The 116,296-nt window shown below is 44.2% G+C and overlaps 1 protein-coding gene across 1 annotated transcript; it reads right to left on the bottom strand.

The window, feature by feature from the left end:
• Positions 1-2,375: 2,375 nt before the first annotated feature.
• On the bottom strand, positions 2,376-71,411 carry BANK1 (B cell scaffold protein with ankyrin repeats 1). The gene is made up of 8 exons (XM_068231616.1): positions 71,248-71,411; positions 43,569-43,622; positions 27,353-27,534; positions 25,286-25,337; positions 20,118-20,147; positions 12,556-12,629; positions 10,268-10,335; positions 2,376-2,696 (listed from the first exon to the last, which is right to left on the bottom strand). Exons 1-7 carry the CDS (start codon positions 71,381-71,383, stop codon positions 10,270-10,272), a joined length of 594 nt encoding a protein of 197 aa, XP_068087717.1. The 5' UTR covers positions 71,384-71,411; the 3' UTR covers positions 2,376-2,696; positions 10,268-10,269.
• Between the last annotated feature and the right edge of the window lie 44,885 nt (positions 71,412-116,296).

Genomic DNA, 116,296 nt, shown 5'->3' on the forward strand with positions numbered 1-116,296 from the left:
TTATTTTTTCACGCCAATTTTTTTTTCGTTAGCTTAATTGATAGCAGTGAGAAGTCACACTATGAAAAGGTAGTCCCCGACTTCCGAACACCTCGCCAAAACAAACTGCCCATTCTGTCAGAACAAGTCAAAAAAGAATATTTAAAAAAAAACCTCCATGTAATTTTTTTGAAAAATCGATTTTTAAACAATTCAAAGAAAAAATGTTTTTTAAACTTAGTAAAATTAAATTTTGTTGCGCTACACTATACTATATAGTGAATTCTGATTTCTGCATACACATTTTATACATTTTAAAGCAAACTTGTTATCCAGCGCTGGGACCCTCTGGAAGTTTGTGTGGATTGCATGAAATCAGTTTAATTTCAAAATCGTAATCACGGATATTCATAATTGCAAAATTAGACCCTTACGATCATCACTAGGACAGAAAGAGGAATAGAAGGAGGCACAAAGAGGGATTGTAGTTCTGAGGTGGTTCAGAAGGAAATAGTGGAGGTAGCGGGAAAAGGGGGACAGAGGTGACACAGTGGGAGGGCAGAGGTGACACAGAGGGGGACACTGAGGGCACAGGGGAACAGAGGTGACACAGAGGGGGACACTGAGGGAACAGGGGAACAGAGGTGGCACAGAGGAGGACACTGAGGCCACAAGGGAACAGAGGTTACACAAAGTGGTACACTGAAGGCACAGGGGAACAAAGGAGACACAGAGGGGAACACTGAAGGCACAGGGAAATGGAGGGGGACACAGGGCACAAGGGAACAGAGGTGACACAGAGGGGGACACTGAGGGCACAGGGGAACAGAGGTGGCACCGAGGGGTGCACTGAGGGCACAGGGGAACAGAGGTGGCACAGAGGAGGACACTGAGGGCACAGGGGAACAGAGGTTACACAGAGGGGGACACTGAGGGCATAAGGGAACAGAGGTTACACAGAGGGGGACACTGAGGGCACAGGGGAACAGAGGTGACACAGAGGAGGACACTGAGGGCACAGGGGAACAGAGATTACACAGAGGGGGACACTGAGGGCACAGGGGAACAGAGGTGACACAGAGGAGGACACTGAGGGCACAAGGGAACAGAGGTTAGACAGAGGGGGACACTGAGAGCACAGGGGAACAGAGGTGACACAGAGGGGGATACTGAGGGCACAGGGTAACAGAGGTGACACAGAAGGGGACACTGAGGGCACAGGGGAACAGAGGTGACACAGAGGAGGACACTGAGGGCACAAGGAAACAAAGGTGATACAGAGGTGGACACTGAGGGAACAGAGGTTACACAGAGGAGGACACTGAGGGCAGAGGGGAACAGAAGTGACACAGAGGGGGACACTGAGGGCACAAGGGAACAAAGGTTACACAGAGGGGGGACACTGAGGGCACAGGGGAACAGAGGTTACACAGAGGGGGACACTGAGGGCACAGGGGAACAGAGGTGACACAGAGGAGGACAATGAGGGCACAAGGGAACAGAGGTTACACAGAGGGGGACACTGAGGGTACAGGGGAACAGAGGTGACACAGAGGAGGACACTGAGGGCACATGGGAACAGAGGTTACACAGAGGGGGACACTGAGGGCACAGGGGAACAGAGGTGACACAGAGGAGGACACTAAGGGCACAAGGGAACCGAGGTTAGACAGAGGGGGACACTGAGGGCACAGGGGAACAGAGGTTACACAGAGGGGGACACTGAGGGCACAGGGGAACAGAGGTGACACAGAGGAGGACACTAAGGGCACAAGGGAACCGAGGTTAGACAGAGGGGGACACTGAGGGCACAGGGGAACAGAGGTTACACAGAGGGGGACACTGAGGGCACAGGGGAACAGAGGTGACACAGAGGGGGACACTGAGGGCACAAGGGAACCGAGGTGACACAGAGGAGGACACTGAGGGCACAGGGGAACAGAGGTGACACAAAGGGGGACACTGAGGGCACAGGGGAACAGAGGTGACACAGAGGGGGACACTGAGGGCACAGGGAAACAGAGGTGACACATAGGGGGACACTGGAGGTACAGGGGAAAAGAGGAGGTACAGGGAACAGAGATGGCACAGTTTTCAGATTCAAAAAAAGATTTGGGTTAAGAACGAACCTACAGTCCCTATCTAATTTGTTAACTTGGGACTACCAGCATAAGAAATATGAGAATAGTCCATATTGTATACAAATATGAAAATAAGTCCATATTGTATACAAAGTAAAACCTGTGACCAAGCTAAAATTATTAAAAAAAAATACTACATCAACAGCATCAACTGGAAAATGTATTCATACAGTACATATAAATTCATGTTGATAGTTTGTGTATTTTGCCACGGTGTCCAGCTGACGTACAGGTTTTAGGTCATTCACACAGGTGAACAATTGTAATATCTCAGTTATCATATTTTACCAGTAAAACATTTATCTGCAGTGCAATCATTGAGCATCACATTAAATATGTCTTATGCAATACAGATTGTGAAGCTAGTGGATGGTGCAGAGGTCCTTGGTTGTCCATGCCAGGCATTGCTGTGTCACTCTTCTGTGAAACAAAGCCTAGTCTGATTTGACTGAGGAAGGGAAGTTATACAGCTGCTTCCAAAACATGTCTGGGATGAACTTGAAAAGCAAATGCTGTCTTGTCACAGAATTTCAGAATGTATTTTCCTTATTAAATTGGTCATGGTGGAAGAAGCCTCTAAAGGAAAAATAAAGATCATTAGTTGATAATAAAAGAATTGTGATGTGGCACATTACATGTGATAAAGTAAATAATAAATAACCTTTGTTTCACTGGGGCCAATCTCTGTAATCAAACTAAACTTCCTTCATCTTCTTAATAAACTGCAGCAGAAACATCACGTCAGCGTAGTGACATTACTTTATGGGCTGGAATCAAGTACCGGGGATTTATGCTGTCATAAATCACCAGTGGGGACTACCTTTTGTGTGGTGACCCTCTCTCTTTTCCATGGTTCTGGTGACCTTGTTGTTCCTAAATAAATATGTGTTCTGTATTGAACATCTTGATGCAATAGAATTAAAATAGGTTCACTGAGGTAGAAATAGAACGACACTTATTAATCTTTGCTTCCTCTGCATCCTGCCTTGAATTTCCTAACCTGCTACCAGAACAATGACTCCTACCTCATCTCTGTTCACCTGCCTGTATCTTTACCTCTCACTGTGTCAAGTGTGACCGTTCCTGACTTCAGCCCCGGGCTGGTTCTAGACTTTTTGCTGCCTGAGGCAAACTTATGAGGATCTCCTGCCTCCCCATTTGGAATGATCGCACAGCAGCACCCGAAAATGTTCACCCTCAGTATAGGTAGGTAGGTAGGTAGCCAGGTATAGGTGCCCCCAGTGTAGGTAGCAAGTATAGTTGCCCCAGTCTAGGTAACTAGTATAGTAGCCCCAGTATAGGTAGTTAGCATAGTTTCCCCCAGTATAGTTGCCCCAGTATAGGTAGCTAGTAAAGTTGCCCCAGTATAGGTAGTATAGTTGCCCAAGTATAGATAGTATAGTTGTCCCCAGTATAGGTAGTTTAGTTGCCCCCGTATAGGTAGGTAGCTAGTATAGTTTCCCCCCAGTATAGGTAGTATAGTTTCCCCCTAGTATAGATAGCATAGTTGCCTCAGCATAGATAGTATAGTTGCCCCAGTTTAGGTAGTTTAGTTGCCCCAGTATAGGTTGGTAGCTAGTATAGTTGCCCCCCCAGTATAGATAGTATAGTTGCCCCAGTTTAGGTAGCATAGCTGCTCCAGTATAGGTAGCATAGTTGCCCCAGTATGAGGTGTCCCCGCCATGAGGTGAGTTGGAGGGGTAGCAACCAGGAAGGGAGTGCAGCGGGCACAGTGGTGGGGAAGAGGGTTGGCCCCCTCTCCCCCACCTGGGTCCCCCCTTCCAGCGCTTCCGCCTCTAGATACATGGCGGTGGCAGCGGCAGTGGGCGGAAGATGAATGACTCGCTCATTTGACTTCCACTTTCCAGGTGTTGGAGTGCTCAGCTCTGCGTGCGTACCACAAGTCTGCTCCTCCTTCAATGCAGCCCACAGTACACAGTGGGTGGCATTACAGGAGGAGGAGACCTGCAGGACGCACGCAAAGCTGAGCGCTCCGATGCCTGGAACACGCAAGTCAGGTGAGGGAGTCATTCATCTTCCGTCCAATGCCGGTGACACGGACAAATATCTGAAGGGAGAAGCGCCGGAAGGGGGGGCCCAGGTGAGGGGGGTGGCCCCCTCCCCACCACTGTGTCCGCTGTTCCCCCTTGCTGGCTGGTAAAACAAAATAATCTAAATGACCTTGCCTGTATTTAATAAAAATTGCCTTATATCAGGCAGCAGTCCTCATCTGAGTCATATTGTCAGGGCCGGCCTTTGATACGAGCGACCGGAGCGGTCGCTCAGGGCGCCAGCTCACAACGGGGCACTGGGAAGCCTCCCCGTGGCACTCCTGGATAGTGCTAATGTAGCATGAACTAATTCTCGCAGGGCAACCGCTTTGCGGTATTGGTTTTTGACCCTGCATAGTTTGGCATGCGAAAGCAAATGCATATTTGCATGAGCAATGCCTCATGATAAGCCAATTAGGCCAGATTTGTAAAGCCAGATTTGTTAGGGTTAAACTTGGTGTTTGAGCACGCATAAATTCTCTTGTGGTAAGCATTTTCATAGTTGTATCCTTTGGAGGCAGGTGGTGGATGGCTTGCTCTAGGTGGTATGAGCCCTGGGGTGAGCTGTCTGCGCCTGTCCTCCCCCCCCCCCCCGGAGTGTTGTGTGTAAGCCAGCCCTGAGCTCCAAAGCTTGGGGTGACCCATGCTTCACTCCTTTCTCATGTGGTGCCCCCAAGTCAATGCTCATGTAGCAGAGTGCAATGGACGTTAAGGTAAGTGCCTGTCTTTAATATTGAGAGGTGGGTGCGGACGGCCCTCCCCGGCACTGGCCACGCTTGTGGGGGGGGGTTTGCCTGCGCCACCCAGGTTCCCCCTCCGGGGTGCCACTGTGGTCTCCAGGCTGTGAGAGAGCTTGGGGCTTCGCGCCCCCCCCCCCCCCCGGTTGTATGAGGGCATTGGGAGGCCTCCCCGTGGCTCTCCTGAATAGTGCTAATGTAGCATGAACTAATTCCTGCAGGGCAACCGCTTTGCGGTATTGGTTTTTGACCCTGCATAGTTTGGCATGCGAAAGCAAATGCATATTTGCATGAGCAATGCCTCATGATAAGCCAATTAGGCCAGATTTGCAAAGCCAGATTTGTTAGGGTTAAACTTGGTGTTTGAGCACGCATAAATTCTCTTGTGATAAGCACACTTCCCCTTTCTGCCTGTTACCGCCCCCAGACTTCCGCTGCCTGAGGAAGACGCCTCACTTGGGCCCGGCCTGCTTCAGCCTGTATATAGACTGTCCTACAAGAATGTTGTATTCTTCTATGGCCCCTGTAACAAGCCTAGTTTTATTAACAAATAGGAAGGCAAGAAAGAGCAGTAACTGAAGCATGTGCTTTAATATATTGGCCTTGATTTACAAGAGTTCTATAGGTAAAACAAAAATGACCCAAATGACCTTGCCTGTATTTAATAAAAATTGCTTTATATCAGGCAGCAGTCCTCATCTGAGCCATATTGTCAGGGCCGGCCTTTGATATGAGCGACCGGAGCGGTGGCTCAGGGCGCCAGCTCTCAAGAGCGCATACGCCCTGTCGCCCCTTGCCGCCCCGCTTTCTCTCCCTGCGTCCTCTCCGTCTGTAATTAGAGCAGGACTACAAGAACATGGTCGCCGATGTCCACAAATGCGGACAATCGGCAACCATTTTCTTGTAGTCCCTGCTCTAACTACAGATGGAGCGGAGGCGGGGAGAGAAGAGTGACGTCAGCGCTGGAGCGTGGAAGTCAGGTGAGTCAGTCTCTGCCCGGCCTGCTGCCGCAGAAGGGGGGGGGATTGACTGGGGTCAAACTACCTACACTGGGGGCATACTACCTACATTGGGGGCATACCACCTACACTAGGGGCATACTACCTACACTGGGGGCAGCTATGCTACTACATTGGGGGCAGCTATGCTACTACACTGGGGGCATACTACCTATACTGGGGGCATACTACCTTCACTGGGAGCAGCTATGCTACTACACTGGGGGCATACTACCTACACTGGGGGCAGCTATGCTACTACACTGGGGGCAGCTATGCTACTACACTGGGGGCATACTACCTACACTGGGAGCAGCTATGCTACTACACTGGGGGCATACTACCGACACTAGGGGCATACTACCTACACTGGGGCATACTACCTTCACTGAGAGCAGCTATGCTACTACACTGGGGGCATACTCCCTACACTGGGGGCATACTACCTACACTGGGGGCATACTACCTACACTGGGGGCAACTATGCTACTACACTGGGGGCAACTATGTTACTACACTGGGGGCAGCTATGCTACTACACTGGGGGCAGATATGCTACTACACTGGAGGCATACCACCTACACTGGGGCATACTACCTACACTGGGGGCATACTACCTACATGGGGGGTGGCTATGCTACTACACTGGGGGCATGCTACCTACACTGGGGGAATACTACCTACACTGGGGGCAACTATGTTACTACACTGAGGGCAACTATGCTACTACACTGGGGGCAACTATACTACCTACACTGGGGGCAGCTATGCTACCTATATTGGGAAACTAAACTACCTACACTGGGGGCAACTATGCTACCTATATGGGGACAACTATGCTACTTACACTGGGCGCAACTATACTAGCTACCTATGCTGGGGCAACTATACTACCTATACTGAGGGCTACTATACTAGCTACCTTTACTGTGGCAACTATACTACCTATGCTTGGCTACCTACACTGAGGGCACCTACACATGAGATCCTATACTGAGGACACCTATACCTGGCTATCTACCTACCTATACTGAGTCTGAGGGCATTTTTTGGGGAGGGCCGCACCACAGCTATAACGAGCGTTGCAAATTGTTGGTGCTATATATGGACATGTGTGTGTGTGCGTGCGTATGTGTGTACGCGCGCAAAGAGGATGGGGGGGGGGGGCACCAAAATCCGGTTTCGCTCAGGGTGCAGTGAAACCTAAGGCAGGCCTTGCATATTGTACCATACTAAGTGAGGGTGAAAGGTCCATGAATTAGTGATTTGGTTATGCAGTTGCCATTACATGCATACACTTGTAGGGACAATGTTTCTTAAAGGACCGCTATTGCTTAGATATTGTAAAATGTAAAATACATTTGTATGCATTCGTAAAAAATGTGCATTTGTCCCATAATAAAATGCACTATAAATTTTTTTTTCCTATGTAGTTTACAATAGGCAGTACAAATCTGACAGATCTGTCGGGTTTTGGACTAGTCCATCTCCTCCTTGGGGATTCTCAGGGTTTTATTTTCAAAAGCATTTATTACATGGCAGTTGCTATGTCTAACTGTCAGAAGAGTGTGCAGTGAATAGGGAGGCTGGTAGGCGTCTTTCTATAGACCCTTTCCAGGGAATACTTTTGAAAATAATAAAGGGAATATTGAGAATCCCCCACGAGGAGGTGGACGAGTCCAAAACCTGACAGATCTGTCAGATTTTTACTGCCTACTGTAAGCAACAGTAACAGAGGAGAAAAGTCATTCATAGTGCATTTTTATAGTACATAGTGAAGACCAGGTGCATAACAAGAAAAACTTCAAAACTTTGAATGGGGACCCTCCCCCCACCTTTCTGCTTAGGTAAACTGAGACTTATTGTTATTTAATTGAAGCACTGCACACATTTTCTCTTTAATTACATTAGCTTCTGTGATAAAACATGAATGTTTCACACATACAGACACATATGGTGTGCAGAAAATGGATACAGAAAACCAACAGATGAGTGTGCTCTCGGCCTCAGCTTATTACACTCATTCTGTTTATTTCTAATGGAGCAGAACTGTCTCTGCAGACTTCTGCAGCATCACTACAGTATACAATACTTGGGCAGGGGTAGAGAGGTTGTGGGCTGGGCGCTATACACAAAACTTAGCCTGGTGCACACAAAATAGGGATTGTCTACAAATCATTGTCTGCAAAACTTTGTATGATTCCTTATCAGTGGCTGAGCAGATACAGTTATTAGAATAAATCTGTGGAGAGCAGAGAGCAGAAAGTTTTTCTCTCTCCCTTCCCTTAATTGTCAGTCTCTCAGGACTTCTCCCCCTATGGGGCTCCCTGTAGCATCTGGGCCCCCCTGCAGCTGCATCCCTTGCAGGGTCTATTGCTATGCCCCTGCTGAAGACATTTCAGTCACAGGATTACAGCCAGTAAGGACTGTATGCGTATGCTGGATGTGCTGGATACTGTAATGCCCATAGTGAAAACTGTTCTCTATAAATATATTTTCTCCATATAAGAAATGAAACGATACAAAAAAGCCTATTTTTTTCAAACTTAGCGCAGTTTGTATTGCCCACAGTGTGAATAGCTTCATCGCTGTACTCCTGGTATTGGGCGTTGTTGTCATCATAGTTTGAAATTAAATAATTTGAATTCATTAATAAACAGAGAAAAGATAAGATGCAGTTACGGAATGATAACACCATATACACAACGTGCAATGTGCTTACTGAAGTAGGTATCTAAAATTACAAAGTGCTGAGTACATAACACACAAAAAACTTTTGTATTGGTATTTGCTTTTAAATCCTAGAAATATATGTGGCTTTTGAAATTTTAGTTAACTTTGATAGTTTTCCCTTATTCTACTGTAGGTGCCCCATATGGTGAGCACTCCCTTCCAGCCTCTGTATTCCACATTTGCAGTCAGGGCCGGTTTAAGCAACAATGGGGCCCCAGGGCAAAATAAACCTGGGGGGCCCCCCAACATATACCCCGGAACAAAAATCAGCATTAGGGGGACCTTTTTTGCAGCTGGTATAGTCAGGGTGTGAAGTCCCAATCGGTCAGAGCTCCACATTCTGGCTATCCCAGCCTGCATGGGGGACAAGGGGTTAAAAAGTTAAAAAAAGTTTAAAAAAAAAAAATCCCACACTCTAAACATAAAAAAAATTGGGAAAATAGGAAAAAATACCAGGGATCTTCATACAGCCATATTGCGGCTGTATAGCAATCCCTGGCCAAAGCGCTGCGGCTGCGTATGGACCCCCTGGAAACCCCGTCAGGAAATTTATTGCGCTTTCGTTTGATACATGTAAAATTACACTACCGTTAGGTTTGCTACTAAAAGTTACATTTACCGCATTTAAAACTATACTTTTTTCCTTGTAAACTTTAAAATCGATTTTCTCAAAAACTATAAGGTCTTTTTGAAAAATTGTTTTTTCTTCTTATTCCTAATGATCTCCTTAACATATCCTGCAAATTTAGGGTTTCTAGCATTTAAGGTGGATTTGCTATTAACCATTAAAGTCGGCAGGTTTTTAAATTTTTTTTTTTCCTTTGAAACTTTAAAATCGATTTTCTCAAAAACTATAAGGCCGATTTGAATTTTTTTTTCTCTTGTAGCCACTGGGGGCCCCTACAAGCTCTGGGGCCCTGGGGCAGCTGCCTCCTTTGCCTTAATGGTAGCGCCGGCCCTGTTTGCAGTTTCAACTGGTTTCAGTCATAGTGAGGTGCAGTCGTCACTGTCCACTCTGTGCGCCCTTGTGAATCACACTCAATGTCCTTGGCATGTGGGGTGTGGAAACAATAGTAACCATAGATGCTCAGAGCTGAGCAGGAGTTTGTACAAAGAAGGTGCTCAGAATGGACAGAGCACGTCCTCTTGTGCTCCAACTGGAACTAAGAACGAGGGCTACAGTAGTACTAGGGAGTGGAAGCTGGGGGCAGTAAGTGTTCGAGGATCCTAAGGATTTACCGGGAATGCATAGCTTTTAATTTTTCCTCATTTTTTAAAAAAAAAGATCCTATTGATGGTGTTGCATAGTCACAAAATCTTTAACCTATTAATAGCTGTAGCCATAATTTCATGTGAGCACAGCAAGCTTTTGCAACCTCATGTCTTTGCCTACAATTACCGTAGATACTCAAGCATACTCAAGCATTCCATAATTTCTTTCAGCATATCTAATCTGACATGGACTTTTCACAGGAACCAGCAACTAGCTTGCAGAACAGTTGGAATAGTGTTTGCATGTGTTGGGCTGAATAGATAACTGTTTGACCAGAAGAACTACTGTATGTTCACAATACCGGTATCTGCAAATTATTCTAGATTTCGAATTTGAAAAAAGATTACACACTTACCATCACTTATTGTATGGTAATTTCCCATATGTTCCATATTCTTTTCTTGGGGGATGAGGAGGAGCATGCTTTAAAAAAAAACATTTTTGATCTATATGAAAAGATTAAACTACCATAGTTCTTTAAAAAAAAAGTCATTAATTCTGTTAATAAATCAATAGAATTTAAAGTATACGTAATACTACTCAGTAAGTTTCAAGGTACTGATACACAAATTAGTGTTTTCGATCAGTTAGACACAACATTCAAGAAAAACTTTGACTTTGATGAAAATCTATTGAATATTTATTTATTGCAATGAACCACTGGAATGCATGATAAAACAGAAAAAGCAAAAACATTTATATTTAAGTTCTATGACACACAAGATAAAAAGAGTGATGAGCAGTAGTGATGAGCAGAAATTACGCCCATGCGTAATTGCGCATCATAATACGCAATTACGCTTTGTAATGGCAATGCGAAATTTCGGGGGAATAACATAATTAATTTCGTAGTTTATTATTCCTAATTGTAATTACGCATGAATTTACGCGTAATTTTGTGCCGACTTTGGCGGTGAATAGCAAAAGCCCCCATACATGCTATTGCTACCAAAATTGCTACATGTGTTAAAAAGAATAGAGGGTACAAGTTACAAAAAGAATTGTTCACAAAGACCATGTAGTTTTTCGATTTTAAAAATACAAAAAAAAAATTAAACTGTAATTTTTCTGGGTTTAAAAAACATTTTCTTTGCATATATGCGCTTTGAGTCCTATGGGAGAAAAGCGCTTTACAAATGTTATTGTATTATTGTATTGTATTAAAATCGATTTTCTCAACTACAACTACAAAGTCTTTTTGAATTTTTTTTTGCTTGTACCCACTATTCTTCTTAACATATGCAGCAATTTTGGTACCAATAGCATGTATGGGGGTTCTGCTATTCACTGCCAAAGTCGGCACAAAATTATGCATAAACTACGCATAAATTAATGCGTAATTAAGAATGACTATACAAAGTGAATTGAATTACGAATAGGTAATTACGTATATGCGTAATTGCGGACATTTACACGCAATTTCACGTAATCGTAATTAGCAGACTACGATCTTCACTACATGCTTGCGTGTTTCCCTTTCTACTTGCTTGTGTCTTCCCTTTTCTACTTAAACGTAAGTCAGACTGTAGGAATTCTAATGAATAATTTCAGTCTTATTATTCATAAACATGTAATAAATCAGTGAACATCGTTTAACAAATAAAACCAAACCTGTGGCTGCATTCTTTAGTGTTTAAAAATCGAATACTGTTTGTTAAAGGAAAACAATTGGAAGAAAACTCGTGCATTATTTCACAATTCATACATGAGTTTTAGAAAACAATATTTCCAGCCAACACATTAAAATACAAGTTTTCAAAGTTTCAGCGCCTGAGAAGGCCTCCCTTCAAAATGTAGCTTTATGGTACATTCAAACAACGACATTGCTATATTAGTATATACCTCCTAAATAGTACCTAGTCTCACTCTTCCAATAGTGATCTGTAGTCATCTCTCCACATCTCTGCAGCTGAACTAACATGCAAATACTGACCAGTAACAGCATTTCCTCAGTGTGCTTCAATATGTTATACTGTAGTACAGTATAAATTATAAAGCTCTTGTTCAGAAAACTCAATATTGAACAGATCACAGTGCAGATGATCCCTAGTAAATCTGAGTAGATGAAAAGGCTATAACCACGGATATGACTATGTGTCTCCTGCTCAGCATAGGAGAGGATACCAGCATGATTGTGGTTTCCAGCATGCCCAAGGAGATCATGTGATAACAGCTGCAATAGACAGGGATACAGTATGTTTCCCAGCTTTACAACTAACTCGGAAAAGTGATGTCATAGACTTAATTGGATATCCAAAACTTAAATTTTACTGCATTTGTTTTCTTGCTTTTAGGGTTTTCAGCTCAAAACTACCAAATTTGACTGGGAACCTGGAAATGTTGATATTTCTCAGCTTATCTCTAGTGGTATCATTCAAAGAAGGTGGAACGTAAATGAATATGGCAAATACATTTTGGCTAGATTAGATATAAAGCTTTCTTTTGACTTTTTTCAGCCACATGGGCAGAACCTTGTGTGATGACATAGACGCTGTTTACTAAGTCCTCAATAAAGTTCCTCAAAGTGGAATCACACAGCCCAAAGTTCCAAGCACAGAGCTTCATTCAAGGAAGTCCATTCTCATTTTATAACAATATGATTCAAATATATATGATTCCATCTTACAAGTAAAGGGCACTTACTGGTGAACTGGGTGCTTTTTGATAGATGCTGCTATCGAATGTTCTATAAACGGCTCTCTGTTTTGCAGAGATTGCTGAAATATAAAACATGTCTTCTTATAACCAAAATATTACTTTTTTGAATAGCTAGATCTACTACAAATGTAAATAAGGAAATATCAGCCAATAAGTCCTATCTGTATCATTAACTGAGTAAACTCTACAGCTAGATCTACTACAGATGTAAATAAGGAAATAGTAGCCAATAAATCGTGTCTGTATCATTTGTATGTTATTTTTGGCACTGGGCTTTTGGTAAGCATTGCAAGTCATGTATCATGTTCAAAAAGCAGTGCAGAACAGATTATCTTTAGCGCTAAGTTAGTAGCAAGTGTTGTCAGAGCTATGACAAGTTCGGCAAGTATCGCCAAAAAGGATCAGCTAGTGTCCTAAGCGTTCAGTTAGTGTTAGGCATATCATATCAGATTCAGGGTTAGCGCTCTGCATTTGGGGTATCAGTTTGTGTTAGGCATATCAGTTCATATTAGGCATTTTAGTAGGAAGGTTAGGGCTACACATATTGGTGGAAGGGATAGTATGGGGAGATAGGGTAGGCAGAAGTTAGAAGACCACCATCAGCAACAAATGATCAAAAACAGTTGCTACCTGAACAAGAATATCAATAATATTATGTTACCAATAATATTCCTTATGTTACCAATATTCCGCACTTGTCAAAACTATTAAAGTCACCACAATACGTACACTAGACAGCTTCCTAAAAATATCACAGTTTGTTTCATATTTGCTTTTCAAAATTCTTATACATTGATTACATTGATAAATAGCTTTGAAATGTTATAATTTGCTATACTCATTATAGCTAATAAGTTTAGTACATACTACACACTGATCCACTCTAGAATATTACAGTGCTTCTCCATCACAGTGGTCTTTTTTTTATACACTACTTGATGCATCATTAGGACTAATTTAGACGTATGAAATCTTCTAGAATTCTTCTTAAATGTATAGATTAAGTCTTATTCTCAATTAGTGTAACCTGAACTTGCTGTTTGCTTTGAGAGAGGTTTGGCAGAATAAGACAAAATGTTTAGAATTCTGAAGAGCCAGACTCTGAATGCCATTGAAGTCAGTGTAACAGTTCGAGTGGAATGTTCAGGATTACAGCAACTCCTTCATCTGCTCAATTTTTAGTGGCTTTATCAGCTCTTTTTGGCCCATCAGTGGCTTATCTGTGAATGGGATGGCCAGTTAGATTTTTTGTTTTTATCTGAAGTCCGATTCATATGGTTAGAAGCATTCCAAAATGTAGCAGATGCTTTCCAGCTGCATAGTGCGCGTGCATGGGTAATTCGGGGATACGGTAGTCACCAGACCCCGGAATTATGTCTCCCTTCGAGTTGCTATGACACGGAGAGGAAATAGTATTTTACATCACCAGGAATTTGAGCAGCAGCAGGGTTAGCCGTCATTCTGCTCACCCTGCACACAACCCACCAGTGACATTCATTACATATATATGTACACTTATAGAAGGCCTGAAAATGTCATTATGTGACTGGCTTCATGGCTGCTGGACAGTGGGGACTGGCACAATATTTTGGATCGCCACAGAGCCTGATAAAACACTCAAAAACATACACCAGAAAATACATGAACATCACTGTTATTCAGTTCTGACTTTACCAAACCCAATTACCGATATTATTTATGACAAATTTTACCATATCTGAAAACTAACACTGGTCTTGATCTGTGTCAACATGCAAATATAACAAAACTGAATTGCTAAATGTCTTTGCAGAATTACATGCTTCAACATCTTAATTTACATTTTAAGGAAATTGTAATAAATCCCAGCCATGTTCATGTTTTCCCATTTTGACTGTCTACAGAATTCTAACACTACCATGTAATGTGTTTTTGCACAGCATTTCATATTGTGCTTTTAATATAATGCTAGAAATGGCAAGTACACATGAACTGACTTTTGTTATATATGATTTAGTGACTTCTGGATCTGCTAAATCAATGAAGTTCTTCATAAATCAGTGAGCTTTATAGCAAGTTCTATAGATCACTCATGCAATACAAGGCACCGGTAACCTTCCTAACCTGCCTAGAGGCTGCGGAGTCCCCCCAGAGATTTCAACACTGCTATGGAATATTCATAGAAAATAGGGATATGGAACCAAAGAGCTCTGATGTTAATGTTGTTTATAAATCACACAGCTAATGCAATAACCACTAGCACTTCTATCAGAGTCACGGCAGGAAATCAATACTGCAACATTGACAAATAAAAATGAGCAAATATTGTGCTTAAGATGAATGCATTTATCATGCACCGTGCTTCATATCATTTAAAATTTAGTTGTTAAGCATTCTGTTACATGAAGGTGACTAGACTGCTTATTATATGCAATATAAAAGGAACAGGCTGAAATTAGTGGAGAGGCTGCACCTGCCAGTGCCAGACAGGATACAAAGGAGGGCGAGAGACTTCTTGTTATGTGAGCTTAAATAAATACTCTAGTATCATCCTATTACAGTGACCACTGTCAGGCTGGTCATAAAGCGTGTAATTCTAGGATGCCTTAGTACCTCAGGCATTCTGGTGTCTTTTATCTCCAGTATCAACCTCCATAGAACCCCCAGACTATTCTCTCTCCTAGTTATAAGGCCAGTGCTGCCTATCCTGATACTAAGGCATCCTGGAATTATCCGCTTTATGACCAGTCTGACACTGGCCACTGTAATAAGGTGAGTCTGTTCCACAGCGGTGTTATTGATCTCCCTGTTTTTAATTGGGGTGTATATAAAAGGATGATCAGCGGATTGCAGTAGTGGGCTGGACTGTGTTTGAACGTAGAAGGAATTGGACACATACAGTATGCTTGGACTCTATTGCATATATACTAGGACTACATTTTTTATGAGATTAGATGCTGGTATATGGATGTGGGCTTAAACTAATTGTATAGAATTTGCGAAAGGTTGATAGCGCACTCAGACACTTTAATATAAAGGGGAAAAAAATCACTGCAACGCTTTCTTATTTTTACTACTCTAGTATCTTATTAATTCATCACATCTTAGGGAGATTATGGAAATTGTAATTGTATAAAAGTCTTCAAGGTGAACTCCAAGCAAATGTTAAAAACACCATGTAGTAGGGCTGGAATCACCAATACCCACAGTAGGCATGTGCGTACAGGTGACTGGGTGACCTAGAGATCTAGATCTAAACCTAGCATCTACTGAGGGGCAGAGAGTCTAGTTTTCTGTGCCTGTAAACTCCTGCAATACAAATCTGGCCCGTGATCTAATCTGTTAATTGGAACTTTTCCTATCTTGATATTTGCCTATATAAAAGCACTACTGCACACACGTTATACAGGGGAATCTATACTTTTAGCCTTTGCACAATGTTGTTATAACAACATGAATGATGAGCTCATAATGAGAAGAAAAAGCCAATCACTTAGCTACATATTCTGTACTGCCCAATTAGCAAGCTGGGAAACAAGGAAGTACTGAGACTGTATGGCTATTGGAAGTAAAAGCAATATATTGGCCTTGCGGTAAAGGGAAAGGGGCAACTTTCAACACTCACAAGTAGAAATGGGTCAAATTCAGCAAATATTGTGTGGCTATGTTCCAGTACCTTAAAAGTGGTTTGAAGTTACAGCGTGCCCCATTCAGTGTCATAGCCCAAAGAGTGTCTGGTTTTCGGTGCTAACAAAATGTGTACATACTTTTCTGCCCCCCCCCCCACACACAGAGTGTATCTACCTTGTAGAACCCTGTAGAGAGTACCCAGCTTATGTAGTGCTCAATACTCCTGACACACTTTATCAGCAATATGACTGCTGGGAAACACTGGAACAAGGCTGACAGAGATTGGGCTTAGGACAGGGCAAGTTAAGCTAGGATGGAGAAAACTGAGCCATCATGGAGAGTGTTAGCCAGGTGGGAGTTGGTCAGCTAGGACGGAAAGGATCAATCTGGAAGGAACGGCAGTTTGGAGAGGGTTAAGCCGAGATTTTGGTAAGAGGAGGCAACCATTATGAAGAGGATAATGTCATACAAGGGCAGCCAGAAAAAAGAGGGATGGAGCTGAGGCAGCAGTAGGCAGCTATGGTGGACTGAGTTGAGGAGGGGGATCAGCCAGAATGGAGAGGATTAATGCAGGAGGAAGTAGAATTGTGTGGTGAAAATGTTTGCAACTTTAAATTTTTTTTGCAACCAGTTGCAATAATTTATGCTTATAGCAATCAGAAACCTAACCATTGATTCCAATGTATTATTATCAGAAAATGCAACCCAACCCAACCCTATTCTCACACAGAATTCTCCTTTACTGGGCATTGGGCAACTAAAAATCCCCCTGGAGGGAATAAAGAACCCCCCCTGGTGGGCAACTAATAACACCTCCTGGAGGGAAGTAAAACCTCCCCTCCACCTTCGTGGACAACTAATAACCCCCCTGGAGGAAACTAAACACTGCCAGTTGCAAATAATGAGAGCTGGGAAATGTGAAAGAAGGCAGGGCATGTGCAGTTAAAGAGAAACACTAGTGAAAATAATGTAATAAAAAAGTGCTTCATTTTTACAATAATTATGTATAAATGATTTAGTCAGTGTCTGCCCATTGTAAAATCTTTTAAATCCTTAATTTACATTCTCACATTTTTTACATGGTGACATTTTAAACAGCTGTTTCCCACAATGCAACACGGTTCAAAGACAGGTAACTGCCAGGAGTATCACGGTCCTTAGAGTTTCTTGTGTGAGGAGTTTCACCACAATATCAATCATACAGTGCCCCCTGAAGGTCTGTTTGTGAAAAGGAATAGATTTCTCATGTAAAAGGGGGTATCAGCTACTGATTGGGATAAAGTTCAATTCTTGGTCGGAGTTTTTCTTTAAGCACAATCCATTGAAGTTGCAAAATATTATATGTTGCAATAATTTTCATTACAACTTGCTGCAGTATATGCACATCAAAGGCATTCCCAGGTCCTTGTACATCCTTTGTGAGTTTCACCCCTGTTGGATTTTAAAGTGCACCCAACCCAAAATATGCTTGCCTACTGGGGAATAAATGCCTCTGTGCTGTCCAAGCCAGTCCAACCTTGCTGGAGAATGGTTCTGCCTAGACTGTGTTGCTTATCTTAAGAGGAGGAACAGGTGATGCAGTACAAAGGAATATTGTGAAACATAAATGCCTATAGACGTCCAATGTAGGCGGAAGTAGTTTTTTTACTAAAATGCCTTTACAGGCCTGTAGTGTAAGGATGTGAAAATACAGAACACCTATAGACACTCACGGCAGTCTAAGGGTAAATACACTTCTAAAGTTCCACAATGCTATAAGCTGAACTTTTTGTTATGCGTAAACCAGACAGCATTGATATGAAGGAATTTAATATAATTAATACAAAGGTCTAGTAAGCAATGACTACTAGAAGCATCAGCAAAGTCTCACGTGTGACATGGCCCTAGGTTGCATGGGTTATTTTTCATTTTCTTTGTTACTTAAAAGATTATTGAAGCATTGAAGGAAACACAAGCATAATTAAAAACAGATACAGAATAACATATTATTAATTATCTTGTTACTTAATTTCATTAACAATATGTCTCCTTTTTAATCTACTATATAGTATACTATGAATTTCTGTAGAAAAATAAATTCTTTCCATTCCTGCTATGACAGTTTATAGGTAAGAGTTTAGGTGGCACCTATATTTAAACAAGTGGTGATCTCGTGACAGATTGCCTCTTTGTTTATCAGCAGGTTACCGCTATCAGATTGGTTTATATTTAAAGGTTTTGATTTTTTAAAGCAGCATTATTGCCCTAAAGCTTTATTAACACAAGTGGAGTCTCAGATCCCAAAGTGATTCCATTCATTTCCATTACATTGGTGGAACTCACTTTTTAGTGGCAACCTGTGACAATAACGATAATATAAATATTTTACAATTTTTAAAACATTTTTTTTTTAAGTTAATTTTTTAACACCTTTCCCTTCATGCAGGCAGGTATTGTCCAAAACAAGAAGCTGTGAGTATGGGGCTTTGTCACTTAACCTTCCTGGCGGTAAGCCCGAGCTGAGCTCGGGCTATGCCGCCGGAAGGCACCGCTCAGGCCCCGCTGGGCCGATTTGCATAATTTTTTTTTGCTGCACGCAGCTAGCACTTTGCTAGCTGCGTGCAGTGCCCAATCGCCGCCGCTACCCACCGATCCGCTGCTATCCGTCACACCGCAGCCGCCCCCCCCCCCAGACCCCGTGCGCTGCCTGGCCAATCAGTGCCAGGCAGCTCTATGGGGTGGATCGGAATCCCCTTTGATGTCACGACGTCGATGACGTCAGTGACGTCATCCCGCCCCGTCGCCATGGCAACGGGGGAGGCCCTCCAGGAGATCCCGTTCTTTGAACGGGATCTCCTGATCGCCGATCGCCGGAGGCGATCGGAGGGGCTGGGGGGATGCCGCTGAGCAGCGGCTATCATGTAGCAAGACTTTGTCTCGCTACATGAAAAAAAAAAAAAATAAATAAAAAAAAAAAGATTTGCTGCCCCCTGGCGGATTTTTAGCAAACCGCCAGGAGGGTTAAATAATACCAGCCCACATGTTTTTTGACACTGTGAGTACTTTGCAAGAGAGGGGTGGAAAACCTTCCCCCCTACCCTTTTCCAATGTCAAATACAATGCTCACCTCTGGTGCTCTTGAGGAGGAGGGGCAAATACCCCCACACATGTCAGGTTGAGGGAAGCCTCTGGATAGTCCAGAGGCTTCACATGTCCTCCTTGACCCCACCCATGCTGTGCATGGACCCTTGGAATTCGACATGAGCGTACATTAACAGTTTAAAGGGTCTTATATAGAAACACCTTGGGCCATATGCAATTATCTTTTTCACCTGACTTTTCTCCTAGGAGATAATTTTTCATCTTCAAATTAAAATAACTTTCCAGCACTTTTTAACTAAAAAAGTACCAAAAAGTAAATGAAAAAGTACTATCAAAATTATTTTGAGCATTTTCTTGCTTTCTGGTGGCTTAAAAGGCATTTTATTGACAAATTTAAAAATATCACCTAGGAGAAAACTCAGGTGAAAAAGTGAATTGCATAATGGCCCCATCTAATATATTCCATACGATCCGCACCATCCAAGATAAATACTTTATTAGCTCAATTAAAACATCATAAACAGATTAAAATCCAAAAGTGGGTCTGTGCATTGTGATGACGCACAGGCGTTTCGGGCCGTAGCAGGTCCTTTATCAAATCATGACCAGCTGGGCATATTTCCATTGGTGCAGTAGGCTCTCACTACTATATAATAGCCCCTTCTAGGTTGGGCTAAGCCCTATTCTTCTACATCTGTTTGCATCTGCTTTATGAATATGCAGAACTATTAGACTTCACTTTGGGCTAAAACATTTCAAATACTTTTTACATTGTGTATTTAGTTATTAAGCTGCATTTGTTCAGATTTTAACTACATTTTTAAAAATTCAATGTATTGAATTGTAAGAGTACTTACGAGTTGGCTGGTGAACAATGGTGAGTTTATCTGTTAAAATAGAAAGAAACAAAATTATTAGAAGGCATTGGGCTCTATTCATAAAACATTTGCGGAAAAAAAACCTTGAAGGGAAAACACTGCATCGGTATTTTAGACTTTTGTGTGCTAATTCATAAAAAAGTTTACACTTGCAATAAAAGATCAGGAAATTCCTGCACTAAACTAGCGGTGCTGCCTGAGTTGATACATTTTCTCTGTGCAGAGACAGAGTTACAATAGAAGAGGCAGCCCCAACTTCCCTTTAGGTGTGCATTTTTTTTAAACTGCCTCTACTTGCCCTGAATCTTCTCTGAATCTGTCTATTAGTCTTTCTAAACAATCTATTTAATTGCCGCAGCTTAGAAGAACTTCAAGAAATGTTACACATGCAGGCTTTCTGATGTGAAATTTATCTGAAAACAGGTACCCAAGAGGTTAAAAAAACACAGCCTGGGTATTCTGGAAAGCCTTTTTTGTTCCCTCCTCTCTGCTGCTGCCTGGGAGGTCTGTCTCCATTAGCTTGCCTGTTATCCGCTGGCTTATCTTCTTTTCTAAACAGTCGGTATTCTCCTTTCCCATTCTGCATGCTCTAATCTTTATGAATTGACATGTAGTGACATGTGTTGTGATAATCACTGCATAAGGCGGTAATTTCCAACACTGCTTGGGAATGTCAGCTTTTCATGCGGAAACAGCTTTTATGAATGGACACTTTGCTAAATGGTCGGTAAAGTCAGCTGTTTTGAGCATTACCGTATGTGGGAATGCTTTATGAATAGAGGCCATTGTCAGAAAGAATGTCTGTGCAGGTTCACAGTATCTAGAGCATATAGAGCATGGTATACTGTATCTAAAGAAAAAGCAAGATATGTTTTACCCAAACTCATCATTCTATTAAATGTTTCAGCACTGTTACAAAAGACTTCTTCAGTTCTCTGAAGTGAAGGAAGGAATACCAGGACACTCACATTTACAGATACTCCACCAACTCTGGGAAACATAAAGGTACGAATACAGTAGGAAAATAAGCACATACTGATGCATTCCTTGACTACAAGAATGTGTTCTGTTGCTTTGGGATGCAAGGAGTTACAACTGCAATGTCCATGATGTAGCTTCCAGCAGGTGGAGTAAGGAGCAATGCACTTGGCCATCTCTGTTGCTTAAAGGTCCAGTATGCTTAAAGGTCCAGTATGCATGCTTTTTAAGTGACCTCAGGGAACAGATTTGCACACACTGGATACGCAGCCGAAATCGTCCCACATGGTCAGACTAAACAGGTGGTTTTTCAGTTTTGATTTAAACATGTCCAGGGTTGGAACTGTGTTGCTTAAGTTTGGCAAGGCATTCCAAAGGGTAGGGGCAGCATGACAGAAAGCTCTGGCTCCAAAGGTTTTTGGTTGGACTTTGGGGGTGGTCAAATGATTGGATCCTTTTGACTCAATAAGCAAATCATTCAGGTATCTGGGGCCTAAGTCATGTAGGGATTTGAATGTTCACTTGCTAATTTTTAAAAGGATCCTCCATTTTATGGGTAGCCAGTGGAGTGAGCAAAGGATTGGTGTTATGTGGCAATGGTGAGGTTTGGTGTGTTAACAGGCTACCCTTTATGCTCTGTCAGCCAGGAAGGAGGAGGACCATTGGAGGACTAAACCATTAATGCCACAGTACTCTTGCAGCCTGTAAAGCAAGATTTCATGATCAACTGTATCAAAAGCAGCTGAGAGATCAAGCAGTATGAGAATGGAACACTCGCCTCTGTCTCTGTCTCTGACCATGAGCAGGTAATTACAAATTTGGACAAGGGCTGTTTCACAGCTGTGGTGCTTCTTGAAGACAAATTGTAGGGGGTAAAAGATGTTGTTACTTGAGAGTCTGGCTTTAAGTTGGAGATACACAACTTTTTCAATAACTTTTCCCAGAGAGGGGAGGTTGGAGACAGGTGTGTAGCTGCTCAGAATATCCGGATCTAGGGATGGTTTCATGAGTAGTGGCCTGATGATTGCTTCTTTCAGACAAGTAGGAAATATCCCTGCTTGCAAGGAACAGTTACTTTTTTGTAAAATGCTGGCCTAAACAGATCAGGGAATTTCAACATAAACAGTGGTGGGCCAGGGTCCAAGGTGCAGGTAGACTGGCAAAGGTTTAAAAGGATGTTTGAGATGTCCAGAAGCCGCCTGGAGCAGGAGGAACGATGGACAGTTGAGTACACTCCACTGCAACACTATGCAAGAGCCCGCAGGGAGCACCAGATGAGGGGGAGATCTGGGTGTCCTGCCAGTCAGCTATGCACTACGGTAACAGTAGTTACATAGATTTTTAATAGATTTCAAGGTGTTTTTACAAATGCCGGTTTGGGTAGCCCTAAACATTTAAAGCAAACTTGAACTAAAAATAAACTGATGAAAAAGTCAATTAAATGTATAGTCCTAATCTTAAAAAACAACTTCCCTTAAATCCTTAAAGTCTTATTTGGTTTTTAAAAACTTAAAACTTACATTTTATACAAATCTCATCTTGAACGATTGACCTTTTTATTTATTCCCCTCACTCCAACATATCTCTCTACCATGCAAGAGTTTTATTATCTGTAGTTAGTTATCAGTGACAGTTATACTACAGTCTGACACAAGTCCACCTGAAGAGAAAGTGCCATTTACGTACCTGAATTCTTAACCTTTACAGTGATGAAAAGAAGATGATAGGCTGGTTCTACAGTGGCTTGCAAAAGTATTCGGCCTCCTTGAAGTTTTCCACATTTTGTCATATTACTGCCACAAACATGTATCAATTTCATTGGAATTTCAAGTGAAAAACCAATACAAAGTGGTGTACACGTGAGAAGTGGAACGAAAATCATACATGATTCCAAACATTTTTTTACAAATAAATAACTGCAAAATGGGGTGTGCATAATTATTCAGCCCCCCGAGTCAATATTTTGTAGAACCACCTTTTGCTGCAATTACAGCTGCCAGACTTTTAGGGTATGTCTCTACCAGCTTTGCACATCTAGAGACTGCAATTCTTGCCCATTCTTCTTTGCAAAACAGCTCCAGCTCAGTCAGATTAGATGGACAGCGTTTGTGAACAGCAGTTTTTAGATCTTGCCACAGATTCTCTATTGGATTTAGATCTGGACTTTGACTGGGCCATTCTAACACATGGATATGTTTTGTTTTAAACCATTCCATTGTTGCCCTGGCTTTATGTTTAGGGTCGTTGTCCTGCTGGAAGGTGAACCTCCGCCCCAGTCTCAAGTCTTTTGCAAGAGGTTTTCTTTCAAGATTGCCCTGTATTTGGCTCCATCCATCTTCCCATCAACTCTGAACAGCTTCCCTGTTCCTGCTGAAGAGAAGCACCTCCAGAGCATGATGCTGCCACCACCATATTTGACAGTGGGGATGGTGTGTTCAGAGAGATGTGCAGTGTAGGTTTTCCGCCACACATAGCGTTTTGCATTTTGGCCCAAAAGTTCCATTTTGGTCTCATCTGACCAGAGCACCTTCTTCCACATGTTTGCTGTGTCCCCCATGTGGCTTGTGGCAAACTGCAAACAGAACTTCTTAAGCTTTTCTGTTAACAATGGCTTTCTTCTTGCCACTCTTCCATAAAGGCCAACTTTGTGCAGTGCACGACTAATAGCTGTCCTATGGACAGATTCCCCCACCTGAGCTGTATATCTCTGCAGCTCGTCCAGAGTCACCATGGGCCTCTTGACTGCATTTCTGATCAGCGCTCTCCTTGTTCGGCCTGTGAGTTTAGGTGGACGGCCTTGTCTTGGTAGGTTTACAGTTGTGCCATACTCCTTCCATTTCTGAATGATCGCTTGATTAGTGCTTCGTGGGATGTTCAAGGCTTTGGAAATCTTTTTTTGTAGCCTAAGCCTGCTTTAAATTTCTCAATAACTTGATCCCTGACCTGTCTGGTGTGTTCTTTGGACTTCATGGTGTTGTTGCTCCCAATATTCTCTTAGACAACCTCTGAGGCCGTCACAGAGCAGCTGTATTTGTACTGACATTAGATTACACACAGGTGCTATTTAGTCATTAGCACTCATCAGGCAATGTCTATAGGCAACTGACTGCACTCAGACCAAAGGGGGCTGAATAATTATGCACACCCCACTTTGCAGTTATTTATTTGTAAAAATGTTAGGAATCATGTATGATTTTCGTTCCACTTCTCACGTGTACACCACTTTGTATTGGTCTTTCACTTGGAATTCCAGTAAAATTGATTCATGTTTGTGGCAGTAATGTGACAAAATGTGGAAAACTTCAAGGGGGACGAATACTTTTGCAAGCCACTGTATGTAGGCTTTGGACTTTACATAGAGATGTTTATCTCATTCTGTCACATGTCAGTTCAAGTACCCTTTAAGGCACACCTGAACTAAAAATAATTATTAGAGCTGGCCATACCAAGTAGTTCTTCATTGCTTCCATACCCTTGGTGTCCCCTCAGCTTAACTGGCCTCCCCTCTCCCCGACCATAGCTCCAACTGAGGATGCATGCTCTTTCCTTTTCATATGCTCCTGAATGGCTGAGCATAACAGACATGAGCTTTCTGGGCATGTGATGTTCGGATATATTTGTAACTGCACATGGGCAGGGCATTCACAGCTAGGCTTCAGCACACAGCCATGGGGGAGTATGCATGAATAGGGTAGGGCATGCATGCAAGTGCATTGGGAATGCTCCCTTCATGTGAGAATGAGGGGAAAGGGGGGAAAAGCAGGGAGACAGAAGAAAGACCAGCTAACTGAGGGATAGATATAAAAGGACACTCAAGTAAAGGTATGGCCAGCTGTGATGTTTATTTTTAGTTCTGGTATGCATCAAAGCCCCTGTGATGAGTTTGTAGTCCCTTTTCTTTGCTTCTGTGCTGGTAGTTGTGGCATTGTGGTGTAGAATATTAATAACACCCACATAGACAAGTACCTCCTTTTTGATTCTCATCAGTCACTGAGAAACAAACATGGCATTACAAGAATCTCCTTTATGCATCAGAGCTGAAGACATTACTCTGCAGGTCTGCGAAAACATTTTCTAACACACAGATATGTGTCCAGTTGAATTATGGAAGGGTGGTACTAAATAAACCTACTTGTATATTTTCAATTTTTCTTTTTTTGAGTGCTTACCATCATCTGGTTTATCTCCAATAATATTGTCGCGGAGCTTCTGTAACTTTTTCTAATTAAGAAAAAAAGGATAAACTTGTTAAAAATGTAGAACACACTTCAGTCTTAATACCATTTATACTTATAACTTAAAGTAAGACAAATACTCGAAAGAAAAAAGGCAAATTCAATTAATGGGTTCAGATCACATAGTCCAAATGACCATAAAGTTATCTTTTGGTGGACTTATGAGTCATATCTACAAAGTAGTTCATTTTGAGGATTTGTAGATTTGGGCACCACTGCTCATCTACAGCACTTTCAGCACTGGCAGTATGGTGCTGGAGTTGGCTGAAGATTAGCAGAGGGGCATATGATTGAAGTGTAGATTGGGAAATGGGCACTACTGATGTAGACAAGAACTGATAAAAGATGAGTCTAGTGGGTTAATGCCAATAGCATGCAAGTAAGTAGGGAGGCTTGCCGGCATCTTTGTATAGATCCTTTTTGCGAAGTGCTTCAGTAAAGAATAAAGGAAATGCTGAGAATCCCCCATGAGGAGATGGACTAGGAAGGAAAACCTTTCAGAACTGACCGATTTTTATCACCTGTAAATGTCAGGAATACAGGGGAAAAGTAATTTACAGTGCTTTTTACTTTCAATAGTGATCCTTTAAGGGAATTCAGAAAGGGGTTTAGGTTAAGGGGAGTGATTAGGGGGGATTCGTTGGTTTGGGATTGCGGAAGTGAGAATCTACACCCTACTTGCCACTCTCTATCTTTGATGCAGGGGAGATCCTATGCCGTGGCTTTCCGCAGTCCCGAGCTGATTGCTGTTCGCTGTGCCCGCAGAATCGGATGTCATATGACAACCAAGCTTCTGCCTCTTTCATTGGCTCCTTATCAGGTGATCACTGTGAGCCAATCACAGTGATCACTGAACAGTGGAGTGAAAAAAAAGGCTCTGGTCCTTAAGGGCCCAGAGTCTTACAGTCTGAAATAAGTTAAAAGTTAGGCATCAGAAAAGTGATATTGTTAAGGGGGTTTGTTTAGGTCATGGATCAGGAAAGGTACACAACAAGGGAACCTACTGGTTTAGATAAGGCATTCGGAAGGGTATTTTCATTAGAGAGATTTGTTATTGTTTGTCAAATGGTGTGGGAAGGAATGAAAATGGCGTGGGAAGGAATGAAAATGATGTGGGAAGGAATAAAAAAAGAAGCCCACCATGGCTGAGATAAAAGCCACATAGCCGAGCCTCATGCTAACGCTGATCCCAGCTGTGCTGCCCGTATTTGAGGTTGTCATATAAAGCAGTCTAATACTTACCAATGTTTTCAATGTCGATAAGACATCTGTTGGTGTGTGTTACTCAATAATTGCTAAAATGCTAAAACTGGGACACTATGAGGCTGATTTACTGAAAAACCTAAAAGGAAATCAGGCCTCCTATAAAAATAAGTGTGCCCATGTGACCTGCAATGCCATCTCAGAGATCCGCAAAGTAATCTGCAGTCACTGCTAGCAATGGCTGTGCTTTCTCTACAAAAGAAACACACAGTTATGCTTTGTGAACATTTCCCCAGATACATTTGTCAGGAAAAAATGTATAAATCAGCACTGTGAGCTGAACTAATAATAACATTTGTTAATTAAAGGGAAAAAAAACCCAGCATGACTAATTAACTCTTTACTTATCAAGCAGACTTATATTCCTCAGGGAATCTGGAGTCACTCCTATGTGATATTAGCCTAGCTGGTTCATTATGTTAGGGTGTACACTGCAAACGTGTGCATTGTTTCTGTAATTATTTCAGTGAGCCGTGCGTGGCACCATGAGCAGCCTGTATGGCTCTGGATACACAGTATATTGCAGTTGCTCACTGATTTTGTACACTATTGCTGCTCATCTGCAGGGCACAGAGCCAGTTTAAGCAGCACAGGGTTCCTGGGCAAAGGTATCCTGTGGGCCTCCTCCCAGCAAAGTCAGCCCCGGGTTGTGTACCCCTGACTGCTCCCCATTGTAGCTTGTTTTTTTTTTACCATTAAACTAGAACAGAACATTGTTAAATGAATGTAAGTCTGTACCTGCTGTAGGAGATCTAGCCCACTCTTTTCAGTTTGCCACTGTTGGAATTTCTGGATAGCTTCATCCATGGTGATAATTCCCAGTTTTACCTTCTCCTGTAACATTATAAGCTCATCTTGTCCGCTGGGCACAGAGGGCTTAGGTGTAACATGACTTTCACGTCTTGTCATTAGTGTCCTGTCTGCCACCACAACAAATAATAATATAAGGGTAAGGATATCATAACCAAATGCGTCAGCTGCACAGACAAATCAGCCAGATGCACAGTATGAATACACTCACATGCACATAAAAAGACTGAGATTTTAACTGTAAAGCAGAAATAGACCATGGGTTTTGTGTGTTATATCCGGAGGTATTCCTCTTCCTTTTTTGGAAAAAAATATATTAAAAAATACTTATTGTGATCATACCATGCATGATCACATTGCCACAACCAGCCTCTCTAAATATATAGTCATTGCACAGTAATTGTAAGTTAAGAATCCTTACACGTCTGTCCAGACTCCAGACCCAGCAAATATTTTAGAGGGGCCTTCATCCCATAATCATGGGGGATGTTGATGTTCTGAGATTCAAAATACACAGTGGCAAGAAAGAGGTTCCCACAGGTGCAGGGTCAATGGCAGCCAAAAATCAGACCTTAAGGCTAGTTTCACACCAGGACGTTGCGTTTTAGGGGACGTTATGGTCGCATAACGTGCCCCTAACGCAACGCCTGGTGCTCTCTAAGTTGGACATCAGAGTGAGCCGCGTTGTGCAGCTCACTCTGGCGTCCGTGATGCCGTGATGCGTACTCTTGGACGCATGCGGCATCACGTGGTCCCGCCCGGCCAATCGCCGCACAGAGCGGCCGCTCCAGGAAGTAAACACTGCACGTCACTGAGTGCAGTGAATATTAATTAGCCATGTGCTTGGCCGCTCTCCGCTCCTCCCCAACATTACTGCGCATGTCCAAGCAGTCTAACGCGGCTCTGCCGCTTACAAAGTACTGCATGCAGTACGTTGTGTAATGGCGCAGCGTTACTGTGTAACGCAACGTGGGCACTGTGAACAGCTCATTGATTTTTCATTGCTGTGCGGTGGGGTGCGTTACAGGCTGCACTAACGTGCGCCTGTAACGTCCCACTGTGAAACCAGCCTTAGGGCTTGTTCACACTATGAGCGTTTGTGTATTTTTCTAAGCGCTGGCGATTTCAGAAATCGCCCTAAAAGCATTTGTGCAATGATTCCCTATGAGAGTGTTCACATATGAGCGGTTTGATTGCTTTCCACTCGCAAAAGCGCTGCCTGTACCATTTTCTGAGCACTTTGGCTCAATGGAAGGTATAGGGAAATCGAAAAGCGATTTAAAACGCGATTTGTATAGCGATTTCCTGAGGGCTTTTATGAATAAATACATTGTATTTATTCATTTTCTGGTGAAAGAGTTTACTTCCTGACTAACGTCAGGAAGGGAAAAAATGAATCGCTCTGCAAAAGCAATTAGAAAGCGCAAAGCGCAGGGAAAAGCACTTACAAAACTCTCAATAAATCACTCAGCTTGCGATAACGCTGGCTATTTATAATGTGAACAGGGCCTTACTTCACTGACATGCTTCAATTGGAATTACACTCAAAAGTACATTTTTGCTGTAATGTATTAAACAGTAAAAAACTAATAAGAAACACTATAAGACTGCTCTGATGTTATTTGAATTCATATTTACGCCTTTCTGAAGCTAATCGATATCATTGCTGGCTGCAGGACAATTTATCAGATTGACTCTGAGTTGTAATTCAGAATCAGAATCACTTTATTTTGCCAAGTACAACGAGAGAAAGAGAACAGAGAGAGAGAGAAAGGTAGACAGAAAGTTAAGAGAAAGAGAGTAGAAACAGAGAAGGAGAGAAAAAAAAAACGAGAGGGAGGGAAAAGTCCTCCTGGAGTTGTGGTAGAGATCGGGTTGGCTACTGGCATCCCCGTCTTGCAGCCAGGGATGGTGTAGTCGGTCGACGGTGGGAGGCAGGCAGCAACACCTCAGTCGATTGGCAGTCAGAGTGTGGCAGTCATCAGCTATACCCACGTGGTGGGCTTCCAAGTCGAGTGGGACAGCACTGGCCTGCGGCTTAGTGTGGGGCCAGATGATCGTCACTGGCCTGCCGTTTAGTGTGGGGCCAGAGAATAGGCACTGGCCTGCAGCTTAGTGTGGGGCAAGAGGACCGTCACTGGCCTGCAGTTTGGTGTGGGGCCAGGGGATAGGCACTGGCCTGTGGCATAGAGTTGGCCAAGGGATAGGCACTGGCCTGTGGCATAGAGTGGAGCCAGTGGGTGGCATTAGCCTGCAGCTTTGTGGGGGATCGGCACAGTTCTGCAGCTCAGAGTAGGGCAACACTGACCTGCCAGCGGTGGGGCCTCAGCAGCCTAAAGTGATCCGTGGGTGATGGTGCAGAGTGGATCCAGGCAGCCTAAAGTTATCCAAGGGTGATGGTGCAGTGTGGATCCAGGCGTTACCGCGGCTTAAGACTGTCGGCTGATGCTGTCGGTAGTGATGGAGAGCTGGGTTCCCGCATGCTGTGCTGGACTGCCGACGAGGCAGTGGCAGTGGAGTGGCGGCAGCTAGGACCGGGATTCCTCAGAGGCCGCTCGGACCAGCACCACAAGTCTCCTGTCTGCGCGGTGTCCCAGTCAGCGGCGATGGAGTGCTAGAGCAGCGGCAGGAGGGACTGTGATTCTGTAACGATTGTGGAACTTTCTCCATGATCAGCGCACAACGCGTGCGCTGACACGGCGGAAATCCTCCACAAGCGTATATTTGCAGGCACCCAGCAAAAGGTGCTACGCACCCGTAGAGGGAAAATTCCTGTTGGCAGATGGCGCTGGGGAGTGCAGAGGAACCAATCCTCTGTACCTCCACAAATGCCAGAAAGGAATTGTACGAAGCGCAGAACGCAATCGCAAGAGAGGCGATTGCGAATGAGACGAGCAAAGGGACAGGTTGTATGTGTGTGCGCCAACCTAGTCGCCACCCCACGACAGTGCACACACAACAGCAGATATGAAACAGGAACGCGATCGCGAGAGGTGCGATCGCCAGACGTGACACAAGGCAGATCAGAACAGAATACGAGGTTAGCAAAGGCACAGCAAATCATACAATGAGGAGGTGCAGAAAATAACAAACGTTAGCTAACCGCGAACACTGCACTCATTCGCAACAATGCACGCGGTTATGCGCGGTCTCCACGTGATAAGCACAATAGAGACAAGCACGCCTAACTAACCATTAACAGACAAACATGAAACAGAGGACGCGAGCGCTTGCTTAACGGTTACCTCACCGAGCCTCCAGCAAGCGTAGCATACAAGACAGACACACGAAAACAGGGACAAGCGAGAGATAGGATCCACAGCACTAGCGGAAAGTGGCTAGCGCGATCCCAGGAGACAGAACAGAAGGATCCACAGCGCTAGCGAAAAGTGGCTAGCGCGATCCCAGGAGACAGAACAGAAGGATCCACAGCGCTAGCGAAAAGTGGCTAGCGCGATCCAAAGAGACAGATCAGAAGAGATAGCTGGTAGCAACCGCTGCACCAGCTATACTCCAAGAACAGAGATCAGAACCATTTCCTGTCGACCACAGTTGGGACAGGACAATGGAAACAGAACAAACAAACAGATAAACAATCCTAACTGCACTAGGGAAAACCTGCCTAGCGCAGATTCAGGAATTACTCTAAGCTACATAGGACGAAATCCTTATAAACAGCCAAGCATTGTGGGACACACATAGTACTTATAGTACACGCCTCCAATGAATGTGGCCAGGCAATTTGCATGACAACGTATGCAAATTCCTCAGCAAGCACAAGCTGCAAAACTGACAGAAGCTCTTCTTTCCAGAGTCCTGCAGCATGCAAACCTACACAATGGTCAAAAAGCTGCCTGCCTGCACAGGCAGCTGAGCAAATCATCACAGTACCCCCCCCCCCTCCAGGGTCGAATTCCAGACGACCCTCAAAAGTGCTATTAGCAACAGACTCAAACTGAAGACTCATGAAGGTCGGGACAGCCCGACAAAGTCCAATTCCAGAGTCAGTCCACCCGAAACCGACCTCATCGGAAACAGAAGCCACCGAAACATGCCCATCAGCACTACAAGTCTCAGCGTAACACCCATCAGGACTGTGGATACCAGAGAAGAAGCCACCGAAACCCTCCAGACAATACCCACCACCTTCCAAGGAGCGTCCGAAAATACCAAATCTGCCACAAAACCTGTTTGAAGTGTCCCTTACAACACAAAAGCCACCATTGATCTTATCCAGGGTACCAAGCAAAATTTCTCCCGGAATCTCCCAGAACCTTTTGAAGCTCCACAGAGATCCCAAGAGGGCAGAACAATCACCAGGCTCACATGGAGAACTATCAAGAACCCCTATGGAACCAATGACAATTCCAGACTCAGAATTACAAGGACACCCATCAAGATCAAGACTTTCAGGGACCACTTCTGGGCATGCAAGCAGGCAGGCTAAATCAGAACATGTCTCCACCGAGGAAGCATCTGAGTATGCTGGTAACCGAGGCACACTTGGGGCTTGATTCACCAAGCGGTGCAAAGTGTTTGCACGCTGGTGAAAAGGCCCTTATCACGCCTAAACTCACTTTAGGCATGATAAGAAGAAACTCGCGCGAAGTTGCCGCGCGTACGCGCGTAAGTGCGCGCGCAGCACCCGACGCTTCGCGCGAAGCTCCCATTAAACCCTATGGGACTTTGCGCGCGCGCTCACTTCGCGCGAAGAGCAGGAAAAAGCGGTGAAAAGGTCATCACGCCTAAAGTCTTTTAGGCGTGATAACTGGGTTATCACCGCTTTGTGAATCAAGCCCGAGGGCTTTCTGGGTCACAGAGTACATTGGGGTACACCAGCACAGGAGAAACCTCAGGACATGTTGGGGAACTGCCAACCTCAGAGTCCGACACGAGGAAACCAAAACCAGGACCGGGCAGAAAATCATCACGAGCAATGGTCTCAAGCACTGGACTTTCAAAAGAAGACTCGGATTCAAATTCGGAAATTTCTGTGACTGCAATATCATCATTGACTACACATGACTGAAGCTCCACCAGAGCTGAAAAGGTAGCCAGCAAGGCAGCAATGCCTACGGAAGAGGGCAACACCTCAGAAGGACTTGGGGGGCAGGAGACATCTCCTACAAGTTCTGCACCCTTTAGGAGGAACTCGGAGACCTCCAGAACATCAAACAAGACCTCAGGAACATCCTTTTTCAAGTTTTCTAAGAAGGATTCTGTACTATCCATGTTACAGGGCAAAACTGGAACTTTATTTTGTGAACAGGGCAGATGTCCCAGGGAAGGTTCCACCATAAACTGAGACTGAATTTCATCATCATGAGCGGAATGTACAGGAATATTCACTGAACCACACACTGACTCCCTAACTTTAATCTCGCTGCACCCAGAATTCTGCGTAGCAGTCAAACTAGCTTGCAACTCCAAAACTGCAGAAAAACAGGTGAGTATAGTGGCAATACCCAGACGAGCCTCTAGGGACACTGCATGGGATTCTAAGCAAGGCCACATTGACTCATCCAGAGTACAGGGTGCAGAATCAGCACTTCCCTCAGAGCAAGAAAGGGACTCACAAATGTCAGCGTGATTGGACATCATATTGTTATTCATGGTACAGGGCAGGCTCAGAGAAACTCTCTCTGGACCCAGCAACAATGTTTCAGAGTCAGATTCTCAAAACCGAAGCGCTGTCTCACTCTTAGATTCGGCCAACAATGTAAAATCTGAGGAGCCAGGACGCAAAACCTGCGAATCAAAAATCACTTTAGGTTGTGAAACTGACGCTTCCATAGCGCAAACCTCCGCGATCTGCGGAGCAGACTGCAAGGCATCTAGGACCAAAACGCTGGAGCAACTGTCCCCAGGCAACGGGCCCTTACAGGTGAGAACAGGGTGAGACAGAGACTCATTTGCAGAAGAAATAGCGACATCAACAGGATAAACTTTATTAGGCACATTAATTTTACTTTTGACGCTGTACAGTCGAGAAACTTTTCCCATAGCAGGGTCACAGATGGAAGATCTCAAAGATCTGTTTCTAAATGACAAAGGATCCCACACATCCTTGAGGAAACTGGCAGACTCATGCCGATCACAATCTGCAGGAACATCCGAGAAACAGGCATCAGATCGCACAGATTCAAACTGCACACTGTCAGGAGAGAATCCTTCAGGATTCGCACAGGAATCAACCACAGCAGCATACTCATTCATTTCAGATTGCACAAAGTCAAGACTCTCATGCTTTACCCCAGAAAGACAGGAACAAACATCCGACAACGATGTCTCTTTATTGGAATCAATTGGTTGGTGTGTGCGCAACTCATCCAAAATCGTCTGCCACACATAAATCACCAGATCCACATCATCCTTGTCACATTCATCGGAATCAATCAGAAGGTACATTGAATCGAGACAAGCATTCAAGACATTTTCGCTTTTTGCGATGTAAAAATCGCAAAAGGCTTTCTAATCAAAATCGAATTGCTCCAGCAAGGCCCCAACATCCCAGGAAGCAAATGGGGGTTCAAACAGGCCAGTATCCAGATAATCGCCATATGGGTGGAGTTCAGGAACAAGAACAGATTTTTTAACTGCTTTAATATAGTGTGCGATCCTACCTATAGCAGGATCCACATAAGCTTTGGATTGGGACAAAAAACCTGGAGATTGAGCAACATCATTATACACATCATTAGGGAGTGTTTTATTCAGATGCTTGCACTTTTTAGTTTTTCCCTTTTTTGCAACTTTGCATGTCTGCTGTTTAAAACCTGAAGTGGCAACAGACACATTGAACTGATTGTCATACTGAAAAGTTTTGCATGGAAGGGAAAGATCAGCTGACTTATCAGCAGCTACACACTCAATCAGAACAGGTGGTAAGCCAGGCAGTTTAAACCAGTGAGAGAATATCACTACAAGAAACTGATACAGATTATCATTCCAAGAATTGTTTTTTAGCACATCATATGCCCAGGTGAACAAATCGTTTTTTAAGAGCACATAGGCAAACAGAAGAGCCGATGTGGACGGATCAGAAATCTGAAAGGTGGGATTCAGGCAAAACCTCACACATTCAGAAAGAAATTCCGCCTTGGTCTCTGAATTTAGCCTTTTAAAGCTCTTAAAGACACAGGACCCAAACTCGACAAAATCGTACAAATCGGAATTTCCGTCTACACTGGGGTTTTGGGTTGGGCTGTTCATACTGTAACGATTGTGGAACTTTCTCCGTGATCAGCGCACAACGCGTGCGCTGACACGGCAGAAATCTTCCACAAGCGTATATTTGCAGGCACCTAGCAAAAGGTGCTACGCACCCGTAGAGGGAAAATTCCTGTTGGGAGATGGCGCTGGGGAGTGCAGAGGAACCAATCCTCTGTACCTCCACAAATGCCACACAGGAATTGTACGAAGCGCAGAACGCAATCGCAAGAGAGGCGATTGCGAATGAGACGAGCAAAGGGACAGGTTGTATGTGTGTGCACCAACCTAGTCGCCACCCCGCGACAGTGCACACACAACAGCAGATATGAAACAGGAACGCGATCGCGAGAGGTGCGATCGCCAGACGTGACACAAGGCAGATCAGAACAGAATACGAGGTTAGCAAAGGCACAGCAAATCATACAATGAGGAGATGCAGAAAATAAAAAAACGCTAGCTAACCGCGAACACCGCACTCATTCGCAACAGTGCACGCGGTTATGCGCGGTCTCCACGTGATAAGCACAATAGAGACAAGCATGCCTAACTAACCATTAACAGACAAACATGAAACAGAGGACGCGAGCGCTTGCTTAACGGTTACCTCACCGAGCCTCCAGCAAGCGTAGCAGACAAGACAGACACACGAAAACAGGGACAAGCAAGAGATAGGATCCACAGCACTAGCGGAAAGTGGGTAGCGCGATCCCAGGAGACAGAACAGAAGGATCCACAGCGCTAGCGAAAAGTGGCTAGCGCGATCCCAGGAGACAGAACAGAAGGATCCACAGCGCTAGCGAAAAGTGGCTAGCGCGATCCAAAGAGACAGATCAGAAGAGATAGCTGGTAGCAACCGCTGCACCAGCTATACTCCAAGAACAGAGATCAGAACCATTTCCTGTCGACCACCGTTGGGACAGGAAAATGGAAACAGAACAAACAAACAAACAGATAAACAATCCTAACTGCACTAGGGAAAACCTGCCTAGCGCAGATTCAGGAATTACTCTAAGCTGATCTTCAAACAGAGAGTAAGGCTGACACCCCACCAGGAGTGTTACATAGGACGAAATCCTTATGAACAGCCAAGCATTGTGGGACACACATAGTACTTATAGTACACGCCTCCAATGAATGTGGCCAGGCAATTTGCATGACAACGTATGCAAATTCCTCAGCAAGCACAAGCTGCAAAACTGACAGAAGCTCTTCTTTCCAGAGTCCTGCAGCATGCAAACCTACACAATGGTCAAAAAACTGCCTGCCTGCACAGGCAGCTGAGCAAATCATCACAGTACCCCCCCTCCAGGGTCAAATGGAAATCATCACAGATTCATCCAGAGCAGATGCATATACAGGCTGTGTTCCAGGCAGCGGTGGTGAAGAGTCCCCAGGCAGCAGCAGTGAAGCAGCCAGCAGAGGTCGTCAGCTGAGCTGACCACGTGGTGAGACGGATTTCAGGGCAAGTGCCGTTTTGCCAGAGCCCCGTCAGCCGAAGTGTCTCCCATCTGCCCGATGGTGTGGCAGAGGTGGAGGGAGACTACCCCAGGCAGTTTTTAGCCGTTGGTCCAGGGGGAAAAGGGGTGAAAAAGAAAGATGTGGACTGGAGCCCCATGGCCATGGCTACCCCAGCAGGCGCCATCTTGATCTTGATTAAGAAAATTAAGTAATTAAGTAAATAGCTAGCAAATAAAGGAGAAAAAGTCATCTGCTGTGCTTATCCCTGAATGCAGCAGGAAGTTTTCTACCTGGTTTATGCTTCCCCAAAAATCTGATAATGCTAGCCGATACACCAAAAGTATCAATTAGCAGATAAAAGAGGTAAAAAGCTTGAGTTTTAACTCTTCCAGTACCTTAAAAACCAGTCAGATACTGTAGTTTTCACTGTATAACCACTTTAAGAGAGCTTTTTGCGAAGGAATGCCTACAAACCTCAATGAAATAAAACAATGCCATAAAGAAGAGTAAGCCAAAAGTCCTCCGCAGTGAGGTATGAGTCTGATAACGTTATCCAGAAAACAATTACTTCTGTTATTGCCATTAAATGTTTTAAGCAAGTCTAAAGTGTAAATTTAAAAAAAATCAATGCGTCAGAGACTGCTCCCTTCTGCCGCTGTGAGAGTTTTCAGCAATCTTCAGGAGCCCGAGTGCTCCCAAAGATGGCCACTCCATACTGCTCATGCACGAGCACGCATTCTCACACACTTGCACATGCGCAGTTGGAGCGTCTGTCTTCGGGAGCACTCAGGTTCCCCAGAAGATTGCCTAAAGCCTCCCGCAGTTTAAGAAATGAACGGTCTCCGACACAACAGGTGAACGGGGTATCCAGCGCTGGAATGCAGGGGACTGTAGGAGGAACGGGAAGGCTCTATAGGTCCCAGAGCCTTCCCTTTCTTAGTTGAGTATCTTTTTTTAATTTACGCTTCAAACTCTCTTTAATCATGCGTGTACTTTGTTTTTGACACATGGCTTCATCAATTTTTTCAAATAAATAATTAAAAATGAAATTGGTTTTGTGTTCTTTCACTCCTAAGGTTAGAGTTAAATAATTCTAATACATTTATAACCCGGTCGGTAAAACCTTACAATTTAAAGAGGGGCAAAACATGTGTTTTTCACATGACTGTAAGCAATGGAAAACACAATACAATTCTGTGATCAAAATCAGTGATAGCAATTAATGATGTCTTCTTCAGTTGTCTCTCTGTAGAGCAGTAGCAGCAATATCACCAACAGTAATAATAGATGAAAATATAGATTTTTTGTGGTATGGTGTTCATTATAAACGAGGTTGAAGATATTGATTGCCAATGACTTCTTTGATTTTGCATCACCTCTAAGCTTTTCCAAGAATTCTTCCATCAGTTGCATCTATGTATAATTATCCCTTGGCAGTTTGATGTGTTAGGCAGGGTCATGACCTTGTAGCACACTGCAGCAGATATGTCTCTTCAAGACAGACCCCACAAGCAGGTTATGGGTCAAACGTACCTCAAACACAAAATTAGATAACATCTGACAAAATACAATGTTCTGTGCTTGTCGTCTTGAGATCAAAATAAAGAACTGAGTTAAAGTCAAATAAGATTTCTTAACCTGACCTTACTGTTCACTGGAATTTTACTGTAAACCATAAAAAGGTTGGTGCAATGAGATGTGCTGCAATCTCTTGCCATGCAAAACAGATGTAACGTGATAGTAAAATGGAGGCAAATGGACAGCATCACAAAACAAATCATGTTAAAATGTAATTTTTTAAAGGGTATTTAAAGTGTCAAGGCAGTTCTTTCTTACTACTCAAAAGATGGAGTTTGTTTGTTCTCTGCTAGTTTCTTTACTTTAACACATTGCATGCCGACATTCCCTGGTTCCTTAAAGAGACACTGAAGCAAAATAAAAAAATATGATTTAATGAATTGGTTGTGTAGTATGGGTAATTACTAGAACATTAGTAGCAAAGAAAATATTCTCATATTTTATTTTTAGTTATATCGTTTTTTTTTATAACATTGCACCATTCTCTAATAATTGCAGTTTACACACTACTACTTTTAAATGATTTTACAGAACAGGCTAGTGAAATTTTGAACTGTTTTCTACAGAAAAAAAACAATAGAGTGCCAGACACTTGCGATAACAAGCTTCAGAAGACAAAGCTCTCTGTGACTTTCAAAGTCGTGGAGCTCAATGGCTCTTTTGCATAGATAACAACTGGAGTTTCTTAGCTCTTCTTGTACTGGAAACAATATTAGATTTATGTCTCTGCTCCTAATGTTTTATTTCTTAACTGTACTACACATACAAGCATTATATCATAATTTTTTTTCGCTTCAGTGTCTCTTTAAGGACTTGAACCTCTTTTTCATTGTATTACTTCCTGATCACTGTGATTGGCTCACAGTGATCAGGAGACCAGGAGACAGTGAAAACAGCTCCTGACCGATAGAAGGGAGCATGACTGTCACACGACAGCTGAAATTACTTTCTCTCGGAGCAGCGAACGGCTGGGGACTACAGTAAGCCGCGACTAGAAAACCACACTGCATCAGAGTTAGAGAGCCACAGATTCTACTATAAAGGGGAAAATATATAAAGGTGAAATAATAAAGATTAGACCCCCTTCTTCTGTCACTACATGAAGCATCACCATCTACTGCTTTGATTTGATACAAAACATTTTCACTGCTGGTGTGCACATGCTATTGCGACCACACGGTTACTATTTTATTGTTCTAGCCTAAGCAATATTTACTGTGGTCTACCATGACTAAAGACAGACTTGTAAAGTTTTGCCACTTAATAGCAGACAGCGTGTAGTAAATCCAGGCCAGAGTTGCTGGATCATTTAGGTTCTCCACTCTTCTCCAGTTAGTGTAATAGGCATTAAAGGTTAGCAATAGATCAGTTAATGTTACTGTATATTCACACAGTTCAACTCACCATCACAGATGAGAACATAATCACTTACAAGTTCTCATTGTTCTTTTCTCATGATTCAGTTACAGTATATGTGGGAGGTGCTCTTTTTTGTAAAAAAATTAGGTCAGCTTAGGGAAAATGATTTAATTTGTCCCGTTTGGGTAAGTTAACAATTTGCTTATGTGAGCAAAGGCTCAACCATCTGAGCAATACCAGCCCATATGGTTCATAACATTGAGGGGTTGTAAATCCTACCCACCTTGCAAAGGGGCTTATCAACACTTACAGTGCCCAGCGGATGGTTGGATAACTTCTCCCACTAATATGGCCTTAAGACCCATGACGTCTAATGGTGATATCTAGAACCCTCCGTTCGATAAAGGGCTCCTAGATATTTGCCCCTCAGGTGGAATGAGTAGAGGGGTATCTTATTATTTTTTTTACTAGTACTTACCTTTTTCCACAAATGGCTAACTGTATAAACAAACCAGCACCTTAACCTTTTCTGGGCATAGCTAGTTAAAAACTATGCCCTGTTTGTGGCCACTTATCCCTGTCAGGGAATAGATTCCAACTATTCCCCGCTGTGCACTGCCAATGTTCCCTTCGCTCTTGCAATGCAGTGATGCTGCAGCCCGCTCGCTTTGCTGTCATAGTGAGAGCTCCGTATTCTGTTTTGGTACCAATTTCATTGGCGCCTGACCCTGTGAATACTGTGAGCAAGTCACAGCAATCACAGATCCTTAAGAGGCCAGAACCACCTAGTCCTGAGGAGGTTAAAAATATTTTAAATTCTATGTTGTCATAACTCAAGTTATACTTGACTAGACCCATTGGTCAAGTTATACTCTTGGGTAATTTGTTTCAAGTCATAACTTAAGTTGTTTGCGCTATCCCAAACTTTGTGATATTCCAGAGTTTTCTGTAAAACTTGCTTATAGACTTCATGACACCCAATCTGCAAAGCAAAACAGTCACTCACCTGGGCTTACCACCACCTCTTTCTTAGCACCAGAAGTGTAGATATGCCACCTGTCTTTGACATCAGATAATAGTACTTTAGAAAGGGAAAGGATTCCCTGCATTTCTTTCAGCTAGCCCAGGCATGGGCAAACTTGGCCCTCCAGCTGTTAAGGAACTACAAATCCCACAATGCATTGCAAGAGTCTTACAGCCACAGTCATGACTCATAAAGGCAAATGCATTGTGGGACTTGTCGTTCCTTAACAGCTGGAGGGCCAAGTTTTCCCATGCCTGAGCTAGCCCCTTGTTGTCTAGAACCATGTGGGCTGGTATTGTTTCTGCAGCAGAATTCCATGCTTGCATACTCAGCTATTCTGTCCAATAACACTGCAATAACTGCAATATGAACTTGTATACCTAGTGGCGCTGCTGAAATAGCAATGCAATCCTAATAAAGTGAAAATGATTGGGGAATGGGGATAATAACAGTTCTTAACATAATGCCTGGTCATGCTTGCCTTCATTTTCAGGCAGTCTGTGACCTGAATATAATTTATGTGTAACTAGTAGATCTAAGCCAGTTTAAAAACGGGCTCTAGGTCTCTCTCACCACCGCCACTGCCGAATGTCAGCATGTGCGAGCGTGCACCCGCCGCACAACCGCCACAGGCATGCGCGTGCCCGTTGCATGCACTGGCACCTGCCCACCCCCTGGCCCCGTCCTCCTCCTGTCCCAACAGCTAAACATGCAGAGTAGTCAAAACACTCAGGGCACATGGACAGGAGTATGACGCAGGGAAATTTATGGTTTTATTACGTAGGATAATTTATGAAAATGTATAGTGAATTAGTAATAAAGGCTACATTAATTATTAGCGGTAGATGCAAGATAACTATAAACACACACACACTTGCACGCACGCATGCACACACTTAGAAAGTATAGGCTTAGAATATACTATATAGACCTATGTATTTCTACATTATTTACAGTTCTTATTTTGCTAAAGTAAAAGTATCCCTGCATGGTTCTTTACACCCACCATTGCTCGTCACAAATGAGGCAAAATGAAGTATGAAGTATTCTGTCATTATGAAGTATCTTACCTTACACCACAAGGACCTTGCGAAAACTGGCTTGACATACTGACAAGAAGCTTGATGTTATCAACCATTAAAATAATTTTTAAGCAAAGCTTTTTCTGTCTCAGACCTTCATAATTTTGTAAAACTTCTCATTTGAGATTTCAAGTGACATTTATTTTTTCCATGGCCTTTCTGTAGTGAGCCACCATTGTAGCCATGGATTTAAAGTCTAATTAATGATGAGCAAGTCTTATATGAAATGCAGATGTCAAGAAAGCTCTGGAGGTACATGCCAACAGCTAGAAGGGCTAGAAGTTTATTCTAACGTCCATGAACATTTATTTCACAATATGAACTATGCAGTAATAGTGCAAGAGAGAAGCAAACAGGTTATAGCATTCAAGAGTATTTACCATATACAAGAAATTAGTTTAAAGAATAACTAAAGCCAAATAGATGGAGCCTGTAATGGCAGGTTCTGTCTGAATAATGGAGTATTGGGAGGGTCGTGGGTAAAACACCCACCTTTCCTGATGTCTTCTCTTTAGACAGGTGATACCTGGTGATTTTTTTTCAAAGTCGCTGTCAAGGCTCTGGCCCCGTCCACCTGCATGGCCGCAACCTGCCCCCAACTCTGTAGCCATTGCTTGATTGGTCGCTGCCGAGCTGGGGACGGGCTGCAGCCATGCAGGGAGAGGTTTCTAAAGACCTTTGGCAGTCTTCAGAAACATGGTCACCACCGCACTGCCAAGGAGGAGGGCAGAGCGTCTTCTCTGACCCAAAGACATCAGGACAGGTAAGTATTTATCCCTGTGACTCCCCCATAATGATTTAATGCAGGCAGAGTCTGCCATTACAGGCTCTATCTATTTTAACCTCAAGTACTTTTTAAAAACTTTTGCAGGTGAATATCACAGAACGTATGTCCTTAAAGTACACCTGTGACTTAAAAAAAACAAAACCTCAGGAGGTGGAAGCCTCTGGATCCTAAAGAGGCTTCCCCCATTCTCCTCAGCCAGTCCGATCAAGTGCTGGTGCGAGCGAAAAAGTAGCCACAAAAATATTTACATTGGACTGCCTGCAGAGGCGCAGTAGCTGCATTCTGCTCGGCCTGCGGCGGAAATAGCCAAACCCGATCAGGTCCGCTCAACTACACAGGCACTGACTGCCCACGCCTACGCAGTACAGCAGACCCGATTGAGATTGGCTATTTCCACCGGAGCTTGAGTGGAAAGCCGCTAGTGCAACTGCATGCAGTGGGTTTTTAGGGAGTGCCAGCCCTGGATCACATCTGCTGAGGAAAATGGGGGAAGGATCCAGAGCCTTCTCCCTCCCGAGGTAAGTAACCCAAGGGGCACCTTTTTTCTTTCAAGATCACTTTAAAGTGAATCTTAAGTGAAAATAAACTGATGATGAGATAGACATTTGTTTCTAACCTTTTACTCCTAGAAATTACTTTTAGAAATCCCACAGTTTTATGTTATTGTAATTTTTTTCTAAAACCGCCCCCCTGGATTTATTATTTTTTTCTCAGCTCAATGACAGTCTGTCATGTGTCTCACAGGGCTCAAATATTGGCTTTTTAATCTCTACCCTGCTCACTTAATCCCAGTTCTCTGCCAGGAAAGTGTTTATGGCTGTAATTCCTAATCAGTGAGGGATGCGATAGTCCACCTGAGTCCTGACTGGAGAAAAACTGAGAAATGCATAGCTGAATATTAACTCTCAGACAGGGAAGGAAAAGAAAGATCACAGCATAGGTATTTGTTTGCTCGCCACTGTACATACACATGTCTGTATAGCATCATGTCATATGTCACTTAAGGTTCCCATTAAATGAAACAAATTTGGAAATGCTTCTCACTCCCGCTTTCCTTTGGTTAGTTTTGTTCTTTTAGAACAGCTATAACAATTTGTAAACATCACTTAAAGGAAACTCATGGTGAAAACAAACTGATGAGACAATTGTATCTAGCCCCCTTCTCCTGATAATGATTTTATTTTTAGAATGTCACAGTTTGATTTTCTTTTCAAAAGCTTGAAGGGTAGATTTAATGTTGTATTGTCTCATATAAATGATACAATACAATATTACAAATTATGCACCACCTACCTAACCCCTTAACATGATACCAACCAGAAGGTAAAATGTTAACAGCGTTTTGTAGTCTTAAAATTAGTATTTAGCAATCTACCTTCTTAAAATCATTTTTAAATGAAACATTCCCTTTTCACAAAATATGAGCAAAACCAAATTTTCTCTGTCTGTCTGACTATCTATCTATCTATCTATCTATCTATATATATATATATTTATATATATATATTTTGCCATATTACATTTTGCATTGTTAATTATGAGATAAGGCTTCTAGAACAACATTTCTTTTTTTTTTCAGTACAATCTGCAATTTCTGTTTGTTAGTACTTCCCTAGAAATGGAGAAGAAAGATCACAATCTCACCTTGATAAAGGCCAGTGTCATATATTTTTTTCTCTTCTGCCTTTTGACGAAACACTGTAGAAATAAAAAATACTGCTGCTAAAACAGTTTTGATATTCTATACATACAGTATTTTATAATGTGGGATGATTCAACAGTCATTGAGTTTTCTCCCTTGGATAGCTACTTGGATAGATACAAATAAAGAAGGTCTCATCACAAATACGGTCAGTACTCAGTCATGTAATGTCCTTTTTCTTTGCTCAGCCAGCGATATACTGTACTGTGCACAGGTTATCTGCAAATATTTATGTACATGTGAATTTTTTGTCTCAACTTGTATCATGCTTCACATACTCATATGATAAATAGTTGATCTGCTCTTATTTTCTTGTTAAAGCTTTTTAGTATACTTGCCTTTTATCCAAAGAATCTAGTGGTTGTTTTCACCTTATGGATAAGCTATGCCCTTAAAGAGAATCTGTACTGTAAAGTTCTTACAATAAAAAGCATACCATTCTATTCATTATGTTCTCCTGGGCCCCTCTGTGCTGTTTTTTCCACTCCCTGCTGCAATCCTGGCTTGTAATTGCCATTTTTATGCAGTGTTTACAAACAAAAGATATAGAAAGTGATAGGCTGAGAGTAGCTCAGTGTGTGAGTCATACAGCGTGTGCAAGGGGCCTGGAGAGGGTGTGTATAGCTTCTATGCAATCACAAGCAGCACAGCACATTCCAGCCTGACTGCCTTAGCCCGACAGACCCGACAGAGGAGAGAAGATTAGATCATATAACAGAGATAACACAGCCACTGTGCAACTAGGAAAGGCTGCAGTAAGACAGACCAGATTAGAACAGCTATAGGAACTCATAGGATAAAAAAAAATAAGGATGAAAATGTTGTTACAGAGTGGAAAAAAAATGATGTATGACATAATGAATTGTATGTGTGGTACGGATAATTCATAGAACATGAGTAGCATAGAAAAGTGTCTCATATTTTTATTTTTAGTTATATAGCTTTTTTTTCTATAACAATGCATCATTCTCTAATATTTGCAGTTTACAAACTATACTCTGTGTTTTAAACTTTGATACAGTGCAATAAAGTTCAAAGGTTCATTAGCTCTGCAGCAAAACCTTAAAGGGGAGCTGTCACCCATACTATCTCAGAAAAAAACCCACATATATAAGTAGATAAATACTTGCTCTACTTACATAACATATGTATTGCACTGTCCACGTTTTGATTTTAGTGATTTTTATACAGTAAAAAAATAATCGGAGAGCTCAGAGTAGCTCTTTTCTATAGATAACAGTTAAGTTTCTTAACTCGTCCTGTACTGGAAATAATTTTAGACTCATATCTGTGCTGCTAATGTTTATTTCTTAGCTGTACTACACATACAAATTATTGTATCAAAACTTTATTTTCACTTCAGATTCCATTTAATTATTCAGTAATAAAATCATCACATGACACCAAAATGAGGAATATACAGAGGTTGGACAAAATAATGTAAACACCTTGAAAATCAACAAAATATATTTGAATATGGTGTAGGTCCACCTTTTGCGGCAATTACAGCCTCAATTCTCCAAGGTTTTGATTAATACAAATTGCGAATTGTTTCCAAAGGAATTTTAGCCCATTCTTTAGTTAAAACACGCTCCAGTTCTTTTAGAGACAATGGCGGCAGAAATCGACTACTTACTAGAATATCTAAAAACGACCATAAATGCTCAATAATGTTGAAGTTTGGGGTTTGTGGTGGCCAGATGAGATGCTCAACTTCATTAGAATGTTCCTCATGCCATTCTTTAACAATTCTAGCTGTATAGATTTGGGCATTATCATCTTGAAAGATGGCATTCCCATCCGGAAACAGTTCTTGAACCATAGGATGAACTTGGTCACCCAAAATTCCTAAATAGTCTCGGCTGTTAATTCTTCCACGAAAGGAAATCATTGGCGCAGCGGATTTCCAAGAAATAGCACCCCAGATCATCACAGAACCCCCGCCATGTTTTACAGTTGGGAGAAGGCAGTCTGGATGAAATGCTTCTTTCGGCTGCCTCCAAACGTACACTCGGCTGGAGGTCGAAAATAAAGTAAACGATGATTCATCAGAGAAAATCAAATTTTTTCACTGCTCGAGGGACCAATTCTGGTGGTTTCTACACCACTCTAAACGCTTTGAAACATTTGTCTTTGAGAGCAGAGGTTTTCTAATTGCAGTTCTTCCGTGGAATCCAGATTTGTGCAGCTCTCGACGAACAGTTTTTGTAGCAGTGATTTTAGAAGCCGTGGTCTTGCGAGATTTTCTAACAATTTGATTTAGAGTCCAACGGTCTCTCTCAGGCAACTTTGACTTTCGGCCACAGCTGTGCTTTGCTGAGGACTTTTTTCCTTCTCTTTCAAAGGCAGTCATTACTTTTGAGACAGTACCTCTTAAAATGCCAAGCATTCGGGCAGTTTCTGTTGCAGTAGCGCCTGCCAGACGAGCACCAAAATTTGAAAGTCTGAGAGATCTGTCATTTTTATAAATTATAACCAACTTTTGTTTAAATATCTGTAAAAAAACAATTATTTTAATTAACCAGTTCACCCCCAAGGGTTTTTACCCTAACGGACCAGAGCAATTTTCACCTGTCAGTGCTCCTTGTCAGGAACCGGCCCGCGGCACGCCTGCGTATACGGTTCCCGACTGCGGGTTTGACCAGACTGAGAGGGGAAGCAGCATTAGTCAAGCTAAAACAAGGCTGGAACCCCTCAGAACACCTCTCACTGCCACCACTAGTGGTTCGCTAGACACTTCCACTCTGCTGTCGAGTCCTCAGCGCGCACTCCGCGTTTTCGGATTTGGGTCAGCTTTGCGCTTAGGCCAAATACGGGAACGCCACGCACCCACACACCCACACAGTTGCAATCTTACACTGTCGTGAAGCAAAGACCCACTAACAGTCGTTCCGAACGATACTGTTAGCCACTCTGCTGTCGCTACTCGCACTGGCGTTGTTCGTACGTTGGGTCAGCTGCGCGCTTAGGCCAACGTATGACAAACGCCCCCACACACAATGCAATTACAATTTCATACGGTGGTGTTGCTCAAACATACAACTAGGCATGAACTTATACACGGTTACACTTCAGTCTCTTCTAGGCTATGAGTGTTAGTTTAGTACAGCAGAAGTCAAGCTTATTAAATAATAATTTAATATTCCAGAAAAACATAGAACAGTGCAGAACTTAGTATATACAAAAAGATTACAAAAAACAAAGTAAAAATAGTTACAAGATAAAAGTTACAAAGATAACACACAAAGCGATTTTGCTTACCAAAATAAAGGGGTCCAGATAGAAGAATCGTGGACTTTGTGTGGACGGACACAGTTCTGGCTAGGCCAGGAGTCCACTAGCTTAGGCCAGGAGACCAGCCGTAGCTACCGTCAGAAGAGAACTGATTTGAGGTAGATGTCCCCTGGTTTTTATAATGAAATATTCGCCTCGAGGCTGTAAGCCTGTGTGGACGGGGGGAAGCTAGATTTAATTACATCCTCAGTCATAATTGGATCTCCAGAGATCTAACATCCACCTGCGAAAAATGTACAATAGCCCACATACATGAAAAGATTTCCCTAGTCCACGTTACAGGTGACAACCCCATTGTTGACAGTACTTCCTAGCTGATCAAAGATAAGGAGGTTGCACCTCCACCAATAATTCAATTTCCACAGGTAGCAAATGGTATCAAAAGGACTTCAACACACTTCACTTCTGCCATTGTCTTATCACCCCAAGCATTATTCACTGAAGTCCTCTTTAGATGCAAATGTAGGTCTTTGAAGTTCCCTGACTATGTCCTGATTGGTATAATGGGACAATAGAGCTTCTAATTAGCTCCCTGCTCTCCCAGGAACTGAGGGTAATTGTATTCCACACTGTCACACAGACAAGTACAGCTTCCCCCAAACCCAGATGATGACCCATACATACGCATCTGAAGTACAGTACATAGCAGTCAGACAGGCAAATGAAAATATTATCCTTACATCATAAGCACCCCAGTATATTCCTGACACGCCCCCTCTTCCAAATGGCGCCGGCAGATGATTCTAACGAATCGTCCTGCCAAAGCCGACACTGACGGCCGGGCCTGGGGGGGTAATTCCTTAGCTCCAAGCTACAGGACTGGAAAGCTAGGTCAGGTTGCTGCAATGTGTCATTGCCCCTGACAACCTGACGTAACCAACCAGGGGAATGAGGGTCAGTGACAACCGTGAATTCGCGACCATAGAGACAGTGCTGCAGCTGGGGGAGGGTTCCAACCGTCGCTACACGCACTTTCTTTATAGTGGCAGGAGCTATCTCTCTGTCCCTTTGGGGAACGATTCTCTGCCGGGCTGCCTCCTCCACTTCGGACAGCTCCGAAGGAATAACTTCCCAGAACCCTCTCAGCCCGCCCCCCCCAGCTGGTGACCTGCTGGCTAGCCCCCTGAGCTCTTCCAGGCTGCTGTCAAATTGAACAGCCCCAGAGAGCTCAGTGCTGCCTGTCACACATTCTAGGAAGGCTGCAGACGAAGAGGCTCCTGGGCCCTCAGGGCCAGGTTCCGAATTAGATGTGGCTGACCCAGCAGCATTTGCCACTTCGGTGGACAGTCCCTGTGCTGTAGACTCGCTAGCGCTGCGGGTTACCACTGCAGCGGAGGGAGCGTCCACATTACACGTATCATAAACCACATCACCTTTGGTCTGGAAATCATCTGAAGGGGAAGGATCTGGCCTAGTGCTATCTGCCCCTTCAGTGGACAGTCCACCTGCTGCAGCCCAGCGAGCGCCGCTGGTTCCTCCTGCAGCTGACGGAGTGTCCACATGACACACAGCATTATCAGCCCTACATATATTGTCATTTGGGACATCACATAAAACATCAACATTATCTGTATCTTTACACACATTGCTACTCAGCACTTCACAAGTAGCATCAACAGTTCTTGCCTCGATCGCCTCGATAGTCCGTGCGTCATAAATGACATTATCCATTTCTGCATTCTTTGTATCAACATGTCCCACTCCAGGCCTAGGCACTGGAGACTCACTAGGGCTGGCTCCTAGTACACAGTCCGTAGCCCCTGGGGCCTCGCCAGCATTCCCCACTTGCACAGCATTATCAAACAGTACCTTGCAAGAGTCCTGAACTTCTGCTGGGGGTGCAGGCCCCACAGGGTTTGGGGTAGGCTCATACCGAGCCACTAACCGTCCCAGGTCAGTACCCAGCAAAACGTTGGTGGGGATTTTGTCAGTTACCCCAACTTCTTTCAGTCCACTGCCGGCCCCCCAATCCAGGTGGACCAAGACGGTGGGTATGGCTGGGGTGACACCCCCAATTCCTCTGACAGCAATCATTTTCCCAGGTATGTACTGCTCTGGGTTCACAAGCTGGGGATGTATGAGAGTCACTTCTGCTCCAGTGTCTCTCAGCCCAGTGGCAACTGTACCCCCAACCGAGACAAGCTGCAGATTCTCTGCATAGCCAGTGGCATTCCTGGTAGCACACAAAGCCGTTGGGACTTCACTGGGGTTTGAGGCCTCACTGGATTTTGGGACCTCCCTCTTCCTCTCTGGGCAAGTCATGCTGATATGACCCACCCTGTCACATACAAAGCATTTCCGAGTGTCAGTGGTTGGTTGCCTGAATCCAGGAGACAGCGGTGCTTGCCTCCTCTGGGTGCTGGGTGAAACAGGTTTAGCCATCTGTTCTCCTCTCCAGCTGGGCGTAGTGGTCCTCCGGGGCTCAGGTGCTCTATGGGCGGTGTAGGCATCGGCCATTTCCGCAGCCTCATCCACTGTCTTTGGTTCTCGATCCAGCACAAACAGCCGGACCTCAACAGGACAGGTGTGTAGGAACTGGTCTTTTATCATCAGCTCCTGCAGGGCATCCAAGGTTTTAACTGACAGTCCTTTTAGCCACTGCTGGAAGGCAGTGCGCAGGTTGCAAGCATGATCCAGGTAACTGTCATTAGGACCTCGCTGCACTGTCCTGAAACGTTTGCGATACACCTCTGGCGTGAGGTGGTATCGTGCAATGATGGCTTTCTTAATTGCCTCAAAGTCTGTTTCTTCCTCCTGGGGGAGACTCACAAACGCCTCCAGGGCCTTGCCTCTCAGCCCTGGTGTGAGGTATCTTGCCCACTGCTCACGGGGCACCCCATACTGCCGACAAGTCCTTTCAAACCCCTGTAGGAAAGTGTCTATGTCAGAGTCCTTGTCCATAGCGGGGAACTTATCCAGGGGGATTCTGTGGACTCGCTCACCTTCGCGTTCTGCGGGTCCAGCAGACCGGTTCTGCTGCTGAAGTTTAGCCAGCTCCAGCTGGTGTTGCCGTTCAGCTCTTCCCTCCTCTGCCCGGAGTCTGTCCCTCTCGGCCTGGCGTCTTTCACTCTCGGCCTGGCATTGCCGTTCAGCTCTTCCCTCCTCTGCCTGTCGGTGCAGTAGGATCAGCTTTAGGCGCAGTTCAGGATCAGCCGAGTTCAGTAGCTGTAGATCAGCTTCCAGAGATGGCATCTCCCTGCTTGGTGGATCGTTCAGGACATCGTCTCCACTCGCATTCTGTGGCGGGAGCGATTCCTCCTCTGGCGTGTCATGAGCTGCATCCGCTGACGTTGAAGCACGGGCTCGCTCTGCCTCATCATGCTCCTCGAGCGCACGAACGAACTGCTCCTTAGTCTGGCCGCTCACCGTCTCGATGCCTTTGTGCTCACACAGGTTGAGTAGTATCTCTTTGTTTTGCCTTGCATAGCTAGATGCTTTCTGAGCCATCGTGTTGCAAAAAAGAAAAAGAAAAAAGGGGGGAAGGGAAAGCAAATACCAAGTGTGTATCTTTGAACCAAAAAAAACAAAAAAAACAAAAACGTATATCGATTCTGCACTGAGTAGACTTCTGTAGGCTATTTGCTTCTAGCAAGCTTCCAGCCTTTAGTACTCAGAATAGCGAGCTAGACTGCGTACTAATGTACTAAACGATCCCACCACTGCCACCAATTATGTCAGGAACCGGCCCGCGGCACGCCTGCGTATACGGTTCCCGACTGCGGGTTTGACCAGACTGAGAGGGGAAGCAGCCTTAGTCAAGCTAAAACAAGGCTGGAACCCCTCAGAACACCTCTCACTGCCACCACTAGCGGTTCGCTAGACACTTCCACTCTGCTGTCGAGTCCTCAGCGCGCACTCCGCGTTTTCGGATTTGGGTCAGCTTTGCGCTTAGGCCAAATACGGGAACGCCACGCACCCACACACCCACACAGTTGCAATCTTACACTGTCGTGAAGCAAAGACCCACTAACAGTCGTTCCGAACGATACTGTTAGCCACTCTGCTGTCGCTACTCGCACTGGCGTTGTTCGTACATTGGGTCAGCTGCGCGCTTAGGCCAACGTATGACAAACGCCCCCACACACAATGCAATTACAATTTCATACGGTAGTGTTGCTCAAACATACAACTAGGCATGAACTTATACACGGTTACACTTCAGTCTCTTCTAGGCTATGAGTGTTAGTTTAGTACAGCAGAAGTCAAGCTTATTAAATAATAATTTAATATTCCAGAAAAACATAGAACAGTGCAGAACTTAATATATACAAAAAGATTACAAAAAACAAAGTAAAAATAGTTACAAGATAAAAGTTACAAAGACAACACACAAAGCGATTTTGCTTACCAAAATAAAGGGGTCCAGATAGAAGAATCGTGGACTTTTGTGTGGACGGACACAGTTCTGGCTAGGCCAGGAGTCCACTAGCTTAGGCCAGGAGACCAGCCGTAGCTACCGTCAGAAGAGAACTGATTTGAGGTAGATGTCCCCTGGTTTTTATAATGAAATATTCGCCTCGAGGCTGTAAGCCTGTGTGGACGGGGGGAAGCTAGATTTAATTACATCCTCAGTCATAATTGGATCTCCAGAGATCTAACATCCACCTGCGAAAAATGTACAATAGCCCACATACATGAAAAGATTTCCCTAGTCCACGTTACAGGTGACAACCCCATTGTTGACAGTACTTCCTAGCTGATCAAAGATAAGGAGGTTGCACCTCCACCAATAATTCAATTTCCACAGGTAGCAAATGGTATCAAAAGGACTTCAACACACTTCACTTCTGCCATTGTCTTATCACCCCAAGCATTATTCACTGAAGTCCTCTTTAGATGCAAATGTAGGTCTTTGAAGTTCCCTGACTATGTCCTGATTGGTATAATGGGACAATAGGGCTTCTAATTAGCTCCCTGCTCTCCCAGGAACTGAGGGTAATTGTATTCCACACTGTCACACAGACAAGTACAGCTTCCCCCAAAGCCAGATGATGACCCATACATACGCATCTGAAGTACAGTACATAGCAGTCAGACAGGCAAATGAAAATATTATCCTTACATCATAAGCACCCCAGTATATTCCTGACACTCCTCCCTTTTATTCCCGAATAACTTTATTACTACTTATTACAAGAAAATGATCTATACCTCGTTTTTTTCACCACCAATTAGGCTTTCTGTGGGTAGTGCATTTTGCTAAGAATTATTTTATGCTAAATGTGTTTTAATGGGGAAAAAAAAAATAATAGAAAAAAAAAATCATTATTTCTCAGGTTACAGCCTCTATAGTTTTAAAATGAAACGTTCTCTTGTGGATAAAAAAGACACATTTTATTTGCCCAGTTGTCACGATTATTAAACCGTTTAAATTATGTCCCTATCACAATATATGGCGACAATATATTATTTTGAAATACAGGTGTTATTTTTCTGTTTTGCTTTTTATTTGTCCAGTCCATAATTACAAGCCCCTATGTAGTAAAGTAAAAGTAATTTTCCCTCATAAAATATAGGTTACAAAAGCTGAGTCCCTAAGGCAACTATTTATCTATTTTTTTTAACTGATTTTTTTATGAGTTTTTTTTTTGGGAGGAGGGGCTTTGGTAATGCAAGTTATTAATTTTATTAGTATTGGTTAAGTATGTATGTGTCTGTATGTGTCATTTTACTTTTTTGGCCACAAGATGGCACTCGTGAACACTTTTCCATTATAGAAAGTGTTCACTTTTTTTTTTCTACATTTAAATACAATGTGACGGCTTCCTGTTTTATGAATGGACGTGGCCGCTGATCGCGGTCACGTACATTCATTCCAGGCATTGTGATTGTGTAGAGGACTGCTCGGTCCTCTTCCCTAATTGCTTAACACGGAATCCCGACGGAAACAGCAACAGGAGCGGCGCGCACACGTGCGGAGTGGCGACAGGAATGTGCGACGTATTAACAGGCTAAAACATGACGTTTTAATACATTACGATGCCGGTAAATGGTTAAACATATCAAATAACAAAAATAATAAACAAAATAAAATTTAACACATGTCAAGTTTTGATTGCTTAAAACATGTTCAAAGATTATGATGCCAAAATGTTAGGTGTTTCCATTATTTTGTCCAACCCCTGCATATATAGAAACACACACGCACACACACACATATATACATTTATGTATATGTATATGAGTGTGTATATATACATACACACAAACACCACTGGTCAAGAGTTTTAGAACAAACTGAATTTTCAAATGTTTTTAATTTTTTTTATTGTAAAAAAACAAACAGTTCATTGTCTCACTGTACTCTGGAATGAATGGACATAACAAAGTTATGTATTCCTGTATAAACCAAAATGTGTTCTTATCTTGAATGAATGGACATAACAAAGTTATGTGTTCCTGTATAAATCAAAATGTGTTCTAATCTTTTTACTTGTCAAAGTAGCCACCTTAGGTAGATATAACTGCTGAACACACTCGTGGCATTCTCTCTAAAATAGAAGTCAAATATTCTTCAGAACGTTCTTCACAACTCTGTTGTAAAAGTTCCCATAATGCGCGGCACTTACAGGTTGCTTTGTTTTCCTTCTTCTTTTTACTTCTCCCAAAGTAGTTTGATAGTTTACACATTTACTATCAGTAAATTTGATATATTTACACATTTCTGATCTTTTTTCCTAAAGTAGTTCTTGCATAGCTTGGAGTTATGTTTTGGCTCATTTCTTTGCTATAGGATGAACACCTGGTCAACTAAGTGCATTCCAGAGGGTGCTACAGTAATAGTAATGGTGATGCAGAATGATGTGGTTGCCATGTTGGTTCAGGGTTCTTCTCACTATGTACAAGTCACTGACACTGGATCCAGCAAAACAGCACCGGACCATCACACTTCCCCTTTCATGTTTGACAGTTGATATCACACACTGAAAACACATCCATTTGCCTTCTCAACAGCATACAAAAATCCTGTGTGATGAGCTGAAGAGATCACATTTTGATTCATTATTCAATAACACCTTCTTCCATGCTTCAATAGTCCATAAACAGTATTTCATGGCCCAGGCAAGCCTCTTTTTCTTATTCTAACCTTTTAGCTTTCTTGTTGCAACTCAATCTGTCAAACCTGCATCTCAAAGCTATTGAAATTTGTCCTGCAGTATAATACTGTTCAAGTAATGCTCAGGAGCGTATGGCGCCACATTGTGTTCCAGACAGCACTACTACTAACTACTAACATTCAAGGCTTCAGCAACCTTCACTGCTGCAGAAAAACAGTAAGTCATTAATCTATTTCTTGTTTCCTGCTAAAGACCATTATTATAATACTGAAATGTACATTATATTCCAGATTAGTGAAACCTTACCTTTTTTTGTTAACCACTTATCTTTGTACAATTTCAAACTACATTGGACTCTAACTACTTAAATTTCAATCAAAAATGGAAGTTCTAAAACTTTTGACTGGGAGTTTTTCTTTAGATTACTTTTTTTCGGTATTTTTTATGCATTTTAAAGGGAGAAATAAGGTGTTCTTTTAAGACTCTATAACAAAGTATGAAACATAACCCTTACTGACAAGCTTGTGGAAGCAGAAGAGACTGTGCTTTACCAAGGACAGTCTACTCTGTTAAGGTCCGCTGTATCAAGTCAGTAAGAGGTACAGTTATACTCTACATCTAAGCAAATTGATAATAAATCCTTTCAAAGGATTTTATTGGCAAATGTAAACTGGCAAGCAGCATTCCAGCCTTGACTTTTAACTAAGATGTAGGCTGAGGGTCACTGGAGGAATCTGATAGACAATTTTAGCTGTCTACATGCATCATGACTTTAGAAATTTCAGAACTTTGCTCCTTGCTTTAGCTACTCATCTTTATGTGTTACAGCTCAGTCTTTTGTTCTACATTGCCCTTTACCATTGTGCTTAAAAATATGTACTCTGGGTCACTTCTCTTACTCCTCTGTAAATTATTCATTTTTCTAACATCTTTTAAGTATTTTTATGAAACCACAGTCATTAAAATAGTAATGAAAAGGTTTTAAAAATACCTTACAATAATAAATTTGGATGTTTCATCTTACATAAAATCCACCAGTTAACGATGTAGCAGCTATGGTAACTGTAAACCTTATATAGAGGGGATACGGTTTGCTAGCTTATTTACAATCTAGCAGCCACATCATAAAATCCTGAAAACTAGAACTGAATTTCTCAGTTTTAAATGAATACAAATCCCTGTCTGTCCACTTATTTGGTGAAGATCTTTTTGTTGCTTTATGTTTTCTTGAGAACTATACTGAATAATACATGATTTTTTCAACATGAGGGGAAGAGAATTTACTTATAAATTATACATTGCTTTTGATTTCTTTTTAACATTTAATGTAATGCATATATTTTCCCATAGTTGCAAAATCTCATTTCCTCTACAGAATAATGAGTGAAGGGATATTTTAATGGTGACACAAAGTTACTGCACTGTTTCTAAATCATTTGTTATGCTGTGGTGTTATTTCACTAGAAAGTATATTTGTATTTGACAGACTTCTAGACGAGCTGTCAGACAACTATTATACTTACAGTTGTGTTAAAATGTCATGTTAAAATAATGTAATCTGCCAGGGGCGTAACTATAAAACATGGGGTCTACCAGCAAAACTTTGCTGGGGTCCCCCAATTTCACCCCCTTCTGCTTGCCTCCACCTGGTGACCCTCACAAACTGGAGGCCCATCTTGAAAGGGTAATAAAACAAGTGTGGACATCGTAATCTTTACACCCATGACAAGTCACGTGACTACAAACACCTCCTCCTTCCGGGTTGAAGGAGGAAGTGTTTGTAGTCACGTGACGCGGCTTGGAATGCAGCGTGGGAGGCGCCGTTGGATGGATGAAAGAAGACGTATATTGGGTAAGTTTAACCCCCCCCCCCCCCTCGCCCACCCGCTCAGCTGCATTAATTAAGAGGATGAAGTCCAAATGAAAGTCATTTGGATGTCATCTGATGCTCATTGCTGGTAATTAGTGTCTGAGCAGAGCTGATTAACTACCTCTGTGGATTTCCACAAAACATGCATTGTTGGTGGGCCTTGAGGACAGGATTGGGGAACACTGACTTAGAGCCTTCCTGGCTCTCTCTGCATCCCCTTGTTACACCACCCTATTCCAGCACCTGACTTTAATGTTGAGGAAGCCTTCAGGCCTCCTCAGAAGGCTACAGAACTACTCAGGTCTCTGAGTACTTTTGATGACGAGTGGCTTTGTATTGTACAGACACAAGCATGGACTTGTGCATGTGCAATACAGAGCAACTCATCTACGGAAATATTCGTTGGCCCAAGTACTTCTGAGGAGACCTGAAGATGCAGCCGGCAGTAGATTTGACTAGAGGACTGGCGGTGGAATGCGGGGATGCACAGAGGACTGGGAAGGTTCTATGGGAACTAGAGCATTCCCTCCTCTTAGATGAGTGTGTAACTTCCCCCACTTCCCCCTGGTGTCCTTTTAAGAACATACACAAGCACTATAACTGCTAACCCAATAGATATTAGAAACTGTCCACTGAAGTAATAGTTCCACTGAACAAGCTTAAAGGGAAGGTTCAGGGAGGGTGGGTAAAAAATAGAAATCAATTTCCACTTACCTGGGGCTTCCTCCAGCCCGTGGCAGGCAGGAGGTGCCCTCGCCGCCGCTCCGCATGCTCCCGGTGGTCTCCGGTGGCCGACCCGACCTGGCCAGGCCGGCTGCCAGGTCGGGCTCTTCTGCGCTCCAAGGCCCGGAACTTCTGCGTCCCACGCCGGCGCGCTGACGTCATCGGACGTCCTCCGGGCTCTACTGCGCAGGCGCAGACCTACTGCGCCTGCGCAGTAGAGCCCGGAGGACGTCCGATGACGTCAGCGCACCGGCGTGGGACGCAGAAGTTCCGGGCCTTGGAGCGCAGAAGAGCCCGACCTGGCAGCCGGCCTGGACAGGTCGGGTCAGCCACCGGAGACCACCGGGAGCATGCGGAGCGGCGGCGAGGGCACCTCCTGCCTGCCACGGGCTGGAGGAAGCCCCAGGTAAGTGGAAATTGATTTCTATTTTTTACCCATCCTCCCTGAACCTTCCCTTTAAACAGACAGATTGCTCAGCTGAGGGACATTTACTATTTCTATGGGGTGGAGAGGGTGAAGACAGCATGGCACTTGACGAAGCAGCTTCAGGCTGGCACTATAAGGAAGGGAATACATTGCTTGTCTATTGGTTTTATTTAAAGATCCAGCATGCTGGAAGTTGAAAAAATGTTGGGGGACACATGCTAAATGCTTGGCCAGAATGGACTTGAATGTTTACCTCGGCCAATTCAGGTGTAGCATGAGCACATAGCTTTACAGCTGTCTCTCTGATATTGAAATACACGAGTAAGCTCTCTGGTTAGAGAATTTGTGAAGCTGATGACATGAAAACTTTTCTGACAGGTATAAATCACAAATATTATATGTATTGAGCACTTTTTAGTTCTCCTTTAAGGTTACACGTTATACAACTTCACACACTTTATTTTAATATGTGTCACTAGAGGTCTACTTTAAGAGCTAATTTTATTTTTCAATAAATCATGACAGAAAGGGAATCCATTCATAAATTATACATATGTTGTTATTCTCTAGATTTAATGTAATGCAAATATCTTCCAATATTTGCAAAATCTTATTTCCTCAGCCGAATGAGTGAAGTAATATTTTAATGGTGTGATAAATTTACTGTACTTTTTCTAAAACTGCATTTCACTGATGTGTAGAGAAGATATATTTAAATGTAACTGACATTTAGGTGTGTTGACATTTACCTGTTTCCTTTAGGGCTAGTCCACAGTGCATCAGCTGCATTGCAAATTCATATTGTATGTCAACTCCCTGCCCATACAATTCTATGGGCATGTTCACAGTACTGGGTTGTAACTGTTAGCATTATTCTAACTCACTGCATTCAGACTTTGTATTAAAGTCTATGGTCAGCCTCCAATTGCAGTCCACACTAGAGGCCTGCATGGGTCTAATTCTTCAGACCCGCACCTGTAGCCCCACTACCCGCACCCGACCCGCTACCTGTTTTCTGGTGAATCTGGTACCTGCACCTGACCCGCACCCACAGACCTACTACCTGCACCTGACTTGAAACCCGATTAAATCAAAACAGGTAACCGAATTTCACCTGCATTTCGGGGTACCCAACCTGATGCACTGTGCGGGTCTAATTTTTCAGACCCGCACCTGCAGCCCCGCTACCCAGAACACGCTTTCTGGTGAATCTGGTACCCGCACCCGCAGATCTGCTACCCGCACCCGACCCGCAACCTGATTAAAATCAAAACGGGTACCCTAAACCCGACACACATTTTGGGTAACCCGTGGGTACCCGCAGGTACCCAGCCCGATGCAGGTCTCTATACGATACACTCTTATACAGTAGCATGCATTGTGCAGCGGACCACTGTAAACCCAGCCTTAGAAAAATGTTGGTTTTATGTCAATATAAAGTCAGCTATGTATAGCTATCATATGTGCCTACTGCCTGCTTTCATCACAGCTGGATATCATGGCAAGACTATATATCGAGTATGGGTCAGTGTAAAGACATGTATCCTGAAATCAATTATTTTGCAGCATTGTTAGATCTAATACAGAGTACAGAGAGTAGGCTTTCAGACCCGATATGTGAAAAAAGTGTGAAATTAAATACTTGCAAAGTACAATAATTTCTTGATAATAATAATAATTGTATGTCCAACAAAAGCTCCTCCAGGCTATTGTATTTTTCTGGAAAAAAAAACATTTTGTTGCCATATTTCTGCACACTAATTAACTCTTAAAATTATGCTTTACAGAAAAAAATATTTTAGAGTGAGAGTCCACATAATTGGACAACACATTGGATTAGTAGATAAAAGCAAAGATAGGAGGTATAATAATATGGCATCTGCTGGATATGTAGTGTGTAGTCATTTGCCTTAGGCAGTATTGCTATTAATCACACAAGGTAATAGAGCAATAGAAAATTCCACCGATTTGGAGAATTCCCTTAACAATGGTTTATGGTTATTGATCATTATTGTGGAAGGCTGTATTCTAGGGTTACTCTAAAGAAAGGGAACGTATTATTATTTGCCTGTTAGCAACTAGTCTGCTGTAAGTGCTAGCTTCCAAGGGGCCAATTTATATATAACTGCGCACAAAGAGGTGAAATGTTGTCTTCACTTCCATTTGTAGACTTTCCCTGCTCTCTGCATTTTATATAATAGTGTTAATACCTTATTTAAATTGTCACTGCTCCTTCACCAAGTCTGTGCCAGCCATAGTTATTTTATTAGAATGACTGGTGGTGGCCAATACAAAGCAGGCTAAAGCTTTTAATTTAATTTCCAGAAAATGAATGTGAAGGAGAAGCAGTTTCCTGGCGTCTAATAGCTTATTGGAGTCAGTGGTGATGTTGTTGGAACTAATTCGCTCCTCTATGCACTCTTCACTTAATGGACCTGGCATAATTTACCCTTTAGAAATTGGCAAGACTATGCCAGCTGACTTGTGTGCACTAAGGAACAAAGTTGTCATGATCGCTGCTGCAGCAGGCATTGCTGGAAGTAGTAGTGCTGCAGCTCAGGTAGTTCTGATCTCTTTCCATGCAAGCTGCATAGCTTTGTCTGCCTTTCCCTGCTGTCAGCTTGTGACTGATTATCATTCACCTGTGTGGGAATCTGCATGTCTGCTCCCATTGGATGACCTCAGTATAAAGATCTGCTTCCTGCAGGACTCCTCGGGTTTTCATAGCTTCAGTTTAAGCCTGTCTTGCTGTCGCTTCAGCCCCCGATCGTGTTTCTTGTTCTAAAGATACTTTGCTGGTTTTGCATCATATATTGGTTCATTGCCCATATATATGCATACCAGCACGTTTATTATTTTCCTTGTATTCGTGTTACGTTGATACATCAGTGACACTGATATATACGTACACGAACTGTTTATATCCTGTGTTCATCTAGTCAGTTCTAGCACGTTGATCACCCGTGCTGAGCTAGTTATCCTGTTCCTGGTCCTGTTTGTGGATTGCGTTCATCTCTGCGAGGAGATAACGAATCCTTCTGAATCCTGTCCTGTTACCGTTTGTGGATTGCGTTCATCTCTGCGAAGAGATAGCGGATCCTTCTGAGTCCTGTTCCCTGTATCGTTCCAGTCCTAAGTCAGTGTTCCTGCTTATGTCATATATCGGTTCATTGCCGATATATACATATGTTAGTCAGACGTTACAAATAGTTTCATTGATAGCTGTAATTGTAATACGCTAGGAAATCATACTATTTGTATATTTATCTGTGTTACGTTCATCTATCTTGATCCTGCTAATTCCTGACTATCCTGTCCTGTCTTTGTGAGGCACGCCATCGCCGCTACGCTTTGGCTGCCTCATTCCAGTCTGTCTTGTTGTGGACGCTTGCTGTCACTAAGTAGCGGCTAGCTAGCAAGCGTTCATTCTGTCTACCTGTCCTGATCTCCTCAGTTCTGGTTTATGCGCTCAGCGCTACTTTGCGCTGAGACGTTATAGCGAAAGCATTGTTTGTGGCTGTCGGATCTGCACCGGCTCTGTGCGCCACAATCTCCTCTTGGAGTCAGTCCTCCCCTCCACTATACTAGGGATAGCCGGTTTCCTTGTGCTAGTGTGTGTATCTCCTCCACATCAGCTCATGCGTTGCATGCTGACTGTGGAGAATACACCACCAAGCCTTACATTATGAAAACCCCATTACCAATCCCTATTGTGGGGGGGATTTCCAGAAATTATGACACTGTTTGTCAGGGGTCCTGCTCCTTTAAAAAATTTGAAAAGCTTGGTCCTGAAGTTACAGACAAATTTATATCAGAATTGGTTAAAGTTCTGGCCAATCCTGACTTTCGGGCTTCTGCAATTTCTACCTGGTCTGATTGGATCGTTTGTGCTCTTTTTAAGGGCAAACTTTTTGATTGGGCAATCGATGTCTTAGATCACACTCAGTTTAGACAAAGTCCTTTGCAATTTATAGCTTTTGTAATTCACAATTGGTTGCGCATAGATCCATTGCCTTTTCCTCTTAATGAACTCCTGGCAGCAGGCCAATCAGCTGCTCCTTCAATTGCTTGCAAAAATGATCAGCAAGCAGAAAGTGTTACTGATAATTTTCCTGCAGCCTTGAATAAATCACCAAAAACAGCAGGGTCTAGGGCAAAACGCAAACGTTCTAAGAAACGTGTCCGATCTGCAGAGTCGTTATCCTTAGCGACTGAGACCTATAATGAGATTCTGCCATTAACAGATAATGAAATGCAATTGTCTTTCAGGGGAGTTAAATGGACTTATGAAACTACTAATGAACTTTCATCACTGGCTAGGGAAAATAAAGATTTTTGTTTAAAAGAATTATCTGAGTATGATTATGAGGAGATATTACAGAGTATTGAACAAATCAACTTATTTGTGAAGCAAGGAAAGTTTGCATACACTACAGTTCAACACTTGCTACAGGTATTGGAGATTCTTAAGAATAAGGAATCTGCCAATCACCTGCAAATTAACCCAATATATGTCCCTGCCACAATCATATCTGCAAACTGTGATCTGCCTGTTAAGTATGCTTGGAATCCTCCATTTGAGAAAGGAGAGATGGAAGCTCTGGTCAATGAATGGAAGAATGATTCAAGTTCATTTTGTCAATTTTACAGTGCAAAAAGCGAATTAGTATTGAATGCATGCATTAAGTCTGCCTATAACCTAATAAAAACTGGTGTGTGTGGGTATGACTTTGTGGCTCCATTGATCGATGTGTGGAAAATGATTTTGGACGATTTTTATGCGATTCAATCAGTTGATACCAGGGAAGACACACTGTCAATTGGAGACTGTCCCACTTCTCCAGTTACTGAGTCCCTGCCATGTCTTGTGAATGTTCCTGTAACTCCACCCTGTACCATGGATAACTCAGTGTTACTTCCCAGTAAAACAGAAGCCACTGATACTTTCTTAACTTTGCCCTGCACAAATTTCTCAGCAGAGAATCCAGAGGTCCTGCTGACTTCTGAGTCCAGCCTAGCCAGTACTCATGAGTCTTTGTTCAGTGAAACAGACACCAGAAAAATCTTGCCTGTCTCTGCAAACACTTCTGCAGAAATTACCTGTGTTAATAAAGTTCAACTCTTGTCTGATCCAGCAGATGCCAATAGATGCACTACATCAGTTTCCGAGTCCCAGCAATCCTGTCCAGAAACCTCAGAACCCCAGCATCTGAATTTTCCAATTTTACAATTGAATGGTGATTCAGATGCGCAAACATTGTGTTTTGATCTTCCTGTTTCTACACCTCACTCTAGTTTCATGAATAACTCAGAGCGTCTGCTATGTGAATCCGAAATCGCAGAATTATTACCGTGTTCAGAAAATGTTCCAGTAAATTTGCCCTGCACCATGAATTGTGCAGTAGATCTCTCCAATGAAACTCAGGTCACAGAATAATTATGCTGTCCAGCAGGTGCTTCCATGGTTTTGCCCTGCAATATGGACTGTTCAGTGATCCTGTCCAGTGAAGCTGTGGTCGCAGAGTCTTATGCTTCACCCAGTACTTTGGATACTTCAAACCCTCTAGCAGAGGAGTCTGAGGCACTGCTTACCTCAGTTGGTGTTGCAGTAATATTCACTTGTCTAGCAGCTGTTTTGGAATTACATTCTGCTCTAATAAAACTTGATGAATTTCTGCCCAGCAAAGCAGAAGCCATTGAAATATTGTCCTCGTCAGCAAGTGTGTTAGATACCTTGCCCTGTACACAGTCTGATTTAACCAATGTTGTTGAGTCCCTCTCCAGTGTTGGAACAGCCGAGGAACTCCAGCCCTGTCCTCTGAATGTTTCAGAAGTCTTGCCCTGTAACATGTATAATTCTGATTCTCTGGTCAAAATAATAGAAATCTCAGAATTTCAGTCTGGTCTGATGAGTGTTCCTGAAACCCAGCCCTGTATCCTGAAAGATTCTGGTTCTCTGGCCGCTGTGGCAGAGGTTCCAGAGTCCCCTTCCTGTCCAGGGAATTCCTCAGTTTTGCCTAGTCCAGTGGGGGCTGCTGCAATACTGACTTGTTCTGCAGCGCCTCATGAGCTCCAATCCAGTGTATTAAATGAGTCTCTGTCCAGTCCAGAGGTAGTTGTGGAGTCCCTATCTGGTTCAGTGCATACATCAGAAGATTTGTCCTGTCTTGTTAGTGCCCCTGAATCTGATTTGTTACTGACTTTGCTGGAATCAGCGACATCTAAGTCTGATCCTGCATTCTCGTGTAAAAGTCCAGTAGTTGCGAAGTCTAGTCATAATGATTTTTTTTTGGCCAGTCCTGGTTTTGGTCCTGTCTTGGCTGACCCTGAGGCTCACAGTTCCTTGACATGCCCAGAGGTTTCTCTTGTGCCAGTGTGCCCAGATGTTCTTTGTGTGCCAGAATGCCCAAGTGTGTCTAAGGTGTTAGCGTGCTCTGATGCTTCCTTAGTGGGAACATGTTCTGATGTTGCCAGTCTGCCTGCATGCCCAGAGATGGTTCTGGTCCCTGAAAGCCCTGATCTTGATGTTTATCCTTGTGGCCCTGACTCGGGAATTGCCCTAGGTTCCATAGGGGTTCTTGATAGTTCTCCATGTGAGCCTAAGGGGCGTTCTGACCTATGGGGATCTCTTTGGAGCTTCAAGGTGTTCTGGGAGGTCTCTGAGAAAACTTGTCCTGGTGCCTTGGACTGGTTCAACAGTGGGTTTTGTGTTGGTAAAGACAGTCCCGGTGGGCATTGCAAAGGCTTTGGCGTTTTTGAACGGTTCCTGGAAGGCGGTGGGTATCGCTCAGGGAGTTTCGGAGGGCTTTCTTCTGGAAATCATGGTTCTGATGGGTGTCACACTGGGGCTTGTAGTACTGATGGGCATGGTTCTGTAGGTTCTGGTTCTGATGGGTCCACTCTTGTGGGGACTGATTCTGGAATTCGGTCTTGCCGGGCTGTCCCGGTCATCATGAATTATCAGTCAGACTGTTTTGTTGGGAATTTCAGTTTTGAAAAGCGTCTGGAATCCGCTTTTAAGGGCGGGGGTACTGTCATGATCGCTGCTGCAGCAGGCATTGCTGGAAGTAGTAGTGCTGCAGCTCAGGTAGTTCTGATCTCTTTCCATGCAAGCTGCATTGCTTTGTCTGCCTTTCCCTGCTGTCAGCTTGTGACTGATTATCATTCACCTGTGTGGGAATCTGCATGTCTGCTCCCATTGGATGACCTCAGTATAAAGATCTGCTTCCTGCAGGACTCCTCGGGTTTTCATAGCTTCAGTTTAAGCCTGTCTTGCTGTCGCTTCAGCCCCCGATCGTGTTTCTTGTTCTAAAGATACTTTGCTGGTTTTGCATCATATATTGGTTCATTGCCCATATATATGCATACCAGCACGTTTATTATTTTCCTTGTATTCGTGTTATGTTGATACATCAGTGACGCTGATATATAGGTACATGAACTGTTTATATCCTGTGTTCAGCTAGTCAGTTCTAGCACGTTGATCACCCGTGCTGAGCTAGTTATCCTGTTCCTGGTCCTGTTTGTGGATTGCGTTCATCTCTGCGAGGAGATAACGAATCCTTCTGAATCCTGTCCTGTTACCGATTGTGGATTGCGTTCATCTCTGCGAAGAGATAGCGAATCCTTCTGAGTCCTGTTCCCTGTATCGTTCCAGTCCTAAGTCAGTGTTCCTGCTTATGTCATATATCGGTTCATTGCCGATATATACATATGTTAGTCAGACGTTACAAATAGTTTCATTGATAGCTGTAATTGTAATACGCTAGGAAATCATACTATTTGTATATTTATCTGTGTTACGTTCATCTATCTTGATCCTGCTAATTCCTGACTATCCTGTCCTGTCTTTGTGAGGCACGCCATCGCCGCTACGCTTTGGCTGCCTCATTCCAGTCTGTCTTGTTGTGGACGCTTGCTGTCACTAAGTAGCGGCTAGCTAGCAAGCGTTCATTCTGTCTACCTGTCCTGATCTTTGTCCTGATCTCCTCAGTTCTGGTTTATGCGCTCAGCGCTACTTTGCGCTGAGACGTTATAACGAAAGCATTGTTTGTGGCTGTCGGATCTGCACCGGCTCTGTGCGCCACAATCTCCTATTGGAGTCAGTCCTCCCCTCCACTATACTATGGATAGCCTTTTTCCTTGTGCTAGTGTGTGTATCTCCTCCACGTCAGCTCATGCGTTGCATGCTGACTGTGGAGAATACACCACCAAGCCTTACAAAAGTATTCCTATGTTACCACTTTTACTGCTTTTACTTACAATTTTTTTAAAACGAGCCTCCTGCCTGGGGTCTTTGAATGGGCTGTAAGGACCTGTCTTTAAAATTCAAATCTCCTCTTTGTATTATTTTTTTAATACATGTACAGTCTGACATATTAAAAAAGATTAGATATTAAAGAAGAAAGGTCAGTAAATGCTGATGTGCATTACCATTTTGTGTCTATTAATTAATTTTGTGAAATTTAGGCTGAAAAATGTTCTAAGTCTCATGGAAAAAAAAATCTTAGAGTTAGGAAAATAATTGCTTATAGCCCACCTGAAGTAAAAATAAACGTATAAAATGATTACCGGTAACTGTATGTTTTTTACTAAATTTTAATATTTTTATGCTCAGTTTAAGTGCTTCATTTTAAGACTTCAGACAAGTCTGCCTTGCTAAAAGTAAAAACAACCAGAAGTAATGATCCTTTGAACTTCCCAGCACTAAAACCTTATCTGGAGCCTTCTTTCACTCATTCTCAACTGTTTTGGCATTTATTTACTTTTTAGGACTGAATTTAAAAAGCTGTTGGACAAGCTAATTTACATAGATAATAACTCAACTTTTTAACTCTTGCTGTACTAAAAAACAGGGAAAGGTATTTTTCTTTGGTCCACTGTTTATAGATTTAGCTAAATTAGTTTATAGCTTATTTTATTTACAATATCAGAAGATTGATATATATTTGAAGCCATACCATACTACCTCTTCAGGAAATGAGTATGACATGTTACATTTTGAATACTTATATCATACTCTACTATTTTTGCCTCTCCTGATTATCCTATGATACAATATGATTTGTCGTTAACCATCTTGCTACTCATTTGATATTTTTCATTTTCTCAGTGTGGTAGGTAGGTCTTTGACCACGGCTTCTGCCACTTTAAAGTCACTGATGGTGGAGTTGGTGGTTCCTCAGCCAATCATATATTTAGGGCAGTGGTTAGGAAGCTGCTAAGCATCTCCAGTATAAGCAAGATATGTTCATATTATACCATGATCAGATACCCAGTTCTGTTTAATTAAAAATCTGGAATTTGTTTGCCATTTTTTATGTACTTTATCCTGACATTATGTGGTTAAGAGTGTATATGGTGTATTCTCTACTGTACTTTGTTATGTAGCTTGCATCTTTATTCTAAAATAAAAAAAATATTATGGAAAAAAACAGGGAATGGGACTTAAGGCAATTTCTTAGAAGGGCCAGTACTGCATGTACATATGTTTATCTCATAATGTCAATCATTTTAAAAGCAAAGCTGAATTAAACTTTACACTATGTGAGTCCATCTCGTCCATGCTCTACATATTTGAATAAAACATTTTTTATTATGTAACAGGGACATTTTACTTTGCTGACTGGTAGGCATGAGCAGGCAAAGTTTTGAAGTTTTACCTTGTGGCAAATTTTTGCATACCAAAATTGTAGGCAGAATTGCTACCTACTTTGTTTTAAAATTTGCCTTTCCCATCTTTGGGAATACACCATCATGTTTTAGGGAAACATAGCATTGAAGTCAATGGCAAGCCCCATACATGCCATAATTGCCAAATTTGCTAGGTAGATTAAGGAGAATAGTGGGAACAAGGGGAATTTTTCTTCAAAAACATCTTTTAAAACAGCGGCTTAACAGTACAACAGTAAAGAAGTTGTATGCCACCAAGAGGACAGAAGTCCCAGTGGAGCTGCATAGCAGCAGGCAGCAGTGTCCCTGGATATCGGCAGCTGCAGGAGAAGAAGAGGAACTGCCTGACAGCAGGACTAGAGCTGGGGGGAGAGGAGAGAGGCGGCAGGATCAGGTAAGAATTTCCCTGCTGACTCTGAATCACCTTATTCCGTATCTTTGGAATATAAGACAACATTTTGGGGAAGAAAAAGTGCATCTTACATGTCGAAAAATACGGTACATACTGCCATTGACTCTCCGTAAAATGCTACATGCCTGGCTGTTATGCTCATTCTTGGCTTCTAAAAATTTCTGAATCATTGACCCAGAATAACCATCGCTCCCCTGGCTTTATACTTGTTGCCAGGGGTGACTCAGAAAGTACTGAAGCCAAAAGATCAGCATGACAACCAAATAGAATTTTTTTTAAAAAAAGGAATAACGATAGTAACCTCCATATTTCTCTTGCTGTACATTTACTTTAACATGGAAACTAAGGATTTTTTCATACATATTTGTTACAGAGACAGAGGAGAAATCTTTTCCCATGTACAGCATGCTAAAAATACATTTTGGCCTTTCAAATGCAGACTGTCACATTTCAAACTTGATTTGACATCTGTTTGGTTCATATTTTGTATTTGAAAACAGTTGTTTTACATCTCAGGGATTTTTAATACTGTGATATTCTCTTTTTTTGCAAGCTCCCTGGAGTGTGAGACAGATACTGGTGAGACAGCTTAGTGTTCTGTTTCTGAACTGTACTCCTTAATTAGCAGCTGAGATTTTATGTATCAACCTATGTGTCCACAGGAGAACGCTTGAAAGGCTTTATCTTCTGTGGAGAGGAAAAATACAAAAATAGTGCAGCGCTATGAAAAACCTTATGACTGAACTTGGTGACTTTATTCCTTTTTTTATCAGGGTTTACTGTGGTTGCTTTGGAAAAGTAAAGTAATGGATAAACAGAGGAATAACCAATCACTGTGGCGAAAAGGTATATTACAAAGAAATAGAAATTTAAGTCAGAATGAAACCATTATTTAGTTTATAATTTATTGCAGAGTCTATTTTTAGTTATGTATTTTTGCCTTTTTGCCATTGAGGTTTTTTTTCCTGTACCTTAGTACTGCAAGCGTTTTTGTTTTGTTTTTTGTCTCTCAGAATTCCTCTCCAGTCTTGTTAGAATGGCCAAATACAGCCAAGGTAATAAGCTTTATCAGCAACTTTAACACCTAAAAAAGGCTTTTAAGTATATATATATATATATATATATATATATATATATATATATATATATATATATTTATATTTTTTTTTTTTCTATATGGGTAATGCATCCAAGATTTTTATTCGTGAAAATTGCACTTATATTTAAAATATGGTTTACTACGTCAAAAATAAAAATTTTTGAAAATAAACAGGAATTAGGTTTTGTTTCCTTGCATTTAGGAATCCCATGATTCCATGCAATACAAGTGACCATAGAAAACATTACACTCTATGCAATTTCTCTTGGCTGAATTTCAATTAGCGTATCCTTTACGAATGATGAGCACAGAAACTGACATTAAATATGCTGTATGAACTAGGTTTCTGGGTCCAATTTAGGTCCAACTAGAGGGCATTTTGAGTGTTATCTGGCCTCCTTACTGTATCAGAAGACTCTGTATTTACAGGAGTGTATACTAAAGGCCTACTTTTATGACTGTGCTTTACATTTTTTATACAGGATTCTGTTTAACCATTTCAGCCCGTGGGGATTTTTCACCTTATGCATCAGAGCAATTTTCACCTCTCATTCTTTATCACTACTTATCACAATTAATTGATCTATACCTTGTTTTTTCCACCACCAATTAGGCTTTCTTTGTGTGGTACATTTTGCTAATAATTATTTTTTTCTAAATGCATTTTAACAGGAATATTAAGAAAAATATAGAAAAAATTCATTATTTCTCAGCTTTCAGCCATTATAGCTTTAAAATAATACATGCTACCATAATTAAAACCTATGCATTTTATTTGCTCATTTGTCTTGGTTATTACACCATTTAAATTTTGTGCCTATCACAATGTATGGCACCAATATTTTATTTAGAAATAAAGGTGCATTTTTTTCAGTTTTCGTCCATCACTATTTACAAGTTTATAATTTAAAAAATGTTCGTAATACAAGTATATCCTCTTCACATGCATATTTAAAAAGTTCAGACCCTTAGGTAACTATTTTTTATTTATTTTTTTAATTTGGGTAATTTCTGGCGTGGGAAAAAACAGTTAATTTTAAATGTAATAATGTGGGTTTATTGTATAAAAAAATTTATGTAGATGTAGTTTTACTATTTGGCCAAAGTGAGATTTTTTTTTTTAGCCCTGGAAGCATACTGATCGCTTCGAGGAAGCATATAGAGAGCAAGAAAGATAAAAATAGAGATAAAAAGGGTCAATAGTTCATAGATTTCAGCTCTGGCATACTTCAATGAATCTGTCATTGAGCAAAAACAATAAAACAGTTAAAACTTCAAAAGTTGATAAAAAGGGGCACTACGGTGAAAAATTGTAAAATTTAAAATATGTGCAAACATATACAAATAAGAAGTACATTTTTTCCAGAGTAAAATGAGCCATAAATTACTTTTATCCTATGTTGCTGTCACTTACAGTAGGTAGTAGAAATCTGACAGAAGCGACAGGTTTTGGACTAGTCCATCTCTTCATTGGGGATTCTTAGGGATTTATTTATTTTCAAAAGCACTTAGAGAATGGCAGTTGCTCTGTTCAACTGCCAAAAAACTGTGTAGCGAGCAGGGAAGCTGGCCAGCATCATTGTTTAAATCCTTTTTAGGGAATATCTTTATAAAGAATAAAAGCCTTGCTGAGAATCCCCTATGAAGAGATGGACTAGTCCAAAACTTGTCACTTCTGTCAGATTTCTACTACCTGCTGTAAGTGACAGCAACATAGGAAAAAAGTAATTTATGGCTCATTTTACTCTGGAATAAACATACTTCTTATTTGTCTATATTTTAAATTTCACCATGGTGCCCCATTAAACATAAAATAAATCTGTGGACTATCTTAAAAAGTCATTTTTCGTACAAGGAAGATAGATACAATAATTTATTTCATTTGTTTATTTTTGCCTCGGGTGTTCTTTAACCCCCTTGGTGGTATGATTCTTTCCAGATTTTAGGGTCTAAAAGCGGTAAAAATTTTTTGCATCCTTTCAGACCCTTAAACATGGAAAAAATCATGCTGCCAGGGAGATCTGCACAGCCCCAGCAATCACTTATCTCCCTTGCTCCAGCGCTGCAGTTATGCCTCCATCCTCCGGGTGGCACTGCAAATCTAATGTGAGATTCTCACCAGGAGAAAGCAGAGCCCCGGAGGAGAGAAAGAAAAAATGGCGTCCGACGTCAGGATCCCCGGGAGGTATGTAGAAATGCTCCCGTTGCTTGCATTGCTCTGCACAGAGCCTCCGGCAGCTACCGGGATTACTGCTCTGAGCTGCGGTTTTCCACCCCGACCCTAGCTCGGGGTTACCGCCAAGGAGGTTAACATTGTGGATGACTGCCTGAGTGTTGTTGATTTGGTACATCTATATCTACATACACATTTTCAATAAATGTCACCCATAGCCATAGGGCATTTATATGGGTGCTTTGGCTACAGCTAAGCACCTCATTCTGTTGTTATGGAGAAAAATGGAGAGACAGTGGTGCGACACAAGGAGAAGCAGCTTCCAGCTTGTTGGAGAAGGAGAAGTACAAAGCATTTGACCATTGCTTAAAGATTCTTGGCCAAGATGGCCCTGAATGGCCACCATATCCACGTTCAGTCTAGTATGTGCACAATGCTTATGGGACTCCAATAGCACTAACTGTAAATAAACTGTCAGCCATCCAGTTCTGATACGAAGAAAATGAAGACTGCATGCCTTTTTCACTTTCTGTAAAACTGTTAAAAATTCAACTTTGCAGAATCCCTTCAGTAAAAGGGAAAACAAAACCTTTACAATTAGTTAATTTGCAGGTAAAATATATATTCTTTAACAAGGATAATCAATAAAATGCAAATAATTCCAAGTTGTTGCAGGATTATGTTAATTTTGCATGTACATTTATGCAGCTTGAAATGGAATCAATCAAACACCACCAAAGTTTAAACTGGTCCATTTTCAAGCCAGACTTATTTACCTTCATAATTTGCAAAATCCTGCATCAACTCAGAAGTATTTGCTTCTCATTGATCATCCATATACTTTAACAGGGAAACATAAAACAAAGCTGCTTGGAGAGGTGTTGAAGTCTTACCTTTAGAGATGTAGGTTTCTTCAGTTTGGGGAGCACTGGCAGCCTGTGGGCGAGGTGCTGGTAATGGAGCTCTGTGCACAATAAAAGATCTTTTTGGTCTTTGGTTTACTTCATCAGTTTCAAAAGGTAATTCCATATACTCCTCTTCAGCAAGGCTATAAGGGTCTTCTTCCTCTCCATAAGCAGTTTCATCCCACACATAATTTTCACTAGAGATGTCATATCCTCTCTCTGCTGCAGAAATAAATACAAATGTTACATAAACATTAACCAAGAGTTGGCCTACATATGCTGCCTAGATAGCAATGTTATCACTGAGATCAGAGATTCCTATATCATCTGCTATTTATCTTCTCATTCGGTTATGGCTATGGGCCTTGCTCTTCCCAAAAATATTACTGATGAAGGCTGTATCTGTGAATCCTTATTACATTGGCCTCAATTCACTAAGCTTTACCAAACACTTTATCAAACGTTTAATTTTGAATTCACTAGGGTGTTATAGATTTATTGAATGTTTTATCTGTGGTGGAGAAGGGGTAAAAACAGCGCAGGAGATTTGGCCGGCGCCACCATAGGCGGTAATAGGAATTATCAACTAGGAATTACAGCTAACTATAATTTGGGTGCTGTCAAAAGACGGAGCACAAATTACTACAAAACATTCTAATTTGGCCACCAGCAATAGCTGGCAGCTGAATTTCATATTTCCCTCACTAACCATGGGCGGGCCGGTGGACCCTGCCGGGACTTGTGCAGGAGCAGGGTGAGCTGTTTTTCAGCTTTACCCAGCACCCAAATCTCCTGCTGCCAATATAGTAGGTACGCAATTCAGGAGCTGCACACACGGGTGCATCATCCCACACAAGGCACCTGACAGCCACTTTTTATCACTCCACATGGGCACTACGGGGAGTGGGGCCTGGCCTGCAGAGTTTTACATGGGGGCCCGTCACATTTAAGTTACACCCCTGTCTGCAGTCTGTGACTTCAGACTGTAGAGAGAATTCTGGAAGAATCTTGTGGGAAATGTAATACTATAAATTGTACAAAGATATTTATTTCATTTAACCCTTACAGTGCTGATTTCTAATAACAGCCTTTTCATTGTTCATTCTTCATCCTTAAAAGCCAACTAATGCAGCACAGTACAGGTAAGAGAAGGAAGAAAATGAAAGATGATTGTTGCCTACTCTCTAGTAAGAAGCAATTTGAAAAAAAAAACAGCAGCTAAATGATATACGGAGGTAGTCATAGCCCCGCTTTATGACTGAATGGGCTCTGGAGTAGTTGCAGTCCCTCTAGTTAAGCACATATGTGACCTTTTCCCGTTTACCTAAACAATTCTAAAACACTGGAAAATAAATGAAACTGGAATTTGTTATATTTTCTCTTCCGTTTTCCTATTTTCAGAAGTGCATTTCTCATTCATTTTCCTGCATTGCACAGATGTGGAATTGCATTTGATTTATGATGCACATGGCAGATTGTTTAAATGTCAGTAATACAGGAACAGCTGAGCAGAACAATGAATCACATCATCTTGCATCACTGCACTCTAGTGAAACTAAAAACAACATCATTTTAAAGTGGCGGTCTCTGCAATGTAGGGATTCTGGGTTTCTGCTGCTTTAGATGAGCCCATCAATGGTGCCCCCATCCTATAAAAACAATATAAAACCTCTACTTAAAGTGGGATTATAGTCCCAAAACTAACATTTCAGTAACTACTCTTAGTTACATAAAAGAAAATTTTAAAGCAGTCCCATACATTCTCTGTGCGTAAAAACATATACTCTCACTACAGAGAGCAGTACAAGATAGCTTACCTCTGGCTTATAGCAAATGTAATCATTTATTTTATTTACTTATTTCATCACTGCCACTGAAGCTCTCTGAGGCATGTGCATTCACTCGCCCTACTCCTTTTTGCTAAAGCAACTGTTGCCAGGGTGATGTGCCTTTCTGTTCAGCAGAGGGAGGCAGGAGTGGGCAGAATCAACACAGAGGCAGACAGTATCTTCCGCCTTTGCTGATGAGACAGAGATAAGCTATATTGTGCTGCTTTCTGCATTGAAAGCATACGTTTGTTCAAACAGAGAATGTTTGGGATTGCTTCCAAATGTTCTTTTATGTGACTAATTGTGCCCATACATAGTACAATTTTTTTCATCCAATCTTACCATTTCTATGTAATATGAGGGAACTGCCTAAATTATGCTTTTAGTATATTTACTCAATTTAACCTTATAGTACATAGAAATAGTAAGTTTGGATTTAAAAAATGTACCATGTATGGGCACCTTAAGAGTAGTTACTGAAATCTTAGGGTGCATAATTGGCTGATGGTGTGCAGTTGGCTGATGGTGTAATGGTTAAGGGCTCTGCCTCTGACACAGGAGACCTGGGTTCGAATCTTGGCTCTGCCTGTTCAGTAAGCCAGCACTAATTCAGTAGGAGACCTTTGGCAAGTCTCCCTTACACTGCTACTGCCAATAGAGCGCGCCCTAGTGGCTGCTGCTCTGGCGCTTTGAGTCCGCAAGGAGAAAAGCGCAATATAAATGTTATTTGTCTTGTCTTGTCTTGTCATAATACCACTTTAAACACATATAGTGTTTTTTTAAAAATCAAAATAAAGAAACCACTAACGTCTTTATTTACTAGGATATGAATAGGTCAACAAGCATAAAGCATCATAAATAATCCTGAAAAGAAGGCATTGATAGAATTTATTTTAAAGATTTAAGGTTGTACATGCACTCTCTGGTCTGATAAAGGGAGATTGTAAATGTTATGGCAGTCAATTAGTATATTGATTTGACCGATAAGAATGCTTTCTGCTGTGTCAAATAAATAGACCAATAGGAAACACCAACATAAAATACAAAAATGCAAAATTCAGTGTTGCAGTGAGATGCAAGAAGACGGGAGCCCCAGCAAAACAAATATTTTAATTAGTCCACCGTTAGTCCACCAATCTAACCAATGAGAATCTTCGCCGAAACAATTTTAATTAATAGAGATCAGTCAACCAATGGGGACCTTCGAGGGTCAGAAGGCATGAAAGTTAAATGCAAGCAGTATGATGCATAGTGATGCACATGGAAGCTTGTGGATATTTGTATGAACACCTATTAATTTCTGTGGAGCAAAAACAGACATCAGTTTGAACCTTTATTAATTATATAAAAATTATATACAGATGAATGTTGCTAATTCATCCTTCTAAACAGAAAATATTTAAAAACAAATTGAAAACACTTACAGTGACTTTAAACACAAAATAAAGATTTGAGTCAGTGGCATAACTACAAATCAGGCGGTACCCCAGCAAAACTTGAATGGGCCTCCCACCATGTTTGCACTCACTCACCCTCCCTCTGTGAAGACTCCTAAGGCTACAGGGGTCATCTGCCAGGAGTCATATTAAAAGTTTGACAATCATCAGAACACTACTTAAATGCTAGCCCTAATAATATTTTGCATTAACTTACTTTTGCAACACCCTTTTATGCGGCCTACCAACAAAGCAATTAGCATCCCTGCAATCTATACTGAACTCATACATTCAACACATCTATTGTCTGGACTGCTGCTCCTCTGTGCTATGTTTTTCTTTGGTTGCCAATTAATAAGAGTTAATTCAAACACAACAAACACACACAGAACATTTATATTGTGTGTTTCTCCTGGCGGACTCAAAGCACCAGAGCTGCAGCCACTAAGACATGCTCTATAGGCAGTAGCAGTGTTAGGGAGACTTGCCCAAGGTCTCCTACTGAATATGTGCAGGTTCACTGAACAGGCAGAGCCGAGATTCGAGCCCAGGTCTCCTGTGTCAGAGGCAAAGCCGTTAACCATTACACTATCCTAACCAGCCACACAAACTAACATACACGGCACCCCACAATCTTTTCTCCCCGTACATTTCCCAATTAATCATGGGAGTATTTCCCATGCATATTGTAAACCAATGTACACATGCACAGTATGTAAGAGCTGATGGAAGTTTTCTAAATTCTTCATGAATTTAGAAATTATTTTATTTAGATTATGGGCAGCACAGTTCTACACATTTCAACATAAAAGTAATAATAACAAAAAATATTACTATACAACTATATAAAAATTATATTTAAATATATACAACTAAATAAATATGTACAACTATATATACAACTATATAAAAAGTATGTAAAAGTCTCCTGTGAAAAGTAACAACATAAAAGTAACAACATAAAAATTATTAACTAATAACGAAACCTGTGCAGAACAAAAGTACAAACTGTAGGTTTATGGAGAAGAGAAGGTATGCCTATTAAAATGATAATACAATTATTAGTAGTACCATACTAACCCAGATCAAATCCCTCTGCATTATGCTAGTCAACAAATTTTTATTAGAAATCTTAGAAAACAAAATAAATAAACTAAAGAGAGACAAAATCACATACACAAACCACACAGAGAGATTGAAGAAATTTAGGGTTGAAAGTAAGAATACCAATTCAGTAATGGGTTCACCAACAAGTGGTCCTGAAAAACAGGTCTAGTTAATCCAAACCCTGTAGTACACCAAAAACAAAAACCCCCCACCAGCTTAGGAACCAATAAAAGAAACTGATAAGAACTCAATGTTAGGAATTAAGTTCTGCCACGTTCTGTCTGCTAGCGACAGTATTGACTATGTCAACCCTGGACTTCCACTGTCCACCAGCAGGTGGCTCCATTTCAATTTTGACTGTCCTAGATTTCTGCTGTTCACCAGCAGGATTCCTTTCACTCACCATTGAAGATTTGCATTTTCCTGGCTTGCCTGATGGTGGTTTCAAGAGCATTTTCAGCAGGATCACACAACACCAGCTACATCCTGATTGGGGCTAATGCACTGCCTTTTCTCCATCTAGTTGCACAAACTTTGTTTGCTGTTGGCTTTGAGTGTCTGGGCAATCCTGTTCCTTATCTTAATCCCTGATTTGCACTTGTACTTAAAGAGACTCTGAAGTCTTCCGAAAATGAGGTTTTTACTTTAAAAACCTCATTAACATTATTGCTCCTCTTAAAACGCAGCAGAACCGTGGCTGAAAACCCTATCACCCCAAACTCACGGGGGCCTCTATGCGCGTCAATCAGCCTGGATCGCCGCCTTCCCCCCGCCCCTCTTAGTCTACCTTCACTGAGAGGGGCGGGGAGAGGCGGAGATACGTGCTGATTGACACGCATAGAGGCAGCAGCAAAATCCACGACCAAGAAAGTCAAGGATTTTGCCTGCCAACTAAGGGGTGAGTTTGGGGTGATTGAGGGGGTTTTCAGCCGCGGTTCTGCAGTGTTTTAAGAGGGACAATAATGTTAATGAGGTTTTTATAATAAAAACTTCATTTTCGGGAGACTTCAGAGTCTCTTAAATAACCTGTTACCGTACTCTGCATTCCAACTTGACTTTGCTGACTTTGCCCTTGCCTGCTCTCTCCTTTGCCATTGCTTGGTTGTATGTATGCTGTGCATATCTTGTATATATTTCCTGTGTGTATATATTAGTTAGTTTATTTATTTTGTGGTTTCCCTGTATGTACTGTACCTTGTATATAGAGTGATTGTGTTGTTTGCATTGTATTTGCATGAGACTCGGGTATTCTTGTATGTATTGCATGAAAGTGCCTTGCAATAAACACTATTTCACAGTATTCCGTGTCTCTGTCTCATTATTGCTGCAGACTGTGGTCATTCCTTGGTTTTCTGTCTAGTAATCGTAACACTCAACCACAATAAACTATAGCAGAAACCGCCAGGTTCCATCAAAATATATTCTCTATAGAAATGTTTTCCTACTATTACCCAAGCAAATCCCAGAATCCGCCAAACACCCATGTTCATACTAACCATACCCACCTATGGTCCTTTTTCATTCTGATATTAAACCCCCTTCCACCACCACAGGTGGAAGAAGATCTACCGATTGTTTTCAAAAAAGTTATCATCAATCCACCAACATTATTAACTGACATTTCCTTCACTGTTCTTTAGATAATGTGTAGACAATTTTGTGGCTAGCTGCCCCAGGTTTACTCTATGTTTAATTGTTAGTTAGAGGTTAGGTCTCTTCCGTGAGGACTCCTCATCGTGGTGGAAGCGTCTAGTACTGAACAATCTGCATGCAAACTGTTTATTGGAAGCTAACATCCTCCATTTGTTCTGTGTTTTGAATGCTAGTTGTGTAATCTGCCCGTGTGTGGGCTCTGCACATCTATGCAGCTGGTCAATTCAGGTGCAGCCTGCATGTGGAAGAGCTGCCATTTCCTCCTGTTGTACAAAAATGTAAGATTTATGATGCTCTACACTGATATCTGCCAGCAGTTCCTGGGCAATTTCACATTCAGATCAACTGCTTCAATAAAATAGTTTCAAAATAAATACATATATAACATAATATTGTAAATCTAGCCAGGATGGGTGAATGCTAAATGGAGTATTTACAAAAAGGTCTGCACACCTGAACATATACCATCAATGAATGCAGCAAGAACTGAATAAATGCTAAGTGTGTAAATCAGGCTAATATATCGGAATCGGAATCACATTTATTTCGCCAAGCACGACTGGGTCGTGCCCGGAATTGGGCTTGGCACATGAATACAGGGCATATACATAGGAACATAAGAGACAACAGAGCATAGAACATAGTAGACATCACTACATCTCAAGACATGCATAGTACATTTTCAAACACACCTGCCATGTGGTTTACAGGCAGAAAAAGTCAACGTGGGGGGCCTACGGGGGGAGAGCATGGGCAGAGTTTATAGAGTTCAGTGCAATTACAGCTGATGGGAAGAAGCTGTTTTTGTGTCTCGTGGTCTTTGTGAAGATGGACCGGTACCTCAGGTACCTCCGCCCCAGGGGGAGCTGATTGAAGAACTGGTGGCCAGGGTGGGAGGGATCCTTGGCGATCTTCAGTGCTCTGGAGCGTAGTCTGGCATTATAGAGGAAGTCTAGGGCAGGGAGTGTATTCCCTATGATCCTTTCCGCTGACCTGATGACCCTCTGTAGTTTGCGCCTCTCGTCTTCGGTGGAGCCAGCATACCAGACAGTGATGGAAGAACAGAGGACGGATTCAATGGTTGCGGTATAGAAATTGGTCAAGAGCTTTCGTGACATGCCAAACTTCTTCAGTTGGCGGAGGAAGTAAAGCCTCTGTTGGGCTTTCCTCTGGGTGGAGACAGTGTTTGCCTTCCACTTCAGGGTGTTGGAGAGGTGGTGCCCAGGAGGCGGACACAGGGTACTTTCTCCACCTCCGTTCCACCAATGTGCAGTGGAGGTGGGGTGGAGGCATGTTTCCTAAAGTCAATGATAATCTCAACCGATTTTGCATTGTTGAGGACCAGCTTGTTCTCCTTGCACCAGTGGCTAATCCTGTCCACCTGGTGGAGGTATGCCTGCTCTTCATTATTGGAGATCAGGCCGATTATGGTGGTGTCGTCTGCAAATTTGATTACCTTGACAGAGCTTGCCGAGGATCTGCAATTATTCGTGTAAAGGGAGAACAGGAATGGTGACAAGACGCAGCCTTGTGGGGCCCCTGTGTTGGTGGTCTTTGGTTGCGAGGAGGTGGAGCCCAGCTTTACCACCTGGGATCTGTTTGTAAGGAAGTCGTTGATCCACAGGTGGAGTGTGGGGTGGACCCAGAGCTCAGCCAGGTTCTCTTGTAGTATTTAGCCTTAGAAAACCATACAATATATACAAATGACTTGCACACCAGCGGTGAATAAATGCATTAGTTTGTATTAAAACCAATAGAAGTAACAGTTTGTTTAATATCAAATAATCAAAAAGAAATAGACACTTCAGCAGACATCAAATAGTGACATTAGCATCAGTTCTCATATGGAGTCCCACGATCTTCCGCTCATGGGGCTTGATTTACAAAACCGTGATAACTGCTATCACGGCAGTTATCGCGCGATCTGCTGCGCATGAACATTTGCTCGTGTAAAGGATTACTCCGCATAATAAACAAACCTCTGTGCGCGGTCACGTGCGCAAAACACGCACGTGATTGCGCGCAAATGTTCCTTTATCACACGGAGTAATCCTTTACATGTGGCGAACGTTCGTGCGTGGCAGATCGCGTGATAACTGCCATGATCACATCAGCTAACACCAAAAAAGCAAGGAGGATTATGGGACCGAAGTGACGCAGGAAAGCTTGTGGCGGCCGCCGTGATACGTCCAGTGCGTCAAATGGGCTAGCCCTGGTGTCCAGAGTGGGCGTGCCACTCGTACAGCGTTATTTAAGCTAGTGTATTACAGCAGACAGAAGGAGCATCCTGTATATACCCTCTGACAAGAATGGTGATCCCGAAACAGCATGCTGTCAGGGTATATCAGGGGTCTGCAACCTTTAAGACATAAAGAGCCACTTGGACCAGTTTCCGAAAAGAGAAAAAAAACTGGGAGCCGCAAAACCATTATAAAACAAATCGTTAGCAGATATGACCCCCATATGCACAAATCGTTAGCATATATGACCCCCATATGCACAAATCGTTAGCAGATATGACCCCCATATGCACAAATCGTTAGCAGATATGACCCCCATATGCACAAATCGTTAGCAGATATGACCCCCATATGCACAAATCCTTCAGCAGATATGACCCCCATATGCACAAATCCTTCAGCAGATATGACCCCCATATGCACAAATCGTTAGCAGATATGACCCCCATATGCACAAATCGTTAGCAGATATGACCCCCATATGCAAAAATCGTTAGCAGATATGACCCCCATATGCACAAATTTTTAGCAGATATGACCCCCATATGCACAAATCCTTCAGCAGATATGACCCCCATATGCACAAATCCTTCAGCAGATATGACCCCCATATGCACAAATCGTTAGCAGATATGACCCCCATATGCACAAATTTTTAGCAGATATGACCCCCATATGCACAAATCCTTCAGCAGATATGACCCCCATATGCACAAATCCTTCAGCAGATATGACCCCCATATGCACAAATCGTTAGCAGATATGACCCCCATATGCACAAATCGTTAGCAGATATGACCCCCATATGCACAAATTGTTAGCAGATATGACCCCCACATGCACAAATCGTTAGCAGATATGACCCCCATATGCACAAATCGTTAGCAGATATGACCCCCATATGCACAAATCGTTAGCAGATATGACCCCCATATGCATAAATCGTTAGCAGATATGACCCCCATATGCACAGATCGTTAGCAGATATGACCCCCATATGCACAAATCGTTAGCAGATATGACCCCCATATGCACAAATCCTTCAGCAGATATGACCCCCATATGCACAAATCCTTCAGCAGATATGACCCCCATATGCACAAATCGTTAGCAGATATGACCCCCATATGCACAAATTGTTAGCAGATATGACCCCCATATGCACAAATCATTAGCAGATATGACCCCCATATGCACAAATCCTTCAGCAGATATGACCCCCATATGCACAAATCCTTCAGCAGATATGACCCCCATATGCACAATCCTTCAGCAGATATGACCCCCATATGCACAAATCGTTAGCAGATATGACCCCCATATGCACAAATCCTTCAGCAGATATGAACCCCATATGCATAAATCCTTCAGCAGATATGACCCCCATATGCACAAATCGTTAGCAGTTATGACCCCCATATGCACAAATCGTTAGCAGATATGACCCCCATATGCACAAATTGTTAGCAGATATGACCCCCATATGCACAAATCATGAGCAGATATGACCCCCATATGCACAAATCGTTAGCAGATATGACCCCCATATGCACAAATCGTTAGCAGATATGACCCCCATATGCACAAATCGTTAGCAGATATGACCCCCATATGCACAAATCCTTCAGCAGATATGACCCCCATATGCACAAATCGTTAGCAGATATGACCCCCATATGCACAAATAATTAGCAGATATGACCCCCATATGCACAAATCCTTCAGCAGATATGACCCCCATATGCACAAATCCTTCAGCAGATATGACCCCCATATGCACAATCCTTCAGCAGATATGACCCCCATATGCACAAATCGTTAGCAGATATGACCCCCATATGCACAAATCCTTCAGCAGATATGAACCCCATATGCATAAATCCTTCAGCAGATATGACCCCCATATGCACAAATCGTTAGCAGTTATGACCCCCATATGCACAAATCGTTAGCAGATATGACCCCCATATGCACAAATCGTTAGCAGATATGACCCCCATATGCACAAATTGTTAGCAGATATGACCCCCATATGCACAAATCATTAGCAGATATGACCCCCATATGCACAAATCGTTAGCAGATATGACCCCCATATGCACAAATCGTTAGCAGATATGACCCCCATATGCACAAATCGTTAGCAGTGCTCTGGAGCGTAGTCTGGCATTATAGAGGAAGTCTAGGGCAGGGAGTGTATTCCCTATGATCCTTTCCGCTGACCTGATGACCCTCTGTAGTTTGCGCCTCTCGTCTTCGGTGGAGCCAGCATACCAGACAGTGATGGAAGAACAGAGGACGGATTCAATGGTTGCGGTATAGAAATTGGTCAAGAGCTTTCGTGACATGCCAAACTTCTTCAGTTGGCGGAGGAAGTAAAGCCTCTGTTGGGCTTTCCTCTGGGTGGAGACAGTGTTTGCCTTCCACTTCAGGGTGTTGGAGAGGTGGTGCCCAGGAGGCGGACACAGGGTACTTTCTCCACCTCCGTTCCACCAATGTGCAGTGGAGGTGGGGTGGAGGCATGTTTCCTAAAGTCAATGATAATCTCAACCGATTTTGCATTGTTGAGGACCAGCTTGTTCTCCTTGCACCAGTGGCTAATCCTGTCCACCTGGTGGAGGTATGCCTGCTCTTCATTATTGGAGATCAGGCCGATTATGGTGGTGTCGTCTGCAAATTTGATTACCTTGACAGAGCTTGCCGAGGATCTGCAATTATTCGTGTAAAGGGAGAACAGGAATGGTGACAAGACGCAGCCTTGTGGGGCCCCTGTGTTGGTGGTCTTTGGTTGCGAGGAGGTGGAGCCCAGCTTTACCACCTGGGATCTGTTTGTAAGGAAGTCGTTGATTCACAGGTGGAGTGTGGGGTGGACCCAGAGCTCAGCCAGGTTCTCTTGTAGTATTTAGCCTTAGAAAACCATACAATATATACAAATGACTTGCACACCAGCGGTGAATAAATGCATTAGTTTGTATTAAAACCAATAGAAGTAACAGTTTGTTTAATATCAAATAATCAAAAAGAAATAGACACTTCAGCAGACATCAAATAGTGACATTAGCATCAGTTCTCATATGGAGTCCCACGATCTTCCGCTCATGGGGCTTGATTTACAAAACCGTGATAACTGCTATCACGGCAGTTATCGCGCGATCTGCTGCGCATGAACATTTGCTCGTGTAAAGGATTACTCCGCATAATAAACAAACCTCTGTGCGCGGTCACGTGCGCAAAACACGCACGTGATTGCGCGCAAATGTTCCTTTATCACACGGAGTAATCCTTTACATGTGGCGAACGTTCGTGAGTGATAACTGCCATGATCACATCAGCTAACACCAAAAAAGCAAGGAGGATTATGGGACCGAAGTGACGCAGGAAAGCTTGTGGCGGCCGCCGTGATACGTCCAGTGCGTCAAATGGGCTAGCCCTGGTGTCCAGAGTGGGCGTGCCACTCGTACAGCGTTATTTAAGCTAGTGTATTACAGCAGACAGAAGGAGCATCCTGTATATACCCTCTGACAAGAATGGTGATCCCGAAACAGCATGCTGTCAGGGTATATCAGGGGTCTGCAACCTTTAAGACATAAAGAGCCACTTGGACCAGTTTCCGAAAAGAGAAAAAAAACTGGGAGCCGCAAAACCATTATAAAACAAATCGTTAGCAGATATGACCCCCATATGCACAAATCGTTAGCATATATGACCCCCATATGCACAAATCGTTAGCAGATATGACCCCCATATGCACAAATCGTTAACAGATATGACCCCCATATGCACAAATCGTTAGCAGATATGACCCCCATATGCACAAATCGTTAGCAGATATGACCCCCATATGCACAAATCGTTAGCAGATATGACCCCCATATGCACAAATCCTTCAGCAGATATGACCCCCATATGCACAAATCGTTAGCAGATATGACCCCCATATGCAAAAATCGTTAGCAGATATGACCCCCATATGCACAAATTTTTAGCAGATATGACCCCCATATGCACAAATCCTTCAGCAGATATGACCCCCATATGCACAAATCCTTCAGCAGATATAACCCCCATATGCACAAATCCTTCAGCAGATATGACCCCCATATGCACAAATCGTTAGCAGATATGACCCCCATATGCACAAATCGTTAGCAGATATGACCCCCATATGCACAAATTGTTAGCAGATATGACCCCCACATGCACAAATCGTTAGCAGATATGACCCCCATATGCACAAATCGTTAGCAGATATGACCCCCATATGCATAAATCGTTAGCAGATATGACCCCCATATGCACAAATCGTTAGCAGATATGACCCCCATATGCACAAATCGTTAGCAGATATGACCCCCATATGCACAAATCCTTCAGCAGATATGACCCCCATATGCACAAATCCTTCAGCAGATATGACCCCCATATGCACAAATCGTTAGCAGATATGACCCCCATATGCACAAATCCTTCAGCAGATATGACCCCCATATGCACAAATCCTTCAGCAGATATGACCCCCATATGCACAATCGCCTAGCAGATATGACCCCCATATGCACAAATCGTTAGCAGATATGACCCCCATATGCACAAATCCTTCAGCAAATATGACCCCCATATGCACAAATCGTTAGCAGATATGACCCCCATATGCACAAATCGTTAACAGTTATGACCCCCATATGCACAAATCGTTAGCAGATATGACCCCCATATGCACAAATCCTTCAGCAGATATGACCCCCATATGCACAAATCCTTCAGCAGATATGACCCCCATATGCACAAATTGTTAGCAGATATGACCCCCACATGCACAAATCGTTAGCAGATATGACCCCCATATGCACAAATCGTTAGCAGATATGACCCCCATATGCATAAATCGTTAGCAGATATGACCCCCATATGCACAAATCGTTAGCAGATATGACCCCCATATGCACAAATCGTTAGCAGATATGACCCCCATATGCACAAATCCTTCAGCAGATATGACCCCCATATGCACAAATCGTTAGCAGATATGACCCCCATATGCACAAATCGTTAGCAGATATGACCCCCATATGCACAAATCCTTCAGCAGATATGACCCCCATATGCACAAATCCTTCAGCAGATATGACCCCCATATGCACAATCGCCTAGCAGATATGACCCCCATATGCACAAATCGTTAGCAGATATGACCCCCATATGCACAAATCCTTCAGCAGATATGACCCCCATATGCACAAATCGTTAGCAGATATGACCCCCATATGCACAAATCGTTAACAGTTATGACCCCCATATGCACAAATCGTTAGCAGATATGACCCCCATATGCACAAATCCTTCAGCAGATATGACCCCCATATGCACAAATCCTTCAGCAGATATGACCCCCATATGCACAAATCGTTAGCAGATATGACCCCCATATGCACAAATTGTTAGCAGATATGACCCCCATATGCACAAATCGTTAGCAGATATGACCCCCATATGCACAAATCGTTAGCAGATATGACCCCCATATGCACAAATCGTTAGCAGATATGACCCCCATATGCACAAATCGTTAGCAGATATGACCCCCATATGCACAAATCGTTAGCAGATATGACCCCCATATGCACAAATCCTTCAGCAGATATGACCCCCATATGCACAAATCGTTAGCAGATATGACCCCCATATGCACAAATAATTAGCAGATATGACCCCCATATGCACAAATCCTTCAGCAGATATGACCCCCATATGCACAAATCCTTCAGCAGATATGACCCCCGTATGCACAATCCTTCAGCAGATATGACCCCCATATGCACAAATCGTTAGCAGATATGACCCCCATATGCACAAATCCTTCAGCAGATATGAACCCCATATGCATAAATCCTTCAGCAGATATGACCCCCATATGCACAAATCGTTAGCAGTTATGACCCCCATATGCACAAATCGTTAGCAGATATGACCCCATATGCACAAATCGTTAGCAGATATGACCCCCATATGCACAAATTGTTAGCAGATATGACCCCCATATGCACAAATCATTAGCAGATATGACCCCCATATGCACAAATCGTTAGCAGATATGACCCCCATATGCACAAATCGTTAGCAGATATGACCCCCATATGCACAAATCGTTAGCAGATATGACCCCCATATGCACAAATCCTTCAGCAGATATGACCCCCATATGCACAAATCGTTAGCAGATATGACCCCTATATGCACAAATAATTAGCAGATATGACCCCCATATGCACAAATCCTTCAGCAGATATGACCCCCATATGCACAAATCCTTCAGCAGATATGACCCCCATATGCACAAATCCTTCAGCAGATATGACCCCCATATGCACAATCCTTCAGCAGATATGACCCCCATATGCACAAATCGTTAGCAGATATGACCCCCATATGCACAAATCCTTCAGCAGATATGAACCCCATATGCATAAATCCTTCAGCAGATATGACCCCCATATGCACAAATCGTTAGCAGTTATGACCCCCATATGCACAAATCGTTAGCAGATATGACCCCCATATGCACAAATCGTTAGCAGATATGACCCCCATATGCACAAATTGTTAGCAGATATGACCCCCATATGCACAAATCATTAGCAGATATGACCCCCATATGCACAAATCGTTAGCAGATATGACCCCCATATGCACAAATCGTTAGCAGATATGACCCCCATATGCACAAATCGTTAGCAGATATGACCCCCATATGCACAATCCTTCAGCAGATATGACCCCCATATGCACAAATCGTTAGCAGATATGACCCCCATATGCACAATCCTTCAGTAGATATGACCCCCATATGCACAAATCGTTAGCAGATATGACCCCCATATGCACAAATCGTTAGCAGATATGACCCCCATATGCACAAATCCTTCAGCAGATATGACCCCCATATGCACAAATCGTTAGCAGATATGACCCCCATATGCACAAATCGTTAGCAGTTATGACCCCCATATGCACAAATTGTTAGCAGATATGACCCCCATATGCACAAATCCTTCAGCAGATATGACCCCCATATGCACAAATCCTTCAGCAGACATGACCCCCATATGCACAAATCGTTAGCAGATATGACCCCCATATGCACAAATCGTTAGCAGATATGACCCCCATATGCACAAATCGTTAGCAGATATGACCCCCATATGCACAAATCCTTCAGCAGATATGACCCCCATATGCACAAATCGTTAGCAGATATGACCCCCATATGCACAAATCATTAGCAGATATGACCCCCATATGCACAAATCCTTCAGCAGATATGACCCCCATATGCACAAATCCTTCAGCAGATATGACCCCCATATGCACAATCCTTCAGCAGATATGACCCCCATATGCACAAATCGTTAGCAGATATGACCCCCATATGCACAAATCCTTCAGCAGATATGACCCCCATATGCACAAATCCTTCAGCAGATATGACCCCCATATGCACAAATCGTTAGCAGTTATGACCCCCATATGCACAAATCGTTAGCAGATATGACCCCCATATGCACAAATCGTTAGCAGATATGACCCCCATATGCACAAATTGTTAGCAGATATGACCCCCATATGCACAAATCATTAGCAGATATGACCCCCATATGCACAAATCGTTAGCAGATATGACCCCCATATGCACAAATCGTTAGCAGATATGACCCCCATATGCACAAATCGTTAGCAGATATGACCCCCATATGCACAATCCTTCAGCAGATATGACCCCCATATGCACAAATCGTTAGCAGATATGACCCCCATATGCACAATCCTTCAGTAGATATGACCCCAATATGCACAAATCGTTAGCAGATATGACCCCCATATGCACAAATCGTTAGCAGATATGACCCCCATATGCACAATCCTTCAGCAGATCTGACCCCCATATGCACAAATCGTTAGCAGATATGACCCCCATATGCACAAATCGTTAGCAGATGTGACCCCAATATGCACAATCCTTCAGCAGATCTGTCCCCAATATGCACAATCCTTCAGCAGATCTGACCCCCATATGCACAATCCTTCAGCAGATCTGACCACAATATGCACAATCCTTCAGCAGATCTGAAAAGAAAAACCCATTAACTCACCTAGTCAGAAGACCTCCTGTCACGATCTCCTCCGGTCCCGACCTTGTGGCGCGCAACTCCCACGATCCTCTTCCTACTTCACGTCCTGCCTGCAATACACTGCAGGGCTACGGGAAAATGGCGGCCCAAAGCCCTGCACTGCACTGGTCCGGCGGCCTCTCTGATAGGCTGCCGGCCAGCGACAGCACACGTCACACGCGTGCCGCAGCCACCGACTCCGGAGGTGCAGCGAAGGTGAAAAAGAGCAGCATGCGGCTCCGGAGCCACGGGCTGCCGACCCCTGGGGTATATTCTTGATGGAGTCTCTGTCATAACATACTGTTCATTTGCATACTCTGCTACATTGCTCACTGCCTGTATACACTATGTATACCTATGTGATTGCTTTTCAGTGACTCTATATGATGACTTATGCTAATGTCACTATTTGATGTCTGCTGAAGTGTCATTAGCTCTTTTTTATAATACCTCTTGCAGCTAACCGATTTAGCACTGGATCCTTTTAAACCAATTTCACTCAGTGCAAGTAGAATAGGTTTTGTCTGGCTACAATATTGAAGGAAGCACTCTTTGCACAGAGGGCAATACAGTGCATGAGCTGCTTTGTTCCACTGGGCATGAGCGGACCTTACTTGGGCATGCCCAGTCAGGATGCGCTTGTCTATGCCCAGGAACGCAGACTGAAGAGATCTCATTGGCTCGTATTGAGTTAAATAGGTATAGAGGGTCCCTACATTGGATTTAGGGGGCTGTAAAAGGATCCAGGTAGCCTCTGGACAATCTAAAAGCTCCTCACTATTGTGGTAAGTATGTACCATTTTTTTTAACTTCTTTAGAAACTGGTATATCCAGTTATTTATATATCCAATATAACTGTAAATACTATAAATTTCAACACAGAATGTAGAATTTTGACCCATTAAAGAGAATCTGTACTGTGAAAATCTTACATAAATAAACGTACCAGCCTGTTTGTTGTCTTCTCCTAGCTCCCTCTGTGACATTTTCGCCACTCCCGCTGCTCTCCTGGTGATAAAATCACTGTTTTATTCATTGTTTTTGAAAACAATGAAGATGGCCGCCAAACAGGAAATACATCATCAGAGCAGGTGCCTGTTTGCAGTGGCTTCTCTCAAATGTGACTTGATTGCTGGAATGTTACTCCCGCGTCTTTCCTTAGCTGCTTGTCTGAGTTCTGCACTCACAGCTGTTTGAAATTTCTCAGCTCCACGAGCCTTTCAGAGACGCTTGCTGTGAGCAGAGACAAGCATGTGACTCATACACACACAGGAGAGCCTGCAGGGGGCGTGCAGGGGGCGTGCATAACTTCTCTCTATCACAGCAGAAAGAGTACATTCCTCTTTGTCTCGACAAGGCTTGACAAAAAAATAAGATTAGATCTATTACAGAGACAGTGCAACTAGAAAAGGCTGCAGTAATCCAGACCCCATTAGAACAGTTATATGAACTTATAGGATAGAAGAAATAAGGCAGAAAATTTTGTTACAGAGTCTCTTTAACCAGTTTTACTGGATTTTCAACAATACAAATTGCCATGTCGTTCTGTACAATAAAAAAAAGGCAGACCCAATTTTCAGTAGTGAAAATTGCTTAACTCGATATTATGTATTTACGAAGTAATTAAATAACAATCTTATTAAAGTGGGTGTGAATATCAGTTGCCATTATAAATCAGTATTACCTTGAAAACAATATGATGAGCCTCTTTCTATTGTGGGGCTGAATGTGGCCTCTGAAGGTGCTGGAACACTGGCAACATAGGAGCTTTTTCTCCGTTGTGTATTTTGAGCAGTGGGTTCAAATGCAATGTATGTTTCATCGTCTGAATCAACAACTACCAATGTATCTTCATCGAATTGATCACCGTTTCCTTCTTCATGATAATCCTCAAATTCATGACATTCAACATCCTTATTGTCTTCCATTGTTCTTTCATCTGTCATAATGAAAATGTAATGTTATGAAGTTCTTTAATTAATTAATAATTTTCCAATTTCTTTAGAAGGGAAATCGCAAGATAAGCAGGCGTAATTGACACAATTAGATTTATGGTGACCTTGGCTGATACACTTAACCTCCCTGGCAGTAAGCCCGAGCTGAGCTCGGGCTATGTCGCCGGGAGGCACCGCTCAGGCCCCGCTGGGCCGATTTGCATAATTTTTTTTTTGTTACACGCAGCTAGCACTTTGCTAGCTGCGTGTAACCTCCGATCGCCGCCGCTACCCGCCGATCCGCCGCTATACCCGTCGCCGCAGCCGCCCCCCCCCAGACCCCGTGCGCTGCCTGGCCAATCAGTGCCAGGCAGCGCTGTGGGGTGGATCGGATTCCCTTTGACGTCACGACGTCAATGACTTCGGTGACGTCATCCCGCCCCGTCGCCATGGTGCTCAGCAGCGGCTATCATGTAGCGAGACATTGTCTCGCTACATGAAAAATTTTTTTTTGAAAAAAAGGTATTTGCTGCCCCCTGGCGGATTTTAACAAACCGCCAGGGAGGTTAAGGAGAATTTTTTGTGGATTTTATGGAGATACAGGGATACTTGTATTAGATTGACAGGGCCTCTGAGTGTATAGGTATAATAGTAGTGGTTAATTTTTTTGGCTGTGGGACGTTCCAGGGGCACTAGAAGACCACGTTCAGATTTGCTTAAATGTACCAATCGTAATAAAGCTGGAGATGGTAAACCAACTTTTGTTACCGATTACAGTTTGGAGTTTAATAAAATTACGAAAATTGTAAAACAGTACATTCCTGTATTACATTTAGATTCCAGACTTAAAGAGATCCTGTGAGGAAACGCGGAAAAGCCGCCGCATGGACGCAAGATGAGGCGGCTGTTTCCGCGTCTGGCATGGAGTAGTGTTGGGCGAACAGTGTTCGCCACTGTTCGGGTTCTGCAGAACATCACCCTGTTCGGGTGATGTTCGAGTTCGGCCGAACACCTGACGGTGCTCGGCCAAACCGTTCGGCCACATGGCCGAACTAAGAGCGCATGGCCGAACGTTCCCCGAACGTTCGGCTAGCGCTGTGATTGGCCGAACGGGTCACGTGGTTCGGGCCCGAACGCGCTCTGATTGGCCGAACGGTCACGTGGTTCGGGTAAATAAATACCCGAACCACGTCATATCTCCGCCATTTCTCTGTGGGTTTAGCTTTGGGTAGGCAGGCAGGGTAGTTCGCTCTCCAGCCACGCTAGCCAGGGTCCCCCCCAGTCATTGTGTGTCGCTGCTGGGAACAGTAGTACACCGCTCGCTCAGCCACACTATATATATAGCATTGTTTACTGCCACTGTGTACCTCGCTCAGCCACGCTATATATAGCATTGTGTTTTCTGACACTCTGTGTACACGGCTTAGCCTGACTATATAGCATTGTGTGTACTGCCACTGTGCACCTCGCTCAGCCACGCTATATATAGCATTGTGTTTTCTGACACTCTGTGTACACGGCTTAGCCTGACTATATAGCATTGTGTGTACTGCCACTGTGCACCTCGCTCAGCCACGCTATATATAGCATTGTGTTTACTGCCACTCTGTGTACACCGCTCAGCCAGACTATATACCATTGTTTACTGACACTCTGTGTACACCGCTCAGCCAGACTATATACCATTGTTTACTGACACTCTGTGTACACGGCTCAGCCTGACTATATAGCATTGTGTGTACTGCCACTGTGCACCTCGCTCAGCCACGCTATATATAGCATTGTGTTTTCTGACACTCTGTGTACACGGCTTAGCCTGACTATATAGCATTGTGTGTACTGCCACTGTGCACCTCGCTCAGCCACGCTATATATAGCATTGTGTTTACTGCCACTCTGTGTACACCGCTCAGCCAGACTATATACCATTGTTTACTGACACTCTGTGTACACCGCTCAGCCAGACTATATACCATTGTTTACTGACACTCTGTGTACACGGCTCAGCCTGACTATATAGCATTGTGTGTACTGCCACTGTGCACCTCGCTCAGCCACGCTATATATAGCATTGTGTTTTCTGACACTCTGTGTACACGGCTTAGCCTGACTATATAGCATTGTGTGTACTGCCACTGTGCACCTCGCTCAGCCACGCTATATATAGCATTGTGTTTACTGCCACTCTGTGTACACCGCTCAGCCAGACTATATACCATTGTTTACTGACACTCTGTGTACACCGCTCAGCCAGACTATATACCATTGTTTACTGACACTCTGTGTACACGGCTCAGCCTGACTATATAGCATTGTGTGTACTGCCACTGTGCACCTCGCTCAGCCACGCTATATATAGCATTGTGTTTACTGCCACTCTGTGTACACCGCTCAGCCAGACTATATACCATTGTTTACTGACACTCTGTGTACACCGCTCAGCCAGACTATATACCATTGTTTACTGAAACTCTGTGTACACGGCTTAGCCTGACTATATAGCATTGTGTGTACTGCCACTGTGCACCTCGCTCAGCCACGCTATATATAGCATTGTGTTTACTGCCACTCTGTGTACACCGCTCAGCCAGACTATATACCATTGTTTACTGACACTCTGTGTACACCGCTCAGCCAGACTATATACCATTGGTTACTGACACTCTGTGTACACGGCTCAGCCTGACTATATAGCATTGTGTGTACTGCCACTGTGTACCTCGCTCAGCCACGCTATATATAGCATTGTTTACTGACACTCTGTGTACACGGGTCAGCCAGACTATATAGCATTGTGTGTACTGCCACTCTGTGTACACGGCTCAGCCAGACTATATATCATTGTGTGTACTGCCACTCTGTGTACACCGCTCAGCCAGACTATATAGCATTGTGTGTACTGCCACTCTGTGTACACCGCTCAGCCAGACTATATAGCATTGTGTGTACTGCCACTGTGTACCTCGCTCAGCCACGCTATATATAGCATTGTTTACTGACACTCTGTGTACACGGCTCAGCCAGACTATATAGCATTGTGTGTACTGCCACTCTGTGTACACCGCTCAGCCAGACTATATAGCATTGTGTGTACTGCCACTCTGTGTACACCGCTCAGCCAGACTATATAGCATTGTGTTTACTTCCACTCTGTGTCTGCTGGGCCTGGGAACAGTAGTACACCGCTCACCTGCCACTGTATAGCATTGTGCTCTGTGTCGCTGCTGGGAATAGTGGTACACCGCTCACCCGCCACTGTATAGCATTGTGCTCTGTGTCGCTGCTGGGAATAGTGGTACTGTATAGCATTTCTGTACTGCCACTGTACTGCTGCCAGTCAGCGTGTACTGTAAGGATAAGTGAAATGAGGAAGAAATCCGGTAAAAGAGGAAGGGGCAAGGGAAGAGGTGTTTCCCCTGACGGTTCACGTACAGGCCACAGGGGAGCACCCAAGAAAACCCACTCAATACCGCCCATGTTGTCCAGGACAACAACCCTCACAGATCCAAAAGAACAGGACCAGATAATTACTTGGATGACCTCTCAAGCGTCCAGCAGTGGGTTAAGCAGCACCAGCACATCACGCACGAGGTCCGAGTCCTCAGCCAGTTACAAGGAGCCAGTGGGCACAAAGCTGACACAACCGGCAGCGACACCACGCACACAACTGCCAGATAACCAGTCCGATGAATTACCTCAGGACACAATGGGGTATTCGCAGGAGCTATTCCCAGCCCAACAAACTTCCACCTTTCAAAGGTCAATGGAGGAACAGCCAGAAATGTTGTGCCCGGATTCACAACCATTAACTGTGGGAAATGCACCACGCACTGAAATACAAGGCGAGTCCGAGGAGGACTCGGAAACCCAAATCCCAGAGCAAGTTGGGCAGGAGGGGTTGCAATTGCAGGAGGTCGGCCGACAAGATCTGGAAGACGACGTTGGAGTGAGCTGCGCAGAGGTTGTTCTGGGGAGCTCTACTCCACGGCGGCGGCCCCCCACAATGACATATGACGAGTTTGAGGAGATGGAAGAGGAGGGTATGGACAATGTGGACATAGACCCAGATTTTGTTTCTGAACGAGAACATCGCCGTCGTAGCAGCAGCACAGATGAGTCTGTTGAAGAACCCACTGCTGCACGAGTTCGCCTTGTGCCACAAGGTAGGCGGCGCGCAATTTCAGGCACCACAAGCGTGGAAGTTTAAGTGAGAGGCAAAAGAGGAGCAAACAGAAATCGCCAGCAAGGAGGCAGGTGCTCCAAAGTCTGGGCTTTCTTTGAAGACTGCACTGAGGATGTTACCATGGCGATTTGCAAGGTGTGCAAGACCCGCCTGAGCAGGGGGAAAAGTATTAACAACCTCTCCACCACCAGCATGAGCCGCCACATGCTATCCAAACATCCCACTCTGTGGGCAAACGCGGCAGGACAGGGTACCAGCAACACTGCCTCCCTTGGGTTCACCAGACTCACCACCAGACCCGCCTCAGCAGCAGCAGTAGCCCAGCCATTGCGTGGTTCACAACATTCACAAACATCAGACGACGCTGACACTGTCACTTTCCGGAGTAGTGCTCTTGAGGTCTCCCAGTGTTCATCAAACACAACAACCAACAGCCCTTCCGTGTGCAGCGCTACGGTTCAGTTGTCTGTGTCGGAGATGTTTGAGCGCAAGAGGAAATTGCCAGCAAATGACCCCCGGGCCGTAGCAGTAACAGCCAGCATAGCCAAGCTTCTGGCCTGCGAAATGCTGCCATATCGAGTGGTGGAGACAAACAGCTTCAAGGGCATGATGTCAGTGGCCATCCCACGTTACGTGGTTCCCAGCCGCTACCACTTTGCGCGCTCTGCAGTGCCTGAGTTGCATGAGCATGTGGTCAGCAAAATAACCCGAAGCTTGAAGAATGCCGTTGCCTGCAAGGTTCACCTCACCACTGACACTTGGACGAGTGCGTTCGGACAGGGTCGATACATCTCCCTTACCGCGCACTGGGTGATCCTTGTGGTGCCTGGCAGCGATTCCTCACCTGCTACGGCGCGGGTGTTGCCCACGCCGCAAACAGCTGCACCGCCGTCCCTCCCACTGGATAACAACAGCAGCACCTACCTCTCTGACTCCTTCTCCTCCAACGCATCTCAAAGCTGTACCTCATCCGGAAACGCTAACCCAGCAGCAGTAGGATCGTGGAAGCAGTGCAGCACAGCTGTTGGCATGCGTCAGCAAGCGTTGCTGAAGCTGATCTGCCTTGGGGATAAGCAGCACACAGGGGAGGAAATTTGGAAGGGAATAAAGGAACAGACGGATTTGTGGCTGGCACCGCTGAACCTGAAACCGGGTATGGTTGTGTGTGATAATGGGAGTAATCTCATTCGCGCTTTAAGGTTGGCTAAGCTGACACACATCCCTTGCCTGGCGCACGTGATGAACCTAGTAGTTCAGCGGTTCCTGAGGACATACCCAGGCGTGGCCGATCTTCTGTTGAAGGTGCGTCGAGTGGCCAAACATTGTAGAAATTCCAGTACTGCTTCGGGGGCACTCGCCAAGATGCAGGAGCGCTTCAATCTCCCCCACCATCGCTTGCTGTGTGATGTCCCTACGCGCTGGAATTCTACGCTGCACATGCTAGCACGCTTTTGTGAGCAGAAGAGTGCAGTGGTCCAGTACATGACGGCGCAGTACCGAGGCGCATCCGGACAGCTGCCAAGCTTCTGTGGATCCGATTGGGCCAACATGTTGGACCTCTGCCAAGTCCTCCAAAATTTTGAGCAATCCACGTTGCTTGTGAGCAGTGACAACTCTTCAGTCAGCATTACCATACCACTGCTGTGTTTACTGAAGAGGTCAATGTTGAAAATCAAGGAAACAGCTGTCATGATGCAACTGGGGGAATCTGAAGGAGAAAACGATCAGCGTGATGGTACCAACATCAGGCCATCCGCCTCAGGGAACGCTGGCCCCAGCAGCTATGACGAAGAAGAGGAGGAGTAACAGCTGGAGTTGGAGCAGGAATTTCATGCCACCACTGACGAGGGCCAGAGCGGTGCACGTTGGACTTCCACAATTCAGCGCGAATGGTCAGCAGAAGCAGACCAGGAGGAAGGTGACGACTATGATGCATCACAACAACTATCACAACGCTCACAAGAGGATGATGAGGATTCTGGTAGGACTCTGGCACACATGGCTCAATTCATGCTAGACTGCATTGAACGCGACCCACGCATTGTGCGCATTCTGGACAACACCAATTACTGGGTTTATACCCTTCTGGATCCACGGTACAAACACAATGTTCCAAAACTGCTTGAAGAAAGAGTCAGACAGGTCAAAATGGAAGAATACCAGCAGGCCCTTGTGGAGACTTTAGAGAGGAGATTGACATCCTCCCCCTCCTCTAGCCAGTTGTACGCCGACAGACTGACTTCCGCAAACCCAGGACGACCAGGAGGGCAGCAAACAACGCAAGCCGCAGCTAGTGCCCAAAAGGGAATGGTATCGGCAGTGTCCTTGGAGTGGGAAAATTTTCTGACACCCATGCAGCAGCAGCCCACTGAACAGCAAGCGTGCAGATCCACCTCCAACACCGATCGCCTGGAGAAGATGGTCAAGGACTACATGTCAGATGACGTAGCTGTGTCGAACAATCCATCTGCACCCTTCAACTATTGGGTATCGAAGCTAGACACCTGGCACGAACTGGCAATGTACGCAATAGAGGTGCTGGCTTGCCCGGCAGCCAGCGTTATGTCGGAACGCTGTTTCAGTGCGGCCGGAGGCATCGTCACAAATCGGCGTATCCGCCTCTCCACAGAAAATGCAGACCGTCTGACTCAAATTAAAATGAATCAATCCTGGATTGGAAATGACTACGCAACACTCCAGGACCCCAACCAAGTAACATGACCAATGAACATCTGGGATGGTGTAGCGTTTCCGGTCCCTGTTTATTGAACCTCTCATCTGTATTACATTTATGACTGCATGGCGGCAAAAAGCATTGCTGCTATATCCGCACGCTTTTTGTCCTCATGCAAGGCCTGGGTTGTTGTGTCTCAAAAAGCATGGCCTTCTCCTCCTGCGCCTGCTCCTGTTCCATCACGTGTGCTGCTGCTGCTGCTGGGTTAGCGTTGCCGGTCCCTGTTTATGGAACCTCTTATCTTTATTACATTTATGACTGCATGGCGGTACAAAGCATGCTATCCGCACGCTTCTTGTCCTCATGCAAGGCCTGGGTTGTTGTGTCTCACAAAGCGTGGCCTTCTCCTCCTGCGCCTCCTCCTGTTTCATCACGTCTGCTGCTGCTGGGTTAGCGTTGCCGCGTGGTCCCTGTTTATTGAACCACTTATCTTTATTACATTTATGACTGCATGGCGGTACAAAGCATGCTATCCGCACGCTTCTTGTCCTCATGCAAGGCCTGGGTTGTTGTGTCTCACAAAGCGTGGCCTTCTCCTCCTGCGCCTCCTCCTGTTCCATCACGTCTGCTGCTGCTGGGTTAGCGTTGCCGCGTGGTCCCTGTTTATTGAACCACTTATCTTTATTACATTTATGACTGCATGGCGGTACAAAGCATGCTATCCGCACGCTTCTTGTCCTCATGCAAGGCCTGGGTTGTTGTGTCTCACAAAGCGTGGCCTTCTCCTCCTGCGCCACCCTCCTCCTGTTCCATCACGTGTGCTGCTGCTGGGTTAGCGTTACCGGTCCCTTTTCCTGGAACCTCTTATATGTATTACATTTATGACTGCATGCCGACAAAAAACATGTTACCTGTGCAAAGAAAACAGACATTTCCCGCATTTAAAAGACAGTTTTCCCTTTGAAACTTTAAAATCGATTTTCTCAAAAACTATAAGCTCTTTTTGCTAATTTTTTTTCCTCTTGTACCCACTTCCAAGGTGCACATACCCTGTAAATTTGGGGTATGTAGCATGTAAGGAGGCTTTACAAAGCACAAAAGTTCGGGTCCCCATTGACTTCCATTATGTTCGGAGTTCGGGTCGAACACCCGAACATCGCGGCCATGTTCGGCCTGTTCGGCTCGAACCCGAACATCTAGATGTTCGCCCAACACTAGCATGGAGGAACGCGGAGAAACCGCCGCGTCGGACGCGGCGGTTTGTACGCATAGGCCTGCCTCGCTCAGCAAGGTGGGACGCGGAGGAAACGCCGCACGCTTGGACAGCGTGGCGGCGGATTCCGCATCCCATACGGCAACTACATTACAACACATGGCTGGTGTGGCTGGGACTGATAGTCCACACCGGTTTAGGAGAACGCGTGCGCGCGCAGAGAGGCAGGGCTTTTATGGCAGTCAGAGGAAGGTCAGCTGACCAGGCCGGTCAGCTGACATTTGCAGCATCTTTCATTGGTCCAGCAATTAAGGGAGATGCTGGAGAGTGCTAGAGTATGTATACTGGGTGCTGGTCATTCACTGGTTGTCTGCCGTTGCGATCACTACGTGGTAGCACTCAGACCTTGTCTGTATCTGTGTACTAGCATAGTTTCCAAAGGTGTTGACGGCCAAGGATCTCACACCTTAGCGTCAGGAATATTGAACTGTATTATTTGTTATGACCTTTTGCCTGCCTGACTATTCCTCTGAACTCTGATTCTGTACCTCGCTACTTCTGATATCCTGTTGCCAAACTCTGCTCGTTCCTGGACTCTGTATTTGCCTCCTGATTCTGTACCTTGCTACTTCTGATATTCCGCTGCCAAACTCTGCCTGTCCATTGGATTCCGTGTTTGTCTCCTGAATCAGTACCTTATCTGTCTGTGTGTTAACGACCTGGATTGCCCGACCTCGAGAACTGACCTTACTGTTAGAGGCAGTTCCCAGACCTGTTAGTGACACCCTCTCTCTGGTGTCACTCACGTTCTGTCCTTCCTACACTCAGCCTAGCTCCTCCCCCGGGAGAGTCTAGGCATACGGAAGGAACTTACTTCTGTGCAGTACTCCTTACTGCTTCTGTACCTTCTCCTAAGGTGCAATACTCAAAGTATTACTGTTACACCAAAACACTCTTATCTCTCAGGTGTCCAGAGGTTAGAATATATATTTGATTATCGGTGATACTGCAGATCATCTATAATCGGGTATATTCTGCATTGTCGGTGATACTGCAGTTCACCAGTGATCAGACCCTCTCTGTGTTACACCGATCCTTACAGATCCTAAATAACGGATGCTGTTTCTCTGCCAGAAAGGCCTGTACTTTAGGATCAATTCTTTCCCCCAGCCTCTTTCGTTCTTCCTCGTCTATGCGCACAACCACCTGGCTCACTACGGTAGGCTCATATCCTTGCGGTTTTTCAACTTGCCATTATTGTCACTGCCATAGACGAGGTACAACGATTTCTTCATTTTCAAATAATAGGAATTTCCCAATTAGGCAATATGTCAACTGTAACACCAAATACACTGTTTATGTGATTTCATGTGATAAGTGCCGCATTCAATATGTAGGGTGCACTACTCAGAATTTAAAAGCACGAATAGCAGAGCAATTGAACACATTTCGGAAATTGTCTGTTTCGAAACATTTCGAAACAGTTCATAAGGGCGATCTTTCGTCTAGTTTAGTTTCCAGGGAGTGGAGCGTGTTGTTTGCCCGATTAGAGGGAGGGATATTTATGGCATACTTCTTAGGCGGGAAGCTTATTGGATCCATCGAATGGGCACTCGTGTGCCAGATGGTTTGAATAAGCGTTGGGATTTAAGTCTAGTATACCCGCACTGATATTGATATGTGAATTTGTGATTATGTCTTTTTGCATTTCTAGTGCAAATCCCCCTCCCTCTCTCTTGAAGATTTAATTGTTTTTCCTCCAGTTATATTGCATTTATCTAATGCTACTGCATTTTCCATGTTTTTCTAGTGGTAACTTTTTTACATTGTCTTATATTCAATATTATTGGTATTATTTCCCAATATGTCTTTAATATGTTTGTAACATGGTTTTTTTTCATATATATATGTATTGTATCTTTAAGGCTTAGGCAATATGGTGGATAGGGCGGAGTTTTCTCCTCCCACCTGCATATAAGCCTCTCCCTAAACAGATTCATTTTAACTATGATTAAGGGCAGATTGTAAACCCGACACGCGTTAGTTGATTCTGTCTTTGTTGCACTGTTTTGTGGAATTTTTCTAATAAAATGTTTCAGCTTTTTTACATCCACCTGGCCTGGTTTGCGGATCCTTCTCTGTTTCTCTGGATTGGATTGGCTTCCCAGATCCTGCACACAAGCACATATTCTACTATCCCCATTAGCTACTTAATGGTAATTAGACTAATAATCTGTCTTAGCCCTAATTTCATTCTGAAATCTATTGGAAATCTGTTCCTAGTGTGTGGCTCACATCAGATATATTCCTGTCAGATTCGACTTGACAGGCATCTGACAGAAATCTATTGGATGGTCAAATCTGCTGCAAATTTATATATGTATGGCCAACGGGAGGGGTCATAATAAAATAAAAAGTGGGACGATTGAACATTTTTGATAATTCTTGATTGATTTGCCACGTTTTTGTGTGGTTCCATTTGTTGGCAATGTCATAGATTTTGATAACAAACAAATTGCCTCAGGTGTGTCCAGCACGGAATCAGTAGGGAATGTAGAATGAAGGCATTAAGTACGTACTGCATTATACTTGTGCTTTGGTGCTTATCTAATTATCACACAATTATTGTTTTATCTAATTCATGGAGTTTTATTTATAACAGTAAACTAAAGGCCCATATACACTCTTGATTGACGTCACTCGATGGGCATCAGGACCTAATCTCTCAGGTGACATCACAGGGTCGAGGCTGTATAGATGTGGGAAGCAAAGGGCCGACAAAGTGGCACCGATATGACATCATGTAGTGGGTGGAGCATGCGGCACCAACAAAGGTTAGCCGTTGCTTGAGCAAGATGATCTACCTGGCAGATTGCTTGCTGGGCGCCACTGTACACACAATGGATTATCGGCTGCCTTAGACAACTACCTCAGCTGACTTTAATCTAGTGTGTACATGGGGCTTCAAAGTTTATATATGCTCGTCAAAAGATAGCAAGCAATCAGAGCTGTTACCAGTGGTGCTCACCGCCAGGTCGTGATCACGCTTACGCGTGGATTCACGACCATTTTGACGCATTCCGCCTCGGACACGAAAATCCGTGAATAGATTTTCAACCACGAAAATCTACTTCGGCTTCGCGTGAATGCGAACAGAAATCCGCATTCACGCTCGTGAAACCCGGCGCTGAAGTCGTGGTTTGTGGAAATGCGTCAAACTATGCGGAAGTGACACATTGCAGGCCAATCAGAGTGCCCCAGCCAGGCCCTAGCAACCAATCACAGGAGGGGAGCTATGCCCTCCCCTCCTGAATATAAAGCGGCGGCCATGATGGAAAAGCTCTGTCCTTGCTAGACTGTGGTGCTGAGAGGATTATCTCCAGGCCATTGTTGTTTGAGCAAGTGCATTTATTGTGTTAAAAACAAAGCGTTTTTTTTTTTGCTAACACTGCTCTTATACTGTACACAGTTAGCTAGTCAGTGAGTGATTGCTGTAGTTAGTTGTAGTCAGTGTAGTGTAGTGGGAGTGTGGGAGTCTAGTGATTATTTAACTGTGTGTGGTGCAGGCAGGTTCAGTGCTGCAGTGTAGTCAGTGTAGTGGGAGTGGGGATTATCTGTGTGTAGTGCAGGCAGGCAGGTTAGTGCAACTGCAGTGTTCACTTGTATATTCCAGTGACAGTTATACACTTGTACTATTTGCAGGCAGCCAGTCACACCGCCGGCGCCGCCACTCTCTGCCAGCGCTGTTCATTCATTCTGTCAGTGACCTTGTGCCGTGCCCAGTGCCCACTGCTCGCTCGCTGGCATATGAGCATCTCATTACACAGTGTGACATCCTTGTGTGCCCACTGCATCCTTCAGTGACCTAGTTGTATATCCAGTGCCCACTGCTGTGCCCACTGCATCCTTCAGTGACCTTGTACTGTGCCCACTGCATCCTTCAGTGACCTAGTTGTATATCCAGTGCCCACTGCTGTGCCCACTGCATCCTTCAGTGACCTTGTACTGTGCCCACTGCATCCTTCAGTGACCTTGTACTGTGCCCACTGCATCCTTCAGTGACCTAGTTGTATATCCAGTGCCCACTGCTGTGCCCACTGCATCCTTCAGTGACCTTGTACTGTGCCCACTGCATCCTTCAGTGACCTTGTACTGTGCCCACTGCATCCTTCAGTGACCTAGTTGTATATCCAGTGCCCACTGCTGTGCCCACTGCATCCTTCAGTGACCTTGTACTGTGCCCACTGCATCCTTCAGTGACCTAGGTGTATATCCAGTGCCCACTGCTGTGCCCACTGCATCCTTCAGTGACCTTGTACTGTGCCCATTGCATCCTTCAGTGACCTTGTACTGTGCCCACTGCATCCTTCAGTGACCTTGTGCTGTGCCCACTGCATCCTTCAGTGACCTTGTACTGTGCCCACTGCATCCTTCAGTGACCTTGTACTGTGCCCACTGCATCCTTCAGTGACCTAGTTGTATATCCAGTGCACACTGCTGTGCCCACTGCATCCTTCAGTGACCTTGTACTGTGCCCACTGCATCCTTCAGTGACCTAGGTGTATATCCAGTGCCCACTGCTGTGCCCACTGCATCCTTCAGTGACCTTGTACTGTGCCCACTGCATCCTTCAGTGACCTTGTACTGTGCCCACTGCATCCTTCAGTGACCTAGGTGTATATCCAGTGCCCACTGCTGTGCCCACTGCATCCTTCAGTGACCTTGTACTGTGCCCACTGCATCCTTCAGTGACCCTGTACTGTGCCCACTGCATCCTTCAGTGACCTAGTTGTATATCCAGTGCCCACTGCTGTGCCCACTGCATCCTTCAGTGACCTTGTACTGTGCCCACTGCATCCTTCAGTGACCTAGTTGTATATCCAGTGCCCACTGCTGTGCCCACTGCATCCTTCAGTGACCTTGTGCTGTGCCCACTGCATCCTTCAGTGACCTTGCACTGTGCCCACTGCATCCTTCAGTGACCTTGTACTGTGCCCACTGCATCCTTCAGTGACCTAGTTGTATATACAGTGCCCACTGCTGTGCCCACTGCATCCTTCAGTGACCTTGTACTGTGCCCACTGCATCCTTCAGTGACCTAGGTGTATATCCAGTGCCCACTGCTGTGCCCACTGCATCCTTCAGTGACCTTGTACTGTGCCCACTGCATCCTTCAGTGACCTTGTACTGTGCCCACTGCATCCTTCAGTGACCTAGTTGTATATCCAGTGCCCACTGCTGTGCCCACTGCATCCTTCAGTGACCTTGTACTGTGCCCACTGCATCCTTCAGTGACCTAGTTGTATATCCAGTGCCCACTGCTGTGCCCACTGCATCCTTCAGTGACCTTGTACTGTGCCCACTGCATCCTTCAGTGACCTAGTTGTATATCCAGTGCCCACTGCTGTGCCCACTGCATCCTTCAGTGACCTTGTGCTGTGCCCACTGCATCCTTCAGTGACCTTGTACTGTGCCCACTGCATCCTTCAGTGACCTTGTACTGTGCCCACTGCATCCTTCAGTGACCTAGTTGTATATCCAGTGCCCAGCCCACTGCTGTGCCCACTGCATCCTTCAGTGACCTTGTACTGTGCCCACTGCATCCTTCAGTGACCTAGGTGTATATCCAGTGCCCACTGCTGTGCCCACTGCATCCTTCAGTGACCTTGTACTGTGCCCACTGCATCCTTCAGTGACCTTGTACTGTGCCCACTGCATCCTTCAGTGACCTAGGTGTATATCCAGTGCCCACTGCATCCTTCAGTGACCTTGTACTGTGCCCACTGCATCCTTCAGTGACCTTGTACTGTGCCCACTGCATCCTTCAGTGACCTAGTTGTATATCCAGTGCCCACTGCTGTGCCCACTGCATCCTTCAGTGACCTTGTACTGTGCCCACTGCATCCTTCAGTGACCTAGTTGTATATCCAGTGCCCACTGCTGTGCCCACTGCATCCTTCAGTGACCTTGTACTGTGCCCACTGCATCCTTCAGTGACCTAGTTGTATATCCAGTGCCCACTGCTGTGCCCACTGCATCCTTCAGTGACCTTGTACTGTGCCCACTGCATCCTTCAGTGCTGTTGTACTGTGCCTGGTGCATCCTTCAGTGACCTTGTACTGTGCCCACTGCATCCAGTGATTCATTACTAGCAACATGTCTGGCAGGGTTTCGCGGGGTGAGAGGAAAGGGAGTTCAATTGCATTTGCCTCAGCCACTTCTGGGACTGCTCCACGTCCAGGGAGAGGACGCCCAGCTGTACGTGGTCGTGATGCAGCAGAAAGGGGGGCAGCAAAGCCTGGGCCGAGTCAGCGGACGCCATTGTCCAAATATTTTAAAATTTCTGGTCCCCGTATGGTGGTTGAGCAAATGGAACCTGACGTACTCATGGACATCATGACTTCCTCCCAGACCTCTACTGTGAGCACCACTCCAAGCAGCAGCAGCAGCAGCAGCAGCCAACGTCCCACGCTTGTTGTGACATCCACCCCAGCACCCACTGGTCAGCAGCCCTCCCAGGATGACAGCGTTCTGTCCCTCAGTCCGGCTTCTGGGAACCTGCTGATGCAAGAAGCTCAGGACTTACTGGGGACTGATGTGGCAGAGATTGAGATCGGGCCACAATCACAAGCGTTGTTGAGTTCTGGTGATGAAGAAGAGGGGTCTGTGTCTGGGGATGTAGGGACAGAAGAGGAGGCGGTGGACTCAGAGGAAGAGCTGGATTATGAAGATGCTGCTGATGATGACGACGTTGTGGACCCTAACTATGTGCAGCCTGCTGAGTCCATGGAAGAATGGTCAGAGGCAGAGCAGGATGACGAGTCACCTCGGCCTAGGCAAGGATATCGCCATATGTCAGGCAGGGGGGCATCGGCAGCAGTGGGCGTGGAGGAAGTAGACAGGACACTGCTTCAGCCGGCACCACCACCATGCAACCCCCATAAACTAATACCACACATTGTTCCGCTGCACCCTCTGCTAGTGGGGGCCGCAGTAAATTAAAGTCACCAGTGTGGGATTGCTTTGAGGAATGTACTGATGACAAAAGGTATGCGGTGTGCAGGTTATGCAGCAAAAGATTGAGCCGTGGGAAAAGTCTGAGCAAGATGGGTACCTCATCCCTCCAGGGCCACCTGAGAAGCCGCCACTGCCGCGAGTATGCGGACTTTAAGAGGAAACAGGCACTGCTGGCAGGGGTTCCTGAGAGCAGAATGCCCACCAGCGCAGCAGCATCATCCCTCCCTCAGGGTCGTGAATCCCCCACAGCAGCAGCAGTAGTAGCACGCAAGTGCTCTTTCACCTCGGCTACTCAGGACACAGACATTGAGGCTGGCAGCCAGTGTTCGTCTCTCTCCTCTGTCTCCCCTGCATCCCAGCGTCGTCAGACCCTGCTGAGCGACACCTTTCAGGGTCTGACCAAGCCTCTGCCTCCAAGCCACAGGCGGATCCGCAAACTAAATGGCTTGCTGGCCCGGGCCATGGCATCACAGCTGCTTCCCTACTCCCTGGTGCAGGAGGGGAGCGCCATGCGGACGCTGCTCCAATTTGGCATCCCCGAGTGGCAAGTCCCCAGTCGCCACTATTTCAGCAGGAGCGCGATCCCAGCACTCCACAAGTTTGCGGTGGAAAACGTGGCCCGTTCCCTGGACTACTCTGTGGGCAAGCGGGTCCACGTGACCATGGACTCGTGGAGTAGCAGATTTGGGACAGGTCGCTACCTGTCCTTTACGGCCCACTGGGTGACACTGATGGAAGGGAGGGAGGACAAGAGCGCATCAGCCCAGCTAGTGGTTCCACCACGCGGGATCAGGGGGGATGCAGAAGGGTCCTGTCACGACACTCCCTCTGCACCCGGAAAGCAAGCCCGCCTCGGCAGCAGCAGCGCCAAGCCTCGGCACTGCCAAGCCCTTTTAGAATTGGTGACCCTGGGGAAGGAGAGGCTTATGGCCACCAACGTCCTGGCCGCCCTCAGGAAGCAGGAGCGGAGGTGGCTGACCCCCAGAGGCCTGGAAGTGGGGTATGTGGCAGCCGATAACGGGGCCAACCTGGTGGCAGCAGTGCAGCAGGGAAACCTCCAGCACATCCCCTGCTTGGCCCACGTGCTCAATCTTGTGGTGTAGCGCTTCTTGCGCACCTACCAGGGGATGAGCGAGCTGCTGCAGGATGCCCGGGCGGTGGTACGCTTTTTCGGCCTGTCAGCCACTGCCTCTGCACTCTTGTCCACCTTACAGCAGCAGTATGGAAGGCCACAACACCGGATGATCATCGACATGCCAGTTCGCTGGAATTCGACTCTGGCCATGTTGGAGCGGCTGTGTCAGCACAGGCTGGCTCTTAGGGCCTACATGCTAGACCCAAGTGTCCCCAGCAACCAGCAAGTCCCCATGATTACTGCCACTCAGTGGACACTGATGCAGCAAGTATGCCTGGTGCTGAGTCCCTTCCTGGAGGCAACCAAGATGGTCAGTGAGGAGCGGGCCTCTGTGTGCCAGTGGGTGCCCTTGGTTTGTCTACTGGAGCAGGCAATGGACAATTTAATTGAGCGTGGGGATGAAGCCCTGAGGCAGTTGGAAGAACAGGAGCAGATGGCAGCACAGTTCAGCTCAGAGGAGGGCTCACAGCAGGTAGTGGAAGAGTTGGAGGTCCCTAACCTGAATGAGGAGGAGGAGCAGAGTGCAGCAGGCGTTGTACGTGGATGGCGGTTTGAGGAGGACAACGACATGGCACAGGAAGAGGACAGGCATGCGTTATGGGACAATGGCGAGGACGAGGAAGATCTTGCTGGCAGGGCCCACTTGCTTCCCATGGCTGTGCACATGTTGCACTGCCTTCGCAGGGACCCCCAGGTGATCCAGATGCGTTCAAGGGAGGACATCTGGATTACCTTGATGCTTGATCTCCGTCTGAAAGGGAAGCTGGAAGATTTAATGACGCCATCCACCACCGAGCAACGCACAAGGGAGTTGAAGGAGGCCCTTGTGCACAGACTACTGGAAGCATTCCCCCAGCCTTCCACCCCCACTGTAACTGCTCTCCCAAGCCAGCAAGAGGTGCCTGCCATTGCCACTAGCAGCACAACAACAACCACCAGCAGCAGCAGCAGCAGCAACTGGCGCACCGGAGACCTGAAGAGCCTAAGCAAGAGCCTGTATGCAGTGCAGCAGCCCAGAACAGAGGTGGCCAGCACTATGACGCTGTGCTGCTACTGCTACTACTACCACCAGTATGTTGCCATGGTCCTTCTGTGCTGCTGCTGCTGCTGAACTGAACGCCCGCTTTGTCCTCCTCCTCCTCCTGACTCAGTCGCTACCACGGTACCACCAATGCACTCTGTCTGCGTTATCACTGCCTGGGTCACCGGGTGCATTTAATTTTTTGGCCAGCACTATGACGCTGTGCTGCTACTACTAGCACCAGTACGTTGCCATGGTCCTTCTGTGCTGCTGCATTGACCGCCGGCATTGTCCTCCTCCTCCTGACTCACTCGCTTCCACCAATGTACTCTGTCTGCGTTCACACTGCCCGGGTCACCGGGTGCATTTAATTTTTTGGCCAGCACTATGACGCTGTGCTGCTACTACTACTACCAGTATGTTGCCGTGGTCCTTCTGTGCTGCTGAACTGACCGCCCGCATAGTCCTTCTCCTGACTCAGTCGCTACCACCACTGCACTCTGCGTTCACACTGCCCGTGTCCACTGACAACTCTGCTGCGATGTCATTGCTAATTGCTGCAAAAAAAAAAAAAAAAATTACAAAAACCTCTCTGGGGCCTTTTTAGCGTCAGCCACTCATCCTCCTCCAGCGGTACCTTCGCCGCCGAGTGCCATTGGAACTCGCCTTCACCTCTTTGACTGCTTAACGCGTATATCCCTTTTCAAAACCACTTATTACCAATTAATAGCCCCATTTAAAGTGTTGATTTCACTTTAAAATCCATTTTCTCTATAAAAAAAAAAATTTTGGGAATTTTTTATGTTGAAGTTATGTTGCCCCTTATCACCTCGATAATCCATGCAATTTGGGGGATTGTAGCATGTATGGGGGCTTTGTTATTAACGTTAAAAGAAAATCCGCCTCCGGGCGGGAATCCACGCGTGATTACGCCATTCACGGCAGAAAATCCGCGTGGTTGCGTGGACGCGAACGAAAATCCGCATGCGGCGGGGCCGAATGCGGATTTTTTTTTTCAACCACGCGGATTTCCGAATTCGTGGATGAGGCACATCCGAGCATCCCTGGCTGTTACCCCAGACACAGCTTATAGTATTGCAAGGGGGGAAATACAGGGAAAAAAAAACATGGGAACAATGCTAATATATTTCTGCTCAGAATAATAAAGTGCTTTGGCAAGATGTACAAGTTACGCCCACAGGTTTATATAAAACAAAGCTTGTAGCTATAATTCAGCTATTCAGCTATGTTGCACTGCCTTCGCAGGGACCCCCAGGTGATCCAGATGCGTTCAAGGGAGGACATCTGGATTACCTTGATGCTTGATCCCCGTCTGAAAGGGAAGCTGGAAGACTTAATGACGCCATCCACCACCGAGCAACGCACAAGGGAGTTGAAGGAGGCCCTTGTGCACAGACTACTGGAAGCATTCCCCCAGCCTTCCACCCCCACTGTAACTGCTCTCCCAAGCCAGCAAGAGGTGCCTGCCATTGCCACTAGCAGCACAACAACAACCACCAGCAGCAGCAGCAGCAACTGGCGCACCGGAGACCTGAAGAGCCTAAGCAAGAGCCTGTATGCAGTGCAGCAGCCCAGAACAGAGGTGCCCGCCACAGCATCCACCACCAACCAGCACAAGCAACGACTGACCACCACGGTGTCTGACTATATGGGGTCATCCAGCGGGCTCAATGACACCGACAGCCCCGTGGACCCCTTGGAGTACTGGGTCAAGAGACTGGACATCTGGAGCGAGCTTTCCCAGTACGCCCTGGAACTCCTATCCTGCCCTCCTTCCAGTGTCCTCTCAGAGAGATGCTTTAGTGCGGCCGGTGGCGTGGTCACAGAGAAGCGCTCTCGGCTCTCCCACGCCTCTGTGGACAAACTCACCTTCCTGAAAATCAACCAGGCTTGGGTGGAAGGTGAGTTCCTGGCCCCTATTGTCGGACACAGAGGGACATGAAGTGGCTGCTGCATGTGCTGTTGTTAACTATGCCTGCCTTTATAAAGACAGTTACTACCTGCCTAGTGCCTACCTTGGTTAATTTTTTGGTGTTATGGTACTACTACCAGTAAGTTGCCATGGTCCTCCTTCTGAGCTGCTGAACTGACCGCCCGCTTTGTCCTCCTGACTCAGTCGCTACTACACTCTGCGTTCACACTGCCTGGGTCACTGGGTGCATTTAATTTTTTGGCCAGCACTATGACGCTGTGCTGCTACTGCTACTACTACCACCAGTATGTTGCCATGGTCCTTCTGTGCTGCTGCTGCTGCTGAACTGAACGCCCGCTTTGTCCTCCTCCTCCTGACTCAGTCGCTACCACGGTACCACCAATGTACTCTGTCTGCGTTATCACTGCCCGGGTCACCGGGTGCATATAATTTTTTGGCCAGCACTATGACGCTGTGCTGCTACTGCTACTACTACCACTAGTATGTTGCCATGGTCCTTCTGTGCTGCTGCTGCTGCTGAACTGAACGCCCGCTTTGTCCTCCTCCTCCTCCTGACTTAGTTGCTACCACGGTACCACCAATGCACTCTGTCTGCGTTATCACTGCCCGGGTCACCGGGTGCATTTAATTTTTTGGCCAGCACTATGACGCTGTGCTGCTACTGCTACTACTACCACCAGTATGTTGCCATGGTCCTTCTGTGCTGCTGCTGCTGAACTGAACGCCCGCTTTGTCCTCCTCCTCCTCCTGACTCAGTCGCTACCACGGTACCACCAATGCACTCTGTCTGCGTTATCACTGCCTGGGTCACCGGGTGCATTTAATTTTTTGGCCAGCACTATGACGCTGTGCTGCTACTACTAGCACCAGTATGTTGCCATGGTCCTTCTGTGCTGCTGAATTGACCGCCGGCATTGTCCTCCTCCTCCTGACTCACTCGCTTCCACCAATGTACTCTGTCTGCGTTCACACTGCCCGGGTCACCGGGTGCATTTAATTTTTTGGCCAGCACTATGATGCTGTGCTGCTACTACTACTACCAGTATGTTGCCGTGGTCCTTCTGTGCTGCTGAACTGACCGCCCGCATAGTCCTTCTCCTGACTCAGTCGCTACCACCACTGCACTCTGCGTTCACACTGCCCGTGTCCACTGACAACTCTGCTGCGATGTCATTGCTAATTGCTGCAAAAAAAAAAAAAAATTACAAAAACCTCTCTGGGGCCTTTTTGGCGTCAGCCACTCATCCTCCTCCAGTGGTACCTTCGCCGCCAAGTGCCATTGGAACTCGCCTTCACCTCTTTGACTGCTTAACGCGTATATCCCTTTTTAAAACCACTTATTACCAATTAATAGCCCCATTTAAAGTGTTGATTTCACTTTAAAATCCATTTTCTCTAGAAAAAAAAAATTTTGGGGAATTTTTTATGTTCAAGTTATGTTGCCCCTTATCACCTCGATAATCCATGCAATTTGGGGGATTGTAGCATGTATGGGGGCTTTGTTATTAACGTTAAAAGAAAATCCGCCTCCGGGCGGGAATCCACGCGTGATTACGCCATTCACGGCAGAAAATCCGCGTGGTTGCGTGGACGCGAACGAAAATCCGCATGCGGCGGGGCCGAATGCGGATTTTTTTTTTCAACCACGCGGATTTCCGAATTCGTGGATGAGGCACATCCGAGCATCCCTGGCTGTTACCCCAGACACAGCTTATAGTATTGCAAGGGGGGAAATACAGGGAAAAAAAAACATGGGAACAATGCTAATATATTTCTGCTCAGAATAATAAAGTGCTTTGGCAAGATGTACAAGTTACGCCCACAGGTTTATATAAAACAAAGCTTGTAGCTATAATTCAGCTATGAAGTGTAATGGCAGGTGGTTCAGCACACCCCATATATTACAGAACACTGATGCATGGAATTACAGTGCCAGGTCCATGACAGGACTGAACATATTTATTATTGTTACCTTCAAATCTGCATGATGTTTCCTCTGGAGTTGGGTCATTGTGTGCAATAAAAGATTTTTGGCCTCTTTGCACAGCAGCGTTAGTTTCAAATACAATGTACACATCATCTTCAGTGCAAGCAGTTATCAGTGTCTCTTCATTGTACTCTTCATTAAACTCTTCGTTAAACGTTTGTGTTTGACTTGCATCTCGACAGCCAATCATTTCTTGGTATACTGAACCTTCATTGCCAGCATCTTCCTCTGTCATATAACAAGTTCATCACATTTTACTACTGAAAACTGTATTTCTATTCAGCAATAAATAAATGTACAATTGAAATGTTTCATTTTTTAATTAACTTATTAATTATTTCATTTTTTGTCTATGTGTGTAATTGCTAAAGCTAGAGGAAAAATGCATTTACTACTTGTTTACTATGGGACATTTATCTTGCAGCAGTTAATAGAATCTAGGAAGTTTCATGTAAGAAAGGTGCTTGGAAAAAAAGGGCGTGGGGGATTGCTGCGTGGAGAATATCAGTAAAATCACTGATATTCTACTACTTAATTCAAATAGTGAGACGTCGGTAAGCTTTACTGATACTTTACTATGTCATAACCTAACCATACTCTCACACAGAACCTGCCTTCTACTAATGTCTAACCCTAAGACCTCCCTCTGCTGATGCCTAACCCTAAGTCCTCCCTCTACCGATGCCTAACCCTAAAACCTTCCTCTGACGATACCTAACCCTAAAGCCTCCATCTACCAATGCCTAACCCTAAGACCTCCCTCTACCGATACATAACCCTAAGACCTTCCTCTACTGGTGCCTAACCCTTAGACCTCCCTCTACTGATGCCTAACCCTTAGACCTCCCTCTACTGATGCCTAACCCTTAGACCTCCCTCTACCAATGCCTAACCCTAAGACCTCCCTCTACCGATGCCTAACCCTAAGACCTCCCTCTACCGATGCCTAACCCTAAGACCTCCCTCTACTGATGCCTAACCCTAAGACCTCCCTCTACTGATGACTAACCCTTAGACCTCCCTCTACCAATGCCTAACTCTAAAACCACCCTCTAATGATACCTAACCCTTAACTCTCCCTCTACCTATGCCTTACCCTTAACCCAGCAGGTGGTGCCTAAAATCCCCAGCCCCTAACACTTTACCCCCCTCCTAACCCTAACCTACATCTCTTGCCACAAAGCCATGATTTGTGTCAATGAAGGTAAATTTGGGCGCCCTCTATGCAATGTTACAATTTGCATACTGGTATGCCTTGGCATCCGTAATTTTATCGGGTGCCTCCGTGCAACCAAATTTCCCTTCTTTGCTGCAAATCACGTCTTTTATAATGGCCACCTACGGTGGTGCCCTTTATTACGCAAGGGCTCCTGTGACCTTTTTATCTGTTTTGAGGTTACACAACATATGTATTACTCAGTGGGTGCTGCACCTTTCTGTATTAGAGTCCAATAAGCGTACCCTGCTAGAGATATGCCAACCTACCCAATAGTGCATTGTGGTTGATTGACAAAACAGTATTTACTGTAAGAGTAGGTTCACATGTGTTTTAAAAACGTATCCTTGTCTCCGTTTTTTGGCCCGATGGATACCAATGTTAAAAATAGCCGTTTTCACTGAATAAAAACCGGATCCATGTGCATCCCGGGCGATTTGTGCTGAAAAACTGAACGGACGGTCCGGACTTGTTGGGACTTCATGGACCCCACACTGAGCCTGGATACACGGAGGGGTAGTGGCAGCCAATGCAACAATGGATCTCCCTCTACACAGGCACAGAAATGGAGGGAGATCCAGATTGCCTACTGCCTGCTCCTCAACTTAGCATAGGTGTCCCCAGGTCTAGGCTAGAGGGGAAAGCAGCTAGGATGGGGGGCAGTGGGCACAGCGGTGGGGGGGTCGCCCCCTCCCTCACCTGGGTTCCCTCTGTTCCTGCTCCCCTTTCAGCTATTTGCGCAAATAATGTATGCAGCGAGCGGGAAAATTTACCTTCCTTCCTTCCTCCGCTTGCTGCGTGACTTCCTGCATTGCCGCCCACTAAAATATAGAGGGCGGCATTGCAGGAAGTCAACCCCCATCCCCGCCGCTATGCCCGCTGCCCCCATCCTAACTGCTTCCCCCTCCAATTCGGTGGCCCCCCACCCACAGCCAGGGCATAAGTTTCCACAGACTAGAAACGTATGCAGCAGAAAAGGCAAAACGGGGAGAATTTTTTTCCCGACAAACTGATCCGTTTGAAATGGATCCGATCTGCAAATGGACAAGTGGGGACCTAGCCTAACTCAAAGATTTACGCTGGTTATTTTATGTGGGTAACAGTTTATTTGAATAAAGTTGCACTGCTCAGTACTTAATGTCTATGTATTGCATGAAAAAAGTGGTTAAGTGAGCACTGAGCAGTTAATAGATGTAACATTTGTGTGTGCTCGTGTGATATCTACTCGCTTGCCCATTATTTTATTTTTCATGTTATAGTTTAAGTATGTTGAATTTTGACTGGTAAGAATTTAAAATGGTAAACGTAACCTAAAACAAGAGCAATATGGAGGCTTCAGTATTTATTTCCTTTCATACAATACCAGTTGCCTGGCAGTCCTGTTGCCTAAGATGTCCCCCCCCCCCCCCCCCCCAACCCCTTTTTGGGCTAGTTTCCACTGGGTGCTTTTTCTACCTCCCACTTTCCAAATAAAAACCTGAAGGTTTAAAATGCAACTAAAAACAAAACAGAACATGACACATTCTGAAGGTAATTGTGTGGATTAGTGTAAAGTATTACCTTTAAACAATAATACTTTCCAAACTGAAAAAAATCCTTGTTTGGCTGTACCACCTACAGCTGTGCAGCTATCCATGCAGTCTCAAGGCTCTTATAGCCTGTTATTTGCTGTTACCAGAACTTGAGCCTTCCCACCTTCAACACGTGATTGCAGCCGGTCCCACCTCCTCATATAGACATGTGGTGTCTACTAAAAGAACAAGTGAAGTGAGAGGGATATGGAGACCGCCATATTTATTTCTTTATAAGTATTGCCCATTGCCTGGCTATCCTGCTGATGCTCTGCCTCTAATGCTTTTAGCCATAGACCCTGAACAAGGATGCAGCAGATAAGGTGTTTCTGACATTATTGTCTGATCTGACAGGATTAGCTGCATGCTTGTTTCAGGTGTGATTCAGACACTACTGCAGCAAAAGAGATCAGCAGGGCTGCCAGGCAACTGGTATTGTTTAACCCTTTCCACTCGGAGTTCTTTCCTAAAGGAAGTAGTTTCTGCTCTGAGTTTTTTTTAAAGAAATGCGCTCTCCCTCTTACTCTCTCTCTCATTTTAACATTGAACGTAACACAGTAACATGGTATATCTTATTTTATAGAACACATTATAATGTTTAATTTGATACCTTATTTGGACAGTTTGGCATCTTCTATTGGCTGGTAGCAGAGGAGAAAGTCAAGGTATGGTAAATTGAAAAACAGTTTCCTGGGTGTAATCCGGGCCTGCATGAGCAAGTTTCGCAATAATAGGTGGTTTTATGCCTGCCACCCGGGGTCTTACTGTCCCTACACACAATGCAATCTTTGGTATTTCGATTGGGCATACTAGCAATAAAATACTGGCTACTATTTACACTCTCCCCCAGTCCATTCCATAGGATTCCATTAATTCTCTATATATTGGTAGGTGAACAGAGGCGCCAGAAGGATAAAAGTACATAACATTTAAAAAAAAATTGCTGGGAGGAAGTGGTGGACACCGAGGACTGTAAATATATAGATATACACATTTATTGAAAATACCCCAAAGATGCAATGCGTTTCGCGGGCACAGCCCACTTCTTCAGGCAATAAGCAGGGGATAAACAACTGTAAACAAAAGACAGAGGCATAGCTATAAATGTTGCCATAAAAAGATACAAATGGATTATTAGTTAGTGTAATAAGAATAGTACTTCAAAAATAGTGTTTAGTGATATGTTATAGTAGGGATGTGATTGCAAGGAATGGGTCAATTTCATCCCAAATGGACCGCCTGCATCGTTAAAAAAAACTGCCACAAATTCAACCCAGTCAGAACAAAAAAATTCCCCGGCATCCAAACCACCAGAGGCCACCCCCCAGCTCACCCATCAGGGCATCCCAGATCAGCATCTACAACTCAGATCCAGACTCACCAAGCCCGCCAGACAATTCCAGCCTAAAATCACCCACAAACATGATTTCTGTTCCCCTGGCGAGTAGCAATACCACCAGTCCACATACACAAAATACCATAACCAATATTTTCCCCGTGCCCCCTTCCACCAACCCTATATCTATCAATGATTCAGCTAACAACACCCTAACTTACTCTTTTTTAGAGCTCCCCTCAGCTTTGTCGCAAAACATCCTCACCACCCAACTACCAAGCCCCCGTTCAGAGAAGGTATATCTCCAGCCTCCGAACAAATCAAAACGCCAATTACCAGACCTAGAAAAAGAGGAAGTAGAGGAAAAAGGAAAAAGAAGCAAACCCCAATCACACAAAACTCCCTGACCCCTAAAAATAAATGTATCTTCAATTTGTCTGACCATACCCTCAATGCACATGAAACGGCAGTATTGGAGAAAGGTCTTTCCTTCTGTCCTACCAACCAAATCAACACTTTTGAACTCTTTGCGGATCTTAACAGCTATATTCAAAAGCTCACTTTAAAAAGGCATTTTGCAATAAAATCTTTCAAACCCAGCTCTGACCCCGATCTCCCCTCACTCATAATCACGAACACTGACGCCCTACCCATCTCATTCATTACACAAGCTGAACTAAACACTGAAAAATATATTACCACACAACTGAAAGGTAGATCACGATTCTATCCAGTGGCCTCCAAGGGTCACTTCATTGATACATTCTACACCATGGTACTCAATGATCTACAAACTTTACACAACAATCCACCTCCACTAAATTCCAACCTCAACCGTAACGAAACCTCTGCTATTAAATCCTTATAAAAAAATCATAATCTCATCATCAAACCAGCCGACAAAGGGGGTGGCATTGTCATACTCAATCGGTCCGACTACTTAGACGAAGCAGCTAGACTCCTCAACAACCCCACACATTACGAAATCTTGACATCAGACCCAACACCCGCGCTTAACCTCGCATTGAATACTTTTATCAATAATGCCTTTTTATCCAAAATCATCGCCAAAAAATTAAAATAATTTTATAATCAACACCCAACCAACCACTCCGAACTTTTATTATTTACCCAAAATACATAAAAGTCTCCATAAACCTCCTGGCCGACCGATTATTTCAGGAGTCAACTCAATCACCAGCAATCTCTCCAAATTTCTTGATCAACATTTACAAACACATGTCCAATCCCTTCCATCATTCCTCAAAGATTCTCAGCAACTTATTTGTTTATTGCAGGATGTCCCCTGGCAGCCTGACTATGTCTGGCTGACATGTGACGTTTCTGCCCTTTACACCAACATCCC

The sequence above is a fragment of the Hyperolius riggenbachi genome, chromosome 1, assembly GCF_040937935.1.
Source record: "Hyperolius riggenbachi isolate aHypRig1 chromosome 1, aHypRig1.pri, whole genome shotgun sequence".
In the NCBI taxonomy this organism is placed as follows: Eukaryota; Metazoa; Chordata; class Amphibia; order Anura; family Hyperoliidae; genus Hyperolius; species Hyperolius riggenbachi.

Bases quoted from the DNA above. Each gene is read 5' to 3' on its own strand.
- BANK1 (XM_068231616.1), bottom strand. From the start codon at position 71,383: ATGGAATTACCTTTTGAAACTGATGAAGTAAACCAAAGACCAAAAAGA. The intron at 27,535-43,568 runs GTGAGATTGTGA...TTGTGGTGGCAG, and splicing joins TGACACTGGCCTTTATCAAG to ACAGGACACTAATGACAAGA. The intron at 10,336-12,555 runs GTAAGTGCCCTT...TTTTTTTTAAAG, and splicing joins AAAAAGCACCCAGTTCACCA to CATGCTCCTCCTCATCCCCC.